This window comes from Protopterus annectens, chromosome 4.part1 (assembly GCF_019279795.1).
Source record: "Protopterus annectens isolate FY-2018-M chromosome 4.part1, PAN1.0, whole genome shotgun sequence".
Lineage (NCBI taxonomy): Eukaryota > Metazoa > Chordata > Ceratodontiformes > Protopteridae > Protopterus > Protopterus annectens.
The window spans coordinates 219,883,138-220,027,316 of NC_056734.1; positions in this window are offsets into that span (position 1 = coordinate 219,883,138).

Consider the following 144,179-nt stretch of genomic DNA (forward strand, 5'->3'; position numbering starts at 1 on the left):
GGTTGTAGCAAATTGAGTGTTTGTTAAGGACAGTCTTGTTCATATTCGAGTAGAGGGATGCATACAGAAGGGTTGAAACAAGGTGTGAGCGAGCTATGGCACCTTTAGCTGGAGGGGCTAGGAAGGCTTTAATTCTGTAAAGTGACCCTAGTTTTCTATTGATGGCTTTGATAATCTGGTTAACATGTAGGTCACATTTGAGATTATTGTCTATGATGACACCTAATAGTTTCGGAGATGGGTCAGGGGAGATTATTGTGCCATCAGTTGATGTTATGGTAATGGTGAAAGTGGTAGACCTACGTGTTGGTGAAATAACAGCAGTTTAGTTTATTTGGGAATTAGGATCAGACGATGTTCAGAAAGCCAGTTTTCTATTGTATTAAAGGTGGTCTGGGTAGCTGACCATAACTCTACTGGAGATGTGGCTGAGCAGATCAGAGTAGAGTCTTCAGCATATTGGATACAGCTGACTTTTGGGATGACAGTATAAAGGTCGTTAATGAAGATGGAGAACAGCAAGGGCCCTAGTATAGAGCCTTGTGGTACTCTGAGGGTGTTAGGTAGAAGGTTAGAGAGTTTGTTCTGCCAGAGGCCTGCTGTCGACCATGCAGGTAGGATTGAAACCATTGGAAGGCTCCAGTATCTAGACAGTGCTTGCAGGGTGTGGAGTACAAGTTGGTGATCAACCATATCGTATGCCTTGGAAAGATCCAAAAAGAGGGCTGAGGATATATAATTAGTGTTGCAAGTATGGTCTATGGTGTTAGTAAAGGCTAGGAGGCCTGAAGTAGTGCTGTGATGAGGACGTAAGCCATGCTGAGTGTCTGCCATAATGCGATTTTGGATTAGGTGGTGCATGAATTGTCTATGGTGAAAGTTTCCATAATCTTTGCAAGTGGAGAGAGTATAGCTATTGGCCTATAATTGGAGAATTCAGTAGAGCTGCCTCCTTTGTGAAGTGGAATTACATATGACATTTTCCAGATGGTGGGAAAGTTAGATTCTACCATGGTTCCTTTGATTACCTTTGAGACGGGGTAAGCAATAGCATCATCTGGTTTTGATAGGTACTCGGCAGGGAGTTGATCAGCAGAAAGTGTAGTGGGTTTCACTGTTTCAATCAAGGTATGGAGAAGTGAAGTGGCAACTGGTTGGCAGCTGAACGCAAGTAGTTTTCTAGGGGTGCTACTTTCAGGACCAGGGGAGCTAGGAGGTAGATGGCTAGCTAGGGCCTGAAATGTCTCAGTAAAGAACTGGTCAAAACTATCAGGAACATCTTCAGGGGTATTATCAATAGTAGCAGCAGGGATTGGGGTTGACGTTTGTCCAGGATGTAGTATATATGACATGCCACCTGACAGGGTATGGCATTACTGGGTTCAGAGACCAGTCCCCAGATTGGCTGTGTGGTGGCATCCCACACATGTGTTGTACGTTCCTGGCCAAGGGTGATGGCTGACTGCATACATGTGGCAGCTGTGACATTGACACATGACTCACATAAACCACAACTGGACCATAGAGGCGATTCACAGGTTACCTTTGCACATGCTACCCTAGTAGTGTGATTGCCATGGTGAGTACCAACACATATGGCCAATGGGGAACAACATACTGAAGGTGTGTATGTGTGGGTGTACCGCTACTGTTTCATAGCACTGACATATATGACTGCACACGTGGGTAAATGCCAGGTAAGACGTGTGCAATGTGTCACAGGCAACATACATGCGTACAGGACAGACAGTGAAGTTCTGTCATGTGTAAAGTTGACATACGTATCGTACACTATGCAGATGTCACTAGAAGTCTACAGAAGCACTGTAACTCTGCATTGCAGGTGTAAGCAGTGTTCCAGGGAACCCCAAGCGAACATGCATGCAAACAAAGCTACAGTAAACAGGGCTGGAAGTAGTGCATTATACAACAAAGAAGGGGTAACAATAACAGTAAGTAACAATGCAAATATGTAGGCACTATCAACATGTACCCAGGAATACACAGCGCAGATGCCCATGGTAGAAATGATATTATGTCATACTTATTTGTGATTTGGATTACATTGGTACTGCACACATATCTACATGTGCGAACATCCACATGGCATAGTCGTTGTCGGCAACTTGACACCATTACTGTACATGTCCACCATTGCATATCACTACTTGCGTTAGCTTTCCCCCTGTGCTACCCATGTATGCGGCTATCTGTTGACAACCTTACCACCGGCATGCAATTATGTGCAGCTGTTATACTTTGGTATGTACTATGGGTGCAGATAACAATTCAGGACATTCATACAGTTACTGCAGCAGGCATGCTGGGATAAACACACAGTCATAGCAGCACACTGTACTGTTACCAACATGATACTACTAATACACTTCTATGTAGTCACCCTGTGCATCAGCAACGTGTTTACCTGTTCCGCAATGATGTTGGAGATTGCAGGAGGTGGCACAGTGTCATCATATGCACAGGGTGTGGATTAGGTATGCCTGAGTCAGCCACTGATACCACCAATTGACATGTGTGTGTATGTGTGTTGGTGAGGGGCAGCAGTACAGGGTGGGGCAGTGTTGGTGCAGTGTGTGCGTGTATGTGGTCACCCTAGGTGTTAACATTTCGCATGTGTGTATGCACGCACACAGTTCCACCTCATGGCTGCCATATACAGGGGTTTGTGGACAGCCACAGACTGCACCTGGCAGACCATACAGATCAGTGTCTGTGTGCACGGACACGGTACCTGTGCCTGGCAGGGGTGCTACGGACCATATCCAGTACTAAGCCAGACTGGGTACTGTCATCAGAAGCGGGAGTGTGTTGACTGGACACAAGTCCTTGTTGGGACTGTCCAGAGCCATGTGCACGTGGTCTCCTGGGGCGTTCTGATGACAGCACAGACCCAGCATTGCTGGAGCTGCTGCTGGCACTATGGGGGCGTGCGCGAGCCTGTTGTCGTCCGCGCCGACTGCCAGCTGCTGCTGCTGCCGGCATATGGCCACGTCGATGCCGCAAATGCCCACCATTGCCCTGGCTCATGGACATCTGGTTGTGGAACTGCTGTAATATGTCCCCACAATGTCTGTCTATGACATTGGTGAAGTTACAGATAGCATCCGCAATGTCACGCATACTGTCTGTCATGGCTGTGCGACATGCTCTCAGCTCCCTCAGACCCTGTCTGGTGTACCTTTCCATACGTGACTGTGCCTGCATGACAGTCCAAAACATAGCTGAGGTTGACAGACCTCTTTGGGCACGTCGGCCAGAGGCAGTATGCCCACGGATGCTCCCACGAGAACCCATGGGCAACTGTCTGTGTGGTACCATCGGAGGACCCTGCCCATGGCTGCTGTGTGGGGACGCATGTGCCACAGGTACCACATTACCCTGGTCTATGCCCACTGTATCCTGTCCATCACCTAGGGACAATGGTGACAAAGGATGTACAGGCAGGATGACTGTGCGCAATGATGGGGTTGACAGCTGTGTACTGTCAATTGGCTGACCAATGGCAGACCCTGACACACCTTCCTGTACCATTACACAAATATCATCATTACCAGTAGCCGTGGCACAGGTTTCAGGTTCCCTGCTGCAGGTCACCAGAGCAGCCCCAGAACCTGTGGGAGGAAGACAGGAAACACAGTTTACAGTCTCCAGACATTGTTACCAGTGATGCACTTATACACACATGCACACATGCACACATGGACACATGCACACATGCACACATGGACACAGGCACACATGCACACATGGACACAGGCACACATGCAGACATGCACACGTGGACACATGCACACAGGCACACATGCACACATGCACACATGCACACAGGCACACATGCACACATGCACACGTGGACACATGCACACATGGACACATGCACACATGCACACATGCACACGTGGACACATGCACACATGGACACATGCACACATGCACACATGGGCACATGCACACATGCACACATGCACACGTGGTCACGTGTACACATGCACACATGCACACATGCACAAGTGGACACAGGCACACATGCACAGATGCACACGTGGACACAGGCACACCTGCACACATGCACACATGTACACATGCACACATGGGCACAGGCACACATGCACACATGCACACCCCGCAGTATACACACAGAGCACTACTGAGTTACACTACTGTTACTAGCATTATCAGGACTATTATAGGTTATGTTAAACACACTCACCAGCATGGATGGCCTGCCTTGCTGTAACCCTGGAGGGACCTGCAGAAATGATGAGATTAATGTCAGTGGGCACAACTGTGCCATTGATATTGCATATGATACAGTGTACAGAACAGTCAAGTGTACATGTGGCATATTACCTGCACGCTCCATGTCGTGCTGCTGTGTGGAACCAGCCTCCATCATAATGCAGGTGTACTGCTGTTGGTGTTCCGGGGCTGGAGCCACAACACTTAGGAGTAGCCCCTCCAGTCTGGTGAGGGGGGGATGTGTGGCCACCCCACCTCCTGTGGCAACCTGTTGCCTGTGGATATCTGATGCACGCTGCCAGACACTTCAGATTAAATCACTGCAGTGATGTCGTACCTGCTCATATGTCCTGTTATGCATGCCAATATCATTTACCCTATGGACAAGGTCTTGCCACAGTGCGGCCCTCTCCTGCTGATTCTGACTGGTGCGGGAAAACAGGATGTCATACTCCCGCACCAGGCTCTGGTGGATCTCCTCATCTTCCGCCAAAGAGTAGGCGGGGATACGCTGTCGCGCCATCTCCCTGGAAGAGAACACAAACAGGATATCAGCAGACCATGTCAGCAATATATGGCACACATACTATACATGATACTCATGTGTAGTGATATACTACTACTCCCATATGTTGCATGTGTGTGTGTCGTGGTGGATACACAGGTACATGGCCAGATATCAGTGCTCAGCCAACACCTGTGCAACAATACCTGCCACATTCCACACAACATAGTAGCATGCCCCATCGGTCAGCACACACTGACAGGTGCAATGCACAACCTCACTCTGGGGGTTCATCCCAAGGTACTGTATGTGGGACACGGTCCACTACTGTGATGTGGACAGAAGTTACTCGGCCTGGATATACATATCCCACCACCACCACCAGCACAGTAGACTACTTTGATATGTATGTGATTAGACAGTTATTCACTTGCTGGGACTGAGATGGTATCCATGCAGCACACTGGGCCAGTGGAAGCCACAAGCCACACTGCTGACCCCTTTGCAAATGCTTACCACGGACATGCCACAGATTGCATGGAACTTGCACACACATTTCTAACCCAGACCCTATGCACAAAGGTTAGGCATCCTGTCCGGTTGACCCCAGACAGAGGCAGATTGTATAACAATAGCAGGAGGCTACTGCAGGACAGAGCACATTCACATTAAGGGAAGGCATCTGTGGTCAGCACTGGTACTACGCTATGGTCTGTCATAACAACGGCCACGGCCTACTCTGGACACATACACAATGGATGACCACAAGGCCTTCTTCAGTTATGTTACACATATGGACCACATGCCTCAGATATGCTCTGTGTTAATACACACCTACTTAACATTCACCAAACACACGGATATTGGCAACAATCTTGCAGACATGTTCGGTGCACGTATCCCCCCTCCTTCTTCCCCACCAGTTGAAATATTTATCACAGCTGGATGTAACCTCCCTATCATCTCACATGTCCAGGTGAGGGCCACCCTCAGCAGAGAAGAACACACAGCACCTTGTGGTATCCCTGGATGTGTGCTACCGGCACTCCGAGAGGACATACAACCGCATATAACAATGATAATTTATCTTGGCCGTACTACAGGATATGTACCTGGACAGTGGCATACAGCAACAGTGGTCCCACACCACTAAGGGGGCACCTTGACTGACCCTGGGAATTAATACATCATATGCATAACAGGCCTGGTCTGCTAAGCTATGGAATTATGCAGTATGGGATGCATATGCAGTGATATTGGGTACCTGCAGATACTTGTTCCCAGCCAGTGTGCCTTTGGGATGGGCTGATCCTGCCTTTTGAACCTGGCTGACCTTTCAAAGCAGTCACTACAGCCATTGCTGGGTGAACGCACAGACAACTGCTGCCAGGATCATGGCCTAAGACTGATTGACATGTAATGTATGGTCATCCCCTTTTGGTGGAACTACGTACACACAACATATCACATGGACATACCTATGGATACAGACCTATGACACATTTGGAGGGTTCACAGTATGCACACTATTAACCTGCTACTTTGCATTACCTGTGTTTGTCACAGCTGGTTGCGTTACCACTGCTTCTGCTTGCTGCTGCTACTGTCAGTGCTGACAGCTTCGGGTGACAGAGTCACAGTGTATAATTTTTTTTTGCTCTCTCTCTCTCTCTCTCTCTCACTTCTTGCTCTCCCTCTGTCTGCTTACAGACAATGCAATGAATGTATTGCATGTGGGGAGTGTTAGCATTGGATGCTTTTGTAGGTATCCGCATAGGTCCATGTGATGGCCTCTGCACCAATTGTAAGCCAGCATTTGCTAATTGCATACAGCCAGTTGTGTACTGATTGCAGTTCTCACTGTGATTTCAGGTCAGTGCTATAAAAGGGTATGTGGGATAGGCGTTGCCCTTTCAGATTGTGAGGGCGGGGACCATGCTGGTATGCTGTGGACAGTGTTCTGTGAGTGTAAAGGTTAGTATCTCTCTCATGATTCAGGCTGCGTTGTATATTCACATTTCTCCATTCCTTTCTCATGTTCTCTGTAGCAAGTGTGTATGCACAATGACTCCTACAACTATATATAGATATATATTTATATATATATATATATATATATATGTACATATACATACATTTATATATGTACTTTAACTGACCTTATTATCTACAAGCTACCAACTAGCATGGCTGTTTCTGTTCACACACTACTATTATGGAAATCCAGTAGTTTTGACAGTAATTTTAAATGACATGCTTTGTGTACTACACATCCTATATTCCCTTTACGTTCATCCCTACTATTACATGTTATATTTATTTTAACACAATGTTTTTGTATAAGAGTCATGGCTTAGTGGTAGGTTGTACAGACTAGTGTTTCCAAGATCCTGGGTTCGGGACTGACAGTGGGATTTTATTTTGCTTTTGAACTGAGTACAGGACCTGTCAATCAAAGTGACTAAGGCACTTTTAAGCAGTTGTAACCGGGTTAGCGCTGGTTTGCGCGGAGCTCACGCATGCGCACTGGCGGTTAGCTCCACGCAAACACGTGCACACCCGCTTACAACCACTTAACGGTGCTTACTCTGGCGCACACCGGCGCTATTTTCTTTGAAAGAAAAGAAAATGGGGAGACAGGAAAGTGGTGAAAAAGGGGTCACAAAGAGGGTAAGACAGTAGGGAAACAAGCTTGGGATGTGCAGGAGGGATGTAGGTAAGGCCCATAGCTGCCCATTTCCTCATCAGCAACAGCTGTGCATATGCATGTAATTTGGTGTGACATTTGAAACCTTCCACCCCTGAGAGAGGTGTCAGGACAACAATAATACTTGTTGTACAGCCAATTGTAATTGATAGGTTCCATGTCCAGCAGACATGTGTGCGGAATGGGCAGCTATGTATGGGGCGTAATTTTTTTGTGGGTACAGAGTGCCCTTTTTTTTTTTTTTTTTTTTTTTGTTCAGGTGAGAGTGGTATGTCAGGTGAAGGAAGTCGGTAAAGCTGGGGAGGTAGGTTGGGTAGGTAAACAGACAAGACAAACAAGATGCATACAGGGGCGGTGTATGACATGTGTGGGGGGGTTACACAATTGACGGGGATGGAGGTTTGGATATCCAGAGCCCATTAGCCCACAGATGGCAACAGTGGAACTGATATCCCCACCCATAGGCAGTTTCCACTGTTCCTTCACTGCCCAGGACGGGGCTGTGCTGGGGGCTGTGTAGGCCGGGCAACAGGCATGCCCGTTAGTTGCGCCACCCGTGCCTCGAGCTGGCATAGGGGCTCGAGAACAGAGTCCCGAATCTCCCTATGCACCACAGTCCGGACGCTACGGAGGGTGAGTGGTGGTTCTCCTCCGGCCACACTTGCAGAGGGGGGGTGAGCCCCATCCCCTGCAGCGCTTCCACCCGCAGGTGGCACAGGGCCACCGGAGGAGGGTCCGGACTCGGCACTAGTGCCAGGTGCACTCGCCAGCTGAGGTGGGAGAGGTGGGTCCGCTGGAACCCGCCTTCCCTGTCGTCGTATGTTTTGCATTATGTCATGACAGTTTGGGTTAGTGACATATAATACCATTCACAATTAGTTGTAACAGCATGCATTAGTATTCCCATTAACCAAACACCCAGATATTCACACCATTGAACAGCGTGCATAACACATGCATAATTTGAACAGAAATACACAGTCCAACAACATGCAGGGTTAATTGATGGCAACAGGCCATCAGGTGTGGATGTATGAACAGGGCAGATGCATCAACGGACATGCAAATATATATGACCCAACAGGACAAACGTCCAGGGTGTTAATTGTGATTGCACATACCATTTTCACGTGGAATGGGTTATATGTGGTTATAGGGTGGGGTAAAGAAAATAATATTAACACCTTCGAATAACAATACATATGCTGTACATTTCTAATAGCTACAGTTATATACACACTACTGTTCTAACTACAGTTTCCTATATGTTAACTATTTCAACTTGGTGATAGGACTGTTACTGCAACATCAATATACATTTTATTGTTCTTCATACACATTCATATCTAGCTTTGTTCAGCTACATCATCCTGCTACATTTGCTTTGTATAGCTGTAGACAAGTGTGGATGTTTGGTATATCAGACAATCATCCTATCTGCATATTGCAGACTGAGAGCAACATATCCAGATTTTGGGATACACATTCCAGATGCAGCAACACTTTGAAGAGATTTCGCTGTTTGGTTTTGAATCTCTCATGCATTTCATTCTGTCTTGACTGCAGTATACTTTATTCAGGGGTTATTACTACTGTATTGCTGGATTCATGACACTTTCTCACACTCTCTCACTTGCTTTCATTTTACTATTCAGGATGGTACTTACTTCTAGGCTTTATTGACATGTTTTACCTGTAGTTATTACAATCCTTTCCAGCAGTCTCACTTCTGTCATGTTTCAGTATTTCAACAGGGATATATTTCACACATGTGATTTCATCATCTTCTGCAGCTATACTTTTCAGCCTGCTGCAGGTTGTGTACTATTTTCTTACAGGTAGGGCATTTTTATTTCAGAATATATGTCAGACAGTTTCATTTTTCGGTTTAACTTACAGGCTGAAACACACTTTTGTAATCAAGCAATACTTGCAGACACTTTCACACTGTTACTTGCACATTTTATTCCTTACTGACTACACTGCACTCTTTTGCTGACTGTCATACTTTTATATTTCTTTACAGTTACTGGTAGTGGATTACTGACCTGCCTGGTGGCGCAATTGCACCAGCCTATCGCCATAGGCTCTGCGGTTCACAGAACGGACACCTGCAGCTGTAATATAAATGAAGTAATATTGGAATACACATCTCCATAATATCAGCTAGTTTAATTTCTTACATACATAATTAAATGTAACTTACTCAGTAGTGGGGCGTTGGGTGTTTGCCAGGCCACCTGGATCCAAAGGTTCAGTTGGACCTGCTTGCGTCTCTTCAGGTCCGCATGGTGGTGACGGACCTGCTCATCAGTCCTTGGAATCCCTGTGGCACTGGTGAGATCATGAGCCAACGGGTCCCACGCCTCAGCCCTGTATGCTCCCCAGAGGACCTGGCCCTGCATGAGTTGGGCCTCATGATTATGGACTAGGAGCCAGACCATGTACCTGGACTCCTCAACACCCCACCTCTGTGCTCGAAAGCAACTACCCTCTCCTACTCCTGTCATTCTGCCTGCAGGTCAGTTCTACAATCGTTTATGCTGTGTATTCCCGCCTATGGGGTTTATATAGTCCGTTTTTCCCCGCACATATCTGTGATTGGCCATTTTGGAATTGTATCAACTTCAGTAAACCTGCATTGTCATGCTCCAGTTTGTATTCATTCCTATATATTAGCTATTATTGCATTTAAAGGTACTGCTGACATGGCTTAGTGGTTCTGTACCTTGACTATGGTGTATAGTATCCTGGGTTCGAACCTGGCCACTGCTTTTTATTTTTCATGACTGTCTAGACATGCTGAGGGTGTGTCTGTGTAAAGGCAGTTTTGATACGGCTTGCTCAACGTTGCCCGTCGGTTAGCTTGTTTGCGCGGTGCGCAGCTCCGTGCAAACGGGGTATGCTGCTTTAAGCCACATTTGGCTATCGGCACGCATATTACACTCAGCTCAGTTAGGGGCACATAAATTTAGCATGTTAGACCACTGCTCAGCTACGGGCACTCATTTTGCACCAGTTAAACAACTGCTCATCTACGGGCAGATGCACTCACTCTGTTAAACTGTAGCTCAGCTATGGGCACATCTGGCATTTTTTATTCTTTTGTTACCTCACATTTCTTCAATATAAATGGGCTATTTCATTACATTTTACATAAATTGTGGTTTTATGTGTACATATTTGTCAGGACTTGTTTCCTGCTTATTTTGCTAATAAAAAATTGGTGTTGTGGGGGCTCGAACCATGAATGCCTGCTCTTCAGCAGAACATCTCTACTGCTACGCTATTGCTTCCTGGCTTATTTTGCATATTTAGTTCTTATATGCTTTCACACTGACTGCTAACTGTAGCTGCGCTTACGGCACGCCAGCTAAGCGCACTCACGGTTAAACATTTTACAATTTAAAAAATATATAACATGTTTATTTATATGTTTTCTGTTCATAGTCTGTGGCGGCATGTGTTGTGTTCTGTTTATTCACATTTCCGTGGACTCTGTCGTGGGTGTTTACTTTGGGAACTTTTCCTCTTCTGGGGGCGTGTCCGCTTACAGGGCTCGGCCTACGGACACGCCCCCTACTGTCTTACACGGACCGTGTTGGCCTTAAGTGTGATTCAGCATGCTCTCATGAATATGCAGAGCATGCTGACATCACTCCATTTAACTGCAGCCTCCGTGTATGAGTTATAACTCTTACACGGAGGCTTCGTGAATCCTGCCCTATGAGAATAGTATAATTAAAGACACAGAGCAAAAAAAATAAACTCTACACATACTCATAGCATATCCGTTAGCCTCTGGCTCCAGAAAAATAATTAAAAATTACTTCTTTACTTTATTTGAAGTACTTGTGGAGAAACATGGGTTCCTGAAAAACAGAACTGATCATTGTATCAAACATCAGTACTGGGTAAGGCTGGAGCTGATGATGGTGAATGTGATCTCACTAAGCACAGAACTGAAAATTATTAATGATACAGCACAAAGGGGGAGTGGGGAGTGTTCAGACTTAGTTTGAGGCTGTTATCAAGAAGGACTAGATCAAAGAACAGTGAGATGTCCTTCCTTAGATCACTGTTGCAGTATTCCAAACTGCTGGGTTATCTCATCGATTGACCTGGATGCCCATCTGGGCTACCAAAGCCAAAACCTTCCACAGAGCCATATATCCAATGCATGAACTAAGCTCATGGGTGCAAGGATACATAAGCAGATGTATGAGCATAAATCCTTAGACTATCTCACCACCAGTTCAAATGTAGGTCTCGCACCTCTTGGTCTTCTGTACCTATGGTCATTGGTGCCACTTGCATTCACTGGTTTGGATAAGTGCCTCATTGGTGAATCTTCCTTATTGTTTCTCTTTGCATTGTTGTTTTTTACTGTTAGATGTCAGCAAGGAGGGGAAAGTGCGACTGGAGTAGGCAGATTCTCTACAATGATCTCCACTCCCAATGTCTTTTCTGTTTAGGGAAGAACACAAAAATAAAAACTGTACAATCTGTCAGTTCTTTGTCCCTAAGACCTTAAGAATGCAACTTTCATCCATAAAGCCCTTAGAACTCAGATTCTTATGTGCCTTACTCAGTCCAAGATGGCAAACCCCTCTACTATTGACATCCTGCTCATTCAAAAGAAAAAGTGTAAAAGACTCAAGCTTGATAATATCATTGCCCAGTCCAACTCGGATGTACACAAAGAGGTTTCAGAACTTGCGGTACACGTGATGCTTACTTAGATGCCTGCTACCATGACCTCACTGGAGGCTGCTATTCTATGACGCCTGAGGTTTGCATGTCTGAAATGACTGAAGTTGCTGATGATGGTGAGAATGGGGGTACCCAACTTGATCATTTCTGAAGGACCCAAGGACACACCACAAGCCCTCATTAGAGGAAATTCCTGGGTTACTTGTCTAGGTTTGTCAGGGGTCTTAATCCCAATGGTTAGTCAACGCAGACATCTCACCAAAGAAAAAGAAACAACAAATCTAAACATGTTTCTTTACCCCCAGACATCCAAGGAAAAGGAGTGAATTCATTTCTCACAGGACCTCCTCAAGGTTATAATGGCACTAAAGCCACCATCCTTTGCAGAGTTTACATCTACTTCAGTCTCTCCATCCATTCCTCAAAAGAGACAGCCTCAGATGAGCACTCCTTAGCCTAGTCATCCCAGATCACTCTATTGGTCAAGTGGTTTCTGATGACAAAGATTCGCTTTCTGCTGACTCCCCTGTTGTTGAAACTTTATTTCAGGAAACCATTGTTAATATGGTGAAACAATCTGAATGGGAATCAAAGGAAATTTCTGAGGTCCAACAAAAATACTACAACCTCTTAGAGGTAGGCAGCACTGACCCTGCACCTGTAGCTCCTGTACTGGAGGCCTTCCTTGATGCATTTCCAACCAGATCCCAAAAGGCCTGATGCATTTTACAAAGTACATAAATATTTAAAATTTCTATGCAAAATCATGTGGCAAGCCTTCCGTGTTTTCCTTGACTATAGACAAGCTCTCACGTTCCTCCTTATAGCCAATGCTTTCCTACAGATAAAGACAGAAGAACAAAGGACAGAAGGGGAAAAAGGTTTATATTCCACTACGACTTTTAGAGCACAGACTTATTAGACCCAAATGACTAAATATTTATTTCCTACTTTGAGTAATTTAAATTAAACAATGCCTTCTCGTGAGGAATCAGGCAGGAAACAACAAGACTTATCTGTGGCTCAGGCCACTCAAGTGGCAAGTCAAAGCATAAAATGAAGCTATTACAATGTACAGGCTTCTAATAGGGCAGCAGCTATTGGTTCTGTGAACAGGAGGTGTGCCTGGCTATGCACCCAACCCTTACCTGAAGATATTAAGATAAACCCTTAGACTCCGTGGTAAACAAGGATTGTTTGTTTGGCTCATATGCTGCTTCTCCTTTTAAACAAGGGCCACCTGGATCCAAAGGTTCAGTTGGACCTGCTTGCGTCTCTTCAGGTCCGCATGGTGGTGACGGACCTGCTCATCAGTCCTTGGAATCCCTGTGGCACTGGTGAGATCATGAGCCAACGGGTCCCACGCCTCAGCCCTGTATGCTCCCCAGAGGACCTGGCCCTGCATGAGTTGGGCCTCATGATTATGGACTAGGAGCCAGACCATGTACCTGGACTCCTCAACACCCCACCTCTGTGCTCGAAAGCAACTACCCTCTCCTACTCCTGTCATTCTGCCTGCAGGTCAGTTCTACAATCGTTTATGCTGTGTATTCCCGCCTATGGGGTTTATATAGTCCGTTTTTCCCGCACATATCTGTGATTGGCCATTTTGGAATTGTATCAACTTCAGTAAACCTGCATTGTCATGCTCCAGTTTGTATTCATTCCTATATATTAGCTATTATTGCATTTAAAGGTACTGCTGACATGGCTTAGTGGTTCTGTACCTTGACTATGGTGTATAGTATCCTGGGTTCGAACCTGGCCACTGCTTTTTATTTTTCATGACTGTCTAGACATGCTGAGGGGTGTGTCTGTGTAAAGGCAGTTTTGATACGGCTTGCTCAACGTTGCCCGTCGGTTAGCTTGTTTGCGCGGTGCGCAGCTCCGTGCAAACGGGGTATGCTGCTTTAAGCCACATTTGGCTATCGGCACGCATATTACACTCAGCTCAGTTAGGGGCACATAAATTTAGCATGTTAGACCACTGCTCAGCTACGGGCACTCATTTTGCACCAGTTAAACAACTGCTCATCTACGGGCAGATGCACTCACTCTGTTAAACTGTAGCTCAGCTATGGGCACATCTGGCATTTTTTATTCTTTTGTTACCTCACATTTCTTCAATATAAATGGGCTATTTCATTACATTTTACATAAATTGTGGTTTTATGTGTACATATTTGTCAGGGACTTGTTTCCTGCTTATTTTGCTAATAAAAAAAATTGGTGTTGTGGGGGCTCGAACCATGAATGCCTGCTCTTCAGCAGAACATCTCTACTGCTACGCTATTGCTTCCTGGCTTATTTTGCATATTTAGTTCTTATATGCTTTCACACTGACTGCTAACTGTAGCTGCGCTACGGGCACGCCAGCAAACGAAGCACTCACTGTTAAACATTTTTACAATTTAAAAAAAATATATAACATGTTTATTTATATGTTTTCTGTTCATAGTCTGTGGCGGCATGTGTTGTGTTCTGTTTATTCACATTTCCGTGGACTCTGTCGTGGGTGTTTACTTTGGGAACTTTTCCTCTTCTGGGGGCGTGTCCGCTTACAGGGCTCGGCCTACGGACACGCCCCCTACTGTCTTACACGGACCGTGTTGGCCTTAAGTGTGATTCAGCATGCTCTCATGAATATGCAGAGCATGCTGACATCACTCCATTTAACTGCAGCCTCCGTGTATGAGTTATAACTCTTACACGGAGGCTTCGTGAATCCTGCCCTATGAGAATAGTATAATTAAAGACACAGAGCAAAAAAAATAAACTCTACACATACTCATAGCATATCCGTTAGCCTCTGGCTCCAGAAAAATAATTAAAAATTACTTCTTTACTTTATTTGAAGTACTTGTGGAGAAACATGGGTTCCTGAAAAACAGAACTGATCATTGTATCAAACATCAGTACTGGGTAAGGCTGGAGCTGATGATGGTGAATGTGATCTCACTAAGCACAGAACTGAAAATTATTAATGATACAGCACAAAGGGGGAGTGGGGAGTGTTCAGACTTAGTTTGAGGCTGTTATCAAGAAGGACTAGATCAAAGAACAGTGAGATGTCCTTCCTTAGATCACTGTTGCAGTATTCCAAACTGCTGGGTTATCTCATCGATTGACCTGGATGCCCATCTGGGCTACCAAAGCCAAAACCTTCCACAGAGCCATATATCCAATGCATGAACTAAGCTCATGGGTGCAAGGATACATAAGCAGATGTATGAGCATAAATCCTTAGACTATCTCACCACCAGTTCAAATGTAGGTCTCGCACCTCTTGGTCTTCTGTACCTATGGTCATTGGTGCCACTTGCATTCACTGGTTTGGATAAGTGCCTCATTGGTGAATCTTCCTTATTGTTTCTCTTTGCATTGTTGTTTTTTACTGTTAGATGTCAGCAAGGAGGGGAAAGTGCGACTGGAGTAGGCAGATTCTCTACAATGATCTCCACTCCCAATGTCTTTTCTGTTTAGGGGAAGAACACAAAAAATAAAAACTGTACAATCTGTCAGTTCTTTGTCCCTAAGACCTTAAGAATGCAACTTTCATCCATAAAGCCCTACTTAGAACTCAGATTCTTATGTGCCTTACTCAGTCCAAGATGGCAAACCCCTCTACTATTGACATCCTGCTCATTCAAAAGAAAAAGTGTAAAAGACTCAAGCTTGATAATATCATTGCCCAGTCCAACTCGGATGTACACAAAGAGGTTTCAGAACTTGCGGTACACGTGATGCTTACTTAGATGCCTGCTACCATGACCTCACTGGAGGCTGCTATTCTATGACGTCTGAGGTTTGCATGTCTGAAATGACTGAAGTTGCTGATGATGGTGAGAATGGGGGTACCCAACTTGATCATTTCTGAAGGACCCAAGGACACACCACAAGCCCTCATTAGAGAGGAAATTCCTGGGTTACTTGTCTAGGTTTGTCAGGGGTCTTAATCCCAATGGTTAGTCAACGCAGACATCTCACCAAAGAAAAAGAAACAACAAATCTAAACATGTTTCTTTACCCCCAGACATCCAAGGAAAAGGAGTGAATTCATTTCTCACAGGACCTCCTCAAGGTTATAATGGCACTAAAGCCACCATCCTTTGCAGAGTTTACATCTACTTCAGTCTCTCCATCCATTCCTCAAAAGAGACAGCCTCAGATGAGCACTCCTTAGCCTAGTCATCCCAGATCACTCTATTGGTCAAGTGGTTTCTGATGACAAAGATTCGCTTTCTGCTGACTCCCCTGTTGTTGAAACTTTATTTCAGGAAACCATTGTTAATATGGTGAAACAATCTGAATGGGAATCAAAGGAAATTTCTGAGGTCCAACAAAAATACTACAACCTCTTAGAGGTAGGCAGCACTGACCCTGCACCTGTAGCTCCTGTACTGGAGGCCTTCCTTGATGCATTTCCAACCAGATCCCAAAAGGCCTGATGCATTTTACAAAGTACATAAATATTTAAAATTTCTATGCAAAAATCATGTGGCAAGCCTTCCGTGTTTTCCTTGACTATAGACAAGCTCTCTACGTTCCTCCTTATAGCCAATGCTTTCCCTACAGATAAAGACAGAAGAACAAAGGACAGAAGGGGGGAAAAAGGTTTATATTCCACTACGACTTTTAGAGCACAGACTTATTAGACCCAAATGACTAAATATTTATTTCCTACTTTGAGTAATTTAAATTAAACAATGCCTTCTCGTGAGGAATCAGGCAGGAAACAACAAGACTTATCTACGGTGGCTCAGGCCACTCAAGTGGCAAGTCAAAGCATAAAATGAAGCTATTACAATGTACAGGCTTCTAATAGGGCAGCAGCTATTGGTTCTGTGAACAGGAGGTGTGCCTGGCTATGCACCCAACCCTTACCTGAAGATATTAAGGATAAACCCTTAGACTCCGTGGTAAACAAGGATTGTTTGTTTGGCTCATATGCTGCTTCTCCTTTTAAACAACTACAAGAACAGGGTAAAAAATCACGAAGGACTGACTGTAGACAGATCTTTATCACTTCTGTGCCCCGATACCAAAGGAACTACCCTGCAGAACTCATTTCTTTTACTTAGGGAATCTAGACCTTCTCATAAGACTAAGAAAATGCCTACAAAAAGATTCCAAGACAAACCAGGCAAGGACTCTAGACCTGGGTGGCCAATTCCTGGTGAGTGAAGGAATGCAGTTACATTATTTCCTGGAGACTGCTGATCACCACAAAGCTTAATGACTGCTTTACAGGTGACAGCTTGGTATCTGTGCTTATATTCTGATCCTGGTGAGAGTAGGAGCAGAATGCATTGATTCCTGACTCTTTCTGGTTGGAGACTGAGTGTCTGTGCTTAACGTATCTGATTGGTCTGGTTGCTATTTGAGGCATTTACCAGAAAAAGGCTACAAGCCTGCAGACTGTTGCATCATCTGGGACAAGACTTTGGATCACCAAACAGGCCATGGCCTGCTTCTCTTCTTGGGATCGGTGCTAACATTTTGCTTCTGGTGAGAGAAGAAGCAAAGGATTATTGTATCCCAACAGAGTGAAGCTGTGCTGATACCAGCATTAGTAGTAGCCAGGCAGTAGCCATTCATGCGACTCCCCTCTTTTTATCATTCTTGACAAGTTAATTCTTTATTTTTCAGTAAGTACTGCTTGATATCTTTCTAACTTCAGAATATCTGCCTAAATACTTCATCCTTAAATTTTCAGGTTCTATGTATTAGTTTCCCCTCAAGTGTTTTTCAGTGCTCTGTACAGACTCAGACACCTTGAGTGACATTTTTCCTGTAAAAAGAATATATAAGGAAACAGTTCCATTACTTAGTAATAATGACCATCCCTCCTAGCATGTCTAAAGGCCAGTTCCCTGTGCTTTCTCCTATTAACCTGGTGAACATTTTGAGGTAGTGTAGCAACTGCCTCATGTACACAGACAACCCTCTCCTCTTACCTCCTAACACTCAGACTTGTGAGAGATGCACTTATATATCCAAATTGGAAGCCATGCACTCTCAAGCCAAGACCATAATAGCTGGTCAAGAGGAGAAGGTCAATGCCTGCACCACACCACATGCAACACATAGCCCTCCAGAACACCCACCATCACAGCTCTCACATGAAAACACAAACCACACACCCACCTTTGTGGAGGCTCTCAGTAGAAATCTACCCAAACAGCAGAGACCTCCAAGGCAGAAATGCACTTGACCACCACAACACAGCACAAACCACAAGACACATGGCTCACCTGCACATTGTGCCCTTCAACCTAAGCCCCTAAGGTAAAACAGCTTTCCCAATACACTAATCATGGGTGAATCGATAGTGAGACACACTGATGTCCCACTCACTAGGTTGAATAAGGAGAAGTTAACAGTCAGCTGTCTATCAGGTGCCAGAATCCGACACATAACACACTCACTCAGGTCACTCCACAACAAGTGCAAGTATGACTCTGTCACTGTCCAGGTGGGTGTGAATAACCTGAGATGCACCTCCCTGGACTACATGAAAAGAGACATGGAGGAGCTCTCAGATTATGTGGCCCAGTCGGTATGACCCTAGCCCTGAGCAGCATCCTACTGTTGCCCAGAATGATACCGCAGTACAAGCAGAAAATGATTGACTTCAACAATTGGCTAAGTTTCTGGTGTCATTCTAAGGGGATCTAGTATCTGGCTGCTTGGGATGACATGATTGACAGACCTCGATGCTTTGCCAGAGATGGCCTGCATCTGTCACCCCTGGGTTTCCGCATGCTGGCTAAGGCTCTTGCCACCACTATAGTGCATTTTTAGGTGATGTTCCAAAGACTAAATTACCACCGTAACAGCTATAAATAAATGCAGTCTGAGGGTCATGCTGCTCAATGCTGGAAGTCTAAATCTCAAGATGCACTTGCTCAAAGCACTTCTCAAAATGGAGAACATCGACATTTGTGCTGTAACTGAGACCTGGTTTAAAGCAGCAGAAAGCACCCCTGTATTACCAGGCTACAACTCATTCCACACCTTTCGGCCCCAGAACATGGACTGAAGCTCCAAAGGCAGTGGTGTCTCCATATTCATAAAGGATATGCACACCTCCAGACTAGTAGCCCAGCATAATGCATCTGAGATACTTCAGGTACAACTAACATTGGGTAAGACGGGGATTCAGGTCATAGGCTGCTATAGGTTCCCAACCATGTCCCAGTACTCTCACACCATGTTCCTAAGCACCCTGGAAACTATTAGGGTCTAACCCAACACTCTCATATTAGGTGGCATCAACTACCCCTCCATCAACTGGGAAAATTACTCATGCATCAATACACTGGCCCAATGCGTCCTGGAATTCATCAATTCCAATGCCCTGGACCAGCTCATTCTTACCTGCATTAGAGGAAGCAACATCCTTGACCTGGTTATTACTAACATGGGCAACCATTGCTCTACACCAATCCTAAGTGGAAACTTTATAAGTTTGCTAATATACAGGGTACTGCTAACTGCCACTGAGTGATGAACAGTTTTGTGAAAAAAGTGCTTAATTTATAGCAATCAGAATAATGCTAAAACTTATCTCCTGTACCCTCTGACCAATAAATAACTACACTTTGAGCTCCCTGGAATGCTTCCCAATGGAGGGAGACCATGTAAATACCTCCCTGGTTAGATCCAACCACAAACTAATCATCATGGAAATCCACATCTCACCCACACCCCCTGCAAAGGTAACCACTATGAAAAGCATCTCCAATACTGACTTTGGGCTCCTAAAAACAGAGGTGGCTAACTTCACGGCACCCATGTCAATGGAAAATAGATGCATGACTGCCAAATCATACACCAATGCACTGTACGAACACGTACATAAATGCATGGAACTAGCCATACCCAGCAGAACCAAGACGCTCTCCTTCAAAAAAAGGAAGCCAATCTGGTGGTCCCCTGCCATTAATAAACTCTACAACAGAAGGAAGAAACTGTTGCAGAAAAAGATGAAGTCCCAAGACTGGAAAAACTCCCTTATTAGCCTCAACAAAAAGTTGAGATCCCTCATCAAAACCTCTAAAGCCAGCTATGAAGGCAGAATTGCAGCAGACAATAAAAACAACCATAAAGCCTTCTACAGGTTTGCTCTGAGTTACTGCACAATGGTACCTCCTATACTGACTCAACAGATATTGCCAACATACTGGCTGACAGATTCAGTGCCAACTTTACTCCCTCCCCCCCAAAGGACCGATCACAATACAGGAGGAATGCCAGGCACCCAGCATTACTGCAGCACAGGTTAAAACTGCATTGTCCAAGGCCAAGAATACAGCTTCCATGGGACCCGACAATATCCCTGGATGTGTTCTACATGAACTACAAAGTGAACTGGGACCACATCTGTGTGCCCTGTTCAATCACAGCCTCACTTCAGGCTTTGCCCCTACCAAATGGTGCACTTCTACAGTCATCCCTCTCCATAAAGGGGAAGCAACTACAGACCCTGGGAATTATCGCCCCATTAGCCTGATGAGTCTGATTTGCAAAGCTATGGAGCGCATCATCATGGACCTAATTAACAAGGATATAGGGAATCTCCAAACTCTAGATCCCATGCAAGTTGGTTTTGTGAAAGGTAGATCATGCCTGCTCAACCTGGTTGACTTCTTTGAGTCAGTCACCAGAGCTGTGGTTGAGGGCAAGGCAGTTCATAAAGCCTACCTCAATCTGGCCAAGGCCTTTGATACCATTCCCCACTCAGGAATTATTGATAAACTCACCAAACTAAGAATCAACCCCTATATCACTAGGTGGGTTGCAAATTGGCTCACAGATAGAGCCCACAGTGTAAAAGTAGTGGACTCCAATTCAGACTGCTGACCAGTCACGAGTGGAGTCCCACAGGGATCAGTCCTGGGTGCTCTGCTGTTTGGCATCTACTTCTCAGAAGTCCAGGCCAACATGGAGGGGCTCTGACTGACCAAATTCCCAGACGACTGCAAGCTGGGAGCCATCATTAACTCCCCAAGTGATGTAGACATCCTTCAGAAAGGCCTCAATGAGACCAGTGACTGGTGTCGAAACCATGGCCTTAAGCTTAATACCAAAAAATGCATCATCATCCCCTTTGGGAAAAACTCAGTTCCCACTAATTACCACATTGATGGGAGCCCACTGAACACTGAAGGCATTATAAGAGATCTGGGGGCACAGGTTGAAAGCAACCTCTCCTTCGACCACCACATTGCCACTGTGGTCAGAAAGTCCTTCTATGTGGCACATCTCATTACCAAGGGTTTTGCATCCAGGAAGAAAGAGGTCGTCATCTCTTTCTACTCCTCCTTCATTAGGCCAGTCATCGAGTATAATTCCCCATTTGGCATGTACCTCACTAGACACATGCAACAGCTGGAAAGGCCACAAAAGTACCTCACAAAGAGGATCCTAGGCCTTAAACACATGCCATACATGGACAGACTCAAAAAACTCCCAGCTATTCTCCGTCTCATATCATCTACTAAGAGGTGATCTCTGCTTGACTTACAAAGCCAAGTATGAACCAGCTCTGTTAGAATTGCTACATCTAAAGAAATCCCAATCCCTCCACACCACACACTCCAAAGACCTCAATCTCATTACCACAATCAACAGAACATGCCGGAGGGACAGGTTCATAACCCAGAGACTGCCCATGCTCTGGAATAGACTTCCCATACTTGTCAAGGAGAGCACCTCACTGGCCCTCTTCAAGAGAAATCTTGATGAGTGTATGGGAAATAGAAAGTTCACCCCGGGGATCACTCCACTGGCTCTGCTTGATACAGGCACTAGGAACTAACATCGGGTGGCATGATGCAAGGGCACTTCTATGGGCTAGGTTTGTAAAGGCTCCAAGGCCATTAGCCTAGTACATACCTATGAACCTATGATGCATGAGGGGCATGGCAGAGCAGTCCAAGGGTCCAGGGACAGTAGCCAGCAAATCTAAGGTCAGAGCACATCAATCTGAAGGAGATGAGGGCACTAATACAGGCCCTGAAGATCTTCTCCTCTTCTTGGAACCCAGGTCCGTTAAGAGCCTTCAAAGACAACACAACAGCCATGTGGTACATAAATAAGCATGAGGGCACCATATCTTATCAACTGTGCAGATTTGCTCTCTTGGAATGGGAGTAGGCCACAAAAGCAAACTTATGATACAACAATAGAACGAACCAGTAATAAGCAAAAAACAACAGCCAGGAAATCCAAGAAGTTCTTTTATTCAACCAACTGAATACTCTGACGTCTCAGCTAAAAAAGCCTTCAAGGAGTAAAACAGTACACTGAATGATAGCAACAATTTATATAAAATGCTCACCAATAATTCAATTAAGCAAGACAATTACATATTCAAATAAGCACCCTCCAATTAAAATCTTCATTTAACCCCTTAGGATATACTGTGTTAAATTTAAGAATATATATGGCTTCCTTAAATAAAAGTTGATGCTTAATCAGCTCAGTATCAAAAAGAGAAACCTTAAATTTTTCTAAAATAGTGGCCTTTAAAACTTTACTACAGCTATTATGGAATTCATGGAAGTGTCTAGCTATAGGACACAAAAGCAAACTTGTTTCACTAAGCAGTTTGGATTCCCTGCTAGGACAATTTTCTAGCAGACATTTTAAGCAGATCAAGGGAAGATCTCCACAAATGGATACTGAAAAGGGAAATCTTCCTTTCACAAATAAATCCATTTGCCTCCATAGCTAATAAACAGCTTACGCTCTTTTGTACCAGGACCTACTGTCCTCAAGCATGGATAATTATGCTATGTCTTTTCCTTGGAAAGGGAGACGTGTATATGCCTTCCCTACACTTTCTCTTCTCCCCAAGGTGTTATTAAATATTCAAAGAAAATGCCCAAAGATCCTACTGGTGACTTCCTGTTGACCAGGGCAGCATTGACTCCCCCTTCTCTTCCACCTAGCCAAGGGCCATCTTTTAGACACCAATTTTCTGAGGACATGGTTAAGGTTCTCCAAGAGGCAAGGAAACCTACCACTAGAAAATCCTGCATAGCAAAATGGAAAAGATTCGCTATCTGGTGTCTGGCTAAGAAATGAGACCTGATACCTGCTGATACTCCAATGGTCCTACCTTGTGTGAGCTTCTGAAATCTGACCTAGCATACTCCTTCATTAAGGTACACATTTCAGCTATATCTGGTTCTCTACCACTGGACCCTCCTCCTCTGAACAGATTAGAGGTAAAACAGTTATTGAAAGGTAGACTCCACCTTAAAACCCTAAGGAAGGCTATCCCACCTGCATGGGCCCTTAATTGTGTGTTGGAAAAACTCACTCTTCTTTTCAAAATGGCTGATTCTGCCTCTCAAAAATTTGTACTTAGACATATCTTCTTCTGGTAGCCCTCAATTTGGTCAGATGAGTTTCAGGACTATAGGCTGTTATGGCATCCCCTGCCTTCCTTATTTTTCACAACGATAAAGTGTTTTTGATAGCCAACCCTTCCTTTATGCCTAAAGTTGTGAATGAGCTGTTCCTTAATCAGGCAATTAATCTTCCTACCTCTTTTACTAATCCAAAAAATAAGGGTGAAAGAATTCTTCATTGCCTTGATGTACATAGGCAACTCATATTTTACTTGGATTAGACTAAGGATATCCACAAGTATGACCAATTGTTTGTTTCTTTCCAAGATGCTAAATTAAGGAAACCAGTGTCCAAACAAACTATTGGTAACTGGATTTCCAACACTATTATCTTTTACTGCACTCAGCATGGTAAAACCTTACTGTCTTCTACAAAAGCACATTCATCAATACAGTGGGCTCATCTGGAGCCTTTTACAAGGGGATTGACTCTAGAACCATTCTAGAAGCAGCCACATAGTCTTCCATTCATACGTTTACCAAACATTACAGAGTGGATGCCTTTTCTATGTCCAGAGCTGACTTTGCCAGGTCATTGTTCTATGGTTTACTAGACAGAGCTCCGATAGCTCATCCAACCACCCTTTTCAGTTCGTAAGCTTTTGGAATCACCCAACAGTTTAGTATTTTGGAGCAATGATCTAAGGAAGAAAGGACATAGTACAGTTGGGTAAGAACTTACCACAACAGTAAATGTCCTACTACTCACTGTTGCAGTATTCTTTCCCACCCTACCTTCCCCGTTCTCATTTCTTTCTTCCTTTTCCTCATGGACTGAGAGGAACCACTGTCTTTTTGCCTTTCCCATCTTACCGGACCAGTTTTCATTTGTTCTCAGGCCTCTGTAGGCTTACAGGCTTGGCTGTTTAGACTGACCCAGAGACTCCCCAGTCTCTGGAATAGACTGCCCATACATGTCAAGCAGAGTGCCTCTTTGGCCCTCTTCAAAAGGAACCTTGATGATTGGATGGGAGAAAGGAAATTCACCCCGGGGATCATGTCAGTCACTCTGCTAGACAGGGGTCCAGGGAAGTAAATAGTGTGGGAAGAAATAGCCAGGGAATTGTTATGGCTAGGCTTGTATAGGCCCTAGGGCCGATAGCCTAATACCAACCTATGAACCTATGAATCTATGAAATAGTCTAAAGATTTACTCTCATGCATTTGCTTATGTAACCTTACACCTATGGCCTTAGGTCATTCTTTGGACGTATGGCTGTATGGAAGGTTTTGGCTGTGGTCCTCCCGGATGGACATTCAGGTTATTTGGAAAGATAGCCAACAGCCCTGAATGATGCAACAGTGATCAGTAGGACATCTACTGTTATGGTAAGTTCTTACACAACTGTACTTTCCGTGGACTATATTTCTCTGACAGCTGGTTTCCAGTCAACAATGCTTTTTTATCCATTCTAAAGAATGGGCAATAAAACTGCACAGCACTGGTTAATATGCATGTAATTTATTAATTTTTATTTTTATATGAAATTGTTTACAAGGTTAAGGAAATGATTGACTAGTGACATGTCAGGAATACTCTTGGGTTTGATAGACTTTGGCAACATAGACACTGTGTCATTCACGGCATGAATGTGTTTCTTGTACCCTTTACATTAAAGCTGTAACTTTATATTAATCTTAGTTTGATTTTTTAACTGATGTCTATATTGATTTGTATTGACCCTAGAAATACTTAGACATATAGTTGTGCATTTTATGGCATACAGAAACATGTAGATTTTGAAGGAGGACTCTTGTAACCGATAATCACATCAGGGACTCATGTATACATTTTGCTGTCACTTACAGCAGTAATTTATCAGACGTCTACCTCTTGGCTCATGTGCTCTTGCACAAGTAAGCATAGGTCTGTTATGCTTTCTCCACTGTTACTTATCGCTCATTTCAGTTTATTCTCTTCAGCTGCCATTTACTTTATTTTCACTTAATTATATCCTTCTACCCTTACTTGTCTCTGCTTTACCTATTGCAAACAAATGCTAAGACATGTTAATCTTTTCCAGTTCTTGTCTACATATTTTATCTGCTGATATGAATTATTTTTTGCTATTCACATCCTTGTATGACAAAATCTCGAAACATCTGTACTTAAAAGCAAGTCCCTATATCAGAAGATATTTGGTGAAATTGACTTTTTAGGCAAGACAGTCACATAGCAGTTAACATTTTGTGTCACAATACTTGCTTCTCTAGTTCATTTTCTGTCTGCCTTCCTTAGGTGTGGGCACTGTATGTTCTCAATATGTTCATGTGGACTTTCACTGGACACTCTGGATTCATCATATAAGACACGTTGGTAAGTAAAGTTGCAACCTTCTATTCTGCTGGTAGGTATGTGAGGTATCAGTTGACTGGCATCCCATCCACTATTCACTCTCTTCATTATACTCACTGAGTACTGGGATAGGGCTTTGGCTCCCTTGTGACCCTGAATAGGATAAAACAGGTATTAGAAAATAAATACGTCAATCATTTCATTTTCATTTAAGCACAAACTTGGTAATTGCAATAACAACAAAAAAAAAAAAAAAAAAAAAATATATATATATATATTATTAATATATATCAACAGTAACGCTTGAGGTTTGCAAACTGCTAAAGAATAAACATAATTCTGTAAAATGTGGCACAGCCTGTTTCCTATTATAGAGAACACTCAAGAGAAACACAGGAAAGGTATAAGCAGTACAGCAGAAGTTATATCTGTTTATTAATTTATTTGTATCTGTTTATCAGGGTAGTACACTGGTAAATTTGACAATTTTTGCAGGCAAAGCCTGGGTGAAAAATGCATTCATATAAAACCATGCAAACAAATAAAAAGGAAAACAAACAAAAGACAAAGACATATTTGTTATATACATATGTTGAAATATCTGTGGGATGTGAATTTGAAAAAAATATGTAAATAAGCAAAACATCTGCATTTTTTGGTAATATAGAATTTGTCATAGCAGGGAAGTATATGATAGAGTCACACAATAAGAAAGATAAGGTAATATATTTTATATATATATATTATATATGTGTGTGTGTGTGTGTGTGTGTGTGTGTGTACACACACACACACACACACACACACACACACACATATATATATATATATATATATATATATCGATACAACTAGATATAGGTTCATAGATTCATAGGTTTATACTAGGCTAATAATCACCAGGGTCTTTACAAGCCAGTTTTGTCTCCGGCTTTCTTGGATGCCTGTATTGTAAGGTATGTTAGTAAAGGGGTAGTTAAGAATTATGTGTGTATGGGGGGTATGTTAATTGGGGATTAATTTAGTTCCTGATGACCTTTGTCCATCAGAGATATGGGGGTCAAACTGAGAAGGTTTCTTTTGAATAGGGTCAGGGATGAACTCTGCTTCCTGTAGATGGGGAACTTATTCCATAGGGCAGGGATCCTTTGAGATACATATCAGTCTCTCCAACATGTTCTCTTTATGTCACAGGCAAAAATCAGGTCTTTGGATCTAGTGTTTCTGCTGCTGTTTGTTTTGTAGATGTGCAAGAGATCCATCAGAGCTGGATCTGAGGATGCCTTATATGCTAGGCATAGAACATCTCTCAGGAATCTGCAGGAGACTGAATACAGAGATAGGGTCTTAAGACAGTCTATATAGGACAAGGTATTCATACCATGGTTTCTTCTGTTGAGGAACCTTTGAAGGTGTTCCAGCTGTTGCAAATGTTTGGTTAGGTACATTTCACAAGGGGTATTATACTCAATGATGGGTCTAATAAGGGCTGAGTAGAGTGGTACTATAACTTCCTTGGACCTGGGTGCCATACCCCTGTTTATGAGTTGGGTGACATAGAATGATTGTCTTACTGTCGTGGCTATGTGTTGATTGAAGGCCATATTACTGTTTACATATGCTCCCAGATCCCTAACTATGGGGTCAGCTCTTTGGGGTGTTTTATCATTATCAGTGGAATAATAAGCTTGGGTGGATGATTTCCCAAAGGGCATTGTAACATTGAGTTTTATTCAGTGGTTTTGTTACCAGCCATTTGTTTGTGTTAGAACCTCTTGTAGGATGTTGCTGTCATGGGGGAATCTATGATAACTACTAATTTTCAGTCATTTGCGAACTTGGTGAGCCAGAAGCCTTTGACAGTAGCCTTTACTTCTAAGAAGTGGATGCCAAACAGGAGTGGGCCCAACATGGAGTCCTGGGGTACTCTGCTGGTGATCAGTGTCCTGGTGGAAGTGGTCTCATTGATCCTTCTTGGGTCCTATCTGTAAGCTAACTAGAAATCCAGTGAGTTATGTATGGATTTATGCATAGTTCTGAGAGTTTGTCAACAATATCTGAGTAAGGTATTGTATCGAACAACTTGGTCAGGCCAGGTTAGGTGGCATGCACTGGTGACCCTCTCAAAGAAGTCTACCAGGTTGAGTAGGCAAGACATTCCATTAGCAAAGCCAAACTGGGATGGGTCCAATACCTGTAGATTACCAACGTCCTTGCCGATTATTTCCATTTCATGGCTTTGCATATCAGACTTAGACTGATGGGTCTGTAGTTCCCAGGGTTGGTTGATGGTCCACCCTAATGAAAAGGGATGACAGTTGCAGCCTTCCATTCACCTGGCACATAACCTGTTTTGATGCTGTAGTTGACGACTGCCTCAAGTGGTTCTGCTAGGTCTTGTTTTCGGCTATTTAGAAGGTAACCAGGGATATTGCCTGGGCCCACTGAAGCAGTGTTTTTGGCCTTAGTGAGTGGCACCAGGACCTGCTCCTCACTGATTGTTGAAGGGGATATGCTAGAAGGGATTTCACAGGGGGTAGTGGGAGTACAAGTGGGGGTGAAGTTAAAGATAAATTTGTCAGCCAGTAGATTTGCTGTGTAACCCTGATCAGGGAAGGTTGTGCCATTTACCACCAGTTCTACACACTGCTGAGTACTATCTTTAAGGTTCTTGACATAACTGAAGAAGGTCTTATGACTGTCGCTAGCCTGACAGGCTATCCTGACATTGTAATTGGCCTTTTTTTAGATTTTATTACATCTCTTAGTTCCTTATTTAGTTGAATCGGAGAACTCTTGTCTGTACGAGAGTTGCTGTTTCAGAGCTTGGCCATGAATTATTTTTCTTTTGTTATATATCCTGTTAAGGTAAGGATTTCACCAGTAGAGTTTGTTTTTGGTGCTAGATCTGGGCTTACTTTTAGTAGGTATGGCAACTTCAATGGAACCAATTACATGTTTGTACATGGTTTCTATAAATAATTCTACATAGGTAGCTGTGTTCCTGGGGTTTGGTTGAGCAGTGAATTTTTACAAACTGTCTCTTAACAGGATGCAGTTTTCTTTAGAATAGTTCCTAACTGTTATGGGTTTAGATGTGATTTCCAGGTTGATTTTTATTTCAAGGCAGACAGCTTTGTGATCCAACTTCAGCAATGAAGACATGACATGGGTGAGTGTGCATGTGTGTGTGTGTGTGTGTGTGTGTGTGTGTGTGTGTGTGTGTGTGTGTTTTTGTGTGTGTGTGTGTTTTTGTGTGTGTGTGTGTTTTTGTGTGTGTGTGTGTGTGTGTGTGTGTGTGTGTGTGTGTGTGTGTGTGTGTGTGTGTGTGTGTGTGTGTGTATGTGTGTGTATGTGTGTGTGTGCACCACTCTCCCATGTTGGTGAGTACTAGGGTCAATAACCTCTGGATGGAGAATGTGCTATCTGGTCCAGGGTATTTGTGCTGATAAGGTCAGGAAATGTGCCTGTGAGTTAGAGGCAGTGTATTTTTCCCACTCTATAGAGGGGTAGTTAAAGATGTCTCCAATGAATCGGGTATTTCGTTGGATGGTGATTACATCTAGTAGGTCTAGGTAAGAGTTGTGAGCTTTGTGAGTAATACAAAGTGACTTGTATCTGGCCAGGACATGGAAAGAAACATTCTCTATGGAAACATGGACGTGAATGAACTCCAGGACATCATCCTGTTTGTTGCAAATGTAGATTGAGATACCTCTTCCTTTATCCCCTGGCTAAGCTGCTGTTGGTCTAAATGTGTAGAAGTCACTGTAGGCTTCCACTGCCTGAGTACTTTCTGTGGCTTTAAACCAAGCCTCTATATTGGCAGAGACGTCTATGTACATTCGCCAGAGTGAGGAGAGCTTGTAGGGTCTGGAGTTTCTTGTTTAGGTTCTAAGCATTGAGGAATAACAACATAAGAATACTTCAAGTATTTTTTTTTTTGCTGTGTTGGTAGTGGGTGGATAAAGTTTTAGCCAATATCTGAAAGCACGGGAACCACGGGGGTGGGGGTGGGGTGGGGGTTGGTAGTTCCAGACTATCCTTGGCAAAGCAATGTGGTCTGTTAACCATGTCCTCCCATGCTGATAGATATTGGATTCCTTCTGTCCTCCCATGCTGATATCTATTGGATATTGGATTCCCTCTGGAGTGACACCAGAAACTAAACAAGTTATTAAAATCAATTATTTTCTGTTCATACTATGACATCGTCCTTGGTAAAGGTAGAATGCTGCTCAGTGCAAGGCACATACCTCTCTGTGACACATTCGGAGAGATTGACAATGTCTCTTTTCATATAGTTCAGTGAGGTACATCCCAGGTCATTTATACAGACATGGACTATGATGGAAGTAGTGTATGTGTTCTTGACAACCTTGTTTGGAAGTGAGATTTTTGCCTCCAAGGAAGTTATGTATGTACATCTCTCACATACTGTGTTAGTTTCTTTAAGGATTATAAGATTGTCTGAGTACATGAGATAACAGCTACATTGTCTCAGGATGCCCATATCTACCCAGCTAACCACAGAGACAATAGGAAATTGCAAAATCATGTTGTCAGGATTTGTGCTAGGGTTGGGCTATTATGGCTTAGAGACTTGGCTTTACAGGGGTCTCCTGAGTGGTGTCTAGGGTTAAGGCTAAATGTTAGGTAGTGCTATGATCTGAAATTAGTGCTGCTTGATACGCTAACTAGCTGCCCTAAGCTTAGCTCCATGCAAAGACTTTCTGTTTTATAGGTTAAAATCCTAAGTGGAAGCTTTATAAGTTTGCTAATATACAGGGTACTGCTAACTACCACTGAGTGATGAACAGTTTTGTGAAAAAGTGCTTAATTTATAGCAAACAGAAAAATGCTAAAACCTATCTCCTGTACCCTCTGACCAAAAAATTACTACACTTTGAGCTCCCTGGAATGCTTCTCAATGCAGGGAGACCATGTAAATACCTTCTGCCACAAGACTGATGATCCTGGAACTTCTTAATGTAAAAGCACAGCAAAAGTAGCTCTCATGTGCTGAATAACCCCAAACAACTAAGTCCATAATAGGTCCTCTGGCTAATGAAACAATTTCATTTTAAGCCTTCATGTGTGTTTCCCAACTCAGAGTGACCAGGCTACTTTACTATTGCTACCACAATAACAGTCCCAATCTTCTTAATGTAAAAACGCACTTAGTTTGCCAAAAGTAAAAAGGTACCAATTGGCTACAACAAGTAATTGTCACTTTAATCCCCCTTGTGTGTTTACTAACTTGGATAGACCAGGCTACCTTTCTAATCCCATGAGAATTGCAGTCCCTGTCTTTTTAATGGGAAAACACACTTTAGATAGCTAAAAGTGAAAAGGTATCCAAAACAAATCAAATAACTAGCTACAAGTAATTCTTGCATTGAGCCTTCTTGTACATAAATGAAACCATCCCAACCCCCATCAGGAGAAGTGGTTTAGAAAATTTATGACTGAATTGCTGACTGGAGGGCTGGACAGATGGACGGATGGATGGATGTTAGAACTGACATTCTGTGTTCTTCAGAAATATCTTACATACGAAAATAAATAGTTATTGTCTGTGTTCCTTGATGATCTATAACCTGGAACACGTTACATTAAACTTATGAACTTATTATAAACAAACAGCTCATTACAATCACAGACTGTTTGCCTAGACACATTTGGCTTCCCCACAATGATAGCTCATGATACTTTAAAAAAGCCCCTGCAGAGAATTAAAACTTCTTAGGTTCATAGGTAAGTACTAGAAAAATCAGTCTGCAGACCATTACAAGCCTAACCAAAAAAAACTATTCAAATGTTCCTTACAGCCTGAAGAAAGACAAGACAGTACATACTGTGGCAGGGGGAGAGGGGTGGGGGTGGATTTCATGCTACCCATCTATTTATCTGGGTTTACCTTGAAGGTGATAAGGGTACTACTCTGCTTGACATGAAGTGGAAGTTTGTTTTAGAGGTGTGGAATGTGCTGGGATGTTAATCTATGACATCAACATGTCTTATTTATTTACTGATGAAAGTTTTCTTCCTTTAGTCGGGTATACAATGTACCATTTGTTCACTGAAGGAATAGGAGATCAAATAGGGTTGGCCCATTCATGGCTTTAAAGGCTAGGCACAGATCTCAATAAAGGAGTCTGCAAGGGACTGAATACAGAGGTAGGGCTGCCAGTCTGTCCTGATAGCTAAGAGTTTTGAGGCTACTGACTGTTTTAGTTATGAATCTCAGTTCGAGTGATATAGTTAGACAAGTACATGATGAAAGATGTATTATATTCAGTAATGGGCCTGATGAGCTATGAGTAAAGTGAAATTAAGACTTATTTGGTTCTACAGGAGATGCCTTTGGAAGTGAGATAAACCAGACAGAAGTTTTTTTTTGAACTACCATGGAGACATGATGGTCAAATGGTAAGGAATTATCAACAAGTGTGCCTAGATCCCCATACAAACAGTATCTGATTGGAGATGTGTGTCACATATATGATATGTGAAAATGTTTTGCTTTTAAAGTGAATTATGCTACATTTTCTTTCACATTTAAATTGAGACCATCATTCTTGCACTAATTGTTAACATGGTCTAATTCATGATGGAGCAAGTGAGAGTCACTGTAAGACTGAATACAAACATTCAATTTACAGTTGTCTACAAACATAGATAAACATAATAAGAAGTGTTCGCCTGAAGATCTAAGATATAGCTGCCAAATTGGGGGGGGGGGGGGGCTCAGCACTGAGCCCTGTGGGACACCACTGGTAACTTTTTACTTTTAGAAGTGGCATCTGTGACTCTAACCACTTGTGTTCTGTTACAAAAATCAGTTAGCTGTCTATTGTACAATGTAAGGATTTATATTAAGATGTACAAGACAGTCAATAATACCTGAATGGGGAATAGCATCAAATGCATTGGCCAGGTCTAGATATACTCTATGTACTACATTACTGCTATCCATTGCTTTAGTTACCTTTTCAAAGAAATTAATGAAGTTAAAGTGGCAAGACCTTCCTTTGGCAAAACCAGACTGATGCGGGTCCAAGGTTAAGGGATTTTCAATGTCTAGATTATTGAAGTCTGAGATAATATGTGCCATAGCTTTACATATGAGGCTAGTTCATAGGTTCATAGGTTCATACTAGGCTATCTGCCCTAGGGCATTTATAAGCCTAGCCAGAGTGTGTTTGGCTTTTGCCACCCATTTTAAATGAATTTTGCTATGCCCTTTTTCGAGGTTAGTATACTGTGCCTCTGTCTAACAGTGACACAGAAGTGATACCCGGGGTAAACCTACTATCTCCCATCCACTCATCAAGATTCCTCTTGAAGAGAGTCAATGAGGAACTCTGCCTAACCTGGACTGGGATTTTTTTCCAGAGTGAAGGGAGCCTCTGGGTTATGAATCTGTCCCTCCAGCATGTCCTATTTATTTCAATGCTGAGGTTCAAGTCTCTCGAGCGTGTAGCTCGATGGGATTTGGATTTTCTGAGGTGCAGCATGTCCATTAATTCCGGGTTGGACATGGCTTTATACGTCAGGCACAGATCGCCTCTGAGCAGACGGTATGCCACTGAGTAGAGCTGGAGTTTCTTTAACCGGGCAGCATATGGCATCTGTTTGAGCCCTTTGATCCTCTTGGTGAGGTACTTTTGGGGTCTTTTCAGTTGCTACAGGTGTCTGGTAAGGTACATCCCAAAAGGGGCATTGTACTCAATTATGGGCCTGATGAGGGATGAGTAAAGAGGCACGATGACCTCCCCTGATCTAGATGTGAATCCCTTCATGATTAGGTGGGCTATATAAAATGTTTTTCTAACCACTTTGGCCACGTGGTTGTCAAATGAGAGATTGCTATCAACTTGGGTCCCCAGGTCCCTAATTACTTCTTCTGTACTTAATGGATTACCACCTATGTGGTAATTTGTGGGCACTTTGTTTTTACCATTTTGGCGTTTAGCTTGAGGCCATGGCTCTGGCACCAGTTGTCTGTTTCTATGAGGCCCTTTTGTAGGATGCTTGTGTCGGCTGGAGAGTCGATTATGGCACCCAGTCTGCAGTCATTTGCAAACTTGGTCAGCCACAGTCCTTCCATGTTAGCCTGTACCTCCAAGAAATATATACCGAACAAGAGAGGTCCCAGGACTGAGCCTTGTGGGAAGCCACTTGTAACTGGTTTGGAGTCTGACATGGCTCCAGCAATTCTAACCATGTGGGTTCTGTCTTTGAGCCAGTTTGCAACCCATCTAGTGACATAGGGGTTTATATTTAAGCTGGTGAGCTTATCTATAATTCCCGAGTGGGGTATTGTATCGAAGGCTTTTGCAAGGTCCAGGTAGGCTGTGTGGACCACCTTCCCCTCGTCAATGGCCTTGGTGACTGTTTAAAAGAAATCGACCAGGTTTAAGAGGCAGGATCTGCCCTTAACAAAGCTGCACTGGGTAGGATCCAGTGTCTGTAGGTCCCCAATATCTTTATTTATGAGGTCCATGATGATCCTTTCCATAGCTTTGCAGACCAAGCTAGTCAAGCTTATGGGGCGATAGTTTCCAGGATCTGTTGAGGCACCACCTTTGTGGAGAGGGACCACTGTTGCTGTACGCCACTCTTTGGGTACATATCCTGTAGTAAGGCTGAGATTGAACAGTAGTTTTATGTTTGGGTTTTGTTCTTCTTGGAGTTCATGTAGGATGCAGCCCGGGACACCGTCTGGTCCCATTGATGCTGTGTTTTTTGCTTTGGAGAGGGCGGCTCTTACCTGAGCATCTGAGATGTCAGGGGGGCAGCACTCTGCTGGGACAGATATTTGCCCTTTTGGTGGGGAAGGGGGGGAGAAGTTTGCGCTGAACCTGTCAGCTAGGATGTTGGCAATGTCTGTGAGTTTGGTGTATTTTTTGTCATTTTGGACTAATTCTGAGCATATCTGGGAATTCCCACCCAGGTTCCCAACATAACTAAAGAAAGCCTTGTGATTATCCTTAGTGTCCTGTGCAATTTTACTGTCGAAGCTGGTCTTAGACGATTTTATGAGTGCCCGTAGTTTTTTGTTAATACTGATCAGAGATGCCTTCCCTTTTTGGGATTTTGCTCTATCATGTAGTAGCTTCCTCCTTCTATTGTATAGTTTGTTTATGGCTGGGGTCCAACAAACAGGACGCCTATCTTTGGAGGATTGGGTATTGATTTTATTTGGGATTGCATGATCCATGCATTCCTGAAGGTGTTCATAGAATGCGTTTATAAAGGATTCTGCAGTCTGGGCTGTATTTTACACAGGCCAGGGGGCTTTGAAGAATTCCACCTCAGTTTTGAGGAGTGTGAAATTTGCTTTAGAGAAGGTTTTCACTGTGGTTTTCTGGGCAGGGGCTGGGGTCGGGATGTGAATATCTAGTGAGATTAGTTTATGGTCTGATCTTACCAGTGAGGGATACACTTCTGGTCTGGAGCATAGAGTCCCCATGTTGGTGATGATCAGGTCCAGTATGTTTTCCCCTCTTGTGGGAGTGGCAACAAGTTGTTCCATAGCATTTGAGTTTATAAATTCTAGGAACCTTTGGGCTAGGGTGCTGGAGCTAGAGTAATGCTCCCAGTCTATGTTAGGGTAGTTGAAGTCGCCCAATATAATGGTGTTTGGAGAGACCTTCATATTTTCCAGTGTTCTCAGGAAGGCCGAGTGGGGTTCCTGAGTTTGGGAGGGTGGTCTGTAGCAGGCTATAAACTGGAAGGCAGTTTTACCCACTGTTAGTTGCACATGGATATTCTCTGATGCTTCGTGCTGTGCCACCAACCTGGAGGTGTGGGTATCTTTGAAGAATATTGATACTCCCCCTCCTTTTGTGATTCGGTCCAAGTTTTGGGACCAAAAAACATGGTATGAGGTATAACCTGGTAGTGCTGGGGTGCTCTCGGGTGCCTTGAACCAGGTTTCTGTTACTGCACAGATATCGATGTTCTCCATGCTAAGGAGAGTTTCGAGTGTGTGCATCTTGAGGTTTAGACTTCTGGCGTTGAGTTGCATTACTCTTAGTTTCTTATCCCTTGTGATACCTATGGAGGTGGGTTTGTCTTTTGAGCCTTGCTTAAAAAAGGCACTATGGGGGTGGCAAGAGCCTTTGCCAATATCCGAAAGCCCAGGGGTGACAGATGCAAGCCGTCCCTAGCGAAGCATCGTGGCTTGTCGAGCATGTCATCCCAGGCAGACAGGCATTGGATCCCCTTTGAATGACACCAATACTTAAGCCAATTGTTGAAATTGATCATCTTGTCTTCATATTGTGGCATCATTCTTGGTGAGGGTAAGATGCTACTCAAGGTCAGGGTCATACCGGCCTGGGCTACATGCTCAGAGAGCTCCTCTATGTCTCTTTTCATGTAGTCCAGGGAGGTACGTCTCAGGTCATTCACACCAGCATGGACAATGACTGAGTCATATTTGTACTTGCCTTGGAGTGACCTGAGTGCTTGTGTTATGTGGCGGATCCTAGTGCCCGACAGGCAGCTCACCATGACCTTCTCCTTGTTCAGCCTGGTGAGCAGGACGTCAGTGTGCCTGATGATAGAGTCACCTATTACAAGTGTATCAGGTGTGTTGTTTAGCCTTAAGGGCTGTGACTGTTCGGCACACTGGCTTTGTGAGCTATGTGTTGCACGTGTTTTGTTTTGGGATAGCGGTTGCTTGGGTGTCTGCTTTGGAGGTCTCTGATGCTTAGGCAGATTTTTATTTAGAGCCTCTGAGTATGTTTTTGTGTGTTTATGTGTTTGGTTTACTGTCGTGGTAGGTCTATGTGAGACTGGAATTATAGTGAGTGTGGTTTCCTTCTCCTCCTGACTGGTTACGCCAGTACTGAGTTGAGAGAGCTTAGCCTCCAGTTTGGGTATATGGTTGCATCTCTCACATGTGTTGGAATTTGTTGGGAGGAGGAGAGGGTTGTCTGTGTACATGAGGCAGTTGTAACATTGCCTCAAGATTCCCAGATTCACCAGCTGGACCGGAGAGGAGATTGACAACTGACCTTTGGGCATGCTAGAACAGTATTGGGAATTCCTTTATAGTTGAAAAAAAGGGACAATGGGGAACAAAGTACTCAAGGGGAGTTTGTGAGGGTGTAGTGCTTTTAATTTTTTAGTGCTGACTTATATAATTGCTTTAGTGAGCAAGTGCCAGGCTTTAGAGTGGGAATAGGGTATTTATTATGAGAACTAGATCAGTTCTAAGGGAAAAAGTGAAGAGCAGACTTGTGAGGCTAATGGGTCTATAATTACAAGGGTACCCAGTTGGGACACTCTTGTGTAATGGCATTGCAATGGCTGATTTCCAGGCCTTGAGAATGTAACTTGCGGAGATGCTTAGACTAAAGAGGTTAAGTAAGGCCACATATGGCACTGGCAGTCAGGCAATCTGGTATATTATTAGTGCTCATGGATGAGGTGTTCTTAGCTTTTGAGAGGACTGAGAGAACTTGTTCCATAATAATTAAAGGGGGTAGCTGAGACTGTGAAATATGTGGAATGGCTAGAATTATGGGTACAGTGAAATTTGCACTAAATTTATCAGATAGAATATTGGGCCAGATTCATTAACACCTACACTAAGTGCGCACTAAGTATATAGGATCTGTATTCAAGAACACCCCTACCACATTTTTTGTGCTTTCTAGTCACTCAGAAATATTACACCGTGTACATGTAGTCTACACTTTGTGGTAACTGTTATTAATCCCCTTTAGTGTTTAAGGCTGCAAGAAAATCAACAGGAAAACTAAAATTAGGAGGACGAAGGTGTGAGTTATGCTTGTGTTGTCTGTTCACTCAGAATGGTGTACACTTAATGTAGGGGGTAAATGAATCCCAGGGATTATCCATTTCCTTTTGGTTAGAGTGCAGGATATTTGTGAACAAGCTCTAAACATTGTTGGGTGTCAGGTTTTAACTTCCTGATATAGATAAAGAAAGATTTGTAGTTATTTTTGCTTTTAGTGAGTGTGTATTAAGTTCCCACTCAGCTTTGAGCTTCCTAATGGTTTCCTTACACTCTGTACAAATTTGCTTAAGTGTGCTGTTAAGGTAGTTAGAATAAGACATCTTACAAGTGATAAGCAATTTCTTTATCTTGTTATAATATAATTTTGACATATGGACTTGGATTTAACTCCCAGTACAGTATTTCACACCGACCGCTACATATGATATCTGTCACAGTGAAATGTTTTCAGTGCTGTAGTCTCCATTTGTCACAAGATGTCTACAAAAACAAATCGTCATTAGACAATTTTCCAACATGTCTTTCTTCTGGATAGAGCATGCCTGATAAGTTTCACTGACTTTTATGATTCTGTTAGGATGTAAATATTAGTATTTTCACTCTAATCACCTTCTTAGATCTGTCTCATGCCTTTGACTCTATCTTTGGTCCTGGCATTATAAACATCCAGAAATTAAATGGTGTCAAACCTTATCCAATTGACTATATACAACTGGCTGGAGAATAGAAAATAGAGAGTTCAAATGCTGGGTCATCAGTGGGGGGCCTTCAGTTGCTTGATTTGTGGAGATCTGCAGAGTTCAGGTTTGGGGACACTGTTATTTAACTTCACTTTCTCATTTTCCTCTTCACATAGAAACTGTTGGCTATGTAATCTAGTGACTGCAAAATTAGTACACACATCTGAAAACATTGCAACCAGCAATCAACATTTGACAGCTATTTCTAGCTGGCATCTTACCCTGATACTAAATTTAATTCAGAAATGGTCATTTATATTGTGCAGTAGAGACTCTGTAACACCATAAGTTACACTCTGTAACTCCTTTTTTATCTTTGCAAAATAGAAAATGGATCTGAAAATTGTGTTTTATAATAATAAAGTTTAATTGTGATGTCACTGCAATTAAAAAAAGCTAACAGGCTACTTGATCTAATTTTCAAAATTATATATACAAATGATGCAGTGGAGTTAGACTAACTGCAGAAGACCATTGTCAGACCAGTAATGGAATATAGTAAAAATTTCTGCTCTTAAACATAGTCAGAAACTAATTATCACTGTTAATTCAATGGAAGGTGACAAGCACAAACCTAGCAGTTTAGCTGAGAAGTTTAAGGTTATCAGCTATTAATCAGCTTCATCTTGCAGTTTTGAGTTTGATTCTATCAATTTCTACTTCCAAAATGCGAGAGTCTGAGCAAGTCAGTTAACCAGACCTTGCAAATAGGTTGCCTATGAAAGGACACTGTTGATGTTCTTTGCGTTTCACTGTTGCAGTCATCACTTGTGGGTTATCCCTGCTGGGTACCCCTTGGCCAGCCAAAATACCAGAATAAAGGATTTCCCTCCTGTGTCGGCTGTCTAGGTGCAGAGGCTGATGTCAGGTCATCAGAGCTATAAAAAGAGACAGCTGACATCATGACATCAGACTTTCTTGCCATGGAGCCCAAAGCAGAAACATTTTCGTGAGTGTGTTGATTGACCATTGCTAGAGTGAGGGAGACACCATCTGTACCCCATTGGGGAACCTTTTCTAACCTTTATCCAATGTCAGAGAAAGTCAATAACTGTGTCAGTTGTGGAAAACAGATACCACACTGGGACTTTCATTCTCTCTGCATCACCTGCCTAGGCTCAGACCATGGTGTTCCTGGATGTCGGTTCTGCACCCTATTTAATTCTAGAACTATTAGAAGAAGAGCTGAAATTGTATCTAGACACTTAGGTGACTATTTTTCTCATCGTGGTATGGCTTTGGTCAGTCAGGCTACTGTGGAATTACATAGAAAAAAGAAAGATAAAAAAAAGGATAGGCCTCAGAAAGTTAGGCCCGTGGATGACTCCAGTCCGAAGGCAGCCAGCCTTCCTCTCACTACAGTTGCTGAAATCAGTAAGGTGCCTTTGCAGTCCCTGACACCAGCCAAGGAACTGTTGCAGGCCACTACTGAGACCCGTTCGAGTCCAGTACGACACCGGGTCCTTCTTCTCCTGCGAGGCCGTTGGCCTTCTCTCATGCAGTTGGGTCCGGAACTGTTTCGCAGGCACTGGCTTCCGCAGAGACAGTTCCAACGACCAACACCAGGCAGAGACTGACGACTTCGCTGCCGGTTAAGCTAACCCTGTGTAAGGCCTGTGAATCCTATAGGCCCTAGTCCAAGCCTACTCTTAAAAGGACCCCATCCCAGGGACCCAGCCACCAGCCTCCTCCCTCCCAGCCTGCCATGCAGTCTGAGCAGCTGCTCAGAATGGCAGAGGATTTAATCACTGTTACTAGAAGAAGCTAGCCTACCCTAACCACCCCTGCTAAAAGGAAAAGAGACACTTCTTCTGAGGCCCTTTCTGATTAGGACTCAGAACAATCAGTCCTGGAAGATTATGACACCGAAGACCAAACTTTGGCAACTTTTGAGGATTTTGATGTTGGAGACCCTATTCCTGCTGCCAACCCTCCTGAGGACCTCTCTTTCGGGAAAACTTTAAATTCCCTTAGGGAACATTTTCACTGGAAGGCACAGAATTACCCTCAGTCGAAGAAGAGACAGAGAGAGTTCCTGGATCTGCCACAACATTAAACTCTGGCCATTCCCCCTATCCTGGATGTAGTGGAGGATGCTTTCTAGAGTCTGCACTCACCCCTGACTCACTCCCACCTGCCCACAGGAAGCCAGACAGATATTATAGGGTGCAAGACACCCACAAGTATCTTTTTAAAAATCCAATAGCTGAACCAGAGGTTATTACTCAGGATCCTAAGGAGGCTAGGGCTAGTTCCTCTCAAAATCCCATTCCAACTGACAAAGAGAGCAGAGCCTTAAATAGACAAGGCAAAAAAGCCTACACTTCAGCTACCCTAGCCTTTAAGGCCCTAAATTGTCAATTCCATATGCTGAAACACCAGCAAAATGTACTGGAATTACTTAAACAGAAAATGTCAACCCTACCAGACAGCAGTACCTCCAGGGAACTTGCTGATCTTATTATTTCCGGCTCCCAGGTAGCCAAACATTCTCTGCTTTGCATGTTTGATGCCTTGGTGGCTTCCAGCAGGGCCACAGTCACTGGCTCTGCGGTCAGAAGGTATGCTTGGTTAAGGTAACAACCTTTATCTGACCAGGTAAAATCAAAATTGTTGGATGCCCCTCTGGATAAGGACCAGCTGCTTGGGCCTAAAGCTGAGGAGGTTATGAAGAAAATGGAAGACAAGGCCAAGTCTATGCAGGCTGTGAAGGATTTCTTGCAGGTTCAACCTCCCAGGTTAAGCAAAAACTTCCCCACTAAGCAATGGTCCTTTTTTGCCCAAACAAAGCCCGTCCAGAGGAAGGCATGCAGGGACAGACCTACAAGGCACCAGTCACAAAGCCAACAGAGAGCCAGACAATGGACCAGTGCATTGCCTAGACAGGGGAGTTCTAAGCCCCCCTCCCTTCTCCAAGGACTCACAATGACTCTACAGCCTCTCTGCCCCACCACCATCCACAGAGACTAGGCGGAAGACTCTCCCTCTTCCTAAAGAATTGGCAGGCCATCACCTCAGATCTATGGGTCCTAAAAATTATTACCAGCGGGTGCAGAATCTCTTTCAAAGAAAGCCTCAGTTTTACAGACTTTCCAGATGTACCAGCAAATCAGAGGGCAGAAGCCAGCTGTCAAATACAAAAGCTTTATGCCTAAGGAGCTGTGGAGCCTGTACCCCATGAACAGTCCAGAAAAGGGTTTTATTCAAGGCTGTTCCTGGTACCCAGAAAGGAGGGCACCTGGTGTCCCGTATTAGACCTATCCACTCTGAATCTGTCCCTCCTGGTACCCAAATTCAAAATGCTAACCCTACAAAAACCCCTTATCAATGTTGATGCCACATGCTTGGCTACTGACTCTAGATCTGAAGGATGCCTACCTCCATATTACCATAAGAAAGTCCTGCAAGAGTTACCTGCAATTCTGAGCAGGGTCACAACACTTTCAGTTCTCTGCTCTGCCCTTTGGCTTATCCACTGCTCCCAAAGTCTTTACCAAGTGCTTGGCACCAGTCATTGCCTTTTGCAGACAGAAGGGCATTCAGATTTACCCCTACTTGGACGACTGCCTCATTCAGGCAGGCACCAAGGAGAGACTCTTATAGGACCTCACTTTTGTTCAAACCCTCCTATCCTCCCTGGACTTCACTATCAACCAAGAGAAGTCACAATTTCTCCCCACGAGAAGGTTAACCTTCCTGGGAACTCTTCTGGACATATCCTCTCAAACAGCCTACCTTCCTCAGAAGAAGTAGAGGTACCTCCACTATTACTTCACACAGCTGGCCCACAGGATCCACTTCACAGCAATGTAATTCCTGCAAGCATTGGGGTACATGGCCTCCTGCATTCTGCTGGTACCCCTAGCCAGACTACACATGAGGGAACTACAATGGTACCTCAGGAACTTCTGGTGCCAACACTCATAGTCACCAGAACACCAGCTGCCCCTGATTCCTTGCTTAAAAAAGGAACTCCCATGGTGAGCAGAGACATGCACCCAAATCAAGGGACTACCCTTCATCACTCTCCCACAGGGACAGACAGACCATTACCACAGATGCCTCAGACACAGCCTAGGGGGCACACCTTAGGGAGTTTGTGCACTTAGGGCATTTGGGAGCGGGAGGCTCAGGACTTCCACATCAACCTAAAAGAGATGTTGACAGTGCACCAGGCAATTCTAGCCTTCAAAGAACACCTGACTCCAGGGGTCCTCTTAATCAAAACAGACAATACAGCAGTAATGTGGTACATCAACAAGCAGGGGGGAATTCACTCTTACCCCCTATGTTGCTTAGTTATGCAAAACTAGCAGTCAGCCTCAAATCTGGGACTACACCTGATAGCAATACATCCCAGGGAAACAAAACACCCTGGCAGATCAGCTAAGCCAAAGTCTCCTGGACCCTCATGAGTGGCAGCTGCACAAGGAGATCTTCTTCATCATCACCCAACACTGAGGGAATCCAAAACTAAACCTTTTTGCAACCCCAGTGAACTGCCAGCTAACCAGGTTCTGCTCCAGGGAATACCTTCCAGAAGTATGGAGGGTGGACGCCCTTTCCTTTCACTGGGGAAACCTGTTTGTGTACGCCCTTCCCCCTGCCCCTGATCCCCAGAGTACTTCTCAAGATCAGGGAGGAAATACCAAAGGATATTCTCATTGCACCAGACTGGCCCAGGCAACACTGGTACCCCTTACTCCTTAGTCTGGCCAAACAACCTCCCATGAGCTTGCCCCTATTAGTAAACCTCCTAACTCAGGAGAAAGGGATGGTACTGCACCCAAGCCTCCCTACTTTCAAGCTGTCCGCATGGCTGATACCCCAAGGGTGGATGACACTACAACCTTCAGCAGGCAAGACTTAAACATCATCAAGGAGGCCAGAAAGCCCAGCACTAGAAAATCCTACTCAGCCAAATGGAAAAGATTGACTATCTGGTGCCACAACAAGGGAGTCAACAGCTCACATGTCTCTCTGCCATTGATTCTGGACTCTCTGGCAGACCTCCTAGAACAGGGGCTGTCTTACTCTTCCATCAAGATACATGCCTCAGCTATTTCTGCCTTTGTCCAGTCAAATCAGCCTATATTTTCCCACCACCTCTTAAAAATGTTCCTTGGGGGAGTGGCACACATCAGACCACCGAGAAGACCACATGCTCCTGTGTGGGACATAAACTTTGTCCTGGAAAATTTTTACTTTACCTCCCTTTGAACCAGCTGCTTCAGCTAACCTGAAGTACCTCTCTTGGAAAACTGCTTTCTTTCTGGCCATCACCTCCACCAGGAGAGTTTCTGAACTCCAGGCTCTTATGACCACTCAGCCCTTCATTATCTTCTACTCAGACAGGGTGTCATTTAGGACTAACCCCTCCTTTATGTCTAAAGTGGTCTTGGAGGTTACCCTCAACCAGACAATCCATCTCCCTACTTTCTTTCCCAACCCCCCAAATAAAGGGCAAAGAATTTTGCATACCCTTGACGTACATAGTCAACTGAAATTTTACCTGGATAGGACCAAATCAGTCAGGAAATCTGACCAGCTTCTGGTTTCTTTCGCTCCTGGGGCAGAGGGGAAGCCCATTTCCAAACAGACCATTTCTAAATGGATCTCTCATTGCATCCATTTTTGCTATTCCTTTCATGGAAAGAGTCCTCCCAGATCTATCAGATCTCATTCCACTAGAGCAGCCTCTACTTCAACTGCCTTCCTGAGAGGGGTTCCAACCAAGGATATTTTGGAAGCTGCTACCTGGACATCCATCCACACTTTCACCAAGTACTACCAGCTGGCTACATTCTCCAAAACCAGGGCAGTCTTTGCATCTGCAGTCCTGCAGGACATGCAGGAATCCCCTTAATATGGTGTTTGCCTTTCATTCCTATACTCTTTTCTCCACCCTTTTTCTCAGCTTTGGGAATCCTCCCACAAGTGATGACTGCAACAGTGAAACACAAAGAATATAGTACAGTTGTGTAAACATACCATAAATGTAGATGTTTGAGTGTATTCACTGTTGCATTCCTGTTTCCCTCCCACCTCCCCCCTTTATTCCTCCTTCTTGGGGGCTCATACCTATTGGGGGCAAGAAAAACTGATTTCATGATGTTGGCTGTCTCTTTTTATAGCCCTGACAACCTGACATCAGCCTCTGCACCTAGACAGCTTATGCAGGAGGGAAATCCTTTACTCTGGTATTCAGGCTGGCCGAGGGCTACCCAGCAGTGATAACCCACAGGTGATGACTGCAACAGTGAATACACCCAAACATCTACATTTAAGGTACAGCTGTACTTTCTCAATGTACTTGTGTGGTTAACAAATAAACAGATACAAATGAAGAAGGATTCCAGATCCTGATTATCAAATCAAGTTGTGCCTGCTTAAGTTGCACAGTAATAACTACAGGCTGATCTATGGTAACCTGTATCTGACATTTAAAATTTTCAGAAAATTAAGCTCTAATAAAGCATTCTGCCACGAGAGCTAAAAAGTTCATCATAACAATAAATAAATCTATGAAGAGAGATTTCTTTGTTACCTGAACTGTATCTTGATTATGGGACAAACTTCCTCTAATATGAGGTTTTCAGATCTTCCTCAATTTAAGCACAAAGATGACAACAGGGAGCAGTTAATATAAAAAAAAAAAAAAGAAAAAAGAAAAAATATAAAGGAGGATTTGCTCCTCAATGGCCAATGAGTTAGAAACAGGTCCTGTTGAAAACATGCACAGTCCAAAAATAATAGTGTGGAAAGGAATGTCTCAGAGCGGAATATTGCTGATTTAGAAAATATAGATGGTATAGGCTTTGCATGGCTTATCAGTGTTTGGAAAGAACAGATAAATCCAGCTTAGATTAAATATCTGATTTTTAACAAGTATTGTATTTCCTGATTTACTAGTACCTACTTCTAAACAAATAATCCCAAGAAAAAGACAGCAGTTTGTGAATCTGGCAGTAATGGGAACTCAAAAAACTTGGAAGGGAGAAGCTACAAGGTAAACAATGGAACAGTAAGCAATAAAATGATACCTAAAACATTTGTGTTCCTTGGACTTTACACAATACTAAGATGTCAATTTTTGTGTTGGTTTTTGCTTCCATATATGCATATGTGTGTGTGTGTGTGTGTGTGTGTACACACATTCACACACACATATATATATATATATATATATGGGTCTACTTTGATACACTAAAAACGTATTTCACTGAATTTCAAAACACTCACGCCAAATCGCTGAAAGCTCAAATCACTGAAAACTCATTTCACTGAATCACATTTCACTGAATGTAAGTACTGTTGGGCAAATAAAACGTATATGCACTTTTCCCCACTGTAGTGTGATCCTGGAGTTAGTATATATAGTTAGGGGGTGTGGGGGCACAGCCCCCCACATCGGGGGTTGTGGGCGGCATAACCCCCCCACACCTACTTTTGGTTTTATATTGTTAGCTTTCAGTGAAATGGGATTCATAAATATAAAAGCTAAGTAGGTGGGGGGGCTACCCGCCGCACCCCCAATGTGGAGTGCTGTGCCCCCCCACCCCCTAACTACATATACTAATTCCAGGATCACACTACACTGGGGAAAAGGGCATATACATTTTATTTGCCCAACAGTACTTACATTCAGTGAAATGTGATTCAGTGAAATGAGTTTTCAGTGATTTGAGATTTCAGCGATTTTTTGAGGGTGAATTGAAATTCAGTGAAATGAGTTTTCAGTGAATCATAGTAGACCCATATACATATATATATATATATATATATATATATATATATATACACACACACACACACACACACACACACACACACACACACACACACACACACACACACACACACACGCATGCGTGCACACACACACACACACACACACACACACACACACACACACACACACACACATACACACACACACACACAAACACACATATACACAAATACAAAATAGCAGGAGGTCATTAGTCCACTAAGTAGAATTTATTGGTAGGCACTTTCATCCTTAAATATCAAGTAGGGCTTCTGCAGACAAATGCTAAAACTGAAAAATGTTTCTTAAATGCATATAAAATTTACATTAAAATCAAATTCTCCAATAAAAATCATGGGACAATTAAAAATCTCACTCTCCATTCGTATCCTTAAATAGAAACCCTAACACTAAACCCCTTTAACTTCCTCAACCTCAAAACTGGCTTAATACTAATAGCCTTGTTTAAGCATAGGAAAACTTCAGCTGCCAACTCGATCTGCCAAGACTTCTTCATTGTCCAAAATTAAGTTTATTCCCCCATTGGGTTTTCATACACTTTTCCTAATAATGATGATGATGATGATTATAACAATAATGATAATAATAATAATAATAATAATAATAATAATAATAATAATAATAATATATTTTAAAAATAATAAATTTATAGGAATGTCTATACAAAGCATTGGACTGTTGCTTCATTCTAATGAGTAAAATGATTACAGACTATTTTCCTTAACTATCTTTCAGTCTTCCCAACATAAAATGTTGAGCATATGAAACAGGAAGCAACATACACCACATAAGTACAAGCACATGTAAATCTAGACTTACTTCCAGAAGAGGACCCCATACTTGTATGTAAAAATGTATGCTATCAGCCATTAATTTACCATTTCTACAGCTGCCATATTTTCTTTGACTTGGAGGTTTCCAATAGACTCTTCACAATGTGTCCTGTCTCATATTAAAATTCAAGAACACTACTGACTGGCCTTATAATCAATGGTTTAACATGTACAATCTTAATTGACAGTGGTAATATTTTTAATACAGTTTGCATCAACACTAAATGGTATACTCATTCTTATTTTCCCTTTTTTCTTCCTGAAGCTCATATCCTACTACTTCTTCTTGAAACAGTACTGTTTCGTAACCAGAACATTTATTATTTTTAAACTTATTAATCTGAATTTCTATGGCTTTGTGGAGAAACCCAGCTGTTTAAACATTTTACATAATACTTCAGTTTGCTGTTTAAAATGTGTCTCCATTGTAGTCATTCTACTAATCTAATAGCTTGGCTTCTATGTTAATAGTTTGTGCTGTTGTGCACAAAACTGTTACTATAACAGGCCTTCTTAAATAATCTAGTATCGAGTGTCCCATTGTTTTATCTTTGAATATCTACAAGTCTAAATTTTGAATACAATTTTCCAATTTGTTACACTTAAAATACAAATATGTTAAATTATTCAACTGCCACACAGACATATCTTTTTTTATTCAGTACCCCACCATAAACAAAAATGTTATCAATAAAATACATATATAAAATAAAATTATTGTTGAATTCTGAGTGAGAATCTGTTTTACGGATATGCAGTAGTTCCATTTTAGTGGGGTCCAAACATAGCTTTTTACGCCAGGCATAGCTCTCCCATAAACAGCCTGTAGGAGACAGAATAGAGGGATTGAGCTCTGAGGTGGTCTACATAGGACACGTTATTTATACCCTGTATTCTTTTATTGAGGAACTTTTGTGGACATTCCAGTTGTTGAATGATCCTGGTTAGGTACATACCAAAAGGGGGCATTATACTTCATGATAGGTCTGATGAGTACCAAATACAGTAGAATAATAACCTCCTTCAGCCTAGATGGCATACCTTTGTTTATAAGTTGAGCAACACAGAATGATTTCCTCACTACCATAGACACATGATAGTCAAAGGCTAGATTACTGTCTATGTGTGTCCCCAAATCCCTGACTACTGACAACTCATACAGTTGTGTTGCCAATACAATAGTTTTAGTCTGTGGCTCTGGCACCAGTTATTTGTGTCAGCCCTTCTTGGAGAACATCAGTGTCACCTGCAGATTTTGTCAGCCATAGGCCCTTGATGTTGGCCTTAACTTCAGAGAGGTAGATGCCAAAATGAAGCAGTCCTAGGATTGATCCCTTAGGCACTCCACTTGTGACTGTCCTTTTCCCTGGCACAATCACTGCTCCTTTTCCATGGATACTTCATTACTTAGCCTAACCCTTGAGCAGCAGCTACACTCTGCCCTTTGAGAAAATTGGATGCTCACCTCAGTAAGGGGTACATCTCAGAAAAAAAACAAAACAGAATGAAACAACTGGTGTCCTGAGAGTGAGCAGAAGGAGACTAGATAGAAAACAAGATGGAACCAGGAGATGGGTGCAAAGTGCAGGGGAGAGGCATAAAAAGATTTCATCCTCCATAACATGTTTTCAGACTAAGCTTTCATCAGTAGAGTGATCTGGGGTACAGGCACTCTTAGGAAAAAAATGCTTTGAAATGAAATTTTTTCTAGTTTTAAGCAGTTGCAATGGCATATACTAACTACATAAGCATATACTGACTACACAGGCGAATGATTTGACTGACATTGCCAGTAAGTGCAATTCCCCTTCCGTTTTTTTTTGTGCCCAACACCTTCAACATGACATGAATGCTTCCTGGAGCTGAACTCCTGTGCAGAAACAATGATTTTAAAAGTAATGTTGAAATGCCATTAACAGTTAACAAATGCCTGATGGAACCAAAGAAAAATACAATGATCAGAAAGCAGGGTCATTAATAAAACTGAGCTATAAGATTCCAGAAATGTACTCACACTAAAAACAAACACCAAAACATCAAATGGTGTTAATTTACCTGCAAAGGGAGAGACTGAAAAAGTAGTAAGTATCATTTACTGGCCTCTTCAAAAGCATCACACAGCACAGACATAAAGGGAACTCTCATCCATTCCTTTACGTTCTCCAGCCCTAAACACAGTCAAGTAATCTGGCCTATGTATAAGAATAAAAAAAAAAAAGAAATAAGGAAAATAAAGATAAAAAAATAACTTGCAAAAACAATGTATTTTTAGAGAAAATGCCACCAGGATGACTGACTTCACCTGGCTAAGAATGGCGCAATGGCAGTGAATGTATTTTGTCTCTTTCCAGGCCCACAGTAAACCATCAAAAAGAAGACATAATTCAAAGTGAAAACTGGTCTGACTGCCATAGCCACTTTCATTATTTATACACTGTATCCCAAATCATGATCAGGTGTTAGTTTACAAATTGTAGAATGACATTTTTACTTGTAACTACAGACAAGCGCAGCATTGCTTAGGTGTTAATTTACAAATTGTATAATGACATTTTTACTTGTAACTACAGACAAGCACAGCATTGCTTAAAACACTAGTTAAACACCTCTAGTAAATGTCTTCTTTTATTTTTTTTTCACTCAAAAATGCAATTGTTATAAATATAGCCATTGCTAGCTTTAGTTTTCAGGAATGTTGTGTTAGTAGTGCAACCTCAAGCAAGTTATTTTATCTATGAAACATCTTTTCAACTGAAAGATAAGACATTCTCCTACTGGAAAGAAAACTGAGAAGTTTTATTTTCAGCCACGTTATCTATTATATATCTTTTTTAATTTTATCAATGACTTTCTCACTGCGTTGGATTACCATAATTTATTCCCCTTCCCCTCACTCAGCATTCAGTCCATTTAAGGAACAAAATGCAGTTTATTACCAACACTTTTATTTGCTATGTATCTTCAGACTTGCAACCACTTAAGCCTTTATTAATTTGAAATCTGGAATCAAAGGATGAATATTTAAACTAAAGTTAGGGGAAAATGATGTTTTAAATAAATTTTGGTACTTTTCCGTGATCGGGGCAACAGTTCTAACGTGCTAGCATGTGCATGCAATGATCGCACAGCAGAAGTACCGTCTTTTTTTTACATTACTGTCTTGTATATGTTCTTGCAGAAAAATATTTGTCTCATAGAAAAGTTTGCAAGGTGCTCTAACCCTTCAAGGACTGATGATAAGCTTGACAAAAGTAGCAGCAAAATCAGCACATTTGGGACTTTGGATGGACATAGTGTGGTTACACTCATATCCCAGAAAATGACAGGGGAATATACCTTTGAAATATCAGCTACTATGATGTAGGCATAACAGTAGGGTTTGGACACATAAAAAGTAGCTTCGTTCCCCCAAGGTTTACTGATCTTCCTGGTAAAGTGATTAAGGGTACACAAATTACTGAATTACTAATTGTAAGGGTCTGCTATCTGGTCACCTTGTAATATGAACAAATAAGTGACCCTGTTTGTGGCCCATTGTTATGAGGCTCAGTCAGAGTTCAGCACGCCACACAATTTTTTTTCTGTTATTCATGTGATTTCTTTTTTTTTTTCTGTAAAGAAATTATTTAAGCCTTTTCTTCAGTACCACGTTTGCCTGTTCCTTTTATCATTGTTGAATGTGATGATAGCACATTGTAGCAGACAACAAGCCACTCTGTGTATGTAATGTTGTGTCATATCCCTCTTTTTTGTGGTACAGTCCCAAATCCCAGTTTCAGTAGTGGTGTCGGTGAGGTGGGGGTTGGCAAGTGTCCTAAAATTTTAAGACAAAAATATGTGCTAAGTTACATGAAACAGTTACATCAAAGACACCTTATATACAACAAAACAACATAAACAGGTAAAATAAGTGGAGTCCAGTCCTTTGCCTTTGTATGTATGGTTTGAGCCGTAAAATGTCTATTTTCCTTACAGAAATGCCTGACTTGGGATATCTGAAAAAGTACCAACACTATATGTATCCCCTGGCATTCATGGCAGTCAAGTCTTGCAAGAAGATACAGCCAAGCGGCACAGAAATTGACATTGCACAAAAGCGTTAAAACTGTTGCCCCGATAATGGAAAAGTACCTAAATTTTAAACTTTCTGTGGACCCATGTTACAAAGCAGTGCATACACAGCAACTAATTTGTTACCTTAGCTTAAAACAGTTATGTATGTTTTGCCTAGAAAGGCAGGGTGAGCTCTAATAGATTGTTTCCTATTGTATCCTGGTGGTTAGAGAAGCAATGCATCTTTTAAAAAAATAAATAACATTGTTGGGAAAATTCCAGTAATACTCTCTGGTCTTTTTCTCAAATGGCTGCCATAGCAATATCTGTCAGTTTATCCCGGATAATTAAGGCTATGACCTTTCACCCTCTAACTTTGAGTTTGAGTCTTTCAGTTTTCATTTGCATACTGTGTGACTTTGAGCAAACCACTTAGCCATGTAGCATTTCCAGGCCTTCAGTGAAAATGGATGACAATTTAAACATTTACTTATGTTTTGGTGACTGTTGTGCCCACCTGAGCTGTGGTCCATTTTCAGTGGAGGCTTGAGGAAGAAAAGCTCCAGTACATGACAAATAGAAACAAGTACTGCATCACCATCACAGCCACTTTAGTGTTTGCATTGAAAATGATTACAGCAATATGCTAAATGGATTAACATCAGTACTGTGTAAAATTAAGTGTTAACAGGGTATAGAATCTACTATAATAGCAAAATATATAAACACAAAAATATGTCTCTTGTGTTGGGTGAGACTTACCTTTATATGTCTGTTGTCAACAGGAGAAAACTGCTACCCTCTCAACACAATGTCAATGAACTTAAGCTATTTGGTTTGTTTCTATGTTGATTTAAAGTTCTGAATCATGAAAAAAATACTAGTATCAGGGATTTCCCCACAATGCTCTTACAGTAGAAATCTTAATCTGTAAGACTTAAAAAGCAGTTCATTTTTCTACTCTCTGTCTGCACTGATATAGCCATGGCAAAATGCTTAAAATGGTCCCAAGATGTAGTGAAATGCCACCTGACTAAAACTGTGAATTAATGTTTTTTATGTTGGCTAATGTTAGTTCAGTCTTACATCAAAGAAATGTGCAGTATCAGTAGCTCCTGTAAATGAATTGCCTGATAAATGTTTTAGGCAAAGAAGTCTTCCATTCATTTTGCTGTATGTTTTAGTTTATATAGGATCATAGGATCATAGGAAGTTACTAGGTTAACGGCCCTAGGGCCCTTACAAGCCTAGCCAAGTTCAACCCTTATTTCCACAATCAGCACCTATTGTCCCTGACCAAGAGGGACATAGGTGAAACTCCTGGAGTGAATTTACGGTTACCCATCCAATCATCCAGATTGAGTTTGAAGAGGGCCAATGGGGTGTTCTGTTTGACATGGAATGGGAATCTGTTCCAAATGTGTGGTAACCTCTGAGAGACAAATCTGTCCCTCCATCAAGTTCTATTAATGTCACATACCAGGTTAAGCTCTTCAGAGCGAGGAACTTGTGTACTATTAGACTTGCAGATATGCAGCATTTCCAATAAAGCAGGGTCATAGATTGCCTTATATGTAAGGCAGAGATCACCTCTGAGTAGTCTGTATGAAACAGAATAAAGTGACAGTGATTTCAGATGATTCACATAGCAAAGCTGCTGAAGACCTTGAATTTTCATTGTGAGGAATCTTTGTGGTTATTGCAATTGCTGTAGGTGCTTGGAAAAGTACATACCAAAAAGGGCCTTGTACTTGATTACTGGCCTGATGAAGGAAGAGTAATATAGAATGCCCCCTTACTTATGAGATGAGTAATATGGAATGCCCTTCTTACCACTGTGGAAACATGATGATCAAAGGTAAGGCTGCTGTCAACCTGTGTGCCCAGGTCTCTCACAACTGAGGGTGTATTTAGGGAGTTGTTACTGATGTGGTAGTTACCAGGAACATTGATCTTACTGAAAGGGATGATTATACATTTTTGTTTTGTGTTTAAGGCCATAACTTTGGCAGCAATCATTTGCTTGTGTAAGACCCTCTTGTAGGATGTTGACATAATTTGGAGATTCTATGCCCACTCTCAGTTTGCAGTCATCAGTAAAGTTTGTCAGTCACAGATCTCTAGTTTTTGCTTGTACTTCAGAGAAATTGATTCTAAAACAGTAGAGGTCCCAGGACTGATCCCTGAGGAACACCACTGGTTACAGGTCTGCTGTTGGAAGTGGATTCTCCAATTTTGACTATATGTGTTCCATCAGTGAGCCAGTTAGGGACCCATCTAACAATATAAGGGTTGATACCTAGCTATGTGAGTTTGTCAATGATGCTTGAGATGAGGATAGTGTCAAAAGTCGTGGCTAAGTCTAGGCAGGCTGTATTCACAGATTTCCCCTTGTCCAGGGCCTTGGTGATTGTCTCGAAGAAGTCCACCAGGTTTAACAGGTGTAATCTCCATTTCACAAATCCAAACTGAATAGGGTCAAATGTTTGGAGATTACCTATATCTTTGCTTACAAGGTCCATGATGATTTACTCCATGGCCTTGCAGATAAGGCTTGTCAGGGTAATAGATCTAAAGTTCCCAGAGTCAGTGGAAGCACCACCTTTGTGCAAGGGAAAAATGGTGTCCATTTTCCATTTAGCGGGACAAAGCTGGTGCTTAGACTATGATTGAAAAGAGGACCCAATGGTGTTGCTAATTCCTGTTGGAGCCCATGTAGGACACAGCCTGGGATTTATCAGGTCCCATAGATGCTTTGTTTTTGCCACAGAGAGGGCATTTACGACCTGCTCTTTAGAGATACAAGGTAGGGGATAGGTGGTAGGGATGTCTTGGGGTATGTGTGGTGGGGACAGTAGAGTGAAGTTTTCACAGAACCTGTTAGCCAACAGGTTAGCTATGTCTACAGGCTCAGTATATGTGGTATCATTAACTACCAGTTCGGCACAAATCTGGGCCTTTCCTTTTAGGTTATGTATGTAACTAAAGAATGCCTCATGGTTGTCCTTTGTTGAATAAGCTAATTTGGATTTGCAGTTTGCTTTGGAGAACTTCACAAGAAGTCTTATTTCATTCTTTAAGCTGAGAAGGGACTGTTTCCAGTTTAGGGATCACTCCCTCTTACTCTTAGACAGCAATTTCTTCCTCTTATTGTAAATCCTGTTAATGGCAGTTATCCACCAGGCAGGTTTGCTCTTCCTTGAGGAGCTTGTTTTGGTCCTATCAGGTATGGCCAAGTCAATGCAGTTGTACAGGTGTTTATACCATCCCGTAAGAGGTTATAGTCTGTTTTGGATAAATTGCTTAGTTTAGCTGCTGCTGGGGGGGGGGGGTTAGGTGTGATAGTTACTTTGAATGAGACTGGTCTGTGGTCAGATCTCACCATGAAGACCTCACAGTAGGGGTGCTACAGTGGTCCCCCATATTGATAAGCACCAGATCTAGTATGTTGGCACCCCTTGTTGGGTGTGTCAACCAGCTGGTCAAGGGAAAAAAAAAAGGGGGTATGCAATTAAATGCCTTTTATAAGCTTTAGTAATTTAACTCGTAGACCACTAAACAAATAATCAGTTAATTTGGTCATGCACTACAATCTTCTTGTTACAACATAAATGCTATGGCTATTATCTACAAAGCAACAACCAAATAATAAATGTTACTTTTAGCCATGCCCAATAGCTTTGATCTGTAGAAAAGTCTTGGGGCTGTTTGCTGCCATATTGCTAGTGATCACTGCTTTTCCTGCACTGTTTTTTGTGGGCTAATTAAATATCTATAAGTATCCAATTACCTTTTTTGTCACTGCTAATCAGTTTAATAACTACAGGTACAGCTCACTTACATACCAACTATCTGTCTTGGATTGCTTCTAAACCACCATGACTGCCCCTGTATTCGTCTGATACTGATAATTTCTGGGTTGAACCCCCGACATGCCTCATGCATTGCACTACTGGTGGATGAAGATCCAACTCTCAAGCTTCAGTAAGTTTATGGTTCAATCCGATAATGATTGGAGTTCTGCAGGCAGTGATGCCCTTTTTGGGGGAATTCCCTCCTTCTTTGACTTGGGGCAACTATGAAGTTGATTTATATAAGTTTTGGGATATGGGGGGGTGGGGGCTTGCCAAGTGTTTTTTCAGCCATTGTTACTGTCAATGCAGTTCAGGGATTCCAATCCTCAGTGCATTCACTTTCAACCACTGATAGTGGAAGTGGATTCATGACGTAAGAGTTTGTCTTGGGTTCTCCATAAACACAGAAGGACACTGTACTCAAAACATATTTGTCACCACACTTCCTAAATCTCTGAGTGAAAGTCCTGCAACCTGATAAATCAGGAATAATAGTAGCATTAGTGAGTTTATATTCATCCATTGCCTGGGGCAGATTCAATCAAGTCCCTCATATGGTTCCAAATTGAAGGAAAAATCTGCTTGTTTATGCCTTATCATAAAACCATGCAGTATTCCATCTTAAATTCTAACTCCTAAACAACAGGCAGATGATGGGACACATACATAGGTATTAGCTCCTCCATGGCTGCCTGGATGATGATGTCTTTGGTTGCCCCTTGCCAGTGCAGATACAGCCCCTGTATTGAGAACTACTAAACACAAAATGATCTGGTTCAAGGCAGAAGGGTTAGCTAAATCTGATGCCAAGTCTTTCCAAAATACTCTAGTAATTAAAGTCATTAATGAGGTCACTGTATGTGGTCACTGTGGAGACAGCAAAGGCCCCACAGTTAAACTATACTAAGGAGAAGTAGATGTGGAATCTGCGGGAGAGAGAGATAGATCCTATACTAAAGGAAAATGGAAAGGGGAAATTTAAGCAACATGTTAACCTTATCCCTGCTACATCAAAACAAGACATTTAGTCAGAAACAGTCCTCTAAAGGTAACAAAAGTAAGACTGTTACAGAAGTAGAGAAAGGGAAACTACCAGTACCCCTGGTAGAAGAAGATTATTTCTGAGTGTTACTTATTTTATGTAGAAGAAAAATATTTTTACAAGTGACAAGGATGATCTACATGAAGGAGAAAAACCTGAACCTATATTTATAGGAGAAGGGTCTATAGCCTCCAATTCATGTTAAAATATTCATACAAATAATGATGACGTGGCTGACTTCTATATAAACCATGCCAGTTTCAAGAAGGCCAAGATGGAAGACAGTACACTAAGAGAAGCTAGAAAGGGTATAATAAGAGATGTAGGGGAAACAAAGGAGCATAAACGCTGTACTTCATACTCATACATTGAACTAAGAAATAACCTGCCATACAGGGTAACCAACATCAAAAAAGAGATACTGAGCCAGTTATTAGCTCCAAGGTCTGTTAGAACACTTGTGATAAAGTGGTGTAGCCACATTTTGGCTGGTCACTTAGAAATGGGTAAGACAAAATCTAGGATTTTAGCTAGATTTTACTGATCTGATATTATGAAATGCAGGAAATGTGTATGCATCTTGCTCAGAATGGCAAAGGATATTATGCAATCCAGGGCAAAGACCCATTTGACGCCCTTAACTATAGTAGGCATCCCATTTGAAAGAATGGCAATGGACATTGTAGGTCCATGTGTACAGTCAAGTAAAGGCAATCAATATATCCTTGTAATCATTGATTATGCAACAAAATTTCCTGGTGCAGTACCCATCAAAGCCTTAATGCAAAGTCTATAGCAAATTAACTAATATTGCTTTTTACTAGAGTAGTAATTCCCAAAAAGATTCTGACTGATCAAAGCACCCCATTCATGCCCAGCTGAATGTATGAACTTTATCAATTTTCTATAGTGAAACAGCTAAGAATATCTGTATGTTAGCCTTACAGAGATGGACTAGTAGAGCACTTAAACAGTATGTTAATGTCTATGATCAGAAAGGCTACTGAACTGGAAGGGAGAAAATGGGACCGACTGCTTCCATATTTTCTCTTTGTTGTGATGGAAGTACCCTGCACATGAACTGGATTGTTACCATGTGAATTGCTATATGGCAGAAATCCCCAAGACTTGCTAGATATAGCAACATGCAATGAGGAAAATATTCCCTTTAACTGTGTGAACATTTACAAACCTGCAAGAGAGGCTAAGAACTACAATGCTATAATAAATGAATAAATGAAAAGTGCAAAAGAGAAACAATAGATTCATGATGTAGTTCCTAGCTCCACCCTCACTTCACATGCAATTAATCTTAATCTACCTGTTATTATATCTGAGTGACTCACAAGATACGCAGTGCTGGTCTATTTCGTAGTTGTATATGCAACTGAAAGCAGAATGCAATTAAAACACAGTGTAAATAAAACACACTACAATATACAAAACTGAAAACGGTTACGAAGCAATACAAATGACAAGAAAGCCAAAACAAACTAACCTTTCCATCACAGTACTCTATGGCAGAGTCTGAGTGAGCTTTTCCACTAAAGCCATTAAAACATGGCTATATAAATATAAAATTCAAAGATGAAGAAATAATGAACTGTTAGGAAAAATTAACTCACAGAAAAAAAACGAGAACCCTGTACTCCCAGATGAAAATGACAATATTAGCAATAAAGGATGTTCAGGGTATACATATAACAGATCTAGTCCAGATAAATAACACATTTGCAAAAGAATGCGAGGGCAAGTTAAATGTGGATATAAGGATGAAAGAACTTACAGACATATTAAATCCTTTATGTTTATCAAATGTTACTTCAGAGGATCCAGTAAAACTGACAAAGGAAATCAAAAAGGGGCATATAATTACAGCCATTGAAGGTCTGGTCCAGGGTAAAGCACCAGGGTTGGATTGGCTTTCTCAGTAATATAAACTGGAACTGTTTTCTTCCTTTATCTCTTTATGTAGAATGCAAAAAAGTGTACATGATGGCGGGATAGATTCCTGTCACAGAGACTCCCCATGCTTTGGAACAAAATTCCAAACTACATTAGGTAGAACCCCTCACTAACACTCTTCAAGAGAAACCTTGACGAGTGGATGGGTAACAGAAAATACACCCCTGGGATCACTTCATTGGCTCTGCTTGATAGAGGATCAGTTAATTAATCAATGGGGCAGTAAAAGCCGACACACTCTGGCTAGGCTTATAAATGCCCTCGGGCAGATAGCCTAGTACCTACCTATGAACCTATAAACCTATAAGAGGATTTTTTTCCTAGGGAACTCCGATATAGCTAAAGTGTTAATGTTTTTTAAACTGAGCACAGGTAAGACACTTCTGAATAATTGCAGACTCGTATCCATACTGCTTCTGGATTTAAAAACTGTTAAAGTGTTAGCAAATAGAATATAGAATATTCTTAACATTTTAGCATCAGGGTTTTATTAATTAGGGAACAGGGGCACAAATCTGTTAAGGATATGGTTAAATGTATAAATTTGCCTTTTATATGCTGTTTGTTGGAAATTACGAAATTTCCAATAAGATTAATCTTACCATATCTACTCATAAAATAACCTCAAATCAATAGTCCCTACAAATGGATGTTTGCTGAATATGATAACACTGATGAGGGGTATGAGGCAGGGATTCCCCCTATCTCCTTATTCATTTCTCTTTACTGCAGAATTCTCTATACAATAAGTTCATAGGTTCATAGGTTTATACTAGGCTATCTGCCCTAAGGCATTTATAAGCCTAGCCCAAATTTTTGTGGCTTACGCCACCCCTTATATGAAAAAATACTGTGCCCATTAGTTTGTTGTGCCTCTGTCCAGCAGTGACACAGAGATGATTCCCGGGATAAACCTACGATCTCCCATCCACAGGTCAAGATTTCTCTTGAACAGAGCCAGCGAGGTGCTCTGCCTCACATGGACCGGGATTTTATTCCACAGCATAGGGAGTCTCTGAGTGATAAATCTATCCCTCCAGCATGTCCTATTTATATCCATGCTAAGGTTTAAGTTGCTTGCTCTAGTGGTTTTGGTGGATTTGGATTTTTTGAGGTGGAGCATGTCCATTAATTCCGGGTTGGACATGGCCTTGTATGTCAGGCACATGTCACCTCTGAGCAGATGGTATGCAACTGAATAGAGCTGGAGTTTCTTCAATCTGGCAGCATATGACAGATTTTGGAGTCCCTTTATCCTTTTGGTGAGGAACTTTTGGGGTCTCTCCAATTGCTGCAGATGTCGGGTGAGATACATCCCGAATGGGGCATTGTACTCGATCATTGGTCTGATAAGTGAAGAGTACAGGGGAACAATGACCTCACTAGATCTGGATGTGAATCCTTCATGATCAGGTGGGCAATGTAGAAGGTCTTTCTAACCACTTTAGCAACGTGAGTGTCAAAAGAAAGGCCACTGTCAACCTGGGTCCCCAGGTCCCTGATAACCTCTTCTGTGCTTAGTGGATTGCCACCTATATGGTAGCTTGGGGTTACCTTGTTTTTCCCAAAGGGTATGACTATACATTTTTTGGCGTTTAACTTCAGGCCGTGGCTCTGGCACCAGCTATCTGTTTCCATGAGTCCCTTCTGAAGGATATCCGTGTCCGATGCACTTTCCACTATGGCGCCCAGTTTGCAGTCGTCAGCAAACTTTTTCAGCCAAAGTCCTCCCATGTTGGCCTGTACTTCTGAGAAGTAGATGCCGAACAATAGGGGGTCAAGGACCGAGCCCTGTGGGACACCACTTGTGACCGGCTTGGAGTCTGACATAGCGCCAGCAACTCTAACCCTGTGGGTTCTGTCCTTAAGCCAGTTTGCAACCCATCTTGTGACATATGGGTTTACATTTAAGCTGGTAAGTTTTTCTACAATACCCGAGTGGGGTATTGTGTCGAAAGCCTTTGCAAGGTCAAGGTAGGCTGTATGGACTGCTTTTCCCTCATCAATGGCCTTGGTGACTGTTTCGAAGAAGTCGACCAAGTTCAAAAGGCATGATCTGCCCTTGACGAAGCCAAACTGGGTCGGGTCCAATGTCTGCAAGTCCCCTATATCTTTGTTTATGAGCTCCATTATGATCCTCTCCATAGCTTTGCAGACTAGACTTGTTAAGCTTATGGGGCGGTAATTACCAGGGTCCGTAGAGGCACCGCCTTTGTGGAGTGGGACCACAGTTGCCGTACGCCACTCCTTGGGCACGTATCCTGTGGTATGGCTGAGATTAAACAGCTGCCTTATGTGCGGGTTTAATTCCTCATTTAGCTTGTGTAGCACACAGCCGGGGACACCATCCGGTCCCATTGATGCTGTGTTTTTAGCTTTAGAGAGCAGCTTTCACCTGCGCATTTGAGATGTCTGGGAGGCTACACTCCGCTGGGATAGTTATCTGTCCTTTAGGGGAGGAGTGAAGTTTGCACTGAACCTGTCTGCCAGTATGTTGGCAATGTCTGTGGGTTCAGTGATTTTTGTATCATTTTGGACTAATTCTGAGCATATCTGGGAATTTCCACCCAGGTTCCTAACATAGCTGAAAACGGCCTTATGATTGTCCTTTGAATCCATGGCAATTTTTCTCAAAATTGGCCTTAGTTGATTTTATGAGTGCTCGTATTATTTTACTAATAATGATCAGGGGTGACTTCCCTTTTATGGATTTTGTTCTATCATGTAATAGCTTTCTCCTCTTATTGTAAAGTTTGTTAATGGCTGGGGTCCACCAGACTGGACGTTTGCCCTTTGTGGAAAGAGTCTTGGTTTTATTTGGGATTGCCTGATCCATGCAGTCCTGGAGGTGTTCATAGAAGGCATTTGTAAGGGCTTCCGCAGCTTGGGTTGTGGTTTCCACTGGCTCAGGGGCCTTGAAGGATTCCACACCAGTCTTGAGTAGTGTGATGTTTGCTTTAGAGAAGTTCTTCACTGTGGTCTTTTTTGTTTGGGGTGGGGGCAGGATGTGGATTTCCAGTGAGATTAGTTTATGATCAGATCTCACCAATGAGGGATATACTTCCGGTGTGGAGCATTTTGTCCCCATGTTTGTGATAATGAGATCTAGTATATTTTCTCCTCTCATGGGAACAGTGACTAGCTGTTCCATGGCATTTGAATTTATGAACTCCAGGAACCGTTGGGCTAGAAAGTTAGGGCTTGAGTAATGTTCCCAGTCTATATTCGGGTAGTTGAAGTCACCCAATATGATGGTGTTTGGAGATACATTTATACCCTCCAGTGTCTTCAGGAAGGCTGTGTGGGGTTCCTGAGTTTGAGAGGGTGGCCTGTAGCATGCTACAATTTGTAGAGCAGTTTTGCCTATGGTTAGCTGCACCTGGATGGTTTCCGAAGCTTCGTGCGTTGCCACCAACCTGGAGGTGTGGGTATCCTTTATGAATATGGATACACCCCCTCCTTTTGTGGTGTGGTCCGGGTTTTGGGGCCGGAACGCATGATATGAGGTAAAACCTAATAGTGCCGTACTTAAACATGCACATACTGCAGTTGTGAGTTCCTACCCTCTATGAGGGTCGTCTAGTCTCCATGTAGTTTGCAGATGACTGTGTCCTGTGGTTGTCTCATCTGGAGTGCAATTTCAGGGTAGCACTAGCAACTATAAAGAAACTTGGAAAGTGTCTCATGCTTAGAAGTAAATGAAATAAAACACAAATATTCCCATCATCAAGGGCAGCAAGGATGGCACTGAAGACCACTCCCAACAGATTAAAGGAAAAAGAAAACAGTACTTAAATGCATCTATTTGAGGTTAGCCATGAGCCAGATTTATTTATTGATGCCAATGTTAAACTGGTATATGATAGGTTAAGAGATAAAGCCTTGGGATGGATAAAGAAGAAAGTCCGTTTTCTCTCTAGCAACATATCAAAATGTATATACTTCCTAAAATTCCTTTCCTAATTTGACATATACCATACTTTCACAAATCAAAGCATTTTAATAAGTTTCAAAGATTCGTATCAGATCTGTTGTGAAATGCAATGTACCCAATGATATGGATAAGAAAACTCTTTCTCCTCCCAAAATATGGGGGATGGGTCCTCCTTGACTTCAAAAAGTAACACGAAGCTGTGGCCAAATGTCAATACCTTAGAGCAAGACTGCAACCTGTTCGACCCCGGGTGTTGCTCGGGAGTCTAATACTGAAGGAAGTATGAGAATGTAATCTAAGATCGCAGGAAGCTAAAGTCTGAGACAAGCTGGCTATGAGAAATGGATTGAAAGTAATGTATAGGATTGGATGATAGCTGACGAGGAATGGATTTATAATCCTTTAATTAAGGATGAATATGGGGCACTGCCACTCTTCAGACTGGAGGGCAGCCTTTTTTTGTTAGGATGTGCTAAGAGAGGAATTCAATAAATGATTCTAATTCATGTAGGTCTGACACTGAAGGCCATAGATTTAGGTGGTAGCAATATTTGCAAATAAAATATGTACTTCAAATAATCAAAATACATGATAAGATACAAAAAGATTAGGTACTCCAAAGTATGCAGAAAGTCTATTTATTAATGGTACATACAGTGGATATAAAAAGTTTACACACCCCTGTTAAAATGCCAGGCTTTTGTGATATAAAAAAATGAGACTGCAATAAATCACTTTAAAACTTTTCCCACCTTTAATGTGACCTATAACCTGTACAATTCAATTGTAAAACAAACAAATCTATTAGAGGAAAAAATATAAAAAATAAATAATGTACAATACGCTGGTTGCATAAGTGTGCACACCCTTAAACTAATAATTTGTTGTGTGTGCACACTCTTAAACTAATACTTTGTTGAAGCACCTTTTAATTGTTATGTATGTTTCCTTAGTATAAAGAACTGCTTTTTTATATATCTGCAGTCATTGCTGAAAAGGTCCATTTGTTGGCCCATTTACCTACTCTGTTAAAAAAGTAAACAAATAAATAAATCTAACAGTAAATCAATGAAATATTAGAACATTCCTTCAATAATGCTCTTCTATCACCATATGGGTATTAGGTGAGAAAGCACTTAGAAGCACATCTTATTTCCATATTCAAAAGATTCTGTAGGCCTAATTGAAATCTGAATAACTTTTGTATTGATCTTTATACAAGTGGATAAATTGTTACTGACATGTCCCTGCCTTAACCAATCAAACATTAGGGCCTCTTATGGCATATCAGCTTCCAAACAGTGGTCAGTGTTTATCAAACAATATCTTAGTGATGGCTGTACTGACCTTTCATAGAAAGTTAGAAACAATTCCTGTTTAAATAGGTATTTATATAGTGCCACTCAGGAATGTCTGCATGTTGAAGGTCTACAGGTATGGAAATTCCAGATAACCATGCAAATAGGAGACATATGGATTAAGAAGTCTTCTGGTTTCAACTGACCCCCCCGGTCATCTGACTGAATATGGGCCACCTGCTCAGGACTTATGTACCCAGTCGGAGCAAAGTTGTGTCAAAGATGGTGAAAGGAAGGCCTATGGGATTCACAGAAGGTGACTCACAGTGAATCTTGTCCAGCACTAAATAAGAGAAATGTTAAGCAATGTACATGCAAACAGGAAACTTTTACTTTTTTCTTCCTCCTCCTCCTCCTCATCACAATCAACCTTCATTCCTTTTTCTACTGATTTAATGTTACTCTCCTGCCTTCTTCAATAGTCATTCCTGACTGCCACAGGTCTTCTCTCATACAATTCATCCATCTTTTTGCTGGACGTTCATGTTTCCTCTTGCCTTCCTTCTGCTTGTCTCAAATCTTCTACATTAGATTGTCTTCTGCTTTTTTTGAACATGTGCCCAAACAACAGTAATCTGTTCTCTCTCACCTTCTCTGCAACCGGAGATACTTGGACACCTGCTGTGATGTCCTCATTTCTTCATCTGTCCTACAGTGTAAATTCTACCACCCATGTCAGGCACTTTATCACCACTGCTTCTTGCTTCCTCATTTACTCTGGCTTCACTGCCCAGGTTTATGTAAAATACACTAGTATCGGTTGCACCTCTGTTTTGTACACCTTACTTTTCAGCTTCTTTTGCATTTTCTGTCACACATTTCTCCTGACACTCTGTGTCAGTTGGCTGCAGCCTCTCTGATATTAACTTTAACCTCCTCAGTCAGACTTCCCTTTTCCTCAACCAACCCTACTGGCTACTTGAAAGTGTTAACTTGTTCCTCTCTTTTGCCATTGTTCACAAGTATCTGCTTCTTCTGTTATTCCCTATTTGCTGCCATTAAAACTGTCTTACCTGTAATTAGTTTCAACCCATGTGCCTCCAGCTTTGCATTCCCTTCTCCTAGCATTTGCTGATGTTCTTGTTCAGAGTCTGCCTGTAATGCCACATTATTTGTATACAACAACTTTGTCGATGTTGATCTGTCTACTCCAGCATAGGTTCATAGGTTCATAAGTGTGTACTAGGCTAATGGCCCTGGAGCCTTTACAAGCCTAGCCCATAGGATTACCCTGGAATCTTGCCACCCCACCTTAATTCCCAGTGCCTCTGTCGTGTAGAGCCACTGGAGTGATCCCTGGGGTGAATTTTTTATTTTCCATCCACTCAACAAGATTTCTCTTGAAGAGGGCCAGTGAGGTGCTCTGTTTGACATGTATGGGAAGTCTATTCCATAGCACGGGCAGTCTCTGGGTTATAAACCTGTTGCTCCAGCACAATCTGTTGATTGTGGTAATGAGGTAAAGGTCTCTAGAGTGTGTGGTGCAGAGGGATTGGGATTTCTTTAGATGTAGCATTTCTAACAGATCAGGGACAGACATGGCTTTGTAAGTCAAGCAGAGATCGCCTCTAAGTAAGCGATATGAGACAGAGAATAGTTGGAGTTATTGGAGTCTGTCCATATAGAACAAGTGTTTAAGGTCTAGTACCTCTTTGTGAAGTACTTTTGCAGCCTCTCCAGTTGTTGCAGGTGTCTAGTGAGGTACATGCCAAATGGGGCATTGTACTTGATGATTGGCCTAATGAGGGAAGAGTAGAGGGAGACAATGGACCTCTTTCTTTCTGGATACAAAACCCTTAGTAATGAGATGTGTCACATAGAAGGACTTTCTGACCACAGTGGCAATGTGGTGGTCAAAAGAGAGGTTGCTGTCAACCTGTGTTCCCAGATCTTTTATTATGCCTTCTGTGTTCAGTGGACTATCGTCGATGTGGTAATTCATGGGAACTGTTGTTTTTCCAAAGGGGGTGACGAGACATTTTTTGGCATTGAGCTTAACGCCATGGTTCTGACACCAGTCATTGGTCTCAGTGAGGCCTTTCTGTAGGAAGCCGATATCACTTGGGGAGTTAATAATGGCTCCCAACTTGCAATCATCTGCGAACTTTGTCAGCCAGAGTCCCTTCGTGTTGGCCTGGACTTCTGAGAAGTAGATACCAAACAGGAGAGGACCCAGGACTGATCCCTGTGGGACTCCACTCATGACTGGTTGGCAGTCTGACTTGGAGTCAGCTACTTTCACACTGTGGGTTCTATCTGTGAGCCAGTTTGAAACCCACCTAGTGATATAGGAGTTGATGCCTAGCTTAGTGAGTTTTTCTATGATCCCTGAGTGGTGAATGGTATCAAAGGCCTTGGCCAGATCAAGGTAGGCTGTATGAACCACCTTGCCTTCATCCACAGCTCTGGTTACTGACTCAAAGAAGTCGACCAAGTTAAGCAGGCATGATCTACCCTTCACAAAACCAAACTGTGTGGGATCTGGAGTTTGGAGATTCCCTATATCCTTGTTTATTAGGTCCATGATGATGTGTTCCATAGCTTTGCATATCAGACTTGTCAGGCTAATGGGGTGATAGTTCCTAGGGTCTGTAGTCACTCCTCCTTTGTGGAGAGGGATGACTGTAGCAGTGCGCCATTTGGTAGGGACAAAGCCTGAGGTGAGGCTGTGATTGAACAGGGCACACAGGTGAGGTGTCATTTCACTCTGTAGTTCATGTAGAACACAGCCAGGTATATTGTCAGGTCCCATAGAAGCTGTATTCTTGGCCTTGGACAGTGCTGTGTTAACCTGTGCAGCAGTAATATTGGGTGCCTGGCAATCTACTGGTATTATGATTGGTCCTTTGGGGGGGAGAGGGGTAAAGTCGGCACTGAATCTGTTGGCTGGTATATTGGCAATATCTGTTGGCTCAGTATAGGAGCTACCATTGTGCAGTAGCTCAGAACAAATCTGGGTATTGCCGTGGAGATTCTTTACATAACTATAGAAGGCCTTGTGGTTGTCTTTACTATCTGCTGCAATTCTGTTTTCATAGCTAGCTTTAGAGGATTTGATGAGGGATCTCAACTTTTTGTTGAGGCTGATAAAGGAGTTTTTCCAGTTTTGGGACTTCACCTTATTCCACATCAGTTTTCTTCTTCTGTTGCAGTGTTTGTCTATGGCAGGGGACCACAAGATTGGCTTCCTTTTTTTGGAGGAGAGCGTCTTGGTTCTATTGGGTGTGGTGAGATCCATGCATTTGTGTACATGTTTGTACAGTGCATTGGTGTATGATCTGGCAGTCATGCAACTATTCTCCTTTTGCATGGGCACTGTGAAGTTAGCCACCTCTGTTTTAGGAGCCCAAATATTTGGTAATGAAGTCTGTCACCAGTATGAACAGCAATGTGCTCAAAGCTGAACCCTAGGGCATAATCAGTCCCACTGGGAACCCCCCTGTGAGTCCAAACACTGTTGATACTTGTGTCCTTGGGTCCTTGTACATAGCCTGCACTAATTCTACCAATGTTTCTTGGACATCAAATCATTGAAGGACTGCCCAAATCAGCTTTCTTGGAACCTTGTTCTATACTTTTTCCAAGTTTAGGAATGTCAGTTGGACTTTTTCCTCATTTCTAGCATCTTCCAAACTATCTGTTTCACTGCAAGCATTTGGGTCAGTTGTGCTGCATCCTGATCTGACTCTGAACTACTCATCTTCCTTCTTTCTTTCTACTGCTCTGCATATTCTTTTATCATTCACCCTCTCCAGAACTTTCTTGCAGTGTGACTGGAGCTCTATACTTCTATACTGTTCACAGTTGTGAATACCCTTTTTGATCATGCACACTGGCACTAGAATGCTTATTCTCCAGCAATCTGGGCATATGCCTTTCTGTTCATACTAATCTGACTACCCTCTGGAGCCATTTCTCCCCTAATGCATTCAGCATCTTTTTCATATCTGCAGTGACTTCATCTGAGCCTGCTGCCTCTCTGACTTCATTTTCCTTAGTGCTTTTCTTACTTCTTCTAGGGTGGGCTCCTCTTCGTCATTCACCATAGGCTGTTTCTGAGGCAGTACAGCTTCTGTGGGGTTTTCTTCATTCAGAAGCTGCTGGAAGTACTCCTTCCATCTACCTATGATGTCCTGTGGACTGTTGAGCAGGTTGCTACTGGTATCCCTTATGAAGGGTATCTGATAATTGTCTTCTCCATCTTTCTGTCTTTGTCTTGCTACCTGATAAAGTTTCTTCGTGCCATCTGCTGAGTCCCTTTCCAGAAGCTGGTATAGTGCCTCTAATGCCTTACTATTTGCCATTGCAACTGCTCTGTTAGCCAACCAGTACTCCTTCTTAGTGTGGTCTTACTTTTCTATCTCCCACTTTTTCCTGCAGTCCATTATTCTTTTGATGACTGATATATTTATCAAAACTACTAGGTCAAAGGGCAGCAATGAAGTGAAAGTATAAACAATGTTGGCAGACACAGAATGACTACTTCTTCCTTACATCGTCAAATACTGAACTTTGCAAACAAGAAAATAACCAGTGCGTACTGAATGTCCAGGTGAAACCCAAACTTCAGAAAACATATACCAACTGGACAACCACAACTGAAGACACGACTTTAATAAAAATGATGATAAAAATAGCAGCAAACATATTCCATGTAAAAGTCAGATAAAATAGGACAAGTGCTTTCGCATACAGCTTCTTCAGATCCTATAAGAAACTAAAAAAAACATGAACATTTTTAAACTAACACTTGACCTATCAAAAACAAGAGAAAATTGCACCAAAAAACAATGACATCATTTCCTCATACAATCAATGCAACTTCCTATGTGCCTTAAGCCTCCTCCCACTCAAAATGGGTTTGATATTAACCTGACTATTCAACCTTGGATGCTTATAAGCTTGCATCTTAAAAATCCATTTTAGCTCCATCTGCTCCAAATAGTTGTTACAGTCATCACCTCTCATATTTTTAAAAACATGTTGTAACACCCTAAAAGAAAAATCATGTCCAGGGCATTCAGATTGATGTTTGGCAAGGGCATTGTTTATATCACCGTTCCTCATATCTGACAAATGTTTGTATACCCTGTCCCTCAATCGTTGGATGGTTTTACCCACATAGAAGCAGGGGCATACATCACATGTTGCTAAGTACACTATAAAGCAGGTAGTGCAGTCTGCATAGAATCTGGGAATAAATTCAAACGCTAAAGTGGGATGTTTATATATTTGTTGTTTAGTCAAAACCCTACACACACTACAAGACCTACAGGGATAAGTCCCAGTGCATTGACTTGACTGTCCAGGGCATTTAATATCATTGCACAACAACCGTTTAAGATTGTTGTTGCTTTGATAAATGAAATATGGTGTGGCCCCTACTAAGCCAGTCGTTGCAGTGTCCAATGTTAAGAGAGCCGCATGTTTCTGTATGATACTTTTTATAAGATTGTTATTGCTGGTAACATTAGTTATAAATGAAGTATGATGTTTTGTCTTCCTTCTATTGGTCATGTTATCATCCCTAACTCTCAAAATTGGAGCATTGACTATCAAAGCCCGATCTTGAGTAGCACTAGGTGTGGTAACATTCTGTTCCACAAAGAAGGGTTGAAAATCACCCAGACTATCAACTTCAAGGCTATCACATATTTCCCTAACAGTAGTACCATTACTAGACTGCCTCCAGAGTATCAAATTCCCATTGCATGTCACCCTCATTGTTACAAATCCTGGACACACTAGTGAATTGGCTTTTCACTGCACTTGAAAACACATGTCCAGGATGCGTACTATCTCTAGATAGAAGGCTGTTAAGCCAACATGGCTTTCTAAACAGTGTGGTGTTAATGCCCCCTATTGTATCTTTAGTTACTGATACATCTAGGAAGTCTACATGTAAAAAAGAATGGGTGACAGTAAACCAAAGAAACTCTGTGGTAGACTCTAAATATTCAATATATAGAAGAAGGGACTCAATGTCACGTTCCCAAACAATGAAGACGTCTTCAACAAACCGTCTATAGTGTCTCACACCTCTATATAATGGACTCACAGTCAGGTTATTATCCTCCCAAAAATGCATCACCAGATTTGCATAAGAATTGGCACAGGAGGTGCCCATGGCTACCCCCCATCTCTGTAGGTATAACTGTTCCTCAAACAGGAACACGTTATTATTCAAAATCAAGTCAAGCAAGGTACAGACTAAACAAATATCTAGATTCAATGAGAATGTATCACTACTCAAGATCTGCCTTATCGCTTCTATCCCATACTCCTTGGGTATGGTAGTGAAAAGATTTTTAACATCCAGGGTAACCAATAGCAGATCAGTGATATCATTCAACTGCACAAATTCATCAAGATCCTGCAAAAAATGTGCATTATCCCTCAAAATGGTATTTATAGACCTAACTATTGGACTAAGTAGCCCTTCTACATAAATGGAGAGGGGCTCCATTACCCAGCCCCTTCCGGCAACAATGGGTCTCATAGGTGGCTCAATCAAGGATTTATGAACCTTGGGTAGCCCTTTGATAACCGGTATCATGGGATGAGGCACCTTGAAAAACTCAAGCAGTCCCTCATTAATCTTCCTGGTCATAAGCAAATCAAATATACAATAATTCACATATTTAATAATGGTCCTAACCCGTGCCCAATCTATCATATGATAGGTATCCAAGTCATTCAATAAAATAGACATTGCTTTTACATAATCACACCTGCCCATTAATACTATAGCGCCACCCTTATCGGATGGCCGAATTATAAGATCCACATTATTTTTCAAATCATTCAATGCCTTAAGTTCTGCAGTGCTCAAATTATAAAAGTTACTTTTATTGTGACCACTTAAAGTCATAATCAATTCCTTCTCACAAGCTTGTTTAAATAGTTGAACGTGAAATGGCATAATAGGCGAGAAGGTACTAGGTCTTCTATATTCAGTAACTTGCTGCTCTTGGGCTTCACCAAACATTAAACCCAGAGCTACTTTCCTGGAAAAAAGCCTCAAATCAAATAAAACATCACTTACTCTGGCTGGAGTGGCTGGAATAAAAGTTAGTCCTCATTCCAGCACAGAGCATTCTAAACTAGTCAAAAAATGTGTGGAAAGATTCACCACCAAATCCTTTATCGTCTCATTTTCCACTGCGTTGAGCCTCTTTCTGTAGACATTTTCCTCTTCTGCCTCCCTCTGCTTACAGAATGAGAATATTGTGGCTTCCTTGGTTGTACAGGAAAGGGTAAAAATCTATCCAGATTGATAGGTGCAGTCTGCTTGGGTCTGGCTCCCTCCTGGATGAAGTTGCTCCTATGTAACTGCATGCCCTGTTGGTTCAAAGGGGGCGTGCTTAATCCTTCACCAGTGGTAGCTAACAAATCATTGCCTAGGGTCGCATTCAACTCATATGCCAATCCATCCAGATGCACAGATTTATCCTGCACTATGTTCTCGGTGGGAACCCGAAATGTAGTGGGTAAAGCTGATTAATTCCCTTCCAACGTCGCTCTCTCAGCTCTCCATTGGTTTGGAGCACCATTCTCCGAAGGTACATCATGCGAATCCCTTGGCCAAACAAACACATGCCCCAGTTGGAAGTCTTGTAGATCTCTCTGCAACTTCCGTTGTTTAGTCTGCCGTAACCTCATTTCATATAGCGTAATGTTAGAATAAAGATTCTAAACACGGTTATTATAAATGTCACCACGGAACTTAAGTACAAAATTATTGTGCACTTGTTCAATACTCAACAATAGCTGTTCTTCCAAGGGTTTGAATAATCTATCATCAATCTGATGTAGTTAAAACTACAGTCTATATTAAATTGTTGCCACTTTTTAAGTAAATCCGGGCGAGCATTCCCACAGGTCGGCATACGCAACACCCGCATACCCCTGGGTATAACCCGGTAATGTAGGCATGCTTCAAGGTGTAATCACTGCCATGTGAGACATTTTAATCTAAATAAATCATTCTCTAGATCTTTAACACTCATAGAGAAAGTTTCAAACTCACTGGTGTCTTGTCTTATTGTAGAGGAAACATCTTATTGATAAGCCAGACCAAGGAGTGGATTCTCATGTTGTTTAATAATAGCAGTCCATTTTTCTTTCATATGCTCCGTAACTTCTTGAGTTACATCAGCAGACAGCATAGTTATTGTATTATCAGCCATGTGTAAGCACTGGAAAACAATCCACAATGGATTTTTTGAAATACTGAACTTTGACCATTAAATTAAAATATGTTATCAAATCTATCACAGTTATCCCTAAAAATAAATGCTGTCTAAACAGTCTTCTCTTTTAAACAGCAGTTCATGCCCCAAAATAAATAAATGTAATCTAAACAGACCTCATGCCTCAACAGAAGTGTTAAGCATATCTCTCAACTGTACAGATTTTTGCAGGATATCTAGATTTTTGCCTCATACTTTTGATCAGTTTTTCATAAAATTGTAATTTTCTGGCAACTCATTAAAGATTGAAGTTAGAAAATAATGACAGACAATTGAGTTTCAGACTTCAGTTGTGCTGCATGCTGATCTGAATCTGAACTGCTTATCTCCCATCTTACTTCGTACTACTCAGCATATATGTTTATCAATCACCCTCTCCAGAACTTTAATGCACTTTAACAGGAGTTTGATGCCTCTGTACTGTCCACAGTTGTGGATATCCCCTTTGTTCTTGTACACTGGCATGAGTATGCTGATTCTCCAGTCCTCTAGGAAATGCCCTTCTCTCCACACTGCTATGAATACCCTCATGAGTCATTTCTCCCCTATCTCACCCAACATCTTTATCATATCTGCTGTGACCTCATCTGAGCCTGCTGCTTTCCCTGACTTCATCTTCCTTAGTGTTGTTCTTACTTCTTCTATGGTGGGCTGCTTTTCTTCTCTAATTGTAGGCTGTGTCTGGGTCAGTGCAGCTTCTGTGGGGTTTTCTTCATTCAGAAGCTGCTGGAAGTATTTTCCATCTGTTTCTGATATCCTGTGGACTGCTAAGCCAGTTGTTGCTGGCATCCTTTATGAAGGGTGTCTGACTACCTTCTTTATCTGTCTGTCTTTGCCCTGCAACCTGATTTAGCTTCTTTGTGCCAACTACTTAGTCACTTTCCAGAAGCTGGTAGAGTGCCTCTGATGCCCTGTTCTTTCCTATTGCAACTCCTTTCTTAGCCTCTTTGTCAGCCAACCAGCACTTCTTCCTGGCCTGCCCTATCTTTTCTATCTCCTCTTTTTCCTGCACTCCTTTCTTTTGATGATTTGCTGGGACTTCTGCATTTCATCTCCAACTTTCCTTATGTACCTTATTTCCATAACTGGTTTGGCCACATATCTGTCTGTAGTCCTCACAGATGTTGTTTTGAGGTGGTGCCATTCTTCTTCAACTCCATCTATTTCATCTTGTTCTTGGGGTGCTAGAGATCTCAGTAATTCCTTGAAATATTGTGCTTTCTCTTCAATCAACTTCTAGGGCTTCAGCTTGGTCTCTGTTGACCTTAGAACCTTCTCTGATCACTGCTTGCAGCTGATTGTGGCAACCAGTGGTTTATGCTGAGCATATCTCTCAACCTGTTAGAATAAATCTGAACAAAGCCATAAATAAAAGTGGAACAAAGGACCAATAATAGGGGCAATTTTTAAATATTGCTCTTACAAACTTAGAAAGTGGCTAGAATAATAGATTTTGTATTAGCATTAATTTTCTGAAGGATATGAAGTCTGAAACTCAAATGTCTGTCATTATTTTCTAACTTCAATATTTAATGATTTACCACTGATTTGCCAGAAAGCCAGTTTTTTTTTTAAAAATGGACCAAAAATATGAGGCCAAAATCTGGACATTCTGCAAAAATATGTACAGCTGAGGGCAGACTATTTCACTGGTGATAACTTTGCAACCATTGATTCTACCCCAGTGCCTTTTCCTTACCAGGAGGAAGTCTACCTGAGTTGCATGTTGGCCACTCTTGTATGTGATCTTGTGACGGTCTCCATTTTTGAACCATATATTGGCTACTATATAGTCATCTGCCACACAGATGTCTAGAATGGCCTCTCCTTCTTTATTCATATTGCCCCACCATGTGGAACCAGGCAGTCCTCATACCCTGTTCTTTCTGTCCTGACACGTGCATTCCAGTCACCTATTATCAAACCCAATTCATGTTGCCCTGCTTTACCTAGTAGATCCTGCAACTGCTGTCTGAATGCACTCTTCTCTTCACTATCACAACCCTACTGTGGGGCATGGGCTGAGATTATGAATATTGTCCTATAATTAGGCTGGAGTCTGATTGCCATGAGTCTGTCACTAATTCTGCAGACATCCCTCACTATCTTTTGAAGCCTCTCTCTCATCACAATTCCTATACCTTTTCTAGACTGCCCTCTTCCTGAGATGTAGACTTTGGATCCCAAGCCAATTGGCTTTGCTGCACTGCCCTTCTATCTTGTCTCTTGGATACATAGGACGTCCAGCCTCCTCCATACCATCATGTCATCCACTTCCAAGCTCCATCCTGTCAGTGAATGTACATTGATGTAGCAATTCTTAGCTCATGTTTGGCAGGTTGATTAGTTTACATCTAGCTTTTGCTCAACAGAGCTATTCCAGGTAACCTAGGCTGGACATCTGGATACCGGCGGCCAGTAGCTTATTGACCCAGGGCTGCTGGGCTTTCTGGCTGCAACACATTAGCCAATAAGGGTACATACACCCCTCCCATTGTTATTATGGGTCCTTGGCATAAGGTGGAATAGGCCGGGTCCTCAACCCACTTATCACTGGCAAATACCCATGCCCATGGCAAAATTAGTCAGCATGACCAAATCACCTGGAGACATATTCTACACTGTCAAGTGTGCAGTCTGTGATCCATGTTCTCCTACCTTGAGGATACTGTACAAAACAGTAAATTCCCAAAGCAGTTGATCTATACAACTCATCCCCATGTAAGGTACCATGTAGAATCTGTACTGCTGCCCACATTAAATAATCTAACATTATAGTATTCATGTTCTGCTGTACAATATACTTACACATATTTTACAATGCAGGATGAATTGAGACAATGACCACTGTTGTTATTACTGAGAGAACGTTACAATTTACATTCTTAGCTAACATTCACTGTCCTGCATCAGGCTATAGCAAGCAGACTACAGAGTGCTAATGACAGAAAGTAGTCTGTATATCTTCAGCTTGATACTATGGACCATGCTGTCTATGTTCTACAGTTGTGTATCCAATGTTGGGTCTTACATTTATAGTTCAGGTTTATATATTTTTAAATGAAGATGCTTTATTGTAATTTGAAATAAGCACAATGATATCTGCCACAATTATACAATCATTGTTAAATAACTTAGACTCAAAGTCTGATGGACAGGTAGAGAGAAAAATATCCAGGTAGTAAGAAATCTGATAAAAAAGAGCAACAGAAGATAAGAGGATTGCCATCTTGCAGTAGTATAGGAAGAATCCATTGTGGAATCTCAGCCTGTTTCCATCCATTTACTATTGAATGTAAAACTTAAATGCGAATTTCTGATGTCTGGTACCCTATTAATGCTAGAGAACCAAGGCAAAGTAAAATTGATACTAGAAATAAATCAACTAGGGCAGGAATATTACTACGGAAAGCACTCCAGAAAACTATCAGAATTCTAGAGAAGACAAATAGTGAGTAATAATAATAATAATAATAATAATAATAATAATAATAATAATAATAATGCCTACTAGTTAACCAAATAGGTCCAATGGATACAAAGTCCCTTTCAGGGGTGACCCAGGAGCAATTTCTATTTAAGTGACTTGCTCAAGATCACAGTAAGCAAATGAGGGCTGTGGGAATCAAACCATATACCACAAGGACTACAGCTTGTAACCGTACCTGATAGCAAATGTCAGATCCTTGGATAAATAGCCTGAAACTGTAGTAACTAGTTAAACAAATGAATCAAGGACTTGAGTGAGTCAAGGCAAAGACAGTTGTATATTTTCCTATAAAACAATAATGTCTAGTCCCGAGAGTTTAATGGAAGTTGAAGTGCAAAGACATATAGTAAAGGCATGTAGCAGGGCAACTGTGATTGTACCAAAATGCATCTAGAAGTGAAACTAGAGTGAATATAAGTAAACCAGCTAAATTATCAGGGTTTAGAACTATTATCAAAAGTATAGCCTCATATATGCACATTTTATTTAGATCATCTGGAAGGCTTTGAAGTCCAAAAGTTTAAAAAGCTTCACCCCAAGTACTATGGCTTTATTGCTGTGCAGAATGAATCACTGACATGCTAGTGTAGTGATAAAGTTAACTGCATAATATTTGCGTAACTAATTGGTAATTATGTCATAAATAATGTAGTATTTATTCTTTATTAAACGGGATTTGGCACATCATTATATATTGCTTTCAGAAATGGATGTAATTCTTAATGGGTATGTATGTGATGTGGTTATGCCAGCAGTACATGAAAGTCACAGTAAAGGCCTCACGGAGGCTGACCATGAATCTAAACTGTCTGTATCTTTAATGAATATCTCCTGACTTTCATTGCACATGTCACAACCCTAACACATTTAGTCAATGTCCTTTCCTTCATACTTAGAAAGTCACTAAAGTCATTTTGGACAACATGCATGAAAATGTCACCCACTTAAGCTCCAAAAAATCCTCAATTTACTCTTCTGACCAACTTTTGAATCAAGCCAAAAGCTGGTCATCTCCAAGGACATAATGATCCTAAGCTGCAGGAAAATATCACAAGTAAATAGCACATAGTATGTGACAGCATCTGTAAGCAAGTGGAAAGGAGTCCTGAGCCAAATGTGGTAACATATATACCCTGTCTATTCTGGCTATAGAATCAAGGGAGCATAAATCCCATGCTTCCAGAAATCTGAACTGACCCCCATCTCTTCCAACTCCATATACCTACCAAATCTGTTCAGGAATTTAGTGCAGAGGTATTTCACTGCATCTCCAAAATATATTAGCAATGATTAAAGATTAAACATTTTAGTGGAATAACAGGATAGAAGTTTTGGTACAGATTTCTAAACTTTATTATAAAGAGTGTATCACCACCAGACATTCCTTTTTTCCCTTTCTGTTTATTTTCTCTGTTTGATTATTGGCTCTTGACAATGGTTTGAATAGCAGTATTAAGAAGGATAGTGAGTCCCTGCCTGTCATTCCCATAAAAGAAAGATTCTACTAATCAGTAGTGAACCCCAATTCATTTTAAATGATACTTGTCATGTAGACAAATTTCCAGACCACGTATTATGTCTGGTCTTGACAATCTAATACACCGATAAAACTTGGCATTTTTAAATGAGTTGCCTAGGCCATAAATAGTCCAGGATGCAGACTCATATGCCATCCCCATTAATCCCGCTAAACCAAGCATTGTCAATAGATCCTTCATAAACATCAAATCATGTTTTCATAAAAGAGATCACCCACATTATTTAACTGTTCAGTTCACCCCTTTTATGCTAAACAAAGTATTCTGTAGAGTAGGAAGATTTAAACCTAGATATAATCAACCCCCTAAGTAGAAAAGGGAGTTTATCTATTTTGTCAGCGTGAAGTTGTTCAGTATGGATTCATCTATCAAGTTTAGTAAAACTCAGATTTAATAAAAGAAAAGGCATTGCACTGCGCATGATCACAGAATTGGGGGGGTATACAATTAATTGTATTAACAACTTCTAAGAGCATCAAGATGAAATGCCTTACGATGAAGGTAAGACTTGTCAAAATGGGTACTGTGGTGGGTGATCACTTGAAAAAATAGAACACTTTAGCAGAAAAAGGTAGATGTAATGAACATGCAGTATATCTCTCTCTTCCCAACTAAAAATTGACCTTAATTCTTGAATGAATGTCTGAGATACAGTTATAAGGCATTAAGTGTCATCCCCTCTTGACTGACTTTTTAAAGCATGGAAGTATTAAAATACTGGAACCAAGAATAAGCTTAGATGGGACCACAGATCAAGGTTATCAGCACTATATGACCTGGCAATACTCAGTAACATAAGTCTCTTCAGCAGGCAGAGTAGCAATGCAAACAACAAGTCAGTCTTACAGTAGAATATATAAAAATATGTTTAGATCAATACATGCCAGATTCTATGGTAGGTTGTCTGCAAGCAGAATAGATAGGGATTATGGCTTCCTCACTCCTGGAAGATATGCCTTTGGAAATTAACTCTGCTATGTAGAAGACTTTTCTTTCTTTTTTTAAAAAAATGTTTATTGATTTAACATATATACAATATATACATAGAAAGAAAAAAAAATCAATATCACATACTGTTATACAGTGTTAGGAATACATTGAATCGTCAGGGTAATCTTATACAGTTAATGCATTAAGAGTTTTGGTATTTTAATAGCAACAAGTCTTAGTGTGATTTATAAATCTTATTCTAGTCATTTATTTTTCAGTTCTACATAGCATTGTTATTAAATTTAAAAAATATTTGAATGGTGGAACTGAGCTTGATTATCATTTTCTGTAATAACTTTTCTCGCTACTGCCAGAAGACTCCAAACCCATTTTTTGTTGTTTGGCTTTTACATATAAAGAAAGTGGAATGTTCATTAGTATTATTAATCTAGTTAAAGAAAAATTGTCAGACCATAACACCTTAAAAACATACTTATCTCTTCCCAGTATGCATTTAATTTTTCACAATCCATAAACATATGTGCCCAATCAGCTTTTTCATCTTTACTACCTCTCCAGCAAACTGAATAAGTCATTTTACTAAATAATAAACAAAACAGGTGTCCACTCAGGCCAAAAGTCTTTAAAAATTAAAGACTGCAAAATATAAAACGGTAAGCGCTTTTGCTGATATACCGCTTCATCAGACCATAAACTAAAAACATAACTCTACACAGTATTTAAACAATGCTACATCCAATAAAAGGTAAGAACAAAACACACATGACAAACCCTCACCAATAGAAAAAAATATATAAACATCTCTTTTTTCAAAGCAGGCTTCAAAGGAACATGATTATTGAGACCTGGACTAACATTTGCTCTAAAGTCTACAATCCATCGCAATTCACAGTATTCAGTCTCATTACATGTCACCTTCCCTAACATCATCATAGACAATATCCAAGACTAAAAAATAATGACCATTACCTTCATCTAAAATATGTTGGGCCAGGGCATTTCTCATATTCTTATTTTTAATATCATTACAGTGTTCTACTGTCCTTTCTTAAGTGTATGATTGGTCTTATCTACATAGAACCCCCTCACACTCCATACAGTGGGCCAGATAAACCAAATTCTTAGTTCTACAGTCTACAGAAAAACAAAATTCAATCCTTTTGGCAGATCTAGGGTGCTTAATGGATGTCACACTCCAAATATACTTACAGGCACTACAGGATTGACAAGGGTATGTACCCCTGCGATCTGATAACGCTTTCCTATTAAAAGACTGTTGTCTGTAACACAGATACTGTTTAAGTGTTTTATTATTTATAAACACAAATTTAGGAGATGGTCCTAACGCCTTCTTAAGATCTGCATCTGTCATTAAGACAGGCCAGTTGTTTTTAATAATATCACACATCAAACTCACATTACTAGGAAAAAGTGAGTGTGAGCCTGGGTGTAGAGCTATTATTACCAGGTAGGTGCTCAACCTCAGGCACATGCTCTGATAAATCAGAAAAAAATGGTCTGGATGAGGTACCACTATTCAAATGTACTTCCTCTATCATGTGCTTTATCTCAGTTAGAGTATACCCTCTATTCATGAAATCCATCGTCAACGTACTAATAGTTGCATCTAACATCCTATCATTGTTATGCAAACTCATAACTCTGAGTATCTGGCCTTTTAGAACATTCCTTGGAATGTGTCTGGGGTGCTTACTGGTTTTGTGTAACATATGATTTCTCTTGCAAGGTTTCTTATAAATGCCTGTGTCCAACTTCCCAAACAAATTCTTGTGAACGGTCACATCTAGAAAATCAATCATAACATTGGAAGAGTGTACACAAAACTTCAGATAAGATGTAGTCCCATGTAAAAACATCACAAATTCAGACAGATCCTCTTGTGAACCTTTCCATACCAAATAATCATCATTAACAAAATGTTTATAGAATAAAACGTGATCTGAAGCAAGTGTCACTAAAAACTGTTTGCAGCTCCCATTGTGCCAACACTACATTAGCATATGAGTTGACAAACGCAGTGCCCATGGCTACTCCAACGTTTTGTAAAACATACTCTGTCCCATAAACAAAAATATTATTCCTCTAAAATAATTTGAATAGCATACATATTAACATAACTTTAGAATTGGAAAAAATACCTCGATTAGTTAGAAAAGACCTAACATTCTCAGTTTCCAAATCATTAGGGGTTACGGTAAAAAGGGAGTTGACATCCAATGTTACAAAAAACATATCATGACTAAATATTACATTTTTAGACCACATATAAAATCCACATAAAAATGGTTTGTATCCTTCAATACAATGACAGCAGTTTCTAATAATGGTCTCACTTGCTTCTCAACATAGATAAAAAGTGTCTCAGTGAGCCACCCATGTCCTGACATAATAGACTGTGGGGGGGTAACAAGATCCTTGTGTACCTTTGGTAGACCATATATAATTGGAATCATAGGATGGTCTACTGAAAAATAGTTAAAGAAATCAAGATCAATTAAATTTGTCGTAAGTAAATCATACAAATAAACATTCACCCTATTAATAAGACCTGTTACCTGAAACTTCTGTAAATGAACATAAGTATTAGCTTCATCTAACATGTCCAACATGTGGTACATGGATCTAGCCATAACTGCTATCCCACTCCCCCCACCCCCCACCCCTTGTCAGCCGGACGTATCTGTAAGTGTGGAACTCTAAACAACTGAACTTAAAGCTGTTTTGTTTATTGATTATACTTTTGGACATTGTCCAGGTTCCTCCATCATTCTTTTTCTTACTAAACCTAGAGATTTTATACAGAGTAACAAACATTTTACACACACACACACACACACACACACACACACACACACACACACACACACACACACACACACACACACACACACACACACACACACACACACACACACACACACATACATACACACAGATAAAAACTGTCTGGTATAGACTTGAAGAAGTTTGACTAACTGACCTAAGTAACAAAGTTTTATTGTTACCATCAACTGAGTCACTCAGTCCACTACTGTCTAAAAAGTTCCAGAATGTTGCATCAAAATTATTATTTATAATTAATTTATATAACTTGTACAAGCTTCCTTTGTAGGTCAGTTTACCTTCAGCGATAGTTCTCTATACCTCTTCACTCATATTGCCTACAAGTTCATTTAATTTGTTGCTGATAGATAATATTAACTGGTTAACAGATTCATCTAATTTATAATCTTTCATTAAATATTCTGGCAGCTTAGCTTTTCCTTTTTCAAAGCAATCAGACCATAATAATAATCCATTCCTGTTTAGTAAATTTATTTTAACATATACAACTACATTAATATGGTGGATAAATGTGTCATGTTATCTATTGATAAAAGACATCTTTCCAAATATGCAGTATGGATAGTTTTAATCTATTATCTTTTAATGCAAATTAATTAAAGAATGGCAACAAAAGGAAATAATGAATTACATCTCTAAAATTAAATAGAAGAGATAGTAAATAGTAACTTTTTTTTCCACGTTACTCATACCTTAATGCCCTTCAGACTGGTGTAGTTAATTGCTGATAAAATTTTCTTAAATGGATCAGGCAGTGGCTCATTTCAGACCTCTTCTCTGTAGATCTTTTACATCTTTAATCAGCTGAGAGTGAACTCGGATAATTAACTACACCTACACAAATTCATCTCCCCTTGCACCTCAGCGTTGGATCTTGAGTCTTATGATTATAGTCTATGCCATATTTTAATGTTGGCAGATGTGCCAAGTTCCATAAGTTATATTTGAGCTATAATCAGTTGTGGCATATTATGTGGGCTACCTGGAGGCCATTTAGAGTGGTATTGGTTCAAGAAAGTGATATAGTTTCACTAGCTGTTGATATAATACATCATAGTAACTATGTTATTTTATAAGACAACTGCACTTAGATCATAACAAAATGGAGTGTTAGCACTGATGAAATATTGTCAGTGCCAGAGGTATGTACAGTTTTGGATAACAGTTTTATCCTGATAATGCTATGGCTACTGGTTACAAAATGTCTTGCTATCCTTAAGATCTCCACCTTCTAAATGCTAAGGTCTGTGGAAGTGACAATGAAGATTAGTGGCAAGGAATGTACTTTTTGATACCAGATGACAGAAGTTTGTTGCTGATATGATATTTACCCCCATATAGTTGTGTGTGAGACTGATTTAAATATTTAGCTATGCATAAGTGTGAGGATCTGAAGAGGAAAGGCAGCTTGCTTACACTTTTCTTAATCACAAAAAAAGTCATTTTTAAGCAGAAGAAGAAATAGACCAGCATTATACAAATTAATGTCCTTGCTCATCTGTCTAAAATGTATACTTCCATGGGGATTCAGCTGTCTTCAGAAGGAAACTGGAATGGTTTCACAATTTGGTGGCAGTGAGTGCTGACGTACTGCAAACCCCTTGCTGTGCAGCGCAAATACACTCTTTTTCCTGGGATAATTGGATTGCAAGGATTAAAGAAGTAGCAAGTTATGTACGCTAAGTCATCAGACAAAAGCTAACATATAGTACTGTTGTTTTTACTGTATACTTTCCATACCTTTTTGCTGTGAGGAAAATTTGGGCACACACAAACATAACCTTATTGTCTGGACTATCATTTTTGGTTTAGTATAACTTTTTTTTGTTTTGTCTTGTATGAACAAGATTCAATAATGCATTTCTACTATTTTTGGGTTTTAGTTCAACAATGTAGGTGTTCTGACCCTGGTGGGCACAGGAACTCTTCAATTTTATAATGTTGGCCTTTATACTGCAGTAACAGAGAGTTAATTTGTATAATTGTATCCATAAAAGGAAGCCTGCTTAAGACTTTGCAAAGTGACTTTTAAAAGAGCTCTAGTGTTGTCCCTATCTCCCCTTGGAATTTATTTTCAAACTGCATCACCATGTTTTTGTGTCTAACTAAAACATTTGCAGTTGCCGCTGATGGTTCTTGTATGTGACCTTTTAAAGAAAACTCCACAGGGGATTATTTTTACTAACTATTTATTCCACTTCCTTAGCTCCTGTCAGTTTTCATTCCTAATTCTGCACAAGAATCCTATGGGACTGACATCTCTTGTCTTACCTCTTGAGAGAGCAAATCTAGCTGCACACTCATTACTGAAACTTTTTCAGTCAGAAAGGTAAGCAAGTTCAAAACTGAGGGTACAAAAGAGCCCTCACATCCATTTATATCACCTGGATCTCATTGGTATTCACAACATGAGTGGTGCCAGAAATGGGGAAAATGTGATATTCCCCTCCTGTTTACTTGACAACAGTAAAGTCCTTGTTAACAAAGCTTCTGTTTTTGAATACTCATTTTGGATTCTGAAGAAATTATTTGTGGATAGTGCAGTAATGAGAAATTTGATGAACCTTAGTCTCAAAACTGTAGTAAACAGTTACAGTAACATATGTATTAAACTAAAAACATTTTTCCTTAGGCCCTGTTATTTCCATTTTAATTATTTTTCTGCTCTTAATAAACCACAACATTCATAGTCCTGTCAAACATGTAGTAATCGTTAAAGAGGAAGCACTAAAATGTCTGATATATTTAAGGAAACATTTTAATCAAAGGCACTAAAACAATAATAAAATGTTGAAATGTAGCTATCATATTTTACAATAATGTTCTAACATTTTTCTTCCTTTTCAGCACTATTCTTTCTGTCAAATGCTTTCTTCTATCTTGCTTCTATTACAAAGCTTCTTCAGGTCAATACATACACATATATATATATATATATATATATATATATATATATATATATATATATATTTTTTTTTACTTAAGGGCCTTGAAATAAAAGACATCTGCTGTATCCCTAGCAGCAGTTTTATGTTCGTCTTTCCCTTTTGGTGTTTGCCTGTTCTGCTACCCTCCCACACTGTATGTCACTGACAAACTGCAGTAATGATGGAAGACTTGTGGAGCATTCTTCCAGCTTTTACATTCAGCAGTTTGGTGTCTTAGCACCTTATTACTTCTGCCTACTAAACTCCCTTCTTTCTACTGACTTTTGGTTCATATTGCACTTATTCAAAGGACAAACTAATAAAACGACTGAAACAAACACTGTCATCCTGCTGCACATTACTCATGTCAGCCTTATAAATTATAACTCAGAAGACTAGCCTTAATCACAAACATATGCAAATGGAAAAGTTAAAAAAGATTTTTGCAAGCAATGTATACTTTATAACTGTTAGAATTATTGCTTATGAAATAAATGCTTTCTAGCTAGTATTGTTATATTGGGATTGTGCTCATACCTTTCAACCTCTTAGCAAAATAAATCTGGACAAAGCGTAAAATGGGGAGACAGGCCAAAAAATGGGGACAGATTTTAAATATTGCAATTATAAACTTAGAAAGTTGCTAGAATAACAGGTTTTGTGTTAGTATGCATTTTCTGAAGGATATGACATTTGAAACTCAAATGTCTGTCATTATTTAATGTCTACAGTCCTCAGTAATTTGACAGAAAACCACACATTTTATGAGGAACAAACTTAAAATATGTGGCAAATATCTGGACATTCTGCAGAAATCTGGACAGTTGAGATGTATGATTGTACTACAAATACTTCATTTGTAATTATATGATGATGGGTCATTGCTATTCAGAAATGAGCATGCTGATTGGACAGCCCACCATGCATGCCCATTGTAAATTGATCATATACCAACAGAAAAAATCCATCTGCTAAAGTACCATTTAGTGGCCAGACTTTTCTGTTACAATATGCTACTAAGGGACAGTGCAAAACAGAAGAAAGATCAGGTGCATTTGCATAAACAAAGACACAAAAGCATATTTGATTTTCCTTCTTTTTTTGCACTGTCCCTCCATAAAACTCACGAGACTCTCATACCACTCAACTATCCAAATCTTTGCAGAATATCCAGATTTTTTTGCCTCATAAAATGGCAACATAGATTGTTTTTCCTCCATTGCTACTCTTCAACAACAAGCACGGGGATGTAAGCCCCATGCACTTGTGCAGTACAACAGAAACTGTGAAAGAATAAGTAAACAAGGCAGAAGAACACTACAGTGCCATTCTACAAAGACATTATATAAGAAAGGTAAGCAATTTCTTTCTTAAGCAATGTCATTATATAATAGCAATAACCTGATCCTGGGTATGGGTATATTGAGATTTATCAAAGATTGTTTAATCTTCTTCTTTTGGCTTTTTCTTGGTTAGGGGTCACCACAGCGGATCACTGTCTGCTCATGATTGGCAGTGGAGTTTTACAGTGTTGAGTTGCCAGCCTGGTGCCCAACCTTCCACAGAAGGCACACACATGCACACACACACCTAGGGCCAATTTAGTGTGTCCAATCCACCTACAGCATGTCTTTGGGATGTGGGAGGAAACCTGAGCACCTGGAGGAAACCCATGCAACCACAGGGAGGACATGCAGACTCTGCAAAGAAGGCACCCCAGCTGAGGATCAAACTGGAGAACCTCTTGTTGTAAGGCAGCAACGCTAACCGCTGCACCACCGTGGCTGCCCGTTGGCTTTGTTTAATCACTCGAGCTTTAGCCTCATGATCAAACTGTACCAACTGTGGGTAAATCCTGATATACCCATACCCACTTTTAGGTTGTGGCTTAAATATATTCTGTAATTGCTGTAACAGAAATATGTACTTTCATGTTTGGGTGCAAAGCAGAAGGGAAGCTCAAACTATGAATCAGATTGCAAACAGCAAAAATACAGAATTATTATGGCAGCATTAGATTTAAACTATACAATATACTGCCCTATTGATTTATATTTTTGTAGCAGAATATTGTTTTAAAGTGTACCTACAATGATCTCTCAGTACTTTTTACAACATTGCTGGCTGGAGACATATGTAATACATGAAAAGAAATAGAGGATTATGATTGGGTCTCTGATCATATCCACATTATTATGTCTTTAACACATGGATGTTCATAGGTTCATAGGTGTTTACTAGGCTAATGACCACAAGGGCCTTTTTAAACCTAGCCATGCATTCCAAATCTCTGCAAGTTCTGATACCCTTGATAAGTGTAAGCATGGGCCTGGGAGATGAACCATTTACAAGTTACCCGTTTGCATTAGAGACATAGGTGCCAAACCAGGGATCAGTTTCTAGTTTCCCATCCAATTGCCCAAGTTGCACTTGAATTGGGTTAGGGAATAACTCTGCTTCACATGGATGGGGAGCCTGTTCCATAGATGGGGTTGTCTCTGGGATATATTCCTCTCTCTTCAGTGGGTCCTATTTATATCACAGGCAAGGTTTAAGTCTTTAGAATGGTAAACTCTGGTACTGTTTGTTTTGTGGATATGCAGGAGGTCCATTAGAGTGGAGTCTGACAATGCCCTGTATGCCAAGCATAGATATTCCCTCAAAAGCCTTTAGGAGACAGAATACAGGGATAGGGCCTTGAGGCAGTCTGCATAGGACATATTACTTATGCCTTGCATTGTTTTAGTGAGGAACCTCTGTGGCTATTCCAGTTGTTGGATATGTCTGGTTAGATACATACCAAAGGGGGCACTGTACTCAATGATAGCTCTGATGAATGCCAATTAGAGTAGAACAATGACTTCCTTGGACTTATATGCCATACCTTTGTTTATAAGTTGCTCAACATAGCATGATTTCTTCACTACTGTAGATATATGATGGTCAAAGGCTAGATTACTATCTATGTGTGTCCCTAAGTCCCTGACTACTGGGTCAACTCTAAGGGATGTGTTGTCAGTATGATAGTTACCAGAGATGGATGACTTTCCAAAGGATACTATTATGCATTTCTTGGCATTTAGTTTTAGTCCATGGCTCTGACACCAGTTGTTTGTCTGTGTCAGCCCCTCCTAGAGAGCATTTGTGTCAGTGTGAGATTCAATTGCAGCTCCTAATTTGTACCCATCTGCAAATTTAGTCAGCCGGAGACCACTAACATTGGCCTTGATGTCTGAGAAGTAAATGCCAAAAGGGAGCTGTTCAAGGACTGATCTCTGAGGGACTCCACTTGTGACTGGCCTCTTTGTAGAGGTGAACTCCCCAATTCTAACTTCCTGCTTCCTGTTTGTGAGCCATTTAGCTATCCTCCAGGTAACATACGTGTCTGTAGCTAACCTCTCGAGTTTGTGAACAATGCCTGAGTGGAGTATTGTGTCAAATGCCTTGGCCAGGTCAGGGTAGGCAGTGTGAATGATTTTGCCCTCTTCCATTGCTTTGGTGACCTTCTCAAAGAAGTCCATCAGGTTGAGTAGGCATGATCTGCAGTTTATCAAAGTCACTCTTGTGGAGGCTGTGCTGCCCAACCCCCCGATAATTATATATACCAACTCCGTGATCACACTACAGTGGGGAAAGGACAAATTTCTGATCTTCATTGTACCACAATCTGACTATAAACACCTTCATGAATGACAGTTCGATGTACAGTGCCGTTCGATGAAAACACTTTTCGATACCATGATATAGACCCCTCCAAAAGAATAGAGAACAATATAAATCTTTTTGCACATGGCATTAAGCTTGGAGTAGTACAAATGGATGGGAGTGCCTCAAAAGAACCTTTGAAAGGTTAAAAGGAATGAGTAGATTATTGCAAGTGAAAGTTTAATGCAGATGAGTGCAAGACGATATACTTGAGGTGTAAGACGTTTTACAAAATAGTGTGGAGATGGCTAAAGAATATGCAAACTGAGAAATGTATTTTTTGTCTATTAGTTAACCTACTTAAAACAACTATTTTCAAAATGAAAATAAGTACTAGACAATAATGATTCAAGTAAAGAACATAATAAATAAACTTCTTTGTTGCTCATACTGGTGTATTTAGAAAGTTACAATCATGCACTTGCTACAGCTGTATCTTGTGGGATATGTGTGCTTGTTTGTCTTTGCGGCTTTTCCCGGTTAGGGGTCGCCACAGCAGAACTCCGGCCTGCTAATGAGTGGCAGTCGATTTTTATGGTGCCGAGTTGCTAGCCTGACGCCCAACCTTCAGTGAAGGCATGCCCATTCACGCATGTCTTTCGAAGGCCACTCGACTGCGGGGAGGACATGCAGACTCCACACAGAAGGCATTCCAGCTGAGAATCGAATAGGAGAACCTCTTGCTGTGAGGCAACAATGCTACCGCTGTACCACCGTGGATTTATTGTGGGATATATGTGTAAAGAGGTATTATTAGTAATTGCTAATTTAGCAATTATATCTGTTTTTACTTCTGATATTGTCTAATAGTTGAGGCGAACATGAATTATGCATAAAATTATTTGTTTAGCCATGTCATTTTTCATAGCTGATACATTGTTAACCTTTTTTATATGGTTTGTTGCTCAGGTTGAATTTGAAATTTTTAAACTCAGTTTAAAAAATGGCAATTTTTTTGTTTTAAGGGTCAGATTCTGACTTATAATGGGTAATATTTGGACTTGAAAATTTCCTTAGGGAATACACTGGGTTCCTAATTCAAAATACATAGAAAAAGATACCTAAATTAACCATTTATAGTCCACCAGTTGCAATCCTTATTACACGAAAACAAATATTATGAAAAGCTAATTTATTAGAATACCTCACCTCACCTCTGAGTATGAAACATTTTTAAAGGAACACAAATGCATTGCATGCACATTTGTGGATAGAAGATGCAGCAAACATATTCCCTAGAATTCGGAAACGTGTTACATGTCCACGTAATGGCTAATTAGCACTATCAAAGAGGCATGATGCAGCACAAAATTGACTAATAATGTTATAGGAACCAAATGGTGTGACCATGATGGAGATGAACTAATTAAGGAATGCAGTGGTGAAAACCACATAGTTGATGTAAAGAGGAGCATTATGAGGTGGCAGTCACATGACTTTAGAAACTCAGCAGCATGCATGCATGTAGTATAGCCATAATGATGCGTGTTCACATGTTCAAATACATACCACTATAAGAACTGCTGGGTGTCATAATGAAGACATGTCAACAAAGTCCCTGCCAATTTATTTTATTAATGGGAAGGAACTGGGTATATAGGGAAATCAGAATGGGGGAAGAGCAAGCAGAAGAACACACAGAAGGGCAATTGGAAGTGAAAAGTGGGAGGGTAGGAAAACAAGGGTATACTTTTGTGGAACTAATGCCCATTTTTTTTTTTTAAAAGGTAGTGAGGGAAGGAAGTAAAGGGAAAGTATGGGTAAAAAAGAGAGTGTACGGATGGTTGTGGAGCGAGACAAGCAAACAGTGATCACAAAGGCAAACAGGAGATATGATGGCAACAAAAGTAATATAAAGGAGAGAAACAGACAGATAGACAAGAAGGGAGGGCAAATGGAGATAAGGGGACTGAATTAAAACTGGGGAAAGAAGTGAAACACATGAAGGGGATGGGGGGTGATGGCTGACTTTCATGTTGCAAACTACTGCATCTCAACTGATGGCCCAATGGACAGGACCAGGTAGTGGTACAGATGTACCAGTCATGCAAAGATGTTTTCCAGGTGATCAGCACAGGTTTCAAACTGCATATCCTCCAACTTCTACCAGATTACGTGTGTGATTTACTGGTGGTCTCCTGATGAAGAGATGACATTCCGTAATGACAGGCTACCAGAGGCCACTACAAAACCCTCCAGGTTGTCTTCCAGTCGATGATCTTTGTCTCTCTTTAGAGATGCAGGCTTGGAGGTAGCTGGGAGACCCAGCAGGGAATGGAAGGGCAAGTCAACAGTGAGATGACTGCTGCACCACAGCCAAACCTGTGGTTGACACTACAGAAAATATGACCATAAATTAAGAGAAATGAAAGAAAAAAAAACAAAAGAAAACAAATTAATTTGAAAGAAGAATAGTGCTAAAACAGATACAACGTGAGAAAATATTAACAGTGCTACGTATTATTGTCAGGCATGAAAATATCTGTAGAGGTAAAATATTCTTAGGTATGCAGTAGCAATGTATATAATGGGTATGACTTGTCAAACAAAAGGCTAGAATTGCAGGCAGTGTGTTACAAAGGACAAGAGGTCATGGATCATGAGCACTTATGCAACTGGCATGGCTTGGAGAACTGTTGTTTCATATATTAATGACTGGACTGGTGAGATAAATAATGTTAGGCAAAGAACAAACAGAACACATTTAGGAAATGATGCATCTGTTGTCTGTAAAGATCATTCATCACCTGCGAAACAAGATGATACCCCTAACAAATTTGAAATTCTGGATGCAAGTATTCAGCAATCTGAGGATCTGGATTGTTTAAGAGGAAACAAAAAAAAAAAAAAAAAGAAGTTCACAACAAATAGCAAGGAAAAAAGAAACTGATTAATCTTTGTAAAGAGAATGTGCACTAAAAAGGTCACTGCTTTGTTATGCAAAACACAGGTTATGCAAAACACAGGTTTCGGGGAATGATAATATTTTTTCTATCAGAAAACCTTCAGTCTACAGAAAAATGCATCATTTTTCCAAAAGGGAAGGTAGAAAAAAGAGGCAAGGGGCAGGTGAAAAAGAAGAAATCAAAACTGAAAGTGACAGGATTGAAGAACATTAGTGTAAGAAAAAAGAAGAGAATGACAGATGTTGACTACATGGCTCAAGCTGTAAATTTATAATGCCAGCTGGATGAGAATTTAATACACAATAAAAACAGTGGGATTAATAAGACTAATGGTGATGAAGATCTGTCCTTTGTAACAATTGATAGACCGGATATTACTGTATTAGAAGTTGGAGATTCTTCAGAGCTGCTCAACAAAGATATTCTTGTAATTGGATATTAAATTATTAGAGGAACTGTTACTTATATTTGCAGAGAAGATAATGAACATCAAATAGAGTTATGTTTGCCAGGAACAAAAATACAAGATGTGAGACAAGCTTTAAAATGCCTTAATGTAAGGAAGTCTGGATCTGTTTTTATTCATGTCAGTACCAATTAAATCATCCATAAGGATTTTTTGACTGTTAGTAGGGAACTGACAGCCCTTTTGATAGTATTGTTTGTACTGGTGTTAGAACATATTTTTCAGAAATCACCTATAGAAAGGATAGTCAGGTCATTGTGAATGAAAACATTTCTGGGGTAAATACCTACATGGAAAAAATGTCCTGTATTAAAAAATAGAAATGTGTAGAGCATCCAAGCCTAGTTTTGGGCACACATGCGTTCAGACAGGATGTCATGCATTTGTTAAGATCAGGGAAGAGAATTTTTGCAGCAGATATTTTGCAGTATATTTGACAAACACTAGGCAGGACTTTTGCCAGGTTGAAAATTTAACAGTTCACAGACAGCAACATTTGATGCATCTCTGATGGTTGTTTATGCTATGAGCATTAATAATAACGTTTTTTTTAATTGGAAAATTTGGTACGTTCCCATAATATTGATGTTGTTATTGGTTGTGAAACATAGTTAAAGAACAATGACTGGAAACCAGTTCTGTCAGGGTATAAATATTTTTTCTGTAACAGACATTCTAACAAAAAAGAAGTTGGAAGTGTTATGATAGGAATAAAAGATAGTTATGAAACCTCTGATTATTTCATGTTTATTGATAGCACCAATACTATAGACTGTGTAACTGTGATAATAAAGACAACCCTGGAACATATACCAATTGTTGGAGTGTATAGACCCCCAAAGTCAAGTGCAGATGACCTAGAGGAATTCATATATTTCTTGCATGAAACACAGGAGGGAAGAATAATATTAGTTGAGGACTTAAATTTACAAGAAACAGACTGGAGTAATATTGATTCAACAACGTTAGAAAGTAAATTATTCACAACATATATTCAGGAACAACATTTGCTTCATACTGTAAAAATACCTACCAGGGGACGGAACATACTAGACATTGTTTGTGCTCCTAAAGAAATTATTGTTACTTGAAATCAAGTTTTACCACCATTGATGTGCAGTGATCATGGGGTTATAAAGGTTAATTTGTTGCTAGATAATTCTGCCGAACTGAAATCTAAACCAATGCACAGAAGGTTAATTACAAATTTTATGGAAGCAAAACAGTCACTATGTAAATCTGAATGGAGTGAGGTGTTCAGTGGAAAAACTGCAGATGGAATGTGGAAAGTTTTGAAAGAGAAATTGTTTGAGTGCAAAAAATCAAAAAAAAAATATTTAACAACAGGATCTAGGCATACAACATCATGGGGATATATTTCCATAAGAATAAGATATCTAATTAAAGTGAGAGACAAAAAATATAAGAAATGGAAGAGAGGTCAAACTACAACTTCGAAAACTGAAATAAACAAACTGGACAATCAGATTAAGCATAGTGTGAGACAATATCAAGAAAAATTTGAAGAAAATGTATATAAAGATAGTCAGCATAATAGGAAACCTTTTTATAGATATATAAGATGCGGAAGGAGTAAAGACACACAAACTGCTAAACTGTGTGCAGATTCTAAACTTTATTCTCAGACGCAACAGATTATAGATATATTTACAAAATCTTATGCAAAACAGTTTGGCTCCACAAAAGGGGTGATAATTTGTCCTAGTGACATCTAGGTATTCTCAGATACTGGAATCAATTTAGATGATATTGAAAAAGAACTGCGCAAACTGAATCCAAACAAAGCGCAGAGAGGAGATGACATTAGTAACAATGACCTGAGAACATTTCAACAAGAACTTATGGTATCATTATATTTATTATTTGCTAGGTCATATCAACATGTGGAGATTCCTCAAGATTGGAGACATGCACTTATTAAACCTGTCTTTAAGGGAAAAGGGAGTAGGACAGACCCAGAATCATATAGACCCTTAAGTCTACTTTCATGTTGTGGAAAAATAATGGAGAAGGTAATATTGGATAAGTTATTGTCAGAACTGCATAGGTTGAGACTTGCAACCATATATCAGCATGCATATGTTGAAAATAGATCTATTACCATCTGTAACATGATGTTCTATAACAATATAATAACAGCTATGAATGAAAAATTGTGCTGTGATGTGATTTATATAGATTTAACTTCAGCATTTGACAGGGCCATACACAAAACACCGATCAATAAATTAGAACAACTAGGTATTGGTGTACTCTTGATAAGATGGATAGCTGCATGTATTACAAATAAGGCATGGAAAGTATCATACAGAAACTGGACAGGTGAAATCCTTGGTTACAGTCAGGGTGTCCCACAGGGCTCTATCCTAGGCCCTTACTTGTTTAGATTGTATCTTTCAGACCTAGACCTAACTTTTTCATCTGAGGTATTCTGCAGTCTATATGCAGATGACCTGAAATTGGGTAAACTGATTACATGTGTTACACATAAGGATTGTATGCAAAATAACTTGACTAAACTGACTATTTGGGCACAGGAGAATAATATGCTGATAAATACATGAAAAACTAAGCATATGAGATTTGGGAGACATACAACTGAAAGTGAATATTTAATACAGTACACAGTGATTGAAACTATAGACTCATTTAAGGACATGGGTACATGGGTAGATCCAGCTATAAGTTTTTCTAATCATATCAACCAATTGGTTAATGATAGTTATAGAACTATAGGTTATATAAAAAGATTTATAAAGTATAGGAAATCAAAAATGATGAAGTCATTGATTGTTAGTTACATTAGACCCGAACTTGTGTATGGAATAACAATATGCAAACCCTATAAAAAAACAAGCATGAGTAAACTGGTAAGAGTGCAGCAGAAATGTACCAAGGGCATCCATGGATGTGAAAATTTAAGTTATTATGAAAGACTAAAATATCTGAACTTCTACAGTATCTCTCAGTTATCTAAGGGGAGATCTTATTCAGGTTTATAGGGCATTTAAAGACAACTATTTCTGGGAATGTTTGGGGTTATCCAAAAGTACTAGAAAATCATCAGACAGCCTATGTAGAAGATTCTGTAGAAATGAGAAGTGTAATAATTGGTTCTCTGACAGAGTAGCTGATGCATGGAACAGACCACCAAATTACATTAAAGCAAGTACTCGTTTAGCTATTTTTAAGAACAGCCTGGACACTTATTATGGGAACAAGTATGTTGGTATATTGGCAAGCCAGAAGGCCATTAATGCCTGTGCTTAAAATATTTGTATGTATGTATGTGTATGTATGTATGTAGGTTATATTAAGTGAGAAGCCCCTATAGTGATAGCAGAGGGAAAAAAGATAATAATGATAGATTTTTGGCACTAAGGGGCTATTGACAAGGGAGGGGATTATGCTGGCATGTATTTATATTCCACCTAAAACTGCAACAATGGAGCTTAAGAAAATTCTTGGAGAACTAATCAGCTTTCACATAATTTATGGACTTCTTACTTACTAACAAACTACTTTCCAATACTCAACATGGATTTCAGCCCTTCTACAGTACTAACTCTGCTCTAATGACTTTCAGTGATATGGTCATTCACCACAGAAATAACGGCAACATTGTCTTATCTATCTTTCTAAACCTATCAAAAGCCTTTGATATGGTCTGTCATAATAAACTAATAAACATACGTTCTGAAATGAAGCTAAGCCAGCCTACTCTTGCTTGGTTCAAAGACTACCTGGCTGGGTGACAGCAAGCAGTACAATGGGAAAAAAAACTCTCTTCACTACTACCTATTACCCTAGTAGTTCCTGAAGGTTCTATCCTTGGTTCTCCACGTTTCACACTTTTTACTAATAATCTCCATACCTCAGCCATACATGCTCCACTGGTACAGTACACAGACAATTTCACACTGATATGTCCTGCTTCTTCCTTAAATCAACAGCAATTAATAACACAGCAATCTTTCTCTACATTAGAAACATGGCTAACTAATTCTCAACTTATTCTCAACCCTAACAAAACCAAGTTCATGCTTTTCCATCCCAGCAGAAAAACTGCCCCCCTTCAATATCATGTCCATGAATAAAACCATCATCTTTCCCATAGACCAAACTGAATATTTAGGTGTAGTGATTGACAACAGTATGACATTTGACATCCACATTGCCCAGACCATTAAGAATGTCCACAAAAATCTCAGCATACTATACAGAAATAGGAAATATTTTACCAACCACTCAAAAGCCACTATTGCTAGAACACATCTTATTTCAACTCTGCAATAGTCCAGGATAGATGGCTTAGTTCTCTCTCCTAATTTTTCTCATCAATTAATTCCCTAGCTGACATATATTTGCCACCTTTCATATCCCTTCTTTTCTGTTCATAATTCCTAATAGAGCAATCATCACATAACAACCAGGGCCAAGGATCACACATTCACCTCTGTTCCTCCTCCAAGTTAGCTTCTTATCTCCTCCAATAGCCAATGTAAAGCTGCTTGGCCTATTAAATAACTTTTCCCTCACATCTATGACATTTTAGTTCTCTATATAGTGTGCAGGTAACAGTTATCATATCACTGGACACAAACCTGCTGCTAGTGTTAGTTTACTCTGAAACCCAGTATAGTAAGAGTAATGTAAAAACACTATTCCTTATGATACCAAAATGTTCATCTATCAGCCCTCTACTGAAATACTGATATTGTGATGCTCATCTGTCAGGCCTCTACTGAAACCACATCTACAACATGCATATTAATCCTACTTCTCAAACTCTACAACAAGCATAGTAATGTTATGTTTCAAAGTCTGTAGCACAGATTCTGATTCCTGTCAATAATGCCTGTATAACATTATATGAGACAGTTATTTATGTCTTTATATAAGCTATCTACTGATTTTGTCATTTACAAATATGTGAATGGTGTTCTTGTACTTGACTCTTTATGCCATTTATATGTAAATGTGTACTCTTCTATGTATTATTTGTGATGCCTATAAATGTAAACTTGTACACTGCTGTATGTCTAATCTGGAGCTTTGTATATGTAATCCCTATATAAGCAATTGTATAAATTTTGTGTTAAATGTGGAGCTTTTCTCCCCGGGCCTCCACTGAAAAAGAATTCTCGTCCATCGGACTTTCCTGGTAAACAAATGTAAAATAACATAAATAAAATAATAAATTATAGGTGAGGACTGGAATGTGATTTGCAATAGGGATAATGTGTCTTTTGGGACTAGAAGGAAAAATATAACAAAAGAGGATAGATTTTTGAAGACATTTATGAAAATATTTGATATAGAAGATGTGAATTCAGTAGTAGACGTTTGGACAGAATTTACATATTACTTACCAAGGTACAAAAACTGGGTTAGGCTAGACAGAAATTATATTTCACAGGAACATGTGCATTTAATTGAAAGTTTTGATATGCATCAAATAACTGTTTCAGATCACCCGCATGAGTAAATAAAATAAAAATGCACGTAATGAAATAAAAATGAGACACTGGTGCTTCCCCACCTATGTGTTAAAAATCGAGGAATTTAAGGTATGTGTGGTGGAAATTATTTGGGAGTTATTAGACAAGGTAGAAATTTCTCTTGAAAATATTGCTAGGAAGTGGGATAACATTAAAGAGGAGTTTAAAAATAGAATGGAAATAAAAGAAAAAAAGAGATTAAGAAGTAACACAAATTATTTAGAGGGACAGACAAAGGTTAAAGTATTGCAAAACAGGGGTTATCTCACATAACAAGAAGAGGTGCAATTGCAAAGTGCTAAAGATAGAATAAGGGAGTACCTGGATAATATGCATGAATTTAGAAAGATTGCTGGTAAGCAACTGTTTTTTATATTAACTCCAGAGCACAAAAACTTAGCACAAAGGCTCAGGCAACAGAAAGTAGAAAGGTTTGTTGCCAAGTTTAGGGGCCTATAACAAGGAAGATAACCAGAGATCCTGTAGAGGTATTAGAAATATTTTGAAAATTTTGTGAAAATCTGTATAAAGCATAGCAATGTGGAAATCAAGAAAAAGTACAGATGGAAATGTTTATGGAAAAATTAAATATGCCAAGGTTAGAGTTAGATGAGGCTCAATTACTATCAGTTAGGATAGTAGGAGATGAGATAAAAATTGTGATGTATAACCAATCTACAGGAACGTCCCCAGGAATAGATGGTATTCCTTTGGAAGTCTGGAAACTAGGAGGGCAGAAAGGGATAAAGATCCAGAAGGTTTTGTTTAACAGTATTCTAAAAGGAGGATAAGTACCAACATTCTGGAAGAATTTTATTTTTATTTTTATTTTATTTTACATTTGTTGACCGGGCTAGTCTAGCTGGATACATGTCCTTTTTCAGTAGAGGCCCGGGGAGAAAAGCTCCAGAAGTAATGAAAGGTACATATCATATACAAAGAAGGTGCATATCATATACAGGCAAAGGTAAATATTATACACATAAGATACATAAACAATTGGTTATGCATTCTGTTGCCTAGAGGTGCAGGCAAGTGAACATATTAGTAACATATAGACATAAACACAAATTGACTTCAGTTCCATTAGGAAACCAGTGGAGGCTTTTGTAGTTAATCTAAGAAGGTTACAAAGTGCTTCCTTCTGGGACAGAGAAAGATTTTGGGATGGTAAGAGGCTAGGAGGTGTTGGACGTTTGGTGCTAGTCTGGTTTAGTACAGGAGCATAGCCAGTGGGACTTAAGGAATTCTTTAAGGTGATTTTTGAATTGATTTAGAGAGGTCAAGAGTCTTAGTTTGCTTGGAAGGGAGTTCCAGAGTTTTCCAATGGAATTAGCATAGAGAGCGTCACCTCCCGAGTTGTTGGATTTAATGGTTTGCACTTGGAGGCTTTTAGATGATCTGAGGCAAGTGAGGTTGGAGTAGGGGGTAAGTATTTTGCTCAATGAGGGGGTTTTGTCAGGTTGATTCATTATTTTGAATGCCTCAGCAAGTTGGTTGAATTTGAGTATATTGGGCAATTCTAGCCAGTCAAGTGATTTTAGGTTTAGGCAGTGATGGGTTTGATAAGGCATTCCCATTATAAATCTGGCTATATGGTTATAGGCTGTAGAAAGTTTATTGAGCTCACTCTTGTTGAGAAATGAGAGTATCGGGGAGGCATAAAGGAGGGTGGAAAGTAAGTGGGTGCGTGCGATTGTTAGTTTGGTGTGTGGGGTTAAGAAGTTCTTTATTCTATACATGGACCCGAGTTTCTTGTTTACAGACTTGATGGTCAGGCTGACATGTGTGTCAAATTTTAGTTTGTGGTCAATGGTCACACCTAGTAGTTTGGTGTTGGAGACCGGTTCAATAATGGTACCATTGGTAGAAGACACTTGGAAGGTTGGGTTATTGGCATTTAGTGGTTCTTTACCTTGAGCGGTAGTTGCAGTGGGGAAAAATAACAGTAGCTTGGTTTTAGAAGGATTAAGTAAGAGTTTTAATTCGGAGAACCATTTTTCTACAATAGTAAAGCATTTCTGGGTTGTGGCTTGGAGTTTGGTGAGAGAGACGTCAGAGCAGATCAGGGTGGAGTCGTCTGCATATTGAATGCAGGTGGCTTTGGGTATGACTGAGTGAAGATCATTAATGAAGACCGAGAAGAGAAGGGGACCAAGTATAGAGCCCTGGGGAACACCTATATTATTGGAGAGTAGGTCCGATAACCTGCTTTGCCACTGAACAGCTTGTTTTCTTCCAGAGAGGTAAGCTTTAAACCAACTTATGGTTGATTTGTTAAGCTGTAGGGTTTCCAGGGTATGGAGCAGCTGCTGGTGATTGACCATATCGAAGGCTTTCGATAGGTCAAGAAAGAGAGCAGAGGATATTAATTTATTGTTACGGTTGTTGTTGACTGAGTCAACAAAGGAGAGAAGAGCAGTGGTTGTGCTATGATGGGGACGAAAACCGTGCTGGGTATTAGACAAGAGACTGTTAAGGGTAAGGTGGTTTGTGAGTTGTTTGTGAACACATCGTTCCATAATTTTGGCTAGTGGAGACAGAATTGCAATGGGTTTGTAGTTGGATGTGTCCGTGGAGGTCCCGCCTTTGTGGAGAGGGATGATATAAGAGATTTTCCATATGGTGGGAATGATAGCTTCAGTTATGGTTCTGTTGATTAAGATTGATACGGGATATGCTATGACATCAGATGCAATTTGTAAGTATTCGGCTGGGAGTTGGTCAGCTGCTAGGGTTGTTGGTTTTAGTTTTTTCAAAAGTTTACGAATATAGGAGGTAGATGTTGGTTGTAGGTTAAAGGGGTGTGCAGGGTCTTTAGTTAAGGTTACAGGTGAGGGAGCTGAGGTGAGCTGACTGGCTAGGGACTGAATGGTCTCAGTAAAAAAAGAGTTAAAGGCATTGGCTATTACTTCTGGATTTTGACCTATATATTTCTCAGGGGTGGGGTGGTAGATTTGCCTGGATGAAGGAGGTTATTAAATCCAGACCAAAATTTCTTAGGGTTATGCTGATGTTTATCCTGGAGGTGACAGAAATATTGTTTTTTGTCTGTAGTAATGGCTGCTTTTGTTGAGTTTCTAAGCTGTTGATACTTGGTACGGTCTAAGGGGGTTTTGGAAGCTCTCCATTTGTTCCAGGCCTGGTCTCGGAGTTTAATTTTAGTTTTGGTATCGCTTGTTAGCCAAGGTGCAATGCGTTCCTTGGTCCTGATTAGTCGCTTTGGAGCATGGGAGTCAAGTATCTTGAGGAATGTATCATTAAGGTATGACACACTCTCATCAAGGGGCAAAGTTTTTAGGACCGACCAGTTACAAGATTTGAGTTCAGCAAGAAATTTGTCTGGAACAAAATTCTTCTTATTCCTGACTAGTCTATTTGGGGTGGGGTTAGTAGGTGGACATTTATTTTTACTGATAAAGGTAATGAGGTGGTCACTAAGGTCATTGGGGAGGGTCCCTGAGGTATAGCTGTTTGTGCTCTTATTAGTCAGAATCCAGTCAATGATACTATCTTTTTGCTGAGCACTTCCAATTCTAGTAGGAGATAGAATATTTTGGGAGAAACCATGTAGGTTGATAGGATGTGGATTTGTCTGCTCAGAGCAGAGGAACCAGTCAATATTGACGCCTCCTAGTATGATGGTTTCTTGTGGATAGTTGTTGGCAAACCAGCTGAGAGTTAGCTCAAGGTTTTCTAAGTTCTTGCCTGGAGGTATATAAATTACGACAAGATTGATACTTTTTTGTTTGTTTAGGAACAGTTTTAGGGCAATCAATTCTAAGTTAGAGAGTTTAGGAGGTTGGAGCGGGTTCCTTATGATGTTCAGTGAGTTCTTAAACATGATAGCTATACCCCTGCCCTTTCTAGTTGTCCGATCAGCCCTAAGAATATTATATCCGGGTGGGATAATTTCCTCATCCTTAGTGCTCGGTTTACGCCATGTTTCCGATAGGCACAGGATGTCAGGGGAATGGGTAGCTAGTAGAGCGTGTAGGTTTTGCACCTTATTATTGATGCTTCTAAGATTAAGGTGGAACATAAGGAGGGAGCTAGTAGGGTTTCTGGCAGATATCAAGGAGCTGGAGCTTGGGACAGTGTTAGGACCTGGGTTGGGGTGGATATCGCCATCTTTTATAATACATTTTTTCAGATGCTCTAGTAGTTTTTGGAGCTTAACTAGTAATTTAAGATCGGCTTTAGTTGTGGTTGCTTTGGGGTGGCAGAGAATAAGATGCATTATCTTGGAGCCTGTGTTATATTTAGAATGGGGAGAGGGAGAGATGGGATTGGAGGGATGGTTTGAGTGCAGGGAGGTGTAACTCCCGGGGAGGTGAACTCCTGAGAGGGCTTGAGTTTCATATCTGGTTAGTAGATATGGAGTGAGAAGGAGAATTACTATGATGGGGATAATAGAGAACGAGTTTTTATCCATGGTATAGTGAGAGGCTAATGTGTGTAAAGCTTAGGAGAATGTCCTAGAATAGAATGGATGGGCAGGATTAGAGAGGGGGAGGAGATAGAGAGAGGTAGATGGGGGGAGGACTAGGAGAGTAACCTTAGAATATAAGAAGTCAGAAAAGAGGGAGGGATATAGAAAGTCAGGAAAGTGGGAGGGAGAAGTGTCCAAGCCTTAGAGAATGTACTAGAATAGAATGGATGGGCAGGGTTAGAGAGGGGGAGGAGATAGAGAGAGGTAGATGGGGGGAGGACTAGGAGAGTAACCTTAGAATGTAGAAAGTCAGAAAGTGGGAGGGATATTGAAAGTCAAAAAAGTGAGAGGGAGAAGTGTCCAAGTGAGGAAGAGTTGAGATTGGTGGGTGACAAGTGGGATTGACTAGGGGACTAGATAAATGTAGAGGTAGTGGGGGCGGGTGGGATAAGGGGTCAGGGTGGGGCGCGGAGCGAGCCCAAGCGAAGCGAGGGCGAAGCGGAGCGGGGATTACACCACAGGAGTATCCCTGGGTCTTAGAGGTAATTGGTTATAGGTTTAACAGACAATTTTAGGAGTGAATGCTTACTGTTTTACTGGACATAAATCTTGGTAAAAGTGGTAGTGGCTGTAATACCTAAAGATGGTAAAGACCCATCAGATCCAGCTTCATATAATGCTGAAGGTGATGCCAAAATTGATAGATATGGACCAATTTGTTTTTTGGAGGGGGCGCAAACATTTGACTACATTAATAGAATGATGATCCAGAGGAAGCAGAATGTAAGAAAATACCACAGTTGTCGGTGCATCTTGATGCAGCGAAAGCATTTGACGGAGTAAGCTGGGAGTTTATGAGTAGGACAAAAGAAGAATTTGCATTCCCTAATAAAATTGTAAGGTTCATTATGAGGATATATGATGGATTAAAGGCAAACATTAAAGTGGGGAGGGATTGAGCAAAGGAACCAAGCAGGGGTGTCCTCCTTCCCCTTTATTATTTGCATCATATTTAGAACCATTGTCAAAGAAAATAAGAGACTCAGAAATGCAAAGACATAATTGGTATGGTAGTCAAGAAAAGTTAGCTTTATTTATAGATTATACTATTTTATATCTGATAAAACCAGAAAATGACATTTCAGTATTTTGGAAAATTCTTGAGACAGTTTCAAATCTTTTTGAGATACAAAATTAATGAAAATAAAAAACAAAGGCAATACTTGTAAACTATATACCCACACAGAAATTGGTTCAGCAATACCCATATTTATAGGGAGTGTGGATTAAAATAAGATTCTGCTATGGCAGTTAGGGATATGTGGAAGGAGACTAAACAAAAGATAATGCAAAAAACAAAAAATTGGAAGCTCTATTATATGGATATCAAGATACAAGTAGTGAAAATGTTTTTAGTCCCTTTAGTTTTATACACAGGCCAGGTACATTTTTATCAACCAGAGAAGAAGTTGTAGATATCAATTAATAAAGAGTTGAATTATTTTATCTGGGGGGGGGGGCAAGTGTCAAGTGGTATACGTTGAGCCTTCCAATAGAAAAGGTGGTTTTGGATTACCTGATTTGTAGGGGTATTTCACAGCTACAGTTAAGGCTCCTATGCATAGCACAAGCAGGAAGCTATAATTCAAAGTGGAAAAGGAAGATGATGAAACAGGGGGAAGCTCAAGAAACTAGGAATGATTGGGATTTTGGATGCAGATCTTAAAGGAGAACAACAGTAACCATACAGATTATTATATTTATAAAATAGCATAAAGTAGCCTAAAGAACTAAGCCAACATGGGAATGGAGAAAGGAGATTCTGGTGAAAGGGATGACTGCAACTGGGGTACAGAGAATAGTAACCAAAAAAATACAAATTCCATGTCAGCCCAAAAGATCAAGTAGGGGAGCAAATCCAAGTTTGTTGATCACACCAAAACACAAAATACCAAGTACAGAGAATAGGCAAGAGGGATCTGGAATTTACTGGAGAAAACTGCCAAAGGAACCAAGGTATTGGGAGCACGTGATTATAGAGGGAAAAGTAATAGAATGGGAAGAGGCCAAGAATTCATTTGGACTGCAGGCTAGAGATCTGAAACATAATTAGTCATATATTTCTTCTGTGATCTGTAACTGGTCCAATGGATAGCTGCCTCCATCATTTTATTTATTTATTTATTTATTTGCAGTTGGTTTACCAGGATAGTCCATTGGGCCAAAAAGAACCCGTTTTCAATGGAGTCCTGGGGAGAAAAGCTCCAGACAATGTAGGTTACAGTAGGTATTAAGCATATTTAAACATTGTTAAAGTCACAGTAGGCAAAAAGCAAATGCTAAGCAAAACAGTTACAATAAATTTAAGTTTAAAAGTAAAAAAAAAAAATCGGAGGACAGATTATCTCAAATTATACATTAATTCAAATTCTACTAGAGTTATTTAATAAAGAGAGTTCAACATATGAGAGTGCAGAGTATTCTTATGTATTCATTAGTGATGAACAGTGAAATGGGAAATTATGGATAATGAGAGAGAGAAGTCAAGAACGTCAGCAGGAGTCCAGGAGATGGGTATTTAAGTAGGGTGGGAGCAAGAGCATTCCCACTGAGAAAGTAGAAGTGAATGGAGAGATTTTTTGAACATAAGATGGTTAGAGGTAGTACGGATAGATGAATGTAGAGAGTTCCAGAGACGAGCTAACCCATGTGAGAGAAGGTATTTGCCAGGTGGACGGGTTGGTTTGTACACTTCAAGCAGATTTTGGTTGCTGAACCTTAATATTCTACCAGGTTTGTGCATTTTAAGCACAGAAGAGAGTGAGGGACAGAGGGAGGGGTTGAAAATAAGTTTGTGAGCAAGGGATAGTTGTGTATAGGAGAGCTGATGGGGTAGTTCTAGCCATTTTAGTTGTTGGAGAGAGGAGCAATGGTGGGAGTAAGTCTTTTGGTTGGTAGCAAACTTGGCTATTTTATTGTAGCATGAGGTGAGTTGTTTTTTCAGGGAGATTTGTAGATTAGTTAGTAGTGGAGCACCATATAGAAGGGAGGGAATAAGAAAGGAAGTAGAGAGAGTGATTTTAGTGGTGGTTGTTAGGTAGTTTTTTTGTCTATAGAGCATCCCTAGCTTTTGATGTGTTTTTTTTAATATTGAGTTGTATATGAGAGTTGAATTTTAGTTGGTTGTCAATTTAGACTCCAAGTAGTTTGGTCTCTGTCACTAGTTCCAGGGGAGTGTCATTTTCACTAGTAATTGAGAATGAGTTTGTATTGAGAGAGTTGTGTTTAGAAGGGGTGAATATCATTAATTTAGTTTTAGTGGGGTTGAGTGCTAAATGATTTGCTTTAATCCATAGTTCAGTGGTAGAGAAAGCATCTTGAGTTAGTTTTATGAGAGTGTGGATGGTGGAGGCCTTGCAGATAATGGTTGAATCATCTGCATATTGGATGATATTGGAGAGAGGGATGGCTTTGTGGAAATCATTTATAAATATGTTAAAAAGGAGGGGACCTAGTATGGAACCTTGGGGGACGCCTGTTGGGGTGTTAAGGAATGAAGAGGTAGCCTTTTTCCATTTCACTGCTTGATGTCTATTAGATAGATAGCTAGAGAACCAGTTCAAAGTAGAGGGGGAGAGGTTGAGTTTGGAGAGTTTGGTTAGAAGCAGTCTATGTGATATAGTATCAAAGGCTTTAGAGAGGTCAAGTAGAAGGGTAGAGACAATTTGTCCAGAGTCTTGGGCACTATTTACAGTTTCTAGAAAGGAGAGGAGGGCTGTCATAGTGCTGTGATTTGGTCTAAATCCGTGCTGTGTGGGAGAAAGTAGGTTGTTATCTAGGAGATGTGGTAGGAGTTGAAGGTGGATGCATTTTTCCAAGAGTTTAGAGATGGGAGATAGGATATCAATGGGGCGGAAGTTGGAAACAAGGTTGTTACTACCGCCTTTATGCAAAGGTATGATGAAGGCCTTTTTCCAGATTTGGGGAACCATATCTTCTTGAATTGAGCGGTTGATTAATATGCTAATAGGGTAGGCAATTCCTTCGGCTGCTAAGCTTAGAAAGTTAGAGGGTATGTCATCGGGAGCATTGGTGCCTGATTTTAGTTTCTTAAGGAGTTTTAGTATGGTGGATGTGGGTATAGGTTTTAGTGAGAATGGAGGGGGGACTGGAGAGGGGGTGTTAGGGGATGAAGATAAAGTGGAGGGAGAGAGAGTAGGAGAGCAGGTGTATATTGTAGGGAGAGGGGAAGGTGTAGATGGAGTGAGAGTAGGAGAGGAGGAGTGTGGAAGAGAGTTATTAGATATGAGAGTGTCATTGGTAGTAGTGTTGTGTTGAGTATGGTTGGGGTAAGGTGGAGGTGAGTTGGAGTGTGAGTTGTAGGAGAAAGAGGAGGTTAATTTAGAAATAGATTTGATGAAAAATGTATTGAATTGAGTGGCTAAGTCTGTATCAGTGGCATTAGGGTCAGGGGTTGGGGTGACTATTTTACTGGGGTGAAGTAGAGTGGAGATGCCTTTCCAGAATTTCTGAGGATCTGATTTGTTGTTGTTTTGAAGTGTGAGGAAGTAATTTTGTCTATCAGAGATGATAAGTTTTTTTACCTTGTTTCTAAGAGTTCGATAGTCATTGTGAATGAGGGGTTTTATTTTTCTGATATTTAGCCCAGAGTTTGTCTCTTTTCCGCATAGTAGCTAGTGTATTTTTGGTGAGCCATGGAGAAGTTTTAGTTTTTATTCTTTTAGTTCTTAGAGGAGCATGGACATTTAGCAGTTTTAGGAATGTGGTGTTGAAGTGGGTGACAGCATCATCTAAAGGAAGTGTTTTTAGACAATTCCAGTTTATAGATTTTAGGGAGTTAGTGAGGTTAGAAGGATTGAAGTCTTTTTGGTTATGTGTTGTAATGTAGTTATGGGAATGATGTTGAGTTAAGGGGAGTCGATGAGTGAAGATAGGTATATGGTCACCAAGGGGATCGGGAAGGGTTCCACTGTTCGAGAAATAGTGGGGATGAGATACTAGGATCCAGTCTAGGATACTGCTGGAGGAGAGATTTTTTGATGGGTGTGTGATAAGAGTTGATTAGTTGTGAGAAGTTATGTAAGTTAATGTTAAGTGGGTTTGTGGGTGACTGTATGGAGATCCAGTTAATATTCATATCTCCTAAGATTATGGTTTCATTGCTGATGTTGTTGGCAAGCCATGAGAGTATGTCTCCGAGAGTGGATATATTATCTCCTGGAGGGATATAGAGTGAGACTATGCATATGTGTTTATGTTTGTTAACTTGGAGTAGTGATATAAGTATTTCTGCATTATTAAATTGCTTTCTTTCTTTCTTTCTTTCTTTCTTTCTTTCTTTCTTTCTTTCTTTCTTTCTTTCCTTCTTTCTTTCTTTCTTTCTTTCTTACTCTCCTGTTCTTTCTACCTGCAAGTCACACGGCTGCAGTATTTTTTGGAAATGGTAACTGGGTGCTCAGACTGTAATATTTATGTTCTTTTTACCATGATGCAAATTAGAGTTGATAGGTGTCAAACTCATGAGTAAAGTTTCACCGCTCATCGGCAGGCCGAGTGAAGTTTTGGGGAAGGCCTGGAACAGAGAATAAATAGAAGAGTGGATGGTTGGGGTGGCAGTACAATACTAGCTGTATCAAAAGACCAAGTGAGATGGACATATTTGTTATTTTGCACCATCACAGATATGTAATGTAATGAAACATGATGCTCAAATGAATGCTTTATATGTATCTTCTTTCTGATTTCTTCTTTGCATCCCACATTTTCTACACTGCTGTTTCCTTTAGTCTCCCCTAACTGTTTCACAGTGCTTGTACTACAATACATTTTTCATCAAATGATCTGAGAATATGCGTCCAGAGATCTATAGTCCTTTTCATATCTCTGACTTGTCATCTGATAATACTTGTTATGCATCCATTCAATATCCTAGCTCTAATGTTAGGAAGGCTGCATTTTTAACCACACTCTCACTACTCCTACTCATTTGCAGTTAACTGTTTTATGACAACTACTGAACCTTATGTCTTCCTTAGCCTGATGGCAGCTGTAAGTTCTTGCCAATGACATTTCATCTGCTTCATAGTTTTTCCTGCATTACACATGATTTTAACCACAAGGACTTTCATTATGGAGGAAACTATTAGACTAAAACCCCATGCCTGAAAATACAATAGTGACTGAAAAACAAGATGGCTTAAACACCTTAACAGGATTTTTCACTGTTCTCCATAATGGAGCAAACTTAGACCTGATTACACAAAGTAGGGGGAGCAAGAGGCACAAAACTGTTGCGCAAGGGGCATGGGAGAATTTTGTCCAAACTAGTGACTTAAGATTACTCTTTGACAGAGAGGAACCTTATATAGGAACTACTACAGAAACATGGTTTAACCCAGTCACTACATCTTTGGAATTTCATGGGTATTCTTCATTTCATAATGTAAGGAACAACTCAATAGGCAGTTGGATTTCATTTTATTTAAAGAACATCTGTAAGGGCTCTTTGTACTTAAATAGTACCTTAGTAAAATTCTTTCTTTCACCATTCTGGGTAAACATAAGGATATTATAGTAACTGTTTTTTACAGAGCTCCATCTCATTTAGTAAGTGATTTAAAGGAATAGTTAAAAGAGCTCAGGAATGCAGTCAAGGAAAGATCTTTTGAAATAGGAAGATTTAAATTTCCCAGATACTCACTGGGATTTGAGTAGAGAAAGTTCTATTAAAGTTGGCACTGTTAGACTTGAGTGAATTAGATGCTATTCAGATGCATGCTGATGAAGTCTGCGGTTTGCAGATGAAAGCGCTTAATCTATGTGACTATTAAAGATTTCTTATCTGCATAGTGAGTTGGTTAATTTTGTTCAGTACTGCTGCAGGGGAGCACAGGTGCAATTTGCATGGATCCTAAATTGTTTTATTTGGGCCAGAAATTATAATTTGGGGGGTTAAAGCTTTGAAACCGTTAGTAAAATTGGATCACTGTGAGGAAAAATTTAATATTTATTTTGAGGTACAGAAGCAAAAAAGTAGTACCCAAACAAGTAGGAACTACTTTGTCACCTATTTTGCAGTTGCAAATACTTATATTGCAAAATGGAACTGCAAGATAGAGATTTTAGTGAGAAGTATTCAGGAAAAGTGGGATTTTTTTTTTTTTTACTAGAAAATATGTAAGGTCAGAGTAAACTTTGTCCCTATAAAAAGAAAGGTTACAGGGGAAAAAAGATTGGGAACTCCATAGCTAAATAATAAGGTGGTTAGAATGATAAATAAGAGGAAAATATGTGGCATAAAACAAAGAACAGTCCTTCCAAAGCAAATCGACCAAAATATAAAAATATGGTAGTGGAACTAAGAAGAGAAATGAGAAGAACAAAAAGGAATTATGAAATCGGATTAGGTCTCTCCTATAGTTTTAGATAATATGACTTTCTTTAAATATAATAATGTCAGTAGTACAACAGGTATCACACTTGCTTTTGGTGTAGAAGGCTGTGGAGTCTATTCCCATACCAGGTAAATCAATTGCTAACACTGTAGTGCAGCATAAGGGGTTGCTGCACTCCTGAATGTGTTGCCGTTTGGATGACACATTAAACCAAGCCCCCATCTGCAGCACTTATCAAAAAGTTTAAGGGAAGTTTGCCAATGCAGTCGCCACATTTTCCTTAGTAGTATGAATGTCACTTCTGGTCTATCTTGAAAACAGACTACTAGCCTAATGAGACTAACCTGGTCAACAAAGAATAACTAAGTAAATGCTGGAGAAAGTAGAAAGAGAAATGAAAACAAAAATTGGATTATAAAAGAATGAAAATTAGTTATTAAGTTGCAGGAGGTATTTTAAGGTTTTACAGACTTCTTTTTATTGCATGTAAATGGCAGTTTCTAATCTAACACTATTGCAAAATACTATCAGATATCTAGTGATTGTGAGGTCTGACTGGTAATAAGGGAGCTGGCTGAGCTAGCATTAAATAAGATATTTCAATGCACTTCTGGACCAGATGAAGGGAATTAAGTATGCAATACTGGAGCCTTTCACTGAACTATTTCAAAACTTTCATTTCAGAGAATTAACCTACTTTATTGAAAAATGTCAATATTGTTTCAATTCATAAGGGAGGCACCTCTCATAATGTGGACAGCTTCGGACCAATAAATCTAATAAATTTCGTACAGATGAGTTTTGAGGGGGTTTGTATTGTGCTGGATACCTGAACTTGATTCTTCTGCTTATTATGACATATATCAATATAGTTTTAGTCTAGGAAGAGCATCAATGTTCAACCTAATTCATTTTTATGGAGATATAGTAAAAGCAATACAAATATAGCAACCGATGTGATCTTTATAGACTTAGAAAAGGCATTTCATTCTGTAATCCACAAAACCATTTTGGAAGTTTTGGCAAAATAGAAATGTAATGGGGTTGTGTTCATGTGGAATTCAAAATGGAAAAGAAAAGAAATGCTAGGGCATGTATATGTGGTGTAAGATCAAATGAGATTCAAGTCAAAGAGGTATCCCATAAGGATCAGTGGTGGGTCCATTTTTGTTCCATGTCTTTTATGGAAAGTTTCCCTGTATTATCTAAATGTTGGGTTGAGAAATTTACAGATGATGTGATGATTATGAGTATAATTACATCAGGGTACAACCAAAGAGCATTCCAATGTTACTTGAATAAACTTTATAAATTGGCTCAGGGTAATAATGTGATATTCAGTTCTTTAAAAACTGAAGTTATGCACATTTGTAAATGTAATAATAGTCATTCATATGCAATAAATAGGATAATTATTGTAAACTGTGAGAATTATTAGGATTTAGAAATACTTCTTGAAAGCAAATTAAAATTCGTAGGACATATAGACAAAGTGTTAAAATGTGTTACGTTATTATGAAAACAATATTTACAGTTATAGCTTTATGAGATGAAACTGTAGTGATCATATTATATTATGCCATACTTAGACCTAGTTTGGAGTATGGAGTTGGAAATTAATAAGATAGAAAATGTGTAAAACGTTTTACAAGAAAAATTCAAGGTTGTAGAAACTCGAGTGATCAGGAAAAGATGGCAAATATTAAAGTTGTATTATGCTTTTTATAGATTTTATAGAGTTGACAATATGAATATATATATATATATATATATATATATATATATATATATATATATATATATATATATATATATGTGTGTGTGTGTGTGTGTGTGTGTGTGTGTATGTGTTTAAAATTAGAAACCATGAATTCAAGTGTGGGCCAAAATTATGTGTATTTTAGTGCAGGTAGTAGATGGAATAGTTTATGTCTTAAAATTAGATTGGAAAGAAGCTTGGTAAGATACAAAAGAAATGTTGATTTATGGTTTGGTGACATAATATATTCCCCTAGGATTACTTGGAATAGGGCCTAAGATGACCTTATCTAAGGTTTTTGGCCAATTAATTACACTGTAACATTACAGAAAACAATCTTTGGCCATGTTTCATCAGCTATCTTGTTTTGGTTGCTATTGCTTTTGATGAAGTCACTGTTAAGCAATCAGCCTAGACGTCTGTCAATGTGTTCCCATGTAGCTTACCTTGCTATCTCAGTCGGCATCTTCATTTGTTTTCTACTCTGTACCTCTAAGCTTTCTTTTAGTCATTTCATTCTTAGGACCCATTTGACTATTTTAAATCTGTTAGTTTCTTCTTACCCTAGAAAAGATACACTTGCACCACTTACTAATAAGTTGTATGTGTATATTAATTTCCAGAATGCTACTAATGCTTCATCAAGGGGTTATTCTTAATCCTCAACAGCAGATCAAAGCAAAATTAGGGTCAAAACTAGCCATGTAATTCTCCTTCTTTTCCCATGCCCAGCATGAAGAGACATACAAACAAATTAGTACTGGTGTGCAGACCAAAGAAACAAATTAAAAAAACTAATTAAAAATGTAATTTGTTGTGTTGTATATTGTACAAATGGTTTCCTCTTCATATATTTGAAGCAGGATTGTTTACATTTTACTGGCTAGAATGGAATGCTTGAATATGCCCTTTGCTTATATCTGTATGCTCCCTATATATTGTAGCAATCTCTGTTTTTTTATATTATGCCATTATTGTTTCTCCAAGATTGAGGCATGTCAGAGAAAAAAGCAAATGCTGTTTTTTTTTGCTATTTCTTCAAGTTGCTGCAGCTTTGCTTGAGAACAATAAAGTAAGGGAGTATAGTTGGAGAACTCAAACACTTGTGCCACAGTTGTTATTGTGTGTGCCTTTACAAGCATGCACGTGTACAATTCAGCATATAGTTTCATACATTTTAGTATTGCAGAAAGTGTGTTGAGTGATTGGGAATTGATATGAGATTGTAGACACGTGCATGCATGCCTACATTAGTGCGCGCACTCACACACACACACGCACACACACACACACACACACACACACACACACACACACACACACACACACACACACACACACACACACACACGCACGCACACACACACACACACATACACTGCACTTGTATAATAACTACAATCATCTTCTCCCTGGCATTTGAGTTTGACCTACAGCTTTGTTAGAATTAGCATTACTGCAGTCTTATTGCCACTAGGATTTGGATTACAGGTGGAAGAATTAGGTTTATAACTACAGTTAGGAATAGGCTTTGAATCACTGTTTTAGGTTACATTAAAATTAGCTTAATTAATTAATTGCTTTATTCTATTTAACTTTAATTTTGAGTAGGAAGGTAGAGTGCGAAGTACAATGGGGTATGTACTTGTAAGTTTAGCGCAACTGTTTCTACAAGGCAGTTACAGTAAAGACTCCGTGGAAGCCATTCACATATTTAAGTTTTCTGAGATTTTACTAAGTATTTTTGCAGACATTTGAAATACCACATGATGGTAAAAAAGAATGTTTTGTTTGTATCTGTATTATTTTTGGTACAGCAGTATGGTTTGTAGTTTGAAATCAGTTAATTCTCAAACTTTGGTGCAAAAGAACTCCATCTCTTAAAAGTGTTTAAAGAAGAAGGAGTGTGACATGAAACTGGAGAGATCCAGAGTACAGAATAACACTTTACAGAAGGATGGTAGATACAGGGAACAGTCTTCCAGTCTAGACTGTGAGGGCAGAGTGCAAACATTCACGTGCGAATTGAATAACTATAAGAAAACTATAGTAAGAGTAAGAAAGTGAAGACAGCAGGTGGGGACAGTAGGTTAATTGCATGGATCTACAGGTCTTTATTGGCTATGATTGCCTTTTTCTAATGGAAGCCTGTCATTTTTGCTGAGAAATGACTTCTGAAATAGTAATGACCTTATGTCCAAATTCACTGACTTAAAAATGATTCTGAATGTAAGCCATCACAATGATTGACGTCACTGACAGCAGGGTCTGCTCTATGCATTTAAAGCCTGTGATCTTTGAAAATATCCTAGGATATTTCATGCAGGATGCAATACTAGAGTAATCGTATCTCTTATATCTGTTAATTCACAATAGTTATGCACATGCATTGACAATGTTCATAAAAATAGCTTTGATGATATATGCTTATTGGTATTTGTTTTTCTTTACAAATTAGCAATTAATAACACACAGATCATTATTTTGAGCAGGGGATGGTGGAATAATTTTATTTCTTTTCTTCTGACTGCTGTTAGTCTGTGGTTTTGTGGTCTTGTCACTTTGCCCCCCTTGATTTTTGTCTTTCTGTCCACTCACTTGAATTATATGGTATACCAACTGATTGTGCATTCTCTTGTGTAGTCTTAGTTGAGTGTTTGTCATGCTGTTTTCTCAGTGAAGAGTTTTAAGAAAAAAGAACAAAGTTACTTTATCACAGCAGTAGCCAGTAAACTAATGCACACTTTTTTAATGTTTCACTGAATGTGCCTCAAGTACAGCATAGTATATTGCTCTTAAAAGAAGTGTAAATGCATCATACAAAATGCTGGTATTATATATATGTGCTATTGTGCATATTGGCTTGTATGTATGTTATGTGTGTATGTGAGCTTCCATGTATATGTGTGACTGAAGAGAAGGTTATAATCTGAAGATAGCAGGTGGACAGTGCAGGGAAACTGAGATAGTATTGTTTGTAAAAAAGCTGGCAAATGATTGCACAAGCCTTCCTAAAGAAATTGTACAATACTTGTAAAAGAATTAAAAATACAGGAGAAAATGTAAAAACAGTTATTTTCATGGGCTAAGAAAGCTAAGAAGGATCCTTTACTTTAAACACAATTTCCATCTTATTTAGCTGGTCGGGTAAGTAGCCAAACCAATTGACCTAAACCTTTGTATCTGCCATCATTATCAATTATTTGTGACTCAGAAGATTCAGACTCACTTTCAGTCTAAGAAGATCATGAGACTGTGGCTTCTGTCTCAACACCAGCTACTTGGCTTCATGCTTCAGTACTGATGCATGATGGGAGAGCTGCAGTCATGAGTTGTCATCTGCCATATGAGATAAAATGTCTGTAAACAGCCTCCTTAAAAACGTTGGAGCCAGCTGTCATAGTTCAGTTGCATGTTAAAGCTTCCTCAACAATTGTCAGGAAAAGTAAAATAATTTCCCTAGCCTTCTAGCCACCTTTCTGATAGTATAAATATTACCCAGCACCCAACCTGAGAAAGAACCACCGATCCACCAAAATTCACATGGAAACATAATTAAATTAATGCATTATTCTGAGTTCATTTCATGGCTGTGGCAGTATGGAAATGAGCTTGCATTATTGTTTTCCTCTAAAGAAGTCGACTTCCAATGACATGGCAGTGCACCACACAACTGCCCCCCCCCCCCCCCCCAGAATGTAGCACATTCCAGTGTTTATGAAGTTCCATGACAATGGTCCACATGACTCCCCTTTACCCCACCCTTGTAAAATGTGGCACATCCAGTGCTCATGAAGTGTAGTGCTGCATCAGTGTTCAGCACAACTTCTCCCTCCTCCCTGTAAGAATGTGTCACATTCCAATGCTTATGATGAAGTATGGTGCCATGACAGTGTTCCACACAAATCTCCTTTTCTTCACCCCTATAGAATGTCACACATTCTGGTGCATATGAAGTACAGTACCAAGACAATATTCTGCACAACTCCCCCTACCTCTCTTCATAATGTGGCACATTCCAATGTTCATCATGTACATTTCCACAGCAGTTTTAATGTGATGCCATAATTTCTGCAAACTACTGCCAAGCCAGAAAGCTCAGAGAAATAGAAACTAAGTAAGAATTTCACATCACAACAGGGCTGTTACTTTTGGGAGGTGCCTCACTACTTGAAGGGGAGAAGGATGTGAAGGCAGAGGAAAAGCATACTTATATTGTTGCTAAATAAACTTTAGCTGGTGAAGCAATGAAGCTAGCTTTTTAATGTTTTGCAAAGAATTTACTAGCTTTTATAAGTGCAAGCAGTATATAACAGTATAGCCTGCACAGTGTTAGGAAGCAGACCTTCTGTGTGATGTGCAGCGAGCATTGAAGTGGTGAGAAAATCCTAACCAGACCACAAAAAAGAAAATAATAAAAGAAATGTGACAGCTGCTGACCTTATTTCCCCTTGTCCAGTGCTTTTACTTTATTGCTGTGTACGGAATCAGAAAAACAGTACAAAGTCTGTTGTTAATATAAATTATGGGAAAATAACTCACACAGTTAAATGCACACATATTTTAGCAATTAGAAGTGAATGCTGCTATTGCATTTGTGGTCACTCTACATGTGACATAAACTGCAGCAGCTGCTTGTTACATTACAGCAAGCCGTTTGCTATAGTTTAAATGGAAAGAAGAGAGTGTGTTTTATTTTTGCTCATCCACTTAGAATTGAGGGGGAACACCAGACTGAGGGATAGCATTGGACACCAAAATAGGTAGCTATACCTCCACAGAACCTGCACTATCCACTCTCAGCCTGCAATGAAGTGCTAAGGAAAATGAATTCAGTAGAAGCTATAAGCTCAGATGGAGTTACATCAGATATGATTAAGATGTTGGAGGAGTTAGGGGAGAAATGGATCCTTAGGGTAATCATAACAGTATGGAGAGAGACTGAGTGAGAGATGCATATTCCAGATAAGTGGAGAATAAACATTTTAGTGCTAGCATAAAAGAACAAAGAGGACATTAAAAACTATGGGCAGTACAGAGGTATCAAACTCTTGCCACACTGCATGAAGGTGCTGGACAGAATGATAAATGAAAATGCAGAGTCGTGGAAATAAGATGGGAGATAAACAATTTTAATTCATGTTGTGATGCACCGCATCCAACCTGATGTTTGCAGTGATTCGGATAGAAGAGATAATGAAAGAGTCCAAATGGGCATTCCTAGACTTGGAGAAAGCATATGAAAATATCAAAAGAAAGCTGATTTGAGCAGCCCTGGAAACATTGATAGAATTACTGCAGGTTAATACAAAGACCCATGATGCAAGTGTCAACAGTGTCCAGACAGTCAGAGGAGTCCCCAGTGGGACTGGGTGCGCATCATAGCTCAGCTCTGAATCCATTGCTGTGTATACTGGTGATGGACTACACTATCAAACAAGATGGCGGGGACAGATCAACAAAGCTGCAGTAAGCAGATGATGCGGCACTACAAGCAGGCTTGAAATAGAAACTTCAGCACATGATACGGTACTAGAATGCAACACTGAAGGTACATATGATGAAACTGAGTGCAAACAAGGTAAGATGTCATGACACCAAATAGGGAAAATCAGAAGAAAGTGACAATTGAGATAGAAGAGGAAAATAGTGGAAGAGGTTAACATCTTAAAGTATCTGGAAGGGATGGTTGAGGAAAGGCAAGTCTGGGAGAGGAGGTCATAGCTAGAATCAGAAGTGCTCCAGCAAACGGGCACAGAGTGTTAGATGTAGCATGTGAGAGAAGTCCCAAGAAGCAGAAAAGTACAAAACAGTACTGCAACCAGCACTTCTGGGTGACACAGAAAAATCGGCAGTGACAGCAGAGCAGTTGAGGAATCTAGAGGGAATGGAAATGAAGAACCTGAGACAGATGGTATGATTCACACTGTGGGCAGGTGGCAGGTTGCACAGTGGGAACGACAAAGAAATATAACATCAGAGCAGAAGCCAAAAAGGCTCCATTTGCTGGGAAAGTTAAAGAGAACAGACTATGGTACTTTGGACACACATGCAGGAAAGTAGAAGATGGTTTGGTGAAAAATATTTGGAAGAGACAGGATGAAGGCAAGAGAAAATGAGGATATCCAGCTAACAGATGGAAGGATATCATGAAAGAAGCATTCTGGCAGTCAGGTATGACTATAGAAGAAAATTGGAAAATAGTACTGAATGAAGAGATGTGGCAACAGTTGACACAACTCCCTGATCCCATGTAGAAAAATAGGAAAAAAATGGGATTGATGGTAATAATGACTGTGTTGATGATAATGATGATGACAGCAATCATATTGCTCTATATGTTTGAGGCTGGAGTGCTTTCCCAAAGGACAGATTTAAAGTCAGCCTTATTTTATTTGATGTGTTGTCATGTCAATGAAATAAGGTGAATTGTGATAGTTTACTTCAGACTGCATAAGCGTTATAACCCATTTTATATATATATATATATATATATATATATATATATATATATATATATATATAAGTGTAGCAAATAGTTGTTTCCTGGCATTCTCCAGATTATGTACCAAGTTACTGTAATAATCCCCATTTATGTGAGTTCCTTACACTTGTTAGAGTAAGATACTAAAACAATGTGCTCAGAGCCAGATCATGGTTAAGTGAGGCCCTAGACAGGGTAATGAATTGGGGCCCTGAGTAAACATCTCCCCAGCCCCCCCATACTGAGTCATCCCCAGCCATTCCAGTGTCACATTACTTGGCTATCTCTCCAGAGCTACCATAAACACTGTTCAAACCTTTCAGTCTGCATACTGTTTCTGCTTTACTTCTACAATGATTACAGATGTTTGGATTTAAGTTAAAGCTTTTATTTCAAATTTTATAGCACAAACACTAATAGCCATTTGCTAAACAAAGCAATACAGTCTCAGATTGAAAACAGATTTAGGATTAGAACTTCTCTGCCCTTGAAACCTATTAATTAAAACAGCATTGAAACCCACATTCAAAAAAAAATGCATCTGGCCAATGGCAGATAAAGTTTAACTTTGGTCGATTTTCAAATCATAGGCCCCTAACACTTCTTTTTAGGACCATGCAAACATGCATAACCTGCATGTGTTCTTTGACTCACCTTTCTGATTGTATTAAATTATATTCCTAGCATAATACAGTACCACTTGTTAGCCTGTTTTAAATCTGTAGTTTTGAACATTTTTCTAGTAAGCAATGAAACAAAACATATGAACCAATAATGACAAAACTGCCCAATTCACAACATTTCAACCATAAAAAGCCACTCAAACGTCTGTCATTAAAATTCTCCAATATCAGTCAATATGCATGATCTCTGCAGAAGTAAAAGTCATCTGAATAATTCCACATTAAAGAGATCTCTAACTAATGAAGAATGTGCTGCTAGCAAATAACTTTATAGTTCAGTGTTTCATCTACAAATTCAGTGCCTGCTGCCCTTAAAGAATAAATTGCCTACGTTACATTAAAAAATGGTAAGCTGGTAATATTGCAATAGGGAATGGATGTCAAATTGATAACAAGTTCATAGTTGCTAGGCATCTCATCCAAAGAAAGACATACTGAGGACTGCAGCACTCCACCTCCTTAAAAAACAACACAATATCAATAGTCCATCTATATGCTGTGAAAGAAGAACATCCTTTTGCATCAAAAGCAAGCATATTACCAGTTGTACTACTATCAATGCTTTTAAAGTCTATACCACAATAGTGATACCATTTGCTAAACAAAACAGTTGTACATTGTAGACAGACTTAGCATGAACATCAGTAAACTTCACTTCCTTTGAAGCTTTCAGTTCCTTGAAAAATGCATCTGAAACTCAATTCTTTGAAGAATTAACTAGAAACTCAATTCCTTGAAAATCACCTGAAATTCGTTTACTTGAAGACTCATTTTTTAGCAGCTTTGTAGTTGGGTTAGAGGATTCAGGCTCTTGTTTCCTGTAACTAAGGTACAGTGTTTGAGCCTGAGCAAATTGACTAAACACCTGCTATCCCTAACAGTGGCATTTTACACCCCCCTTACTTATATATTCCATGGAAGAATGGGCCCTAGGTGACTGTCTTGGTTGCCTAATGTGCTCACCTGCTGAGAAATGTTCCACAATTTGGAGGTTAGGCGTGATTTTACATCACTTTTCTTCCATTTCAACATTACTGAATTTTGAAATCCAGATGTAAAAACCATAACAACCAGTACAGTGTAGAGTAGTATACAGTATATTCATGTAATTAATGTAGCTGTTTTTAGCCAAGTGAAACTACTGACACAATTTTGCAATACTGACTGAATGCATAAGCACAGTAAATGTCCCTTTCTCTTCTCTTTTCATATCATTGTAATATCATCCATGCTGTTGGACTGAAGATGTTTATTCAGCAAAATAGTCTCCTGGTATTGAGAGGCTTATGCTAATTACAAGTTTGTCCATCTGTATGTACTCTGTTGTGTGCCTTTAGGTTTCTTGTGTGCATTTGAACTGTCAAGTAGAATGGAAGTGGTTAGAGAGAAGAAAAGGGGCCTTTAGGAACATAAAGTGTGTGTGTGTGTGTGTGTGTGTGTGTGTGTGTGTGTGTGTGTGTGTGTGTGTGTGCATGTGTGCATGCAAGCGTGTGTGTGTGTGTGTGTGTGTGTGTGTGTGTACAAGTGTGTGTGTGTGTGTGTGTGTGTGTGTGTGTGTGTGTGTGTGTGTGTGTGTGTGGAGAGGGGGTTAGAGCAGCAAAAATACATGCTACTAACCATGACACTTGTATTAGGAAATAAATAAGCCAAATGAATACCTTGTATGAAAATACATGTAATATACTTTAAGAGAATTCACATAAAGTCATTGATATGAGGGGTTTTCACTGGGATTAGTGAAACCCATAGGGTCCCCTGGTGAGATAATGCAGCATCTTGTAAGGGTATTGTAAAAAGTTTCTTACTCAAGGTTGAATACTATATCCTGGGGATTCAATAAATTCTGTGTAGGCTTAGCACAAAACCTACATACAGTTTACATATTTGTGTGATGAGCAGAAGCGCTAATTGCATGTGCATGCCACACATCGCACTTTCACAATTACAAGTGAGGTTTCATGGCCCAGCAACAGGCTGGCCAGGAAACCAAGTAAAGCAGCACAAACACATATAGAACATGCAGACAAGTTTTTCTACAGACAAACTTGCTCTGTGAAATTGCACGGATAGCCACAATGATTACTATGGATGAAATTAATGCAATGAATGCAATAGTAATACGTTATAGAAAAGTATACTAAGTGCAATCTACACTACAACATGTTTTTGGCATACTTTAATAAAGGATTTGTGGTGCTCATCAAGGGTACATACAATATACTGCGGTGGTGGTGCTGCGGTAGCGTTGTCGCCTCACAGTAAGACGTTGTTCTGTTCGATTCGCAGCTAGAGCGGCTTCTGTGTGGAGACATGCGTGAATGGGTGTACCTTCATTGAAGGTTGTGCGTCAGGGCTGACAACTCGGCATGTAAAAATCTACTGCCAATCATTACCAGACCGGAGTTCCACTGTGGCGACCCCTAACAGGTAAAAGCCGAAAGACACAACAACATCAAGGGTACATAGAATGCATTATAAGTGCACTAGTCTGGGGAAGTGTGCTTTTTTGGAAAGGGCCACAGACATGATTGGTAGGAATGAAGAAAGAGGAAAAGGCCATGTGATACATAGTAAAGTACACCACATAAGAGCATGCCAATGCGCTTACACTACAAAGTCAAGTCAGTAGCAGAACATAGGTTCATAGGTTCAAAAGTAGGTATTAGGCTATCGGCCCAAGGGCCTAAGTAAACCTAGCCAAGGTTCCCTGGCTTACTCCACCCAAGAAAGTTAATTTCCTGTGCCCCTGTCAAGCATAGCCACAGAAGTGATCCCCAGGGTGTACTTCCTATTTCCCATCCACTCATCAAGGTTTTTCTTGAAGAGTGTTAATGAGGAACTTTGCTTGACATAGATGGGTAGCTTGTTCCAGCATATAGGAAGTCTCTGGGACAGGAATCTATCCCTCCAGCATGTCCTGTTTATTGTGGTGACAAGGTTTAGGTCCCTAGAGCATGTAGCTCAGAGGGATTGGGATTTCTTTAGGTGTAGCATGTCCAACAGCTCTGGGTTTAACATAGCTTTATATGTTAGGCAGAGATCTCCTCGGAATAGGTGATATGCTACAGAGTAAAGCTGGAGTTTTTTGAGATGGTCAGTGTATGGCATCTGTTTGAGGCCAGTAATCCTCTTTGTGAGGTACTTCTGTGGCCTTTCCAGCTGCTGCAGATGTCTTGTGAGGTACATTCCAAAAGGGGCGTTGTACTCTATAATGGGTCTAATGAGTGACGAGTAGAGGGGAACAATGATCTCTTTTGTCCTGGATGAGAGCCCGTTTGTGATGAGATGTGCCACATAGAAGGATTTCCTGACTACTGTGGCGATGTGATTATCAAAGGAGAGACTACTGTCCACCTGGGTCCCAAGGTCTCTTATCACACATTCGGTGTTAAGTAGACTGCCGTTTATGTGGTAGTTCATGGGTACAGAGTTTTTACCAAAGGGGATGACAATGCACTTTTTGGCATTGAGCTTGAGGCCATGCCTCTGACACCAGGTATCTGTCTCAGTGAGGCCCTTCTGTAGGATGCCCACATCATTTGGGGACTCAACTATGTCTCCTTGTTTGCAGTCATCTGTGAACTTCATTAGCCAGAGGCCTTCTGTGTTAGCCTGTACTTCAGAGAAGTAGATACCAAACAGGTGAGGTCCCAGGACTGAACCCTGTGGTACTCCACTTGTCACTGGTTTGAAGTCAGATTTGGAGTCTGCAACTTTTACGGTGTTATGTCAGTAAGCCAGTTGGCAACCCATCTTGTGACGTAGGGATTTATACTTAGTTTAGTGAGTTTAGATATAATTCCAGAATGGGTGGTGGTGTCAAAAGCCTTGGCAAGCTCAAGGTAGGCTGTGTGAACCACCTTACCCTCGTCTACATCTTTGGTGACTGCCTCAAAGAAGTTAATCAGGTTCAGAAGGCATGATCTGCCTTTCACAAACCCGAACTGGGTGGGGTCCAGAGTTTGGAGGTTACCAATGTATTTGTTTATGAGTTCCATGATGATACATTCCATGGCCTTGCAGACCAGGCTTGTCAAGCTAATAAGGCGATAGTTCCCAGGATCAGTGGTGGCTCCCCCTTTGTGGAGTGGGATAACTGTTGCTGTGCGCCATTCAGTGGGCACAAAGCCTGACATGAGATTATGATTGAGCATGGTACTTAGGTGGGGAGCCAGTTCATTCTGAAGTTCGTGTAAAACGCAGCCTGGGATGTTGTCCGGTCCCATGGATGCTGTGTTTTTGGTTTTAGAGAGTGCAGCTTTTACCTGCATAGATGTGATTACAGGGACTCTGCATTCTTCCTGTATAGATATGGGCCCTTTAGGGGGTGAGAGGTGGGTAATGTTAGCACTGAACCTGTCTGCCAGGATGTTGGCAATATCAGTTGGTTCTGTAATTTTTGTGCCGTTGTGCTGTAACTCAGAACAAATCTGGGTGTTGCCACTGAGATTCTTGATATAGCTATAGAATGCTTTGTGGTTGTCCTTAGAATCAGTGGTGATTTTGTTCTCGTAGGTAGCTTTGGAGGATCTTATAAGGGATCTCAGCTTCTTACTGAGGCTGACCAGGGAGCTCCTCCACTCATGGGATTTTACTCTTTTTTTGCAACAGTTTCTTCCTTCTGTTGTAGAGTTTGTTTATGGCATGGGGACCACCAGATTGGCTTCCTTTTTTTTTGAGGATAGCATCTTGGTTCTGTTTGGGATAGCACGATCCATGCACTTGTGTAAGTGCTTATAGAGTGCATTTGTGTAGGATTCAGCATTCATAACTGGATTGTCCATCTGCATGGGTGTCATGAAGTTCACCACTTCTGTCTTAAGAAGCATGAAGTTGGCTTTGTAGAATTTTTTACCATGATTTCCTTAATGGTGGGTGGAGGCGGGATGTTGATATCTAGGGTGATTAGCTTATGGTCAGATCTGACCGAGGAGTTGACATCATGTGTGGAACACTGGTCACTCATGTTGGTAATGACTAGGTCTAAGATATTGTTGCCCCTGGTGGGGGTGTGGATAAGTTGATCCAGGCCATTGGAATTTATGAATTCCAGAAAGCGTTGAGTGAAGGAGTTGGTACATGAATAGTTTTTCCAGTTAATGGTGGGGTAGTTGAAATCGCCCATTATTAGGGTGTTTAGTTGAACCCTAATATTTTCCAGTATATCAAGAAAAGAGGAGTAGGAATCCTGGGGCATGGTGGGGGATCTGTAGCAAGCTACAATTTGAACTGCAGTTTTGCCCAGTGTTAGTTGCACTTGGATAACCTCGGATGCATTATGCTGCGCAACTAGCCTGGAGGTGTGGATATCCTTAATGAATATGGACACACCTCTGCCTTTGATGTTGTGGTCCAGGTTAGATGTGGTATGAGTTATAGCCTGATAATGCAGGGGTTCTCTCTAGAGCCTTGAACCAGGTCTCAGTCACTGCACAGATATCGATGTTCTCCATTTTAAGGGGTGCCTCGAGTGAGTGCATTTTGAAATTTAGACTTCTAGCATTGACTAGCATTGCCCTCAGTTTTTGCTTGCCTGTTCCTGTTATGGCGGTGAATTTGTCATTTGAACCTTGCCTAAAAATGGCACTATAGAGGCAGCAAGACCCTTAGCCAGTATCTGGAATCCCAGGGCTGACAGGTGCAGGCCATCTCTGGAAAAGCATTGTGGTCTGTCGATCATATCATACCAGGCAGACAGATACTGGATCCCCTTAGAATGTCACCAGATGCTTAGCCAATTGTTGAAGTCAATCATTTTGTCCTTGTACTGCAGTGTCATTTTGGGTGATAGCAGGATGCTACTCAGGGCTAGGGTCATATCTGCCTGGGCTACAAGATCAGAGTGCTCTTCCATGTCTCTTTTCATGTAGTCCAGGGAGGTACATTTCAAGTCATTCACACCAACATGGACAATGACAGAGTCATATTTGTACTTGTTGTGGAGTGACCTGAGTACGTGGGTTATGTGGCAGATCCTGGCACCTGATAGGCAGCTGACATTAACTTTCTCCTTGTTTAGTCTGGTGAGTGGGACATCAGTGTGGCTGACTATAGAGTCACCTATGACTAGTGTGTTGAGTACATTGTTTTGCCTTATGGGCTGTGGTTTATTGGCTCACTGAGTCTGTGGGCTATGTGTCATTTGGGTTGTGTTGGGGGGTTGAGGTTGCTTACGTTTCTGGTTTGGAGGTCTCTGTTGCTTGAGCAGATTATTACTGAGAGCTTGGCGAATGTTTTTGTGCTTCTATGTGTGGAGTTTGGTTGTGTAGGTTTAGTGGGACTATGTGATGAGTATGGTGTGGTGCAAGTATTTACCTTCTCCTCTTGACTGTCAAGTTCAGTCTTGGTTGGAGAGAGCTTTACCTCCAGTTTGGCTAGATAAGTGCATCTCTCACAGGTAGTGGTGTTGAGTGTTAGGAGGAGAGGGTTGTCTGTGTACATGAGGCAATTGCTACATTCCCCCAAGATGCCCAGATTCATCAGATAGACAGGAGAGAACACGGGGAGCTGACCCTTGGACATGCCTGAATAAAAAACTACTTTCCTCTAGACAAGTGAGGAAAGTGAGTATAAGAGCTGTTTCTCTCTAAGCAAGTGAGGAAAGTAAGTACAAAATCTGTTTTCCTCTAGGTAAAGAGAAAGGTTGAGTGCTGTAGTAATTTGTAGCTTATTTAGTGCTAACAAGTTCTGAACAAGTGCTGAGCACAAATAAGCAAATTCAGTATGTACATAGCACAGTACATGCTGCTATTTATACCTCATGTGCAAGTATTTTATTTATATCATCTCACATTATAGTATATTTTATGTGGCTGTCACGCAAGGTTACATATCAGTGGAGATGATTGGCTGTGATATAAACATCCTGACATGACCACTGCAGGGGACATTTAGCAAGGATGGTATATACAATAGGGGTATGTGCATATTGTGAGGGAGTGCAAAAATGAGTCGCTTGAATGTGACTGAAATGTCAGCATAGATCTCAACCAATCAGGGGTGCATAGCAACAGGCCCATGGACAACATTAGGCAGAAGCAGCAACAATCATGGACAATTTTAAAATAATACCATTAATCTGTGACATTGACATAAAATATGTGATCATAATTTATTATACATGTTCTGCAGGAAATTGTACAACTATAATGATTTGTCAGTAATCTATATAGGGAATGCAACACACCTTCCTCAAAAATAACTAATTTTTGGAGGTGCTAGGAGGGATGGTGTTACACCTGTAGTTTCATTTAGGGGCAATCCTGCCCAGTTGAGACGTTTGCATGACAGATGAGCCACAAATCCACACCTTCAATAATGTACCACAAGCCATCAATCTTGTCAAAAAGCTGTGTATTTATAAGGTGTTTCAATGAATGACTTATCACATACACATCTTGTAGAACACCTTGAAGGTGAGTCTGCACTACCAAATCTTAATGGTTATGCATCACAAATAATTCTTTTGTATGGATGACAAGATGTGTGGGAGATCACTGTGGCAAAAGTGATACACTTGAATATAGCATCCCTGGAAGACATAAGCATTGGCCATATGGATAACAAGACTTCAAAAGATCACACTACTATCAGTAGATTCCATACACACAGCTGTATATTGCATGCATTTGCCAAATGTAATAGCAATGAATATTATCTGTAGCATCTGCAACTGATGTGGGAATTAAGAAGTGATCCATTATAATGAATGGTATAGCACTATATGAGACTGATGGCAATGCATCAGTTATGCTCATGTGCACAGAAACTACAGCACTGCAAAGTCTAGCATCAATGAGCGAGGAAGCTGTCACTGTGATGTTATTCACATATCAAACAGTACACTGAGCACACTTTCTATCAGCACATGTGAAATCCAGCACATGTGCCGCATGATCACCACTATCACCCTGATATTGCCATGGAAATGTTATACTACTATGTAATACTGACTTTCATGCATATGTGTTCACACAAATTATCAAATGGTAATACTGATGTGATGTGCTGTTACATCCATGATGCTGTGCAGTCACACTATAACTGTACCTAGGATACAGTTCAACTTCATAGGTTTATAGCTACATATGAGAGTTTTGGGCTAAAATCCTAAGATCCCATAAAAGCCAAGCTATATTTAACTTTAGTTTACACAATTTTTAGTAGTTATTTGAACAACGTTCCCACAAGTATGTGCCTATGATATCTTATTTAATAGCAACTGCCTGTACCCATGATGGACATGGGTGCAACAGTAGGAGTACAATCATGATTAACCATCCATTGATCTAGGTTGCACTTGAGGGTCAGGAAAGGCCTTTGCTTTATCTGAATTGGAGGCATGTTCCAGAGAAGGAGTAGTATCTGAGAGATGTATGTATCTCTTCAACATGATTTATTATGTCAGAGATTAGGTTAACATGCTTGGAATGGGTGACTCTTTTGCAGTATACATTAATGATGTGTAACATTTCCATCAGGGCCAGGTTGAAGGGTGCTCTGTAGGCTAGACACGGATTGACCCTTATTAGTCTCTTGGAGATATAATGCAGTGATAACGCTTTCAATCTTTCTGCATATGACTTGTTGTTTATACCATGTATCTTCACTGTGAAAAAACTCTGGGGTTGCTGTAGCTGTTGCAGATGTATAGTGAGGTACATGCAAAAGGGTGCACTCTACTGAATTATTGGAGTGACAAGGGCTGAGTACAATAACATTATAATGTCCTTTGATGTGGATGGCCTGCCCATACTTATAAGTTGTGCCACATACAAGGGATTTGTCACCACTGTGGACATATGATGGACAAAGTTTCAATTACTATTGAAATGAGTACCCAAATCATGTACCACTGGGTGTACTCATAGGGGTGTGCTGTCTGTATTGTAATTACCTTTGGTATTTGCCTTCCCAAAGGGATTAATTATGCTTTTGTGTTAATTTAGTGTGCTTCCATGGTTTTGGAACCAATCATTTTTGTGCATTAATACTTTCTGTAGTATATCAATAGTGTTTGCTCTATATTTTGCAGTCATCCACAAAGTTGGTTAGACAAAGGTTGTATAAGTTTGTCTTAAGTTCTGAGAAGTAAATACTAAACAGAAAATGGCCTAGTACAAAACCCTGTGGTACGGCACTGGTCACTGGCCTCTAACTAGAAGTGAATTTACACACTTCGACAGTATGTGTCATATCACTGACTCATTTGATTACCCACCTGGTGACGTACGTGTTTATGCCCAGCTGAGACAGATTATATGTAATACCTGAGTGTGGATTTGTGTCAAATGCCTTGGCCAGATCTAGTTAAGTGGGATGCACAGTCTTCCCTCATCTATGCCCTTGGTGATGATCTTGAAGAAATCAAACAGATTTAGCAGACATGATGTAGTCTTAATGAATCAAAAATGGGTTGACTGCACAGTTGGAAGATTACCTGTCTCCTTTTTCTTAAGGTCCATAATGATTTATTTGATTGCCTTATAGATGAGGTGAGTCAGACTTATGGGTCTATAATTCCCTGGTCACATGATTTTCCTCCCCTTGTTCACACAGATGACTGTTGCTGAACACCATTCTGCCAGAACATAGCTTGTCTGGAAGCTGTGGTTAAGTAGGGATCCAACTTTGTCTGCTAGGTCAGGTTTTAAGTTATTGAAAAGGCAACTTGGGATGTTGTCAGGGCCCACTGATGCTGTGTTTTTAGCCTTAGAGAGCACACAGATGAACTGCTGTCTTGCGAAAATAAGCTTAGTAATGTTTATATGTATACTTTGGGTGATGTCCTGTCTGGACAGGGGGGGGGGTGAAGCTTGATCCAAATCTGTCATCTAGTAGATTGTCTATTTTCTATGGTTGAGTATGGTGGTGCCATCCACAAGCATCTCTGAGCTTAGTTGTGTATTGCCCTTAACATTGTGTAATTATTTAAAAAATTATTTAGACAGCAACTCCAGATATAACCATGGGTATGCATCACATACCACATAGTGAAAAAGTTTGCACAGTCATGTAGCTCTACCTATGACTCATAATTATATCAATTGCACATCATATCACTATATGTTTTTCATTGTAAAGCTGTATGTAAGACCCTGATACTATAATCTGGACACATTAGAAGTATGTGGTTCATGCAGAACAGTTACTGACACAAATGCTGACAGTCACTCAATGCAGCTGGGAATCCTTATGAACATCACCACAATCGTACATACAATGAATTTACCAAGGTTGCAACTGAATCTGAGCTAGTTAAATCTTTGTGCATATAACAGCATTACATGTGGATGAAACAAGATGTTTGTGCTTATGTAATTAGTATTACATACTAATGTATCACACATAACATTTAATGATGGTAGGTATAAAACATGCAGTCATATGGGAGCAGTGGCCATCAATACATTACCTCAAATCATAGATTGGAATACAATGTTATAGGACTAACGTACATCTACACCTGAACATAGTACATGTAGATGACAACAACATTGACATGTGCAGTGTTCATAGGACATTACTAAGCTAAAGGCTAACATTAAATACAATTCTAGCCATTATTATGGCATTTAAATGAAATTTTCTATATCTATAGGATGGAAGCTATTAAGGGTATGTGCGTATATGTGTATGTATTTGTTTGCATTACATACTGTCTGTGTCCGTATGTGACATGTGCACCACCCCATGAGAGAATTAGCAACCAAACATCCAGTGTTCTGGAGATGGCTTGCAGAAGGTCATGGAAGAACACTTCTTCATGATGTGAGTATGCATCTCTGAGATGATGATGACATCCTCCAATCTTCTGCACAAAGGATTTTATGGGGACAGAGGGACCCATGGCTTCATAGATCTATGCTAAAGTTTCACCTGAGTTGAACTCTGAGATTCAATAGATCATGCAATGACTGTAATATACCACCAACGGCACACACAGCAGTTGACTGAGATCAGACTTGAACATTAAACCTGATTAGGTATAGAAGCTGGATTCCATGTAATGCAAGGCTAGCACCACCACATGTGCTTGACTTTAACACTGTCACTGTGCATTTTATACAGCACTGTATGTTAAGAAGAAGATGTTTGGAGAAGTGTCTGACATAGATGTGGAGTCACATCTCAGTGTAAAAATGTCTCCAAAACATTAGTTGGATGAACACACGCTCAACTAGACTGCTGTGAGATAAGAGCCCCTAAGCATCTAGTTAGAGAAGCTTGAGAATACAGTACTTAACATCAGTGCCATGCTGCACTTTATAGAGGATGACATTATCAGTGCATGTTGAGAAGGAGATGTTAGGAGGAGTGTCTCACATGCTGCTCTAAAATGGCCTCCATAATGATAGCTAACTGAACACAAACACACACAAGTTGACTGCAGTGAGTTTCAAACCCTTATTTTTCCTGTATGTAAAAGGCAGTATGTAACACAAGCACCACAGCACAAGCTTAATTTCAGAATATCAAACTGCACTTTATAGCACATGATATCATCAGTATATTTTGAGAAAAGATGGTAGGAGGAGTATCTCACATGCTGCTCTATAATGGTCTCCACAATGACAACTAACTGAACACAAACATACATGCAAATTGCAGTAAGTTTCAAATCCCTACTTACCTATTTACAGAACAAAGTATTTAACACAAGCACCATGGCAAAAGTCTGATTTTCAGAGTTCAGACTGCACTTTATAGCACATAACACCATCAGTGCATTTTGAGAAGAAGATGTTAGGAGGAGTGTCTCACACACTACTCTAAAATGGTCTTGTGAATGTGAGCTAATTGAACACACCAGTTGACTGCAGTGAGACTAGAACCTAGTTATATACATACTTCAGTAATTAACACAAGCACCACAGCACAAGTGTGACTTGTACACAATTGCAGAACACTTTATAGATGATGACATCATCAGTGTATCGTTGGGAGGCCTGTATGAAATGGCTGTGTAGGCATGTATGACTGTAAAAACTATTGTTCCCCTTGAGACTTGATTGATGATAGTAGGGAATAGACTCATGCTTTTTTGACTACACACACACACACACACACACACACACACACACACACACACACACACACACACACACACACACACACACACACACACACACACACAAAGACATTCTTATAAATGCAGACACATACACAATTTGGCTTTTGTGTTAATTGAATGCCTTCCTAACTATTCTGTTCCCACTGGCAGAACACATTAGTTAATATCTGCTCAATCATCAAAGTCTGATTTTTCTTTGTCATAGTGGTCTTTATGGATGATGACATTATCATTCTATGATGCAGGTAACATATCCTATTATAATAGTGGTGGGCAAAGTGTGGACTTTGAATTTTCTGTTTTGGCTCCAATGTGCACATATAAAAACTTTAAAAGACAGGGGTTCTAATATTATACACAATAAGCTATCAGGAATGCATGCTGCAGAACTAAGACATATATGCACCTGTTTCTTAATAAGTTGTGTGCATTATGCGCTTTTAGTCTCTCTCTCTCTCTCTCTCTCTCTCTCACACACACACACACACACACACACACACACACACACACACACACACACACACACACACACACACAGATATTTTGTGATCAGCATGGATGAAAGTGTTGTTGTATTTGTGTTCATATGGTGATGCAATGATGTCCACAGTAAGACATTGTATAAGACAATCTCAATGTCTATTGTCAGTATAAAACTTTAAATAATGTAACAATGCAGTTGTGCTATTTATTTTTGTAGTGTATTTGACATTTGACCTATTACTGACATATCCATTTTCAAGTGCCAGCCTTGTTGACTTGGGTCTCCTGAGGCAGTGTAGCAACTGCCTCATGTACACTGACAACCCTCTATTTAATAACTTACTCTAGTGCAGAGTGCGAGAGAAGTAGCTACACGAAGAATCTTGAATCCCTGCTCTCTTGCACTCAAAACAGTAACATTGAAGAGGTTGTCAACTCACCCACCACTACTCATGCACATAATACCACTACTCATACACATAGTATGCAGCCAACACATAAATCAACATACACGGAGGTTCTCTCAAAAGAATTACCAAAACACCCAAGACTTCCAAAACAAAAGACTGCTGCAACAAACATGGTTCCCACAGCACCTAAGACACATAGCAACACAAGTGTCACATCTACCAAGCCCTTAAGGCATAACACTCAAAAGACAAATTTTCTTGTCATTGGAGACTCCATGGTGAGACACATGGATGTCCCACTCACTAGGTTAGATCAGGAGAAAGTCACGGTCTGGTGCCAAGATTTGTCAGATCATGCATGCACTCAGGTCTTTTGGCAACAAGTACCATTATGACTCTGCAGTAGCTCATGTTGGCATGAATGACCTGCGATATACCTCACTGGACTATATGAAGAGAGAGATGATTGAGCTGTCTTAGTATGTGTCCCAGGCAGGTATGTACCTAGCCTTCAGCAGCATATTACCCTCACCTAGAATGATGCAACAGTATAAACAAAAAATGATCAATTTCAATAATTGGCTTAGTTTATGGTGTCATTCAAAGGAGATCTAGATTCTGTCTGCCTGAGATGACATGTTCAACAAACTTCATTGCTTTGCCAGAGACAGTTTGCACCTGATATTACTAGGCTTTTGGCTGCTGGCAAAGGCTCTTGCCTCCCCCATAGTGCCTTTTTAGGCAAGGTCTCAAAAACAAATTTACCAACATGAAAATTGCCAACCATAAAAAAATAAGGATTATGAACAAAGAAAAAACACTCCAAACCACAGAAATATTATCGTAAGCACTTTCGTTTACTCAGAATAGGCAAACTTCATCAGACAATTCTCTTACAATAATAAAACCCTTAAATAGAAAAACTTAATTGACATCACCATAGCAAATAAAACAGACAAAACTTTTAAAAGGGCAATGCAACAAAAGGAAATGTATAATACTAACTATAAGCCCTAAACAGAACCAATTTCAAGCCATTTTAAATATGTACAATCTAAACATAATACTCATATATAAATGCATAAACACATATGTAAATGCAACCATGAATTAAAAAGCATTATCTCATTAATGGTTTCATTTTTAAAATGCTTCCAATGGAAACGGAATCATTCAAACCAGGGAAAGCCAGGGCATTTAATTTTAATTTCCACATTAATTCCTTTTCATCCAATCTTAATGAAAAAGGCCCACCCCTTACATTTTCATAAACCTTGTCAATAACAGTAAATTCAAACCTATGATCAGGATGAGTACTAATATGTTTAGCCAGAGCATTGTTTAAATTAAATTTTTCAATGGCATACAGGTGTTCATAAGTTCTATTCTTAAGGGGTCTCTCAGTTTTGCCAACATAAAAGGCATTGCAATAAATACAAGTACTGAGATAAACCACCCATTTTGAATTACAATTAAATTTACCCATTATATTGTATTTCCTGCCTGAAATGCTAAAGGAATTTCTAACATTAATATGTTTGCACCACTTACAGGCTTCACATTTAAACATGCCATTGTGAGGTAGATATAAATTTGAAGCCTGATTCTTCAAAAGGCATTTAATATTCCTGCCTCTCCTAAAAAACAGTTTAGGGTAATCCCCCATGCATTTTTGAATAGTATGATCCTCAGTTAGGAAACACCAATTCTTAAAGAGAATAGATTTCACTGTTAAAACATCCAAAGAAAATGTTGTAATGAAACTCAGTTTCTCATTGGTCATATTTAAAGGGTTAACCTCATTTAATGTGGCTATAAAACTAGAGGTCACCTCTCCATGGTTGTGTGATATGTACTCCCCAAGATCTATACTTGAATCATCAGAACCCATTTCAAGAGCGAAGAACCTCCTATTGCCATATTATTCAAAAGCGGTGTAAACCAACCATTCAACCTTTTCCGGTAGAACTCCTCTATTAGTTCATTCAACCACACACTAGGATAGCCACGTTTAATAAACATCTTCCTTAGAGTTTCACATTCCTCAAAAAAAATTAGACTCCAGGAAAGCCATTCTAGCCACCTGAACTGGAACTGGAAGATGTCTGTGCAGTTACAGAAACCTGGTTCAAGGCCTTAGAGTGTAGCCCGGCCTTGCAAGGCTACAATGCCTTCCACACCTTCAGACTGCAAAACGAACATGTGATAACCAAAGGAGAGGGTGTTTCTATTTATATTAGTGATAAATTCACCTCCCAACTAGTTAGACTGGACAGCTCCATAAGACCCCCTTTCAAGTCATAGCTAGTTATAGATCCTCTTCCATGGATCATGATGTGCACGAGGCCTACTTGACCAAACTGGAGTCAATCCAAATATTGCCAAACAGTCTGGTCATGGGGGATTTCAGTTATCCTACCACCAACTGGGAAACCCACTCTAGCTATAACTCACTAGTGCAAAAGTTCCTTGACTTTGTTAACTCAAATGCCTTTGAATAAATTGTTAAAAGCCCAACAAGAGGAAAAAACATACTAGATCTGGTCCTCACTAACATGACAAACAGATGCAACACCACAACTGTCGGACCCTCATTAGTTAAATCTAACCACAAATCAGTCACCTTTGAACTGGCACTAACACCAGAACTCACAAAAGGTGAAGTCAGACTAAAAAAACTTCATCAAAGCAAACTATACCCTCCTAAGGGAAGGTATAAATGCATTCAAGCCCCATCCTCAGCTGGAAGTGGTAACTACACTAAAGTTTAAACTAAAGCCCTGTACAATCACTTGTATAAGTTTATAGACTCAGCTGTTCCAGACAGAATCAAAATCAGACCACCACTAACAAAAAACTCACCCTGGTGGACATCCAGCATCAATAAACTTCACAACAAATTCAAACAGTTGTTGTCTAAGAAAACTAAGGTGAGGCCCCAAGAATGGAAAAAACACTCTCCTCAGCCTCAACAGCCAAATAAAACAACATGTCAAATCATGTAAGGGTAACTTTGAGAAAAACCTAGCAATCACAGCCAAGGATTATCATAAGGCTTTTTACAGTTACATATGTAGCCTAAAAGGTAGGACCCAAGCATGTGCCAAACTAGTGATTAATGGTATCACACACACTGATCCTGCAGAGATAGCATCCGTGCTAGTGGACAGATTTGGTGAAAATTTCACTCCTTTATCCCCTCCTAACTTATTACAAACCTTGCTCCCAGCCCCCCCCCCCCACAACCCTACTTATCCAAAGAGCAGATTATTAAAGCTTTGTCTAAGGCAAAAAACATAGCCTCTATGGGACCAGATGGCATCTCAGGCTGTTTTCTAAACAAACTAAAATATGAACTAGCGTCACTGTTAAGTACCCTATTCAATTACAGCCTAACCACTTGCTTTGTTCCTGTGGAATGGAGAGCAGTAATAGTTGACCCTCCACAAAGGTGGCTTAGCAACAGACCCAGGGAATTATAGAGCCATAAGTCTGACCAGCCTAATCTGTAAAGCTATGGAATGTATCATCATGGATCTTATAAATAAAGACATAGGCAACCTCCAAACCTTGGATTTGACCCAATTTGGATTCATCAAAGGCAGATACTGTGTGTTAAACCTGGTGGATTTCTTCAAAACTGTAACCAGGACCATTGATGAGGACAAACCTATGCACACAGCAAAACCTTGAATTGGCAAGGGCCTTTGAGACAATTCCACACTCAAGCATTACTGATAAACTTAGCAAACTGAATGTAAACCTTTTCGTTGTAAGATGGGTTGCCAACTGGCTCACAAACTGGTCACACAGTATTAAAGTGAGTGACTCCACATCAACCAGCAGACCTGTCACCAGCTGGGTGCCACAAGGGTCAGTGTTGGGCTCCCTACTGTTTGGTATATACTTTTCAGAAGTTCAGGCCAAAACTAAGAGGCTGTGGCTGACCAAGTTTGTGGACGACTGCAAACTGGGTGCAATTATTGAATCCCCAAATGATGTCAGTGTCTTAGTCATGGTCTCAAACTGAATGCAAAGAAATGATTCCTCATTCCCTTTAGTAAAAACAATGTCCCTTCACACTATCAAATTAACAACAATACACTATGTACCTACGAAATGGTAAGAGATCTGGAATACAAATAGACTGCAACCTTAACTTTGACCACCATGTGTCTACTACACCAAGGAAGGCATTATGCATTGCACATTTGATTAGCAAAGGCATTGCCTCTAGAACAAAGGAGGTTATAAACTCTCTATACTCGTCACTAATCAGGCCCATAATTGAGTATAATGCCCCTTTTGGCATGTACCATACAAAGCACCTTCAGCAATTGGAGAGACCTCAGAGGTTTCTATCTAAGAAGATCAAGGGACTCCAGCATGTGCCTTACACAGACTGACTAAAGTCCCTCTTACTATACTCAGTATCGTATAGACTTCTTAGGGGAGACTTATGTTTGGTTTACAGAGCAATCTCCAAACCAAACCTAATGAATTTCCTGCACATCCATAAATCAAACAGGACTAGAGCTACCCATTCCAGCCACCTAAATATGGCCTGCAACTTGAATAAGATATGCTGGAGGGACAGATTTATCTCCCAGTGGCTTCCACATCTTTGGAATAGGCTGCCAATTCATGTGAAGCAGAGCACCACCATGACACTGTTCAAAAGGAACCTGGATAAGTGGATGGGGCACCATAAATTCTTACAGGGGATAGTGTCCACAACCATCTTGGGCATGGGTAGTCATTACTACTAGTCAGTCCTGAGTATTGACTAGAGTATCTATGGTTTTACATTGGGATGAAATAGCTAAGCTTGACATGACCTCCGGGTCGATAGCCTAGTAACCTCCTATGATACTATGATCCTATGATCCTAAGTGCATGGGTGCAGGGTACACATGAGTCTGGGTAAATATGTGTTCAGTCACTAACAAGTCACCCCCCCTTTGGTCATGTTTTTAAATGGCTTTTGATGGGATGAAGAATAACTGACAAAACCCATAGTAATACATGTTAAACACCACTTGACATAATGCACTGCCGAGCAGCTGGCTTGCACAAATGATGACAAAGTGCTTGGGCATTTGAGATTCTCATTTAATCTCAAGGATACCACTACTCAAGACAGGTGTGGTATCCTTCAAGGCCCCCGAGCCAATGGAAACCGCAACCCAAGCTGCGGAAGCCCTTACAAATGCCTTCTATGAACACCTTCAGGACTGCATGGATCAGGCAATCCCAAATAAAACCAAGACTCTTTCCACCAGGGGCAAATGTCCAGTCTGGTGGACCCCAGCCATAAACAAACTTTACAATAAGAGGAGAAAGCTATTACATGATAGAGCAAAATCCCAAAAAGGGAAGGCATCTTTGATCAGCACTAGCAAGAAACTACGATCCCTCATAAAATCATCCAAGGCCAACTTTGAGAGAAAAATTGCCATAGATTCAAAAGACAATCATAAGGCCTTCTTCAGCTATGTCAGAAACCTGGGTGAAAACTCCCAGATATGCTCAGAATTAGTCCAAAATGATACAAAAATCACTGAACCCACAGACATTGCCAACATACTGGCAGACAGGTTCAGCAAACTTCACCCCCCCAAAAAGTAGAGATAACTATCCCAACTGAGAGTAGCCTCCCAGACATCTCAAATGCGCAGGTGAAAGCTGCTCTCTCTAAAGCTAAAAACACAGCATCAATGGGACCGGATGGGGTCCCCGGCTGTGTGCTACATGAACTCAATGAAGAACTAAACCCGCACATAAGGCAGCTGTTTAATCTTAGCCTCACCACAGGATATGTGCCCAAGGAGTGGCGTACGGCAACTGTGGTCCCACTCCACAAAGGCGGTGCCTCTAAGGACCCTGGTACTTACCGCCCCATAAGCTTAACAAGCCTGGTCTGCAAAGCTATGGAGAGGATCATAATGGAACTCATAAACAAGGACATAGGGGACTTGCAGACCTTGGACCCAACCCAGTTTGGCTTTGTCAAGGGCAGATCTTGCCATTTGAACTTGGTCGACTTCTTCGAAACAGTCACCAAGGCCATTGATGAGGGAAAGGCAGTCCATACAGCCTACTTTGACCTTGCAAAAGCTTTCAACACAATACCCCACTCGGGTATTATAGAGAAACTTACCAGCTTAAATGTAAACCCATATGTCACAAGATGGGTTGCAAACTGGCTAAAGGACAGAACCCACAGGGTTAGAGTTGCTGGAGCCATGTCAGACTCCAAGCCAGTTACAAGTGGAGTCCCACAGGGCTCAGTCCTTGGCCCCCTATTGTTCGGCATCTACTTCTCAGAAGTACAGGCAAACATAGGAGGACTATGGCTGACAAAGTTTGCGGATGACTGCAAACTGGGTGCCATAGTGGATAGTACATCGGACACAGACATCCTTCAGAGGGGTCTCACGGAAACTGATAGCTGGTACCAGAGCCATGGCCTAAAGTTAAACGCAAAAAAGTGTATAGTCATACCCTTCGGGAAAAACAAGGTAACCCCAAGCTACCATATAGGTGGCAACCCACTAAGCACAGAAGAGGTTATCAGGGACCTGGGGACCCAGGTTGACAGTGGCCTCCCGTTTGACGCTCACATTGCTAAAGTGGTTCGAAAGACCTTCTACATTGCCCACCTGATCATGAAGGGATTCACATCCAGATCAAGTGAGGTCATTGTTCCCCTGTACTCTTCACTTATCAGACCAATGATTGAGTACAATGCCCCATTCAGGGTGTATCTCACCCGACACCTGCAGCAATTGGAGAGACCCCAAAAGTTCCTCACCAAAAGGATAAAGGGACTCCAAAACCTGTCATATGCTGCCAGACTGAAGAAACTCCAACTCTATTCAGTTGCATACCGTCTGCTCAGAGGTGACCTGTGCCTGACATACAAGGCCATGACCAACCCGGAATTAATGGACATGCTCCACCTCAAAAAATCCAAATCCACCAAAACCACTAGAGCAAGAGACTTAAACCTTAGCATGGATATAAATAGGATGTGCTGGAGGGATAGATTTATCACCCAGAGACTCCCCATGCTGTGGAATAAAATCCCGGTCCATGTGAGGCAGAGCACCTCGCTGGCTCTGTTCAAGAGAAATCTTGACTGGTGGATGGGAGATCATAGGTTTACCCCGGGAATCATCTCTGTGTCACTACTGGACAGAGGCACAACAAACTAATGGGCACAGTATTTCTAACATAAGGGGTGGCGTAAGCCACATAACTTTGGGCTAGGCTTATGAATGCCCTAGGGCAGTTAGCCTAGTATAGACCTATGAACCTATGAACCTATAATCAGTAGAACATGAACTTGAAAATTAGTTATGCATAAATGCTATGGGAAAAATAGCTAACAGATACTGTGGTGTTCATACTGTAGTTTATATCGGAAATGCTGTGTCATAACTTTTGTGACATTAAGAACTGTTGCTATTGCTTTCTCATTTGTGCAGAGTTAAGTGATGAGCAGATGAGGGACTCTTCTTAAATGGCAAAATAGCTTTGCCTTCCTTTGTGCAAACACACTAAATGGCAAGGCCTGACCATCAGTACTTTGGACACTACTGAGTGTAAGAAGTACATCTACTGCTTAGCTTTGCCTGTGGTAGCAGGTATAAGAGCAGTGAACTTTTGTTTACAGCACAGATGGCACAGGGTTTGATTACAGGCCAATCTAATTTTTTTACACATGATGTCAGGATGGCATTATATAGGCAAATGTGATAATTACTGCAAATGTGAGAATCAATGATTACAGTGAAGTACTGTATAAAAATAAACAGTAGTCAAGTGATTTATGTCAACAGTACACTTATGGATTTGCTTTTTTATATATTTAGCAGTCTAAATAACTGCTTGAGTAAATGTTTCAAAGTGCTGTCTTTACTCTGCTTTAACTCTATGCTCCTTCAGCGGAGAGAGTTTAAGCAGCATTGTGCATAGGTAACCATAGGACATAATGAGCCATTCAATGTTGCTTTGCATTGGTGCATGATGTCAAATCCCACTTAAAAGCAGAAGACAAAAAGTGAAGGACTTTATTAGTAGTTTATTATTTATGTGTGTGGTATTTGATTCTATTTTTTGACCAGATTTAAGGTGTGAAAATGGTGTAGATATGAAAGCAGTGAAATGGGGTCAAGCAGAGGTAAGAACAAAGGAGAAACCATATTAAAATGTACAGGAGGGAATAAGGAAAGAAACATAGCTATCCACTTCTTCAAAAGTGTAATATGAATGCGGATAAAAAAATTGGATGAATTTGCACCACAAAGCAGATGGGTGACAACAATGCAATCATTTAGTACAGCCAATTGGACTGAATTGAATGTGTCAAGAAGTCACATGTCCAAAGTGGAGTGCTATGTACTGGACATTTTTTTTTGGAACAGGTGCCCAGCTTTTTTATTTTATTTCAAATAGAGAGGACTGTTGGAGAAGGGACATAGGAATGTCAGGGTCAGATAAGTAGGGTAGGTGAGGAAGCATGTGCAGACAAACAGGAAAAACAAGACAGAGGAAGGAATGGTGAAAGACACAAAACATTGGGGGACATCATGATTGCAGATAGGGAGGGGACATCTGAGGCACATGCCTGTCAAGCATGAAGACAGTAAGAATCTAGTCCTCACCTTCAGAACTGTCAGCAATCTCCCCTTCTTTGGCTTACTGTTGGATTGCTTGATGTTTGAGTTTTCTTTGCATTGCCTAGCAACTTCTCCAGATGGCTGAGGTGTGCACCAGTGGTACCTTCTAAGACCTCACACATCATGCCTGGCAGCTGCTGTTGGGTGACAAAATCCCCACCTCCACCAATACTCCTGGGGGCTATCACTGCACCAGCTGCTGGAGTAATGCTACCTGATGTTGAAAGCCCAGGTAGTGCAGAGGTTGCAGAGGCAGTACTGCCAGGTTGTTTCCCAGATGTACTGGGCATTGCAGCCATTGGAGGGATGGCAAGCTGAGCCAGAGTTGTTGGTCTACCTCCCTATGCTGGAAATCACTTTGTTGGTAGTCAGAAAATTATGACATCAGAATGGTGTGATCACACACATAAAAATAAGAAGGAGAAATAAGGGGGTGAGGTAAGAGAAAAAAAAAGAAAAAAGTTAGAACCAGTATATGTCACATACAATAATTTAGTACAATAGAAATATAATTTTACTTTTACATTAACTATACTTTTTAAAAATCCAAAATAGGATTGATAATTGTTCCAAATGATCCTTGCAGTATGCATGTACTATACATATGCTTTTAAAATAATACAGATTATGTATTACGTTAAATACATAGCATTTATACCAATTTTGTTGTAATTAATATTAAATAATTTTTTAAATTAGTATGTATTTGTTTCTTTTGAGATTTGAACCCACAACATCTAAATACAGTATCACTGCACTGCTTATTTGCAGTACTTGAAGAATTTATAGCATAGGCTAGATTCAAACTTGCTCAATCTAGACTGTTTAGCATTTTCTGCGCATTACATCCTGCCATCTTACATTAAGAGGGCCCTCCTGCACCCTTGTGCAAAGGAGTGTAGTCAAGGACCCATCTGAGTTGGGGACTGTTGGAACAAGGTTCAGTCTTGGGCTTTCCTGTTGGTTGGATTGTTTGAAAACTGTTTTACTTAGCTGATATTTAAACATAGCATTTGCTGGGGTTTGTTCTCAGTTTACCAGAGCTGCTCAGAGTTTGGCCTCCTTAGCCAGAGATGTGAAGTCAATCTGAATGAAATCGAAGGCATCCAACTGAAAAATAAGCATTTTATAACCTTATTTGCACTTTTAAACTGTCTGCAACTGTTTTGCTACCCACTTTAAACTGTATTTATTGTTTGTGACTGTGTTTTCCGCACTGCCTATTTACAGTACTTGAATGATTTATAGCATAGGCTAGATTCAGACTTGCTGAATCTAGACTGTTTGGCATTTTCTGAGCACTAAAGTCAGCCATCTTACATTAATTAACAGGGCCCCCCTGCACCCTTGTGGCAGAAGAGTGTAGTCAAGGACCCATTTGAGTTTGGGATTGTTGGAACAAGGTTCAGTCTTGCGCTTTCATATTGGTCGGATTGTTTGAAAACTGTTATACTTAGCTGATATTTAAACATAGCACTTGCACATCACTGCACACTGCACAATGAGAGTTAGCACTGTTGTGTATAGATGCAAATACTTAAAAAGTCAAATTTTCCCTAGATAAGTGCTAGGGAACCCTTCTAAGCTTCCCTGCTTCTTGGCACACAAAACAGTTGCACACTGCTGCTGAGAGAGCAACTCTGCTGCACTTTGTGAGCCACCAATGCAGGGTTTCTGCCCAAAACCTCCCATAGATTAGCTGATTTTATTAGTTCTACAATAGAACCTACTCCATCTAGCCCACCCTCCACCACTTATTAACGAATACACCTGGCATAACTGAAGGTCAGTTTCCCATAATTTCTGCAGCCAGTCTGATTGACATGGACATCCTGAGGCAATGTAGCAATTGTCTCATGTATACAGACAATGTACCTAAAATATGCAAATACAGTATCTGAGAGATGTATCTACACTATGCATCTGGAATCAATGCTCCCTCTCTCACGTAACAACAAACAAAATATCAAGCAGGTTGTCAGCACCCACACTCCACCTCCCACATATACCAAGCACACAACACATAAACCCACATACGTGAAGATACTCAATAGAAATATACCAAAAGAACAAAGACCTACCAATTGCAAACATTCTGCACACAATATGATCCCAACAGCACCCACTACACAAAATAACACATGCATCAGTGTCCCACTCAATAAGCCTCTAAGGAAAAACACATCTAAACTAAATGTCTTCATCATAGGCGACTCCATAATGAGACACACAGATGTCCCCCTCAGTAGGCTGGACAAGGAGAAGGTCACTGTCAGCTGCCTGTCTGGTGCCAGGATCTGCCACATCATGGGCACACTCAAGTCTCCCAACAACAAGTACTGTTATGACTCTATCACAGTCCATGATGGAATGAATGACCTGAGATGTACTTCACTGAACTCTAAAAAGAGAGACATGATGGAGCTTTCAGAATATGTGTCACAGGCAGGTATGTCTCTAGTCACAAGCAGCATTCTTCCCTCACCCAGGATGATGTCACAATACAAACAAAAATTATTAACTTCAACAATTGGCTTAGCTTCTGGTGTCAGTCCAGGGGGATCCAGTATCTAACAGCCTGGGATGATATGGTCGACAGACCACGCTGCTTTGCCAGAGATGGTCTTCACCCATCACCTCTAGGCTTTAGGTTGCTGACAAAGGTACTTGCCTCCCCCATAGTGCCTATTTTAGGCAATGTCATAAGAAAAAAATTCCCAACATAAAAATATCCTCCAGAAACAAACTCTGGGATATGCTGCTTAATGCTAGAAGTCTAAATTAGAAACTGCATTCACCTGACAAACTTCTTACCCTGGAAGATGTTTATGTCTGCGCAGTCACAGAGACATGGTTCAAGGCCTCAGAGAGTACCCCAGTCATGCAGGGCTACAATGCATTCCACGCATTCAGATCACACAATGAACTTGAAAAAGACAAGGGAGGAGGAGTATCCATCTTCATTAAAAACAGATACCTCTGGTTAAAGAGCACTACTCCCTAGAGCCACTCTAAGCCCAACTAACTGTAGGAAAGACCCCCCTCCATGTCATTGTTAGCTATCGGTACCCCACCATGAACCATGAAAACCACACAGCCTACCTGGACCTACTTGAGTCACTCTCAGTACAGCCAAATACCCCAGTCATGGGTGACTTTAGTCATCCTTCCATTGATTTGGTAACATATATGAAGACAAATGGGCTCACCCAAAGATTCCTGGACTTTGTTAATACAAATTCTCTGGAACAGATAGTCAGCACCCCCACAAAGAGCTCTAACATCCTTGACATAGTGCTCACCAACATGCAGGATCACTGCACCACCCCATGTGTAAAGCCCTCCCTGGTAAAGTACAATCATTAATCAGTCTCTTTTGAAGAAAAGATCATACTTGACCCACCCTCAGGAGCAAAAAGGATAAGTAATTTCCCCAAAGCAAACTGCAGCCTACTGAGCAATGGCATTAATATTTTCAGACCCCCTGTCAACACTGACAGCAATGACCCTTTACTGAGGTGTATGTAACTTTCCTGTATAAACACCTATATAAAGGTATAGACTCAGCCATATCAGAAAGGATCAAATCAAGATTCTCATGAAATAATAAGCCACCCTGGTGAACATCCAGCATAAATAGGTTATACAATAAGAAAAAGAAACTGCTATTAAAAAACAAGAGGGAACAGTCCCAGCAAAGAAAGAACTCCCTCCAAAGCACAAACAAGCAGATTAGATATCTTGTAAGTCTTCTAAAGCTAATTATGAAAATAAATTAACACCCCTAGCTAAAGTAAATCACAAAGGATTCTTTAGCTGTGTCCGAAATCTAAAAGGGAAGGCCCAGCTTTGTGCTGAACTAGCTGTGGAAGGTACCACTTATACTGAACCTGAGGACATTGCCAACTTGCTAGCAGACAGGTTTGTTGAAAACTTCACCCCCTGTCCCCACAAATCATACCCTATAATATACCTGTCACCAGTCCTCTGCCTAGTATCTCCAGAGAGTAGGTCATTGCTGCACTCTCCAAGGCCAAAAACACTGCCTGTATGGGAATGGACAACATCCCAGGCTGCTTATTAAATGGTCTAAAACAGAAGTTAATGGAACCACTGTACATGGTCTTCAATCTCAGTCTAAGCAATGGCTTTGTCCAAGCTGAGTGGAAAACAACAACCGTAATCCCCTTGCATAAATGGGGACCCTCAACCGACCCTGGGAACTATAGACCCATAAGCCTAACCAGACATCTGCAAGGCCATGCAGAGAATCATTATGAATCTTATCAACAAGGATATAGCTGACCTTCCAACTCTTGATCAGACCCAGTTTGGCTTTGTTAAGGGCAGATCTTGCCTACTAAACCTGGTGGACTTCTTTGAGAATGTCACCAAGGCCCTGGATGAAGGCAAAACAGTCCACACTGCCTATCTTGACCTAGCCAAGGCCTTTGACACAGTCCCTCACTCAAGCATCATTGAGAAACTCACCCAGCTGGGGATTAACCCTTACATCACTAGATGGGTTGCCAACTGGCTCACAAACAGAACACATACAGTCAAAACTGGGGATGCCAACTCTATTAGCAGACCTGTTACCAGTGGTGCTTCAGAGGGATCTGTGCTAGGCCCTCTACTGTTTGGTATCTATTTTTCAGAAGTCCAGGTGAAAATAGATGGCCTATGCCTTACCAGGTTTGCTGATGACTGCAAACTGGGTACATTCATCGAATCCCCCAAAGTCGTCAGCATACTACAAAATGGGCCTACACAGACATATGATTGGTGCTGAAGCCATGGACTTAAACTAAAAGCAAAAAAAAAATGCATTATCATCCCCTTCAGCAAAGGAGAAATGCCTGCTAATTACAGCATTAGTAATATCTCCCTAAGTTCAAACCCAGTGGTGAAAGATTTAGGAATGCAAGTTGATAGCAACCTTAATTTTGATCATCAGGTGTCCAGAGTAGTAAGGAAGGCCTTCTACATTGCATAACTCATAAGCAAGGGTATAGCATCCAAAGCTAAGGAGGTTATAACTCCCCTGTACTCAGCTCTCATCAGACCAGTAACTCATAAGCAAGGGCATAGCAACCAAAGCTAAGGTTATAACTCCCCTGTACTCAGCTCTCATCAGACCAGTAATAGAGTACAGTGCTCCCTTTTGTATGTACCTCACCAGACATCTGCAGCAACTGGAGAAACCTCAGAGGTTTCTCACCAAGAAAACTCAGGACCTACAACACATGACCTACATGGACAGACTGAAGGCCCTATCACTTTACTCAGTATTGTACAGACTGCTTAGAGATGACTTGTGCCTGACCTAGAGAGCAGTCTCAGAAGCTGCCTTGATGAAGCTGCTGCACATCTGCAAATCCAATGGGACAAGATTCACTTGCTCTAGGGATCTTAACCTAGCCTGTGGTATTAACAGGACATGTTGGAGAGACAGCTATGTCTTCCAGAGGTTGCCACTCCTCTGGAACAAACTCCCAATTCATGTAAAACAGAGGTCCTCAATGATCCTATTTAAGCATAACCTGGATAACTGGAAGGGAAAACATACATTTACACTGGGTGCTTCACCTATGCCCCCTTAGACAGTGGCAGCCAGTACTGATCTTAGATTTGTGCGCAAACATGGATTATATATCTTGGTCCATAAGAGAACAAGGGTGTAACATGGCTAGGCTTGTAGAGGCATTAGGATCAATAGCCTAGTAACCGTTTATGATTCTATAATCCGATGATTGACTCCTAGAATTACCTTTACCTACAGAACAAAGCATGTATGCTTCCTTTTACACTTACGATATGCATGCTTTAATTTGTTAGTAATGTATGGAAGAGCAGTAATTTTAATAAAATAATGTTATT